At 36.3% G+C, this 144179-nt stretch overlaps 2 protein-coding genes and 1 non-coding gene across 3 annotated transcripts; 2 read left to right on the plus strand and 1 right to left on the minus strand.

Annotated features, from left to right (window-relative positions):
* Positions 1-2784: 2784 nt before the first annotated feature.
* LOC145694357 (uncharacterized) lies at positions 2785-59070 on the plus strand (the record flags this gene model as incomplete). Its single annotated transcript, XM_081770498.1, is given in 18 exon segments — positions 2785-2820; positions 6312-6480; positions 7989-8012; positions 9693-9934; positions 11488-11624; positions 16264-16363; positions 18413-18700; positions 27180-27476; positions 29379-29568; positions 29763-30037; positions 32964-33161; positions 37199-37315; positions 40850-40981; positions 43502-43639; positions 46817-47011; positions 51720-51908; positions 54643-54912; positions 57004-59070. Coding segments are annotated over 18 exon segments (3006 nt in total), but the record flags the coding sequence as incomplete, so codon positions are not given.
* Positions 59071-65463: 6393 nt separating this feature from the next.
* TRNAM-CAU (transfer RNA methionine (anticodon CAU)) lies at positions 65464-65536 on the minus strand. The gene has a single exon. It is a non-coding gene; the product is annotated as a tRNA-Met (tRNA).
* Positions 65537-79798: 14262 nt separating this feature from the next.
* Positions 79799-120999, plus strand: LOC145694360 (uncharacterized). The gene is made up of 2 exons (XM_081770512.1): positions 79799-80755; positions 120751-120999. Exons 1-2 carry the CDS (start codon positions 80520-80522, stop codon positions 120818-120820), a joined length of 306 nt encoding a protein of 101 aa, XP_081626638.1. The 5' UTR covers positions 79799-80519; the 3' UTR covers positions 120821-120999.
* The last annotated feature ends 23180 nt before the right edge of the window (positions 121000-144179 follow it).

The raw sequence follows: 144179 nt of genomic DNA on the forward strand, positions 1-144179 counted from the left end.
CGTTCCTCATCATGAACATTCGTGTGGCCATCTTCCCATCCAGCTGTAACCCATTTCCGTATCATTCTATCGCTTATGTATTTGGTCTAGGAATTAATTCGTGCGGTTGGTACGCACACATTGAAGCTGTAGTACAAACACAAAATACATAAATACCTTAAGAAAAATATTGTCCATCGCTAGCCACCACTTTCGCCCATCTGTCAGGCAATGTACGGATTCCGTGGCGAAAGAAGTCCTCATCCTTGGAAGCGATCCAGTCAGAGACCCATGTTTCGATATCTTCTGAAGAAGTAAACTGCTGTCCAATCAAATCGTTGTTCATGCAATCGAACAAGTAGTAGTCCGAAGGAGAAACGTCTGGTGAATACGGCGGGTGGGGTAAAACTTCCCATCCGACATTTTCTAAATAGGTTTTGACCGGTTTTACGACATGTGGACGAGCGTTATCATGTTGAACAATAAGTTTATCATGTCTGTTCTCCCATTCTGGTCGTGTTCTGGCCAGAGCTTGCTTCAAACGCATTAATTGTCGTCGATAACGTTCTCCATTCATAGTTTCACCCGGTTGCAGCAGCTCATAGTACACCACACCTTTCATATCCCACCATATGCACAGCATAACCTTTGCACAGTGAATATCTCGTTTTGGTTGTGATGGACCTGGTTCACCTGGTTTCACCCAGGCCTTTTTTCGTTTAGGGTTCTCGTAATGGATCCACTTCTCATCACCCGTAATAATTCGATGCAGAAACCCCTTTCTGCTCTGTCGTTGAAGCAGCAATTCGCAAATGGTTTTTCGTCTTTCAACGTCTCTGTCTTTCAATTCATGTGGAACCCAATGTGACATCTTTTGAATCATTCCCATGGCTTTCAAGCGTTTGGAGACTGTTGTTTGATCAACGCCTAATGCTGCTGCAAGTTGTTCCTGCGTTTGACACGAATCCTGCTCGAGCAATGCTGTCAATTCTTCGTCTTGAAATTTTTTTGGCTGTCCAGCTCGCTCTTGGTCTGCCAAGCCGAAATCACCACTTGTAAACCGTGCAAACCACTTCTGACACGTTCGCTCAGCTAGAGCATGGTCACCATACACTTCCACCAAAATACGATGACTTTCAGTCGCACTTTTCTGCATGTTAAAGTAATGCAGCAGGACACCCCGCAAAAACACTTTATCAGGCACAAATTGCGCCATGTTCACTTAACTACAAACTGGTGTTGTTGACGCTTTAATCCACTGCCCGATATTACGAACGATACGCGATGACAGGGGTTTGCAACACATGTGTGGATACACGGAACTGTGGGACGCTCCGTTCGTTGCGCCATCTCTTGTCCACCCGCACGAATTAATTCCTAGACCAAATATATATATTATTATTTTCATACACTTCACTAATGTGGCGATGAATGTCACCCGCTTTCACGCCTTAAAACGAATCATAGCGCGTATTTCACAGTCGGCGGAGGTATTTTGTCTACTCACAAACAAACGTCACACACAGTCAGATGTTTCCATAATGGCGTCTGTGGCTTGCCAACAGATGTAGGCACAGAGCGCGCATACATAGGATGTCGACCGCAGCGCTGCACTGGCCAAATTTCAAAACTGAATTTTCTTTTGAAAAAAGCATACACACACACAGGTCGTAAATAAATAAAACGCAGTTCATATTAGGTAAACTGACCTTGTCACTTGATAAACAAGACATAATTCACTTCGGATTGCATATCATAAACATTTTATTTAGGTTGCCCATACACAGGTTACGTCATCTGTCCATTAAGATGCGTTTGAAACCTGAAAAGGAAGTTAAGCATCTACCGATGTGACAGAATTGTATGAACCATGTCACAACCTCGGAATTCATAGTAACTACAACAATACTTCATATATATATATATATATATATATATATATATATATTTCGTTATGTATGATACATCCCCTTCGATCAGGAGCATTCAATTCCATTATCTGACAAGTGAGCTGCACCACACGATAACGACTAGAAATGTGAATTGTTTCCGGTAGAAAGGTGAACAAAACTTTAAGAAACGACCATAAAATAGCAAATGTAGTCAGTGTTTACAATAAATATAATTTATTTACGATTTCTTGTAAAAATGGCAAAATTCGGCATTTTGCCACACCTGAGTTTAAACTCGTAAGAAACCTGTTCGGTAGGAGTGTGGTAATGTGCGAAGAGGACAACATGTGTGTTAACAGATTTACGTACGGCGACGAAACCCTTCAGATTCCATCACGTACAGTACGCCTGCAACTCATAAGCAGCGAGACATTCAAGTGAGTATGAGATTGATAATGGTCGAATGTAATAACTCGAGTTACTGCTACACATGGATTTTCTATATGGTCTTCATGTTATCATCTTTCTCTTAGTAGGATAAAGATTCGATATAATTAATAACATCATGCTCCATTCAGTATCTGATGCTTCACATATTTTTGTCATGATCAGGATGATTTTCGAGCTATCTGAGGAGACAACACATCAAGGCTTGATAATGATTATGGTGTTCGTCTAAGACTTCACATCGCGGTCTCCGTTTAGTTATCCAATTCTGTTTTATGACATGAGAGAGAATTTATCATCTTTCGTTAGTTAGGCGGAGATTTAATACAATTTGAAGATTTGCGTGTAAAGTTAAAGTCTAAATGATGATTACAATCTGAGAGTGTGTTGTGGGTAGGTAGTAAGGAATTTAATTTGTTTTCCATGTCTCGTGTGATTTAATATATTTTTTCTTCATTTATTGCAGGTGTGGGTGTCAGAAAAATTTAAAGAGCAAATGCCAGTAAGTATTTTTTTTTTAAATTATTTTGTTTGCATCCCTTAATATATTCACAATCTGTTATTGAGAGTCAAACTTACGTGAGTAATAAAGTTGAGGTGTGCATAAGCAGGAAGTAACATAAAAAATACTAAAATATGCAAGTAATAATTTGTAATCACAATAAATATTCTAAGATCAGCTTAGTTCCTGTCTTTGTTTTGCAACAAAAATATTTCAGATTACTAGGAATCGCGGTGACTCAGTGGTAGAGCGTTCACCTCTGGTGCATGGGGTCTCTGGTTTGATCCTATGTAGCGCCAAGTGAACTTTGTGGTGGACCAACACCGTGTGCATGGATTTTCTTGGGGTTCTCCCGTTTCCTCCCACTATTCATTCCACCATTGCCTTCATTTCTGATCATCACCGTCTCCTTTAGCATAGGGGACGTAAAACTTCAGGATTTCATTTCAATTTCGGATTACTAACAGGAAAAATGAAATGAAATCTTTAAGTTTTACGTCCCACGGTTATGCCGGTTAGGCTAAAGGAGACGGTGATGATGAGAGATGAGTGAAATGGTGGAATGAAGAAAGTGGGAGGAAACGGGAGTACCCCGAGAAAACCCACGAGCACGGTGTTTGTCAACCACAAAGTCCACACGGCGCGAGCTGGGATCGAACTAGGGACCCCAAGCACCGGAGGTGAACGCTCTACCACTGAGCCACCGCGCCCCCCGGATTACTAACAGGGTGTCGATCGGACACGAATGTCACGAAATCAGAAAACGGTCATGAAAGTCACGAAAATCTCGAAATTTAGCTTTTGGGTCACGATTTTTTTAACTGTGCAAATGTAAGTACAGATTGCAAAAATTGTTCTGTAAAACATCAAAATTCACCACCAAAAATGTCTATGGTCGGCTTTAGACGCTACCAAATGGCAAGCAAAATACGTTTGTATCGCATGGATGAAAATTCAGCCTAATTCGCACCCAAATTCGCTCTTGAAAATGTTAGAAAATTTTATGATTTGATAAAGAAAAGGTCACGAAAAAGTCACGAAATTTCATTTTGGAATTTTAATAGACACCCTGACTAAGCTTTCTGTAATATTCGTGAAAGCTTAAAATGAAATTTATGGTCCTTCAAGCCAAAGGCGACGGACGATTAATAAAACTGAATGAATGAGAATATACGTGGGATCTTGAGAACCCTGAGAATACCCACGGATATGATGGTATTTCCTACAAACTTATGAAGTCTGAAATTGAACCAGAGACCCGAGGTAAGCGCTCTACCGTGTTCTCTCGAAATTGAAGAGAGAAGAACCGACTTTATTTAGATAAAAGATTTAAGAATAAGAAAGCTCAGCTGTTGAATCGATACCATACATGAGAAATCAGTATCAGTGGGTAAAAATCAAGTAGGTGTTATTATTTTATCCATTTGTTTCATTAATTCTACAATATATTATCGTTTAACGAAAATAAAACTTGTCCAAAGATCAAACATCTATTAATTAATTGATCTCACTAAGTAGAACAAAATTATTTATGTCAGTGTAGAGCTCATGCGTAGTTTTCGAGAAAATGTATTATTTTGTAAACGTAAAAATTGATGCTGAATGAGAACTGTGCCACGTATTAAAGGGAGACCCCCATGAACTCTTCATTGTAACAATACGTCGTATGGTTAATGAGGTTCAGCCCAAAATTACCTTCAACTCTCAAAATTTAATTTGTATTTAAATAAAACACTCCAAAAAATATAATTAAATAAAACATGTTTCAGTCCATATGTCGCATTGTATTTAAAATGCATGCTTAAAGGTAAATTCTGATTGTAGTTTCGGAGAGAATCGACAAAAACTAAGTTTTATGGCGCTAAAAATAATATATCGTTCGAGTGTTCTAAAAATGGCGCTCAGACACAACTGAGTGATATTCTTCAGGTCAAAATAAAGTGAAAATATTATATACTCTCCGAGGCCTCCTTTAGCCGCTATAGAGAATCAAAAGTTTCACTTTGTGGCACCGTCATATATTAACTTAGAACCATTAGCATTGCTCTTCGAGTCCATCAGTTACATTGATTGTTACGCTAGTAAGTAAGTGGTGCTAATGTTAACGTGTATCGATTTTAACGCTGTCTGGAAAGAATTGATGTAAGTATTTGAGGAGTTGGTAGATCTACTCTGTGGTTCATTATCTGCGACGTTACCACATAGTGCAACTCGTGTCTAGACGAGGACCCGAAAGGTACACAATTATTGTATTTATTAATTATTTATTTATTGCTTTATTTTCACTTATAGAATAGTGCTCACTAATCCGTAAACGTCATTTCTAGAATATCTGATATATATATACAGGGTGTTTCAAAACAACACCGACATCGTTTGGGAGGTGATTCCTGACACCAAGATAAGACAAAAGGTATAGACCAACCTGGGTGCACAAATGCTTCCTTTCGGAGTTATAGTCTGCCGAAAACATGAAAAAATGGACTTTTAAGGTCTATAGCTCCTAAACTATAGGACCTACTGTAGTCGGTTCAATACTTCACTTATGAACTAGCATGTGCCCTCTCCAAATATCCACGTTTCAGAATCCTGCTGTACTTCCGGAACTGTTTTTATAGTGGTAGTTGGTGAGTACCTCAGGATTCTGAAACATGCATTTTTGGATAGCACACATATTAGTTCCTAAGTGAAGTCTTGATCCGACTACGGCAGGTCCCATAGTATTGGGAGCTATGGATCTTTAAAGTTTATGTTTTCGGCAGCCTACAACTCTGAAAGGAAGCATTTGTGCACTCAGGTTGGTCTATACTTTTCGTCTTATTTTGGTGTCAGGAATCACCTCCCAAACGTTGTCGGTGTTGTTTTGAAACACCCTGTATAAATCTGTCCAGATAGTGACTTTACAAACATAACACACTTGCACGCAATGAGGTTGTACTCACAGGGAGTCAAGGTCGATTCAGTCCAAGAGCCCGCCTCAACTAGTTTGGATATCTCTGTACTATAATCGCTATCTTTTCAAGACACTAGCATCCCAGCCTGTTTAGAGGACAGAGATTGTGTAAGTATCCCCTGTTGAAAACAAGAAGGGCGAAAGATGTTATTTACACTGAGTACACATACACCAAAAAGAAACATTTCTTGTTACTATCAGAATAAGTAATATCGCTATTTAATTTTAACCTGTTGAATTGCTGCTGCTAATGATGGATTATTGCAAAGGTGTGACTTAACATTGACTAGAATTGGCTCTAGTCGAAGTCTTTCTCCAAAAATTAAAATCATTGGAGATACTACTGCTGAGAAATAATTTGGTATTTATTTACTTGATTATCAGTTGTTAATTACTTAGTATTTTCGAAGACTTTAAACTTGGTGTAATCTGTGTTGAATCATTTGTGTAAAAAAAGCGGTCAATAAATAATAAGTCTTGACAATGATTGTTGGACTTATCAGTGAATCTGAAGGATACTTTTTCTAATCTTGTTTAGATGTGGTGCCCTCCGACGCCGCCTCAAGATGATAACGACATTTACATCGATTACTCCGTTGGTTTCCTCTACGAACAGACTATCATGTCCGAATCCCAGTTGCCACAGATCTATATCAAGAAGGAACACAAACGGATGAAAGTCGAAGTTACGCCACCAGAAAAAGAAGGTGAAATTAAAAGGAGTTTTTTTTTTTTTTTTTTTTAAATAGTTTATGGAGAAAGATAATTTCAATTGAATCTTTATCCATACTATTACGAAGTAATTCGCATACTGTTTCCCCACAACTGTTCGTCAGCTTGACTATTTATTATTATTTCTGTCTTTGCTTCAAGAAAACTGATTCAAATTAATCCATTCGTTCGGAATTAGTAATAGAAGAACTTACAGGAGGTGTATTTGTACTTGTACTGGGATATCTACCTAGGCAATACTGCACGATATCTCTGACTTAGACATAGTAATCATTGTTTTTAATCGTAAAGTAATTGTGTTATTCCTCACTTATTTTGTTTTACCTTTATTTTGTGCTTGATGAGTCTGTAAGTTGATACAGTGCATGGTTGACTAACTAGTGGTACTTGGGTAGGTAGGCCACTCTAATGTCATACCCATCTTCTTACCAAAAAGAGATAAAGTGGGTAGGGGTAGCGGGACTTACGAAATTATATCGAGGTTGCCAGGGTGTAAAGTAAAAGTTTTACTGAGTTTCATGTTCCACGATTATATTCTATAAGCTAAAGCAGAAATTGAAAAATGAAAATAAAATCTTTTAGTTTAACGTCTAACGATTATGCCCATTAAATTTTGGGAACTGAAAGAGGACGGAAGAATTAATAGAGTGAGAAGGTGGGAGAAAAGAGTATTTCCAAGAACACCCATGGACACGTTGTCCACCACAAACTAACATGGCCAGGGATCGAACCACGGACTCCACATACTAGAGGTAAGCTTTGTATCACTAAGCCACCATGTGCCCTATGTTAAATTTTAAAATGTGTTCTATTCAATAGATTTTCATTTATTTATATTTGAACTCTGAAACCGTAAAAGCTCTCCTGATCCGCTCTAAAATCTTTTGCTGAAGGACTCGCAAGTAGAACTTCACACTGATATGAGAATTGATGCTTTGAAAAACGGGACACTGATATTCAGAAATGCCGATGTAGAAACCTTTCCGATATTCGACACTAGTTTGATTTTCCAACATCCATCACGAAAACATCATACACTTCCCATAATTCGAATAGTTGCGAGTCGTCCAGCCTCATTTACATTCTTAAGTGGACATTATTTTCTTCATACACGTTTCATTTTGTCTTATTTCACACTCACTACCCGTCCCATTAATTTTATCTTCGATAAATTCCATCTACTTACAGATGACAGTGTGATCTAATATATTGTCCGACGTTTCAGCTTTTTCTCTGTTCTTCAGTTTCCTTCTGGTTGAAGCAGCTATTTGAACATAACAATACACCAGTGATTTAGAAGAAGGACTAATATATGTGATGCGTAGTTTTCCTCATAATCACATCACAAGATGTTAAAGAAAACAAAGGGTAAAAAAAAATCATTTTTATGTATGAGGTAATTTGTTAGTACATGCAGTTTATTTCTGTATTAAAGCATATTAAAGTGTAGCTACTAATAATTGATATGTTTTTTCTTTTTCAGTTGTAGGAAACGGGTATCATATAGGTAAGTATTCTTTTACTTTAGTTTGTGTATTAAGAATATATAAAGGCTCTGGTCCTGAAAGTAAGGAGACAAGTCGTGGCGTTGCGCGCATGTGCGCGTAAAGGGAAATTGGTAGCGGAGAAAGGTGGGAAAACTTCCAGCTTCGCAACGCGGTAGACCTTACTTGACTTGGAGTAGTTAAAGCGAGTGGACAGGCTCGAGGGTGTACCTCTATTTAGTCACTGCTTAACGGCAACAACAATGGAGCGAACGTTGGAGCAGCAATACACGACGAAGTTTTGCCTTAAACTGAGGAAACAACCGAGACGTTCGATATGATCAACGCAGCATACGGTAATGATGCATTGTGCAGATGACACAAAGCCTTTACCAACTTCCGAGATGACGACCATGTTGAACTGTCTAGGTACCCGTCGATGACGGTGACGAACGTTAATGTTAATTGTGTGCGTACTTCATTGAATACCGATCGGCATTGTAAGCGTCTGTATAATTATAGAAGAGTTAGGGATTCCGAAGACTCAAGTTCATGACATTGTAACTGAACACTGGCAAATGCGTGACGAGATTTTGACCGAAAAAGCAATAATTACACTTCCTCAGCCACCATACAACCCCGACCTCTCTCCATGTTTCCAAGAATGAAAAATACCACAGAAGACGTCCAAAGAACTGCAATGAAGGTGCTCAACGAGATTTAAGAAAAATACTTCCGAGACACCTACAAACGGTGGAAAAATCGCTGGGCTCGCTGTGTCGATGTGCAAAGTTCTTCTTTTGAAGCATACTACGTGTATTCAAAGATTTTATCAAATAGAATGTATTTAGTCTCCGTACTTTCAGGCAGATCTTGTATATTTGCGTGAAGGATTATTTTTAGTTAGTATTAAAAATAAACGTTTTTCGGAAGGTAGTTACTTCCTACAGCGAATTAGATGCGTTTTCGGATTAGGGTCAGTATTTAGATAGAAATGTAGCTCATTCTTTTAAAATAATAATAATATGTGTTAAGGATTTAAATGAACTTGACCCGCCAATATTTCTAATGTGTATATATATATATATACAGGGGGGGCTACGGGGCTATAGCCCTCCCCTTGACGCTCAGGTTTACACTGGATAAAATGGGCTTCAATTCTGCTTTACACTGGATAAAACGGCAAATTATGGTTTAGCCCCTCCCTTGATCATATCTTGGATCCGCCACTGTATATATATATATATATATATATATATATATATATATATATATATATATATATATATATATATATATATATATATATATATATATATATATATATATATTATAAATTGCGATCGTACGGAAGAAAGCTTGATAGTAAAATGTGGGAAACGTTTGGAAGTGGGTGAACTACTAAGAATAAGCGAAGCTGACAGTAGCAGCAGTCATATTCAAAAATGACTTCAGTTATTTATAAATAAATTAAACGTGATGCTCATGTAGTACAATAAATTCTATATATTAATCTAATACTGACATCTATTGAGTAAATATTGACTGTATTATGTCAGGTAGTATGATAGCTAAATCTTCATATATAATTCATGTAATGTGGCACGTGAATTTGTAAGTGATATTAAGTTTAAAATGTAACAATAGAATAATATTGAATTCAGGAGGAATAGTATTGCAGTTTTGTTGTGTATTCGTTGTAGGACGTCGCCCCAAGATGGTGAAGAAGGAGGATACCACGGTGTATGCTCCTCGTTCCTTATTCGATCGTCCATCTCCAGCTCTGCTTAAGATGCGCCGAGACGCTAGACTGCAGAAGTACAGAGGGATCACTCGTCCCCCTATTACTCTTCCCGGTCTCAAGCCACCAACCCTTATTAAACCACCGCCGGAACAGAAGAACATGCCTGAATGGATGATACACGAAGATTGGGTTTTGCTTCAGGTATGCTGAAAAATGAAACTGAAAGGTTTGAGACGTACACTCATGTTCAAAATGGTTGTCGCATATCTATAACTATTTTCTTGTAAGAATATAATTTGATAATGATTTTGCAGGGTACTTTTAATACTGATACTATGTGTATAATCATGAAATATATATTTGTGGTAAATTTCATAGGAAAAGAATTATAAATTCGAAAATTAGAATGAGTAAAACAAAAGGTTATTAAATATACATGAAATTTTCCACCTACGTGTCTTTTGCCGATTATACACATACTAACATAAGAATTACCGGGCGAATTCGTTATTAAATTATATTCCTACAACAACATATTTATAGACATGCGACAATAGTTTTGGACATGAGTGTACATATAACTTGAATATGTTTGACTAATTGTTTAGTCTTCGAGAAATATTTGAAGTTATTGCGACTAAAAATGTACACCCCATTCCAGAAAGAATAAGCGCATTGATTATGGCTGTTTTGAGCTAAAAATTTTCCAAGTCCAATGAGTATCTTCGGAAACACTAAACCAAAGGTGTCGGGTTTAAGCCCCAAGCGAACCTCCGCAATCGGGATAAATTGTGCAGGTGTGCATTTTCTTCATTTAAATGTAATAAGACATGTTGAAATTTAATTAAGTGTAGGGAAAAAAAATAACATCCATTGAAATACTTAATGATACAGTATTTTGAAACTATGTATACATGTGAGCACGTGCTGGTTTTGCAGCAATGTTTGTGACTCATGCGATGGAAAAGCAAATGCGTGAATACCTAATTGCTTGTGCACCGACAACATAGCACAGTTTATTTCCCCTTGCATGTCACCTGCCTAATCTGTACAAATGGCAACAAGTCGTTTTTGTAGTACTGTTTTAGAAAGTCCCATGGGCTCACAATTATTTATGATATCTCTCAGATATGTTTTCCTTTTGTTGTTTCTTGCAGTTTATTAAATCCTAAAATATGGTGTAGTACTCCTGATTAAACACTGTATTGTGGTTCATGTACAACAAATTAAAGATAACGTCCCCAATACAACAGCTCTTGAGAAATGTTGTGTTGCTAAAAATCTATGAGAATTGAAAAGAAATTTTTTTAGATGAGTGGAAAATATTCTTCCCAGCCTGGGAAATTAGTAATTAAGTAAGTGCCAGGGAAGAAACAGTTCTGGGTTTCTCCCCTACAGGTAAAGCACTGTCTATGTGTTCATCACTTGATTGATCACTCTACATTTTCACAAGGAAATTAGGAAAGGATGAGAAATAGATACATGATTGATATTGGGGTTTATCATAGAGCACATCCTTGGACTTGAAAATGACGGTTCATTATCAAATAAAGAAAGAACATTGATGGCCGATTTTTAAGGCTTGAACTTCGTTGCCTGTATTTCTCATTGCTTAGCATTTGATTTTTCTCTTTAAAAATCCACGTTATTTTCAGAATGAAGTAGATTATTTTCAGGAAGTAATTTAATGTTATAAGAGTACATTAATGTTTTATAATGATTTTCATGTGACTTCTTGTTTGTTTGCTTTGCAGACAGTGCAGGTGTTGTTAGAGCTACCACTAAACTTAATGGTTCTGTCACCGGGACACACGCCAAATTGGGATGTCGTTGCCGATATGGTTAACTCAATATCGAGGATATATCGATCTCCTAAACTGTGCCGACAAAGGTAAGTTGGAGTTGTGTCAATACTTTAAGTGTAGAGATGCAAGGGCTCGGAAAAAAACCGTCTTTTTTGGAAAAAAAAAAACTGTTTTTCCTGCTTCGCTTTTTTGCTTGGGAAATTTTGGGCTTTTTTCAAAATTCTGCTTTAAATTGATAAACCAGATTTAGTTTTGCTTCTCTATAACACAAAAAGTCATTTAATTAGTGGTTGATGCCGATAATAATATAAAACCTCGAAAATAAACCATGAATTTCGAAAAGATATTTCACACAGTTTTACTTCTCAACATATTTACATTATGAATTCCAAAGGATTAACCAATGTATATAATAAGATTTTTTTAACCTCCTACATACAAAAGTAAGCAGGGTTGGCAAGAACCATGGTTGTTTTTAAAAATGCCAAAAACCCGTTTTTAGGGGGGAGTTTAAACTAGGCTTTTTTGGTCTAAACCAGGTTTTTTTGAGTTTAGATATTTTGCTTTATGTATTTATATTACATATTGAAAGAAATAAGTTTGTTTCGCCTTGGTGTTATTATGCAACAACGAGGTTATACTGGAAGAGGTCACATAAGCTTAAAGAAGTCCGGTCAGTAAATTTCTTAAATTGGGAAACTCCCGCCCTAGCCATCGGGAAAATCCCGTCATTACTCTTAAATGTAAAACAATAACGGAAAAATCCTGTTATTCCTTTGCATGTAAAATTTAAAGGTCAACGTATCATAATCAGTACGCTTAAACTGAGGTTTTAAATTACAAATTTAGTAAGTACATATCATTGAAAGTCCAGTCCAAGCTAATGTTGGAAGCTACGTAGGCAATCGATAAATTTTCCCAATTTCTATCAGTATATTTAAGCAACCTTGGCTTCTTTATAAAACAACAGGCATTCAGGCATGCAGAAATATACAATTTGGTCTCGTTTCGTATGTTCAGGCGTAACATCCATACGTAATACCGAGGTTATCAAGGAGAAGACTTTCGCTTAAAGTTACATCCGAACCGCTACTTTGTTTACGCATGGAAAAAGGGTTGTGGTTCGACCGAAAATTGAACATGGGACACCTTGATTAAAAGGTGAAAAGGAGATAAAACTAATGCAGATGGTTTGATGTGTGGAAACGTCACCATGAAGTTCACACGATTCGCATTTTTCGTTCTTTTTATTTATTTTTTTGGTTTAAACCAGTTGTTTATTTAAAATAACAGCTGGTGTAAACCACCCAACCCTGAAAGTAAATACTTCTTTTAAAAAATACGCAAATAACTAGCAAAATTCTATGTAGCATTTTTCAAAATATTCCATACCCTCTTTTTGGAACAAAATAAAATTAAAATAAAACATAAGAAAAATACTTAGATTTACATGATACACTTAAAGGCTGCAAATCTAGAGCTTTTGGTTTTATATATTCTTGAAATTCTACAGTTTTATATACGCACCATCACGGTTTACTCAGTCCTCAAGTTTTCTGTATTTTTAACAAGAGGGATTCAACATATGAAGGGTGTGAGGTAAGAACATGGTAACCCACAATTTTACTATTTTAAGAAATTAGAAATTTTCTGCTGCACAATCCATTTTCAAAGTCGGAAAGCTGATTTTTCACATAAGACTATACATGAAGGATTAAACGAAGCGGTATGCGTTGCTGTCTATCTGGTGCTGCATAACTCAGCAATTGAAAACTTGTTAGTTACCATGTTCTTGGCTAACACCCTTCATATCTTTATGGAACTCACCACACCACCACCCAAAAAAAAAAAAAAAAAAAAAAAACCCTACGGAATATATTTAAGTTAAGATAAATACAACTGCACAACAAACATGACTGAGTGGAGCTTTTGCGCTTCTATCGGGAAGTCCGGGATTCAACCCAGCATTCGACCATTCTGACAAAGCTTTTCTTCATTCCATCTGTGAAGTAGAAATAGTACGTGTACTGTGAGTTGGCCGACTTCCTTTCTTATTGTTTTTAAATCGTTATTACTAATTACCAGTAGTGACTGTTTTGCGAAGGTTAGGGTCTGAAACCTGTGGCGGTCTTTCGGATTGAAGCCTGTTCTCCAAAATTACGGAATGTCTAAAACAAACGAAATATCTATTAGTTGTGCCTTTACTCATAAACTTTAAGCTCCCGTCAAATAAAAATTACGAATGTTTAGAAAAACTAAACAATAGTAAGAAAAAAACTCCCAAAATACTTTTCTAAATCCGCAACTATTTCTCAATATAAAATGATCTTCAAGGTTGTATCCGGAAGATTATTGATAATATATAAACGAAACGAAATATTAGTTACGCTTGTACTCATAAGCTTCAAGCTCCTCCCAAATAAAATTAGGATATTTTAGAAAACGAAACAATCAGAGAGACCCCTCCCAAATTACTTTTCTAAATCCGCTACTGATTATTAAATAGTATTCAAGGTTGTATCCGAAAAATTATTGCTAAATCGTTGCACAGCTACAATATAACAGAAATATGGAAGTACGGTTTGACGGATATGTTGAAAAACGTACGCTTTGACGGATATATAGAGAAACGTTTAACTTTTGCGCTAGAAGCTAGAGTACTAAGCTCTTAGAAATGAAACACGGATGACAAACTGAAATGATCCCGAGAAGAAAAAAAATGTCGATAACTCAAAAGTTAAAATAAAGTTAAATAGCCTCTAAAATTGTCGTCAAATACTACATTCTTCACGTTAGCTTTAATTCGTAAAACATGTGCTCCATCCATCTTGCTGGTGAATTTTAGAGCGAAATATGGCATTTAGGTCATGGAATTCTTATCTAACTATAGAATATACTATAAGAAAGCTATTTAGATAGAAAAATCATGAAAATGAAAAAAGCCAAAATTTCTAAAATTCTCGTTTTTTTCCCCTAAAAAGCCGGCTTTTTATGTGAAAAAAACCATCGATTCAAAAAAGCCGGCTTTTTTGCATCTCTATTTAAGTGACATCAGAAAGTAAGAAATGAGTGAGTCTAAAGTTGAGTTAAGAGAGAGCCCTTTACAAACATCGTTTAAATAAGTACTCAAACTAGTTCTTTCATTTTGAAATTTGTAATTGTTTTATTAAAATACTAGCTGAATGTGCACTCTCTATACAGCGCAATTCATATATGAGTTTCAATCTCCTTGTCATTCCTCACATCTGTACATTTCTCTTTACAGACGCAATGAAGGACTTGATTTTAAAAAATCGGGAAGGGGTATCATTAAGGGGAGACATTTCCGATTATTTTTCCAATGTCTCGCACCGTTTGCAAGATTTGAGCCTACTTCCGGTTGGAGTTTCTATACATATACCATATTCACTTGATCCCTAGTCTTCCATTGCAAGCGCAGCTATTAGGTGAAGGAATTCCACTCGCTTTCTCTCGCTTAGCAACAGCTGAACCCTTATTGGTTCAACGCGAGGGTGTGTGAGGGTGTGAGCTTTAGTTCCCATTTTTGCCATGGCTCAAGACATTTTGGCAGCACAATAATTCATTTTATGATGAGTGTTTTCTTTCTTCTTGCATGCAATATGTAGTAAGCAAATACATTACACACACAATTAAATACAATGTCAGTGATATATGTCCATGGTGTTCATTAGGCAAAACACTCCAAACAATAAAGATTCATTTTAGACTGGAGAAATGGTTATCCTTCGGTTTTCATTATCATTTGGCCTTGAAACAAACGCCGGAGAGATACACTAACCGTGTATACAATTTTGTCGTGTTGGAATGTATAACTTGTAGGATATTATGCTTTACTTTTTAAAATTTCAACATTTCCAATGTACTTCGAAGAAATGTAATAAAGAAAAAACGGTCATGTTTTCAATATTCAATTAGAACTGGACAATCTACATAAAATTCACAATCGATCAGTGAAAGCGACATGTTTCTAGTGCTTGTGGTTTCCGAGATGTCATTGTCAAAACAATTGGCCAGAATAGGGTTGCCAGACGTCCCGGTTTTCCGGGACAGTCCCAGATTTCAATGGAAGAATTAACTGTCCCGAAAAAAGGCTTTTGGGACGCCTGTTTGTCCCGGTTTTTGTTCTTCAGATTGAAAAAAATTCAACCCGCAAGAACTAGTATGCCTTACCTAAAAAGGGAAGGTAGTATTTCTGACTCAAATGATGACGCAACAGAGGAAAAAGTATCTCTTCAATCTTAAATGGGAGAGTGTGTCGTAATTGGCACAATATTTAGGGCGTGCTAAACACAAAAGATCGGAATTCGGAATAAGGGACACCAGACAGCTCTCCTTACGTTACCTTTTCACATTCTTTATACTTCCTTTGTGGAGCTTCATTTGTGTTAACTATATAGAATGAACTGGAAAATTGTTTGTACTAACCTGGAAAAGATAGGTAATTAATTGATTGTGACCAAATGAGCATGAACCGTGATTTTATATATAGCCTATGATTGGTGTCCCGGATTTTCGCGTACAAAATGTGGCAACCCTAGGCCAGAAACATATAAATGTCCACAAACATATATACCTAGCATTTTAATATATAGAAGATTAGTTTTGAAGTGTCTTTCTGTGAAATTTAGCTCGCAGAAATTCAACAATTTTATAGAAAAATAAATATTTGACTGTGCTGAACTTCTTCTGTTTCATTATTTTCAGATACGAGAGTGTAATCGTTCCCAGAGAAGAAGGAAAAATAGTGTATGAAGCCAATCCAAAGAAAGCAAAGAAGATTAAAGGAACATACAAATTGCCTCAGGTATTTCTTCAAACTAAATTATTATATTGTTCATAACATATGGCTTCTTATATAAGTTAAATAAGTGTATAATTTTTGATAACATTCTAGTTGGGACATTTATTTTAGTTATTCCTAGAATGTGCCTTGTGCAGCCAATGAAGAAGAGATCGTAGTTTCATTGCGTACTGTTTTAATTGTAAAATGGGAATAGATAACTATTTTAACACTTCTGTGATATTCTAATATGTAAATTAATCGTAATTGTATTATGAAATTATAATGTGTATTGACTGTAAATTTGTAGTGTGCGGAGTATATGGATTACATTTATGTACAACAACGGGATGTACACGTAATTAAAGATGTGGAACACGAGAAAGAATTTGTACCTAATCAGAATTGATAAAGGTAATTACATAATAATTAGGGCAACCAACTTTATGCTTTATACAACTATATTATGTTTTATTTTTCCTTGCATTATGCTTTTTCCTAAATTATGCGTTAACATTCTGTTCCTTGAATTATACTTCATTTTTACCCATTTCTATTACATATTTATTTTATTTTACTCGTTTTTGCACAAGCATTAAAATATATATATATATGAAACTATTTTCTTCACTAAAATTACATCAATACAGTGCATCAAGGTACGGTGATACAAAATTGCAATATTGCATCAAGGTGCGGAGCGAGGAGGAATTCGAATTTTCCACTGTTACGCGTAAAGGCAATTGGGAGTTCATTTCCATTGTTTGCGGCATTGATAACAGCCTTTGTTGATAATTTTCCCACTTTGGTACAAAATATATTAACATATTTTTCTTTGTTGTACATATACACAGGGTTATGAAAGAAAAAGCATTAAGCATTATGCTTTATGCTTTATTTCTGTATATTATGCTTATAAAATTAGTAAATTTGGATACTTAAAGTGGTCAAAATCACAGATATGGTACCAACTATAGGTGAAAAATTCCATTATACTTTTACTGCTTTTTATGCTTTATGGTTGCCCTAATAATAGTAAAGCGAAGGTGTTATATGATGGTATGCTCTCCGAGGCCTCCTTCAGCCTCTATGGGAAATAAAAAATTTCACAAAGTGTCAACGTTGTAGGTTAACTGGGAATCATCAGTATTGCGCTACGAATCCATCAAGCGGTTACATCTACTGTTCGTTAATAAGCAGTGCTAATGTCAACCAACGTCTTTCGACTTTAACTGCTATCTAGAAAGAATTGATGTAACTATTTGATAGATTAATAGATCTTTTCTATGGTTCCTTATCTGCGACGTTGCCATATAGCTTAATTCGCGTCTCCAGATGAGAACCCAAAAGGTGTACAATTATGTATTTCGCTTTATTTTAACTTGTAGAATAGTGCTCTGTTGTCCGTGGGCGCCATGTTTAGAATAGACTATATAATTTATTTTTAAGAACAACTCCAATCAGTTTATTTCACAGTATTGCGACATCATTCTTCGGATTTCAATATTGCTTGTCGTTTTATACAATTTTGAAGACGGTAAGAAGCTGATGTAGTGTTTCTCTCTCTCTTCTTCTTCCCCCCCCCCAAAAAAAAAAAACTGACTACCCAGTTCTTTTAAAGGCTATATTCTTGCAATTGCACGTAAGAACTTGTAATAGTGTAGCTTGAAAGAAAGGTCTCAATTTGCCTTTGTTTGATTTAATTTCAATTATACATGAAAATCGAATGCTTTTCAGATATATGAGTGGCCAGGGTTTTTTGAACAAATCTATACATTTTACTTCGAATGACTCAAGTGTTAAATCGTGATCCCATAATTAGAAAAATGTGGCATTCAAAATCTTATTTTATTTAATATTATCTGAATACATTTTTCGAGATTTTTTTTTCATGGCTTCACAAACTGGATGTGATTTTTTTTTTTAAAAGTTAAGTTGTTATTTTCTAACGTTGCTTTGAATAGTATAGTAATAGATTATCTTCTTTGTGTAATTACAAACTGTGAGTTATTGTGTGCATGCTGTATTTCTCGTGTTTAAAGAATGTTCATTTTGTGTGTGCAATGGTTTCAGCAAACGAAGACGAATCGACCAATGAGGACGTCTCAGTTATTTATGCAGGATAACAATAGCTCATTTAACCAGCTGTACATGCAGAAGTTCGACACGATCAAGGCTGTATCTAATAAACGAGCACCAACTGTGAAGCCTTTGCTGGTTCAACCATCTATGAAGAATCCGAAGCACATGGCAGTGTTCATAGAATCAGGGATCTCGTATGATTCGCCCATCACACCAGTGGAAGTGGCTACCAAGCGAGCGGAAAGAATCGCCAAGGAGAAGCAGAAAACTGCTCAGGCGGTCAGTATATCCGTAGTTTATTATTATTATTATTATTATTATTATTATTATTATTATTATTATTATTATTATTATTATTATTATTATTATTATTTATAATTAGGATGTGGGTCTCTATTAGGATTACGTCAACATTTTTTTATGACGAAGTCTTGAAAAATCCACTCGCCAGTGGCGAGTACTTTTTTACATTTGGCAAGTAAAGTCTTTGTAAACACTGTGAATGCAAAATAGTATGGCTAGTACGTGCAAGCAAGATTTTTCAAGCCCTGTTTATGACTGTGTGTCACTGTTAAGAGCAATTAAACAGCTAATAAACAGTGCATAACTTATATATATTGAAGTTTCGAATAGATTCTCGGCTTTAGAAGATTCGGAGTGCATTAGTGTTGAGGATACCTGGATTGAAATTAGAGATAGCATCAAAATTCCAGCAAAAGAAAAATTGGGACACGCGGAAATACGTAGGAACAAACCATGGTTCGACCAGGAATGCATTAAACTAGCAGAGAAGAGAAAACAGGCAAAATTACGCTGGCTACAAAATCCGAATGAAATAACTACACAAAATTTCGCAGATATCAGGCGGGAAACTTCCAAAACTTTTAGAACTAAGAAACGCGACTTTCTGAAAGCTAAAATTAAGGAACTTGAAGATAATAGTAAAAATAAAAAACATCCGGGACATGTATAAGGGAATCAACGAATTTAAGAAAGGCTATCAACCTCGTGCTTATATATTAAAGAAATCTGACGGTACAGTTCTCACTGATACGGATAGCATCTTAAATAGATGGAAAGATTTCTTTGACGATTTGCTTAACACGCAGCCAAAAACTACTGTGCGTGGAGAAAAGGTGATACACACCGCAGAACCGTATATTCCAGAACCCAACCGAATAGAAGTGGAAACCGCTATAAAGAAATTAAAGAAACACAAATCTCCGGGTGTAGATGAAATTCCGGCTGAGTTAATTTTAGCTGGAGGCGAAAAATTGTGGAACAAAATACACAATCTCATTCTCCTTATCTGGAACAAGGAAGAATTGCCACAAGAGTGGAAAGAATCAATCATTGTTCCAATTCACAAGAAGGGTGACAAAACTGACTGTAATAATTATCGAGGCATTTCTCTTCTGTCAACATCCTATAAAATCCTTTCAAATATTCTGTTAGCAAGACTGACCCCATACGCAGATGAAATTGTTGGAGATTATCAGTGCGGATTTAGACGAAATCGATCAACTATCGACCAAATATTTACCATGCGCCAAATACTCGAAAAAAAGTGGGAATACAATACTCCGGTACATCAACTATTTATTGACTTTAGAAAGGCATACGACTCGGTTAGGAGAGAAACATTATACAACGTTCTTACAGAACTTGGAATACCGAGAAAGCTAATTAGATTAATTAAGATATGTTTAAATGAATCCCAAAGTAAAGTACGGGTAGGAAAATTTTTGTTCACGAGCTTTCACGTCGAAAATGGCCTGAAACAAGGAGATGCGTTGTCGCCATTATTATTTAACTTCGTTCTGGAATACGCTATAAGGGAAATCAAAGATAGCAACCAGGGCCTAGAGTTGAACGGTATTCACCAGGTTATGGCATATGCTGATGATGTAAATTTAATAGGGGATGATAGGAAAACAATAGAAAGAAATGCAGAGATCTTATTAAACGCCTGCAGGGACATGGGTTTAGAAGTAAATGCAGAGAAAACTAAATACATGGAAGTGCGTCGGGACCGGAATACAGTAAATTATGGATGCGTTAAAATATTAAATAATACTTTTGATAAAGTGGATAGTTTCAAATATCTAGGATCAATATTAACAGAGAAACATCATATTCACGAAGAAATTAAATGTCGACTAAAAGCAGGTAATTCGTGTTACTATTCGGTTCAAAATCTCTTGTCGTCGCGAATTCTGTCGAGGAATTTGAAGCTTAAAATATACAAAACGATAATTATGCCTGTTGTTCTGCATGGCTGCGAAACATGGTCACTTACTCTGAAGGAAGAACATAGACTGAAAGTATTTGAGAACAAGATCCTGAGACGAATATTCGGACCCAAGAGGAACGGGAATGGGGAATGGCGGAAACTTCATAACGAGGAACTACATAATTTATATGGTTTACCCAACATTGTTAGGGTCGTCAAGTCTAGGAGGCTTAGGTGGGCGGGTCATGTAGCTAGAAGGGAAGAAAGTAGAAACGCTTTCGAAGTCTTGACTGGAAGACCAATCTGAAAACGATCATTAGGTAGACCTAGGCGCAGATGGGAGGATAATATTAAGATGGATCTCGCAGAGATAGGAATACAAAGTAGAAACTGGATGCAATTAGCTAAGGATAGAAGTCAGTGTAGAGCTTTTGTGAACGCGGCATTGAACCTCCGGGTTCCATAGGCCATAGAGTTATATATATATATATATATATATATATATATATATATATATATATAACTCTATGTATGTATATATATATATAATAATGTTTTTTTTTATTCTGCTGGAATATATATATATATATATATATATTCCAGCAGAATAAAAAAAAACATTATTTGCATCAGATGGGTAACGAACGGCGTACTTTCTAACACTATAAAAATGTTTTCTTCTCGAAAAGTGCTCATGAGAATTAACCACCAATCATGTCATTTTTGTTCAGTGTGGTGTACTGGTTAATATGTGTCTTATCTTTGGACAATATTATAGTTACAGCGTTAACCATAATTTTGGGCTCTTATCTAATTAAGCTTTAGGGATTCGATTTCTGGGCTTTCGCAATCTATGGCCATGTTAGTCCGTTACATATGAGGGATGACGTCCCTTGGCGATCACACTATCCGAGGAAAGGGAAGGAAGGAAACAGCCTGTATATTATGTACCATCCCGGTATTTGTCTGATGTGAATGAGGAAGATCTCGCTCAGAATGGCTGCCCTGAAAATGCTTGTTTCACTTTGTCAACCGAGTGTCGCCACCGAGAATCGAACCCGGAACCTTCGCACCATCTATCTAATTAGCTATGGTGTGTACTGTTGTAGTGAAAAGTTTGATTCGTGTGTTCTTTATCATTATCGGTTTTATCATAATAGTTGGCGTTGTGATCGTAAGGCATCAACTTTGAGGTTTTCAAAAAATAAATAGTTTTTCTCATAAACGGCGCATGAGGACTTACACTCACCCTTATCATTTTCAACTCAGTAAGATCAATGGATCGGTATATCTCCCATCTGTGAATATTTCGTTTTGTTAAACACCAATCATATTGTAGAATTTAAATGTAGCTGAGAAGTATCTCAATGATGGGAATTCAATTTCGATAGAAGCTCAAAGAATTATTTGTATTCGCCTTGTTATTATGTGACAAGAAACGAAAATACAGAGCTATTAGCACTTCAGAGAAAATTGATTAGAAGAGATCTGGTTTTTAACTGCGCCTCAACTGTTTTCATTGATAACAGTGAAAGAAAGAACATATTTTACAGAATCTTAATACCTGTATAATATTTTACATTCCCTATTTACAGATGGTATAACTAATGTATACAAGCACATTACTTTAAATTTTGAAGATCTCTGTGATTCCCGTAGTAATTCCCCCGCCAAGTGAACTTTGTGTGGACAAACACCGTGTGCGTGGGTTTTCTCGGGGTTCTCCCGTTTCCTCCCACTTTCTTCATTCCACCATTTCATTCATTTCTCATAATCACCGTCTCCTTTAGCCTAACCGGCATAACCGTGGGACGTAAAACTCAAAGATTTCATTTCATTTTTCCCGTAGTAATTTTAACGAAACTTTTTGCAAATTTAGAGAACACTGTGCTAGAAGGTATGGTGGGAGAGGAATGAGAGGGAGGGGCCGAAGGAGACCATAATTTATGGACGATATCAAAAGAAAGCAAAAAAAAAAAAAAAAAACGTGAAGACGAAAAGGTTAGTGGAAGACCGAAAATCATGGAAGCTTCTCAATTGAGCATAGGCCCGGGTTCGATTCCCGGCGGGAGCTCATGTGGTTCGGATTCCACGTTAATCAGTAGATCCACGTCTCATATAGCCTCGCTACTGAACGGGACGTTAAACTCAACTCAATTGAGCAAGTGATCTACCAATAATGGCAGAATACTTATGATGGTAATGATGATTCAAAATAATAGATTAATTATGCCATTATCTGATAGATTTGTTGAGTATAAACGTACAAATTATTCTTATTAATAAAAGATGATTAAGCTTCACCTTCAAAACGTAATTTTGTTGCTGTCTCATAACAAACAGCACAATAGTAAAAATGCACAATATTAGAAAAGAAGTTAGCTTATTTTTATTGTAAATCTTACGTGGGGAGGATGTTTATACTATTATACTCAAGAAAGATTCACCATATAGCGCTAAATCAAATTTTGGCCCAATATTTGACTTTTCTTCCCAATAGACAGTTTGATAACTTTATGTATAATGTGTTGATGTTTAAGACAATATTTACCCATGTTTGAATGCAAGACTTGCGAAGGCTCTTGATAAAATGAACTGAAAGGAAAGTAAGTCTATTCGAGTTACAAAGTGCCCACCATATTGGAGAAAGTTGAAGTTGTAGTGCCTAGGGAAAGATAATTGATATTTTACCAGCAGTAATAATATCTGCTTTAATATGAGAACACTAAATATATTACAGTATTTTTTCATTACATCCTTCCAAACTTCACATATTGCTCGTACCATTTGTACAACACAGTATTATTCGTCAAGTGGATTCAATGTTACTAAATAAAACTTAATATCCGAAAAAAAAAAAATGTCCGAATTATCTAGTGATCTCTGTATTCATGTTTATTTATACTGACTTTGATTTCCTTTGATAAGATATTGTTTTGCTATGTCCATCACCTTGAATAGAAACGTGCAAAATTAAATTTGAAGAGAAAATCAAGTTACAAAATGTCCATATTAAGGAATCTTCAAATAATTGTAGGTAAAATTAGACAAACATAATCTAGGGTCGCATTGTCAGAATTTGTTATGTGGATGGTTTAAATTCGAATGCATTTTACAACGCTGAGATAGCAGCCAAACAAATGTTGGCTTTGAAAAGAACAGAAGGAGTATTGTAGCAATTGTTTCAAATAATTGTAATAGACAGTTCCCCAGTTGGATTAAGAAAACAGTAATTAACAATACATCATCATCTGCGAAAATGACCCCTATTCGTTCTGATTCGGGTAAAACTCTGGTCAAACAGAAAAAGACTATTCAAGTAATTTCGAGTAATGTGAAAGAAACTCGATATATATTTCTTGTATATGCTTTAGTTGTAGCCCTAAAAACGAATGTGCTAGGACCTATCAGAGATCAGAGGTTATTAGGAACGCAAACGGAGAGTTAAGAAATAAATTCCGTGCAGGGGGCGCGGTGGCTTAGTGGTAGAGCGTTCACCTCTAGTTCTTGGGATCCCTGGTTCGATCCCAGCTCGTGCCGTGTGGACTTATTGGTGGACAAACACCGTGCTCGTGGGTTTTCTCGGGGTTTTCCCGTTCCCTCCCACTTTCTTCATTTCATTTATTTCTCATAATCACCGTCTCCTTTAGCCTAACCGGCATAACCGTGGGACGTAAAACTCAAAAATTTCATTTCATTTCATAAATTCCGTGCAGAATAATAATTTGGATAAGAAGTTTGATTTTTCCGTTCAACACACACATTTCCAAGAGAAACGGGAATGGTATTGGCAGAAACTTTATAACGAGAAACTGCATAATTTATACCGTTTACCAAACATTGTTAGGGTTATCAGGTTTAGGAGGCTAAAGTGGGCAGGTCATATAGCCAGAATGAAACTAGGAACGCTTTAAAAATTCGAACTGAAAACCCAATCGGAATAAGACAATTAGAAAATCCTAAGTACAGATGGGAAGACAATATTAAGATAGATCTCGCAGAAATAGGAATAGAAAGTAGAAACTAGATCCAGTTGGCTAAGAACATAAATTAGTGGAGTATCAATGTGGCATTGAACCTTTGGGTTTCATAAACTATATACACGGTGTTTCAAAACAACACCGACAACGTTTGGGAGGGGATTTCTTACACCAAGTTAAGACAAAAAGTATAGACCAATCTGGGTGTACAAATGTTTTCTTTCGGAGTTATAAGCTTCCGAAATCATGGAAAAATGAACTTTAAAGGACTGTAGCTCCCAAACTATGGGATGTACCGTAGTCGAATCAAGACTTCACTTAGGAAGTAATATGGTGCGAGCGGTCCCGGGTTCGATTCCCGTTTGGGGCACTCGGTCGAAAAAGTGTAAAACGCTTTTTCAGGCCAGCTACTCTGAATGAGGTTTTCCTGGGTTTTCCCCATTCGCACCAGGCAAATGCCGGGGTGGTACCTAACTTATAGGTCCCAGGCCGCTTCCTTCCTCCCCCAATCCTTTCTTCCTTCCCTTTCCCCGGATTGTGTGCTCGCCGAGGGACGTCATCCCTCAAAAAAACGTGAAGGGCTAAATGGCCTTAGATGCCGAAAGCCCAGAAATCTAAATCCCATCCCATCCCATAGGAAGTAATACGTGCACTATCCAAAAATACATATTTCAGAATCTTAAGGTACTCACGAAACAATTTTCATAGAGGGAGTTCGGCTACGGATATATAAACTGAAGTACTCACCAACTACCTGTCTAAAAATGGTTGCGGAAGTATCTGAAGATTCTGAAACTTGGATAGGGCACGTACTAGTTCCTAAGTGAAGTCAACCTGACTACGGTTGGTCCCATAGTTTCGGAGCAATGGTCCTTTAAAGTTCATTTTTCATATTTTCGGCAGCCCATAACTACGTAAGGAAGCATTTGTGCACCCAGGTTGGTCTATACTTTTTGTCTTATCTTGGTGTCAGGAATCACCTCCCAAACGTTGTCAGTGTTGTTTTGAAACACCCTGTATATATACACACAGGATGTTTCGAAAGTCCCCTGACATAGGGCTTCTCTGTTATTATTATTATCAGAATTACAACAAAATGTAAGGCGAGAAACCTTCTCCAAATATAATGTTTTCAATCTAAAGTGAAGAAATGTTTTAAATCGGACGAACCGTTTGTGCTGTACACTTTTTATGCGCCCAGTGTTAAATGAAAATGCAACGTTGCCATTTACCTGGATCCACAACATAAGTGAATGAAGTTATTGTCTTGTACACTAACGTGTCGATAGCCGGTCCCCATTTCAAACATGCCCGCATTCACCATACTCTTACAATCTTTATCAACCTTTCGCCCCTATATCCCCTCTCCCAGCCCCTCAATTAACCTTTATTTTACCCTTGTCAGTACACTACCAGAAGAGAGAATCCGTTCTTTCCCGCGTGTCACTGTACTGACACAGGCGAAAGGTCTACTTTGACCTCTGAGCACACCGGTTGAGAACCAACGTTTTTGGTTCCTTTCACTATGAACTATTTCTTCATACAATAAGGCGAATCATTTTTAAAAAAATATGTGTGCTCGCGGGTCAAAGTAGACCTTTCGCCTGTGTTAGTAGTGTGAAACGCGGGAAAGAACGGATTTACTATTCTGGCAGTGTACTGACAAAGTGGTAAAATAAAGGTTAATGGCAATGTTGCATTTTCTGAAGGTTTCGACTCTTACACTTCATTGTTACTCTAATAATAATAGACGTACCCTATATCAGAGGACTTTTGAGACTATATATATATATATAGGATGTGGAAAAAGTCCCGGAACGGTACAATATCTCGCGAAGTATAAAGATCAACAAAACAAAAATAACACGTGTTAAATAGTTTTGAAAAAGCTATCCTATGATACCAAACGCAACCCTCCTTCACCACCCCCAACAAAACAAAAATAACACGTGTTAAATAGTTTTGAAAAAGCTATCCTATGATACCAAACGCAACCCTCCATCACCACCCCATTCGGAAGTACGGGGGCTAACTTTTAAATTTTAAATGGGAACCCCTATTTCTTATTGCACATTTGGATTTTCCAGAAAAGATGACGGTGATTTGACCCAACATTAAAATAGTGTCTTCCCAGATGTTGCTTAAATCGAAACAAAAGAAAGCGGCGCACCAAAACGTTACGAAAATGCTAATTTTCAGTCCCGTGCTCTTTTTTCAAAACTGTTGAACACCAGGTATTTCTATTTTGCTGATGTGCATACTTCGCAAGATATTGGACCGTTTTGGGACTTTTTCCGCACCTTGTATACCACACATATCCTTCTTGCATATATTAACTTAATTGAGCGTCATAGCGTTAGAGCCTATAGGTTATCCAACACCATTTCAAGTATTCAGTGGAACCGAACACTGGAAATTCTGCGCCCCACCTAAAAATAGAACCTAGGACAATGCGTGAAAATCATTCGGCTTCACGCATCACCGTAGGTAAAGGATGTCAATTATTAAAGCTGAGAATTGACTCAGTTTCAATTGTTGTTTGTAGGTCCAAGGCTTGACGGCAGAGCAGCAACTTGCAGCTCAGAGATTACAGCAGCAGGCGGGAACATCGAAGACGATAGCAGTGCCAACGTCTCAGGTAGCTGCATTGCCTACAGTGACAGTAGCCAGTTCAACTCCTCAGGCAGTGGTCGTCGGAATCAGCCAACCACAGGTGACCAATGCTTCCCAGATTGGAACGGTGGTGTCTGTCTCCGGAACTACAGTTATACAAACAGGAACCGTAGCAACGCTAACACCCACGTTAAGAACGTCAAGACCTGTTACTACGCTTACTGTACAGGTAAAGTTAAGGGCTTCTGATCTCTGTGATAAATATCATACATGTCTAACGACAAAAGGAGTTAATGTGGATTACAATATATTGTCTTACTTGTTTCCATCGTGAAATGTGTAGTAAACATGTTATTTCAGTCCAATAGAATCGATTTTTTTTAACTGTTGCGACTTTAAAAATAATTACTGGTTTTCTAAAATATTTACCGTGCCCGCCTTTGATGCGAGAGACGCGGTTTTTCTCCCAAACAGTTATTGAAATGCAAGAAGCAAAGAAAGGACTATTTGAAGATATGTGTTAAAAATCGAAAAGTCGTCAATTTCTTCTTATGTATATATCGTGTAGATATAAATTCGACGAAAATTTAGAGTGAAAAAATTGCGACTGGACTAGGAAACAACCCGGGACTCTGGTGCACTAACTACTACGCATCCCGTCCTGCCACACAGTTTTATGAAGACAGCACTGTGCCATTTTAAACAGGGTTCGCTGGTTTGAAGCCTCAATAACAATAATAATAATAATTTAAAAGCAGATTATTTTATTAATGTGCAAATAAGTCACTGTATTTCTTATCCATTCAACTAAATTAGATCTTCTGTACGTCATAGTCTTTTGAAATAATCCATTTATTTTAATAATGTGTACAAGTATAACACTGTATAGTAATTTTACTTGCGCAGTGGTGTATCTTTTTGACCTTCTAAAGTGACTCGTGAAACAACACAAGAATACAAGATCAGTACAACGTATTTCTATCAGATGCCCTTCGTGGATGAGTCTGCAAACTCGTTGGCTTTGTAATCAGTGGGTCCAGGAATACGAAAAAATGAAATGAAGTTTTTAGTTTAATATTCCGAAGCTATGTCCTTTAGAGTAAAGGATACACATGATTTGTGGTGAAATAGGGGGCGCGGTGGCTCAGTGGTAGAGCGTTCACCTCCGGTGCTTGGGGTCCCTGGTTCGATCCCAGCTCGCGCCGTGTGGACTTTGTGGTGGACAAACACCGTGCTCGTGGGTTTTCTCGGGGTTCTCCCGTTTCCTCCCACTTTCTTCATTCCACCATTTCACTCATCTCTCATAATCACCGTCTCCTTTAGCCTAACCGGCATAACCGTGGAACGTGAAACTTAAAAATTTCATTTCATTTCATTTGTGGTGAAAGTGAATAAGTGTGAAATTATTTTTTGTGCTTTCTCACCGAGGATCGAATCGGGACCATGTGCGCCAAAGGCGCGCTACCACCCGAGTAGTGGTTCGGATCCCACTTTAAGCTTCAGGTCCCGTCATGGATAATCCCGCTGTTGTATAAGAACGTTAAGTTCCAAAAGACTTATTTCTATACGTATGTAATCAAAAACAAATAAAGCAAATCTAAAAAAAAGAAATTAATAAATAAAAATAAAAGTAAAAAATAAACTAAACTACTTTCAAGACAGTTTTTGTCAACCCTGCATTTAGACCATCTGACCTTCACCACAACTCTGTGTAGTGTTTAGGCTACCTACCGACATACTAATTACTCTTGTGATGGCTGAATTGGATACTATATTAGAAATTGAGGAAACAACTTTTTTTTTTTTTTTCATCACGGGTCAAAATAGTGTGGGCCGGAATCGAACCCAGGCTGGAGATAATTTGCTGATAAAAATGTGGATTAGTAGAGTTTGTTTCGGAATAGCTATGAGTTATACAATTGAATTATCATGTCTTGGATATATTCGTTCCATTTTCTGTATTGTAAGCAGTGCATAGAACATAATCATGGAGACAATAAAGCTTTGAATATGTGCCCTAATGTTCAGTTAAAAGAGGCATAGAAATTCATTGTTTTGTTGTTGAATTTAAATGTAAGTGTGTTCGTTGGTTTCACTGGTGTTAGTGATTATGATGGAACGTTGTTTGTAGGAAATGGTGGCTGCTGCTAATCAAGTGAGAGCGTCTCAAACAGGAGTTACAACGAGTACTCCAGCGGTGGTATCAGTGGCAAATCTCACCCAAGCTCAAGTGCAGGCTGCAGCACAGAGATTGGTTAGTGCCAACATGGTGTCTGGTGCTCAAACTGGCGTCACAACAGTTGCAACAGCCACAGCGAAAGGTATAGTATATTACAAAAATTGGTTATACATAATAGATATGAAAAGGCTCACATTGCATGCTTATATTTATGATTTTGTAATGTCTGTACATCAGTGAACAATATTTGTAAGACGAAGTAACTCGAAATGTAATTTTTTTTTCCTTTGTTAGATGTTGTCCTGTTTATAATGGGGTTATTTTTCTGTGTCGCAGGTGTGGCAGCGGGAACCGTGGCTCCAGCTGGTAAGAATTTGAATGCAGCACAGCTTCAGTTCTACAGACAACAAGCTCTTCTTCAGCAACAACCATTCACGTTGCGAGATCAGCATTTGAAACGTCTTCAGGCTGCTCAACCGGGTGTCGCTGCGGCTGGCCAGAAAGTGTCCGTGGCTGTAACGCGGGGAACTGCCCTGGGAGTAGCAGCGTCTGCAGGGGCAAGTATCAGTGGAGTGCAAGTGTCGCAAGCACAGCAGCAGCAGAGAGCTCAAGTAGGCTGCCGTTTTATTTTATGCATCAGAGTTGTCCGAACGGTTACTGATCTACAAGTAATACTTAATTTATGTGGGTGGCATCGATATGAACCGCTCCCAATATTCTTATGGTGTGTGGCAATTTAATAACCGAAACACAGATATTACAACACAATAGTAGATGGAATACAGTCATTTTGAGATTCGAACAAATGCTCGATTGGGTTCGATCATGTATGGGAGTAAGATTTATACTTTCATTGTACACTCATGTCCAAAATGATTGTCGCATATCTATAACTGTCTTCTTGTAAGAATATAATTTGATAATGATTTTGCAGGGTACTTTTAATACTGATACTATGTATATAATCGGGAAATGTATATATGTGGTAAATTTCATAGGAAAAGAATTATAAATACGAAAATCAGAATGAGTAAAACAAATGTTGGTAAATGGACAAGAAAGTTTTATTTTCGTTTTATTGTTCTTATTGTCTGCTCTTTTGACATGAAATTTGTCACACAGATGTCTTTGCAGATTATACACATACTAACATTGTAAGAAATACCGGCCTAATTCGTTATCAAATTATATTTCTACAACATCATATTTATAGACATGCGACAATAATTTTGGACATGAGTGTACGCGCTTGTCTAAATGCGACCAGGGGATTAATTCTGTCTCCGTCAAATGAGTATCTGAGGAAACAAGCAGGATCAAGGCGGCTCAAGCGTAGTGCTGGTCATATATGCGAAGTTGTGGAAGTGTGGACTTCACGTCTACATTGACCAGTTCCAAATGTGGATCGTACCATTACCTTTTCTATGGAATCAAAACTTTTTCTTTTTTTGCCAAGTGAACTTTGTGGTGGACAAACACCGTGTGCATGGGTTTTCTCGGGGTTCTCCCGCTTCCTTCCAGTTATTCATTCCACCATTTCATTCAGTTCTCATCATTACCGTCTCCTTTAGCCAAGCCCGCATAACCGTGGAACGTAAAACTTCATTTGTTAAAACTCTTCTTTGTGGTAGAAAACGTATCGGTCAGTGTGATAGTGCTTGAAGCAGAAGCATAAATGTTCTAGAACGAATAATTTATGGAAATGTATTTGTCATCAATGTGATTTGAAGAGTAAAAGTAATCGGTCAAGCGCGAACCATTATATTACTTTCACCTCTGTGTAGTATATCATTCGATTCATTTGTTCTTTATTCTTTCGCTTTGACGATAGATACTTCGGATTAAACTGTAATCACAGCTCTCTAGGAGTCCTGGAAATCTATTTAAGGAGGTTGAAAATTATTTATTTATTTTACTGAAAGATGTGATTTGGTTTTGTGGATGCTGATGTGTCATTTATAGTAGTAGTTTTTCCGCCCTAGGCTGAAATCGTGCTTAACATGTTTTTCCGGAATTTCATACACATGGCTCTCTCGAGCCCCATGCATACAAAGTCATATATGGAGTGAAGCATACATCTATGTGCCTAAAATAACGTGAAAACAAACTATTACTCGTGAACTGTTGTTGACGGCGCACAGATGATGAAGGTAAATATATATATACAGTTTATCGAAAGTGAACAGCTTTTTTGTAATAAATAACAATCGCAAATATTGCAACGTGTGGCGGTGAAGGTGTTAATTAACAGTTCTAATTGCATACATTTAATTTTTTGAATTGGCCCACCAACCACCTCAGAATCCAACATGCAAGCGATGTCGCAAGTATCAACATGTACTAGCGTGACTTCATTAGTAGAATGAATAAGAAATTCATTTAATAATGTATTCTATGTGCACCATATTTAAAGTTCGTTAACTTTTCGGACAACTCTGAAACTTTATTTATTTATTTGTTTGTTCTTGGAGAGTGGAGTTGATAAAGCGTAAATTGTTTATATTAGAAATGCATATTATTATAGTATGCATTATTGTTTTAATTTTCTTCCCTGGGTTTATAACCTCGGATCTGTACAAACAGTGTATAGAATGCGCAGAATGACTGTCACAAGTTCTTTCTTAGCCTGATTCCTCGCACAATTCCATAAGTTTTTGGTTCATGGGTCACATAGGCCAGGAGCTGAAAAGGGATTCTTTACCGCAAATAAAAACAATTGCGTTTGCCTAGTGTGTATGTTCCCTTCGTACTTTATTTTGCGATTGATTCTAATTTACATTAGGGTGACTAGACGTTCCGTTTTTTCACAGGATTGTCCTTGTTTTCAGAAAATTATCTTATATCCCTAGAAAAAATGCAAACGGGACGTAAAAACTTCTTACGTATATTTGTCCTTTTTTATATATATGGGGAAGACCAAACCTTCTACAACATATTCACTCTTTTAAATAGTATGACATTTAAAAGACAATCAATGCCCCCTAATCCTGGATCCTGTTAAATATTATCTAAAAATTAAAAGTGGAATAGGGTGACACTCCTTCCTCATTGGTATCAATACCGACATAACAATGACTATACCTAGATGGCTTTTCAAATCATCCAGTTTGCCGTGTTCCATTTTTTATTTTCTTAATCTGGACACCCTAGTTTACGTGTATTTTAAAGTAAAGACTTAAACAAACAAAATGACCAATATTGTTGTCATTTGATGCCTCTACTACATATTGCCTAATAGAGCCTGCGCATTTTATGAGCTTGAGTACATCACGCTCTATTATTATTATTATTATTATTATTATGTGTCATTTACTTACATAGTTCATCTTATTTAATGTATATGTTCATGTCATTCTGATGTTTTTTCTGTATAATTTGACGTAATCTTTCATTGACCAAAGTGCAAATTTCTGCTGTGCAATCATCAGATATTTCTTCATATTTCCAAACCTGGTCCACATACACAGATATCATGTAGAAATTTAAATCATTGAAAGTAGTCAGTAATTATTAACTTTGTCTCTCTTTCTGTGACAGTTGATCAAGCAGGCAGCAGTGGCAGCTGGCAAACAGACGATTGCCCGAACAGTGTCAGAGAGCGAAATGGCTGCCATTCTGAAGCGTCAGCAGCAGCTTCAACAGCAGAAGGCGGGAACTGCGCAGGTGGCACAAGTCCAAGTCCCTGCGCAAGCTGGATTCACACATGCACAGCTTCTAGCTCAAGCGGGTTTACAGGTGAGAAGGGAATAAGATGTATTCTAGACAGTCATGATCCTAACAAAACATTGCTTTAAAAAGTGCTATTTGATAGTCGCCTCGAAGTGCTGGTTCCCGACAGCCCATCAGTGGATGAGTATCTACATTCATAAACATTAGTCACACTGTCCTATATGTAGTAGTTCAAACTTCTGTTTTCCTCTCTGTGAGTGAATGTTCTTGGCTAGAATTAGAGGTATTATAGAACATTTGGAATCTGTAAATACATGCTTTTAGTTGAGTACGCTTGTTTATAGATCAAGCCCGAGGGCAGAACTTTCTTTGTCTTTCTGCGATGAACTCTTGTACGTCAAAAATTTTCTGCAGGAATTCCAAAATAAAAAATCAAGATAATCAGTTCCAGCAGAAGAAACACTTGTGATTGTTAAAAATACGCTTTACGCGACGTGAAAAACAGTTCAAACTATATTTATGCGAGTCGTCCGTGCATTTAAGACATCTACACAAAGCAGGCATGTTTTTTATACTTTTCTTTCTTTCTTTCTTTCTTCTGCACAGGCGCGGCAAATTTTCTGTGATTACATCGCAGATCACGGTATGTTCTGCTAGGGGGAGATCAAGTAATAATTCTGTAATTGTTCAAGAATTCATTAGACATACGAGGGAGACCCGAAAAAAAAAAAAAAAAAAAAAAACGGACTGAAAGCGCGTGGCCGTTCTTAGGCATAGTAGAGAATTTTTCCGCTAGGTGGGTCTATAGTAGAGACCTTCTCAAATTAGTTGCTCAAATGTCTTGTGCGTAGAAGATTGATGTTTGATTGTAGTGTTGTTTTTCCGAACTGTTCTCGTTTATCGTCTGCGAAATCGTTGTGAGAGATTTAAAGGAACAAAACCTATGTTAGAAGATTTGCTTCTTGCTTGCAGCGGAAGCTTACCGAATGCTTCAACAGGCTTTCAAGAAGGGTGCTATGAGCGCACACAAGTTTTCGACTGATTGAGCGCTTTTAAACATGATGAGATCAATGTTGAAGATCATGCTAGTTCTGGGTGCTCTTCATCATCTCAAAACGAGGAAAACATTGAAAAATCCGCCAAAAAATCAACAAGGATCGTTGTTTCACGATCGACGAAATTTCAGAACAGACAGGAGTGAGTTAGGGCTTGTGCCAGCGGATTTTCAATGAGGTTTTGCAAAAGAGACGCGTTGCCGCTAAGTTTGTTCCTCGCCTGCTCACACAGGATCTTGATATTTGGGCTCTCACGAGTAGGCTATCGTTCCCTGTCCTCCGTATTTGGCAGGCCTAGCCCCGTGAGACTTTTTTTCTATTCCCGAGAATGAAAAAAAGAAAGAAAGAAAGAAAAATCTAAAAGGGAGGCGTGTAAAAAGAGCTTAGCAGAGGGTACTGGATATCAAAGTTGAAGAGTTCCAGAGATGCTTCAAACAGTGAGAAAGAAAACTGGAGAATTGCATCGCATCTAATGGAGATTGCTTTGAAGGAGACGGAAAGTATTTTGTAAAAAAAAAAACTTTAAAAATTATTTTTTTTTTTTTAGAATAAAAGCCATTTTTGAGGGGGGGGGGTTCCGCTCGTATATATAGCTTGAAGATGTCGTCACCTTGAATAATATAAAATTATTGTTACAAAAAGTTACAAAATATTTGAAGGTAAGGTTATGTTTAACTACAAATCTTATGGGGGGGGCGCGGTGGCTCAGTGGTAGAGCGTTCACCTCTGGTGCTTGGGGTCCCGGGTTCGATCCCAGCCCCCGCCAAGTGAATTTTGTGGTGGACAAACACCGTGCTCGTGGGTTTTCTCGGGGTTCTCCCGTTTCCTCCCACTTTCTTCATTCCACCATTTCACTCATCTCTCATTATCACCGTCTCCTTTAGCCTAACCGGCATAACCGTGGGACGTAAAACTCAAAGATTTCATTTTACAAATCTTATGTTCGTGCTCTTTGTAAGGTTCAGTGTTCCTTGTGTAAGTTCAAATTATAGCTCTGAAGTTGGATTCTCTACTGACTTGCCGCATATGATCACTTATAGTTAAACAAAAGAGCGTGCTCTGGTTGGTAACAATATTGGAATAAGGATGCAAAGAAGTTTTACGAATCAGAAAGATATACATTGAATCATGAAACCATAAATATAGTGTATATATAAACTGTACATTTTCTAAACTTTTTTTTTTCTGCATCCTGAAATGCGAAAAATAACTAGTGTTTAGCCATATGTGTTGTTAATATTTGTGTTTTTTATGTACTCACGTGAATATATGACTACGCCTATTCACTTAGGTAGCTCTTACTATTTATGTTATGTTTGTTCTTGCATGTTGTTAGTAACATCTAGGGTCGCCAGGCTTTGGAATCTGTAGTAAATAAATTAAATGTCGACTAAGACCAGGGAATTCGTGTTAGTATTGAGTTCAAAATCTTATGTCGTTGCGAATTCTGTCGAGGAATTTGAAGCTTAAAATATATAAAACAATAATCATACTTGTTGTTCTGTATGGTTGCGAAACATGGTCGCTTACTCAAAGGGACGAACGCAGACTGAAAGTATTTAAAAATAAGGTCCTGAGACAAATATCCAGACCCAAGAGAAACAGGAATGGGAAATGGCGGAAACTTCATAACAAGGAACAACATAATTTATACCGTTTTCCATACATTGTTAGGGGCATCAAATCTAGGATGTACAAGTAGGTAGGCCGTGTAGCCAGAATGGAAGAAGATAAAAACGCCTTCAAAGTTCTAACTGGAATTCCAATCGGAAAACTACCATTAGGAAGACCTAGGCGCAGATGGAAGGACAATATTAAGATGGATCTCTCAGAAGTAGGAATACAGAGTAGACACTGGATCCAGTTGGCTAAGGATAGAAGTCACTGGAGAGCTTTTATGAATGTGGCATTGAACCTCTGGTTCCACAGGCCATAGAGTGAGAGAGTTAGTAAATGAATACTCGATATTAGAGAGTTAACATTAGATGCATGTAACTACGTAGTATATGAGTTTTCTTTTTCTTAGTAAAGTCAAGACTAGAGAACAATACGCGTTGAAGGACTTGCCTTGGGGAGGACTGCGAGCGGAAACTCAGTTTTTACTGTTGTTAACTGTGCTACAGAAATAAATGTAACGTATTCGCAGATATCTCATTTCGGTATTCATACTAATAAAGGAACTCAAAGGAACATGTAAACAATGTAATCTCAGTTTGTGTCTAAGCCTAAATCAGTAACGAGACTTGAGCGAGCGTAAGCCTGCTCCAACGTTATTCATTAGCAACCAGCCTAACGATAAACGCTGGTCAACGCGTCGTGTCACTCTGCCTCTAATCCAGTCCGAAATCGAACCCAGGGCCACGCGAACGTGACTCCAACACTCTAGCCCAGCAATTCTCTCATATTGATTCCTTTATGAGATTAATGTAATAAATTGATTTTAACAGTAATTTGATAGATAAATGGTTGATGGGCCGCAATGGCTCAGTGGTAGAGCTCTTACCTCTGGTGCGTGGGATCTCTTGTTCCATCCCAGCTCCCGCCAAACTATTATTTTACAAGTTTCGAATGACTGAAATAAGGATCCAAAGCTCTGGTATCCCTAGGAATAGTTGGTAGATAACCGAATTGTAAGTTGTGACGTCTGAGTGTTACGTTCTTTCCTTCATTTCTCTTTTTGTTTCTTTCTTTCTCTGAGGACGCGAACTCTGACAAAGCATTTCGCCTTCATTTTCTATTCAAGGTAAGTATTCTGGTCTCTAAATAGTTTATAATATGTACCATTTGTTTGTTTGTGTTTGTATCGTTCGGTCTGTAATTTAAGTATAGCTCGTTTTAATGTTCAGAAATTTTCAGTAGGTCAGTGAGAACTAAATTATATTCCCGCGTTGCTATTTCACTGTGGTTTCAGAAAGTTTAACGTTTTAGTCGTGTTCATTCATCAGCGGTATATTTTTTAGATTAAGAATTATTTGAATTTTTGTGTCAAGGCAATTGCATCTAATACAGCTTTTACGGATTAAATCGTGTTTTGTGTATGTTTTTCAGGTTCAACAGTCAGGAGCTTCAGGCCAGCCGTCAGTTGCTACGCTTGTTAAAACGGTATCTGCACCGTCTAATGTTCCTGGTGTCACTATTCCTGTTGCTGGAATAAATGTGCCTCAGGTAAATAGTGAAGGTGTTGACTCTTAGTTTGCTGAAGAATTGTGGGATGATTTTGTAGTATGTAGCATTTCTGATTACAATCATAATTTGATACATAGAAAGTTAAATTAATTTCTTGTCCTGCTCGTGTATAGAAAGATTTTGAGTACGCTGAGGATTGAAAATAATTTTGTGGGTACGGTCAAAAAAAATCCTACCTGTATTTTTTTCTTTATAAACTAATAAAACAATATGACTACCTAATTCTTACCTCTGGTTCTGTAACTTAAAAGAATACGTAACTTTCTAATGTATTGAATAAACTATTCATATTCATCGATCTTCCTAAATTTTTTGGGGATTAGGATTAGAAATTAGACTCCTGGGCTTTCGCCATCTATGGCCATGTTAGTCCGTCATGAATGAGAGATGACGTCCCTCGGCGATCACACTATCCAAGGAAAGGGAAGGAAAGAACGTATATGTTAGGTACCATCCCGGCATTTGCCTGACGTGAATGAAGAAAACCCAGGAAAACCCCATTCAGAATGGCTGGCCTGAAAAAAGTCTTTATACTTTTTCGACCGAGTGTCTCCACTGGGAATCGAACCGGGACGACCCCTACCAAAGACTTTCTAAATTTTTGACAAAATGCATGGGTAAGTTTACTCCCTTGTTGGCAACTGTACAGTCCTTTTATGTCCTTTCCCGGTGGTCTAGTGGCTAGCATGCGCGCCTTTGGTGCGTAGGGTCCCAGGTTCGATTTCCTGTGGGGGAGACTTGAAATTTGATCGCATCACGGTGGTTCGGATTCAACTTTGAACTGTAGGTTAACGTCTTCTATAGCCTCGGTGCTGAAATGAACTCCCAATCCTTCCTATTAGCGAACAACGAATGTAATAATATATACGTAAAAGGAACAATCCCAGCTCTTTGAATCACTTTAGAGAATGCTAAGATCCTATAGCACCTGAGTACACATTATGTGTTTGTAATAAAATTTCTTCTAGTTTTGACTAGATATTCAAAATCAGTGTGTAAGCATTTCAGATTAAAATCCGGAGTTGAGCTGTGCCTATTTTGGTTATATGAGAAATGGACCAGAAAATTCTCAACTGCTAAATGATAGTATAAACCTAAAAATGGATAAAGATCTTAATACTATCAGAAACAAGTAAGTTACATTTCCATGTGACACTCCTATTAATATGTCAGAATGTTCAATTGTGTATTTTCTGAACATATTAAAATTTTTTTTGGTTTCTACTCTCATCAGAAACATCTCAATATTTATTTTCTCTATCAATATTTCGTGTCAAACGTATGAAATGTGTTTCTTAAAACTAGGAATGTCGCGCAAGCAAATGACCCATTTCCAGAGGCATCAGGTATCTCGGATTCAAGTTTTTCAGCGTCTTAGGTTTTTGGCACTCCTTTTCAAAAAAAAAAAAAAAAAAAAAAAAAAAAAAAAAAAAAAAACCGCATTGTGTGCATTAAATTCAATGATTATTTTCAAAGTACAGGATCAGTTTTGTTTTTTTCACACAATTTTCTATATTTTTTAATATAATTTTTGTAGGTGATATTAGTCTGTAGCTGTTTGGAATAGTTTCTATTATCTTTTATAATTGAATATGTGAGAGATTGTACTAATACATCTATAATGTTTTAATTTTCGCAACAGTGACAATATTACCTAAGTTTTAACTTACGTATATTTTAATGTCGAATTGACTAATTGTTATCGTCATTAATTATTATTATTTTACTTTCGTTGACAGACTTAGAAACTTTTGCGAAGAATGTGTTAAACGTGTCAAGTTTCCCTGTTTATAATAACCTAAACTGCTTTACATTTATGTACAGAATTTTTAATAAAATTGTCGGTAGCATTAATTTTTGCAGTCGTAATTTCCTTTGTGTATTTTCTTTGAGCGCTGTATATATCTTCCACTACATATAAAACAACGACAATCTTGCAAAATGACGAGACTAATCATTAACACCTTGCTTTTACCTTAGTTGTAGAAAATTTGTAGCATTTCAATTTTCTTTGACAAGATGTTAAGACATCTAGACATCTTGTTAAGTTTGTACATTAAGAATTCTCAGGCATTTACATTTTTGCACCTTAAGAATATTTGTTGTCACACACTTTAATTAGTTTGTGCTTATACTAGAGATATTATCTGAAATTCATTATCACCATCCTAGCATTCCTTCTTTGTTTTACAAGGGCTAATAATAACCATAGACTATCTGACAAAAATCATTCTACGAAAACACAAAAATTGAATTTGTATGCACTTAGAAAAAGTCCGAACAAGCTTTCTTCCTTATTGGTTGAGAATTTAAACCCTTTTAATCTCACTGTTCCCAAATGGGAACAATTTACTTTTATCAATTTTTGTCTGTGGATTATTTGTTGTGGATTTATTTCGTCTTTTACAATAAGGACCTGCTACCAGTCCATCTGCTACTACTAAAATGCTCAAAATATATTAAATGAGGTCAGAATCAATAAGTGTAGAAGGAATTAAGAAATTCACAAACCAAAATAAATGAGTTAAAAAGTAAAAATTAATAGGAGAACTAACCCTGACAATCGAAGGATAAAGGCGGAAATGAAACCTGTTCTTGGACGCTGAGTCCGATATCGAATAACTGTTGACAGATAGACGGACGGAAATAATCCTTCTTTAACAGTTCCTATGCATATGCATGAGTTTGGAAACCTTAAAATAAAAAAAAAAAAAAAAAGATAAGAATAATAATATAAAACTGTTAAGAATGTATTGCTAGGAATGAAATTGTTGAATAATATCGTATGTGAAACTAAAAATTTATAGTTTTTGAAATTTCAAATTGTCAATTAAATTAAACCAAAATGGAAGTTGATCATATACTTATCGAATCTTCAGTTTTTTTTTTTTTTTTTTTGTTTTTTTTCCTATTAATTCCATTAATCTATTTAGAAATGAGTGGGAATAAGACATAACTATGAGGTACACTCATGTCCAAAATGATTGCCGCATATTTATTACTGCCTTCTTGTAAGAATATAATTTAATAATGATTTTGTAGGGTACTTTTAAAACTGATACTCTGTGTATAATCGGGAAATGTATATTTGTGGTAAATTTCATAGGAAAAGAATTATAAATACGAAAATTAGAATGAGTAAAACAAAATGTTGCTAAATAGACCAGAGAGTTTTATTGTTCTTATTTACTGCTCTTTTGACATGAAATTTGCCACATGTATGTCTGCCGATTATACATATACTAACATTATAAAAAATACCGGACGAGTTGAAATTATATTCCTACAACAATATATTTATAGACATGAGTGTACATTTTCCCCATCAATTTCGCCATTGAAAATAAACAACATGGATCCAAAGCTTTTATATGGAAGCATGCGAAATTCACAATTCCGTTTAGATAAAGATAACTAGTCTTGTTATAAAAGAAAAAACGTAAATTTTCTTCGCTTTATTGTCCATTTATTTCCGTATGACGCTAAAAATAATGTCTTATTCGTGTTTTGAAGGTAAAAGCTGCCATTACTCCAGGAGGGAAAGCTACAGCTGCTACTCCTCAACAGATAAGACAACTGGCGATCCATCAGCAACTGCTGCAGCAGCGAAAGATACCCCCACAGAAGGTAGCGCAACTGACACAGGTAAGGATAGTTTGGAAGCTAATATATGAAGTTACCCGACGTAAATGAATCGGTAGCTTTGTTGCGTTTCAAGCGGGGCTTTTCATAGCTTGAAGCCCACAGCTTTTTTCAAATTTCCTCTTATTTCCATCAGATAAATGCTCGATTGATATCTTTAAATACATACCCTAGCAGATTTCTGAGATTTCCTTCTCAATTCCCATTGTTAATGTATTCAGTAAAAAGAATAATGTGCACCGAAGATTCCGTTCTTGTTTTTTCCGCTCGTTTGTTCAGTTTTCCCTTCGGATTGCGATTTTCCCCGCAAATTCGATAGGCAAAAGTTCGTTTCTACTTCTCTCATTGCCAGTTACTTAGACTGTTATATAGCATTAAACAATCACTTTATGACAACAGTATTGCTTTCCCGATGCAAAAGTAATTAAAAAAAAAAAAAAAAGAAAAGAAATTAAGTAACTAATTTCGTGACAAACTTGTTTTTGTTGAAATGATTCTTGGAGAGTTTCTGATGAAAGCATTGTAGTCTTAGACACGAAATATATATGTAAATCTCGCTTTGAATACTAGTACTTCATCTCTTGAAGATGATTGTTTACACATTGCCTATTGACCTAATATGGCAATCAAAGAAAAACAGTAAAAAGCACGAAATTTCAACTCTCTCTTTTTCTTTCTTTCTTTCTTTCTTTTTTGCTAATTTCGCGTAGTTGACAAATTATTTCAAGAAAACCCTTACTTAAAGTCGCTAATACCATCATTTTCAAAACAGCATATGTATACTTTTGAGAGTACTTTCTATCATCTGATGAAAAGTAGAATTACTCTTTAAATATATATATTTGAATTATTTTATTGTTGGCAAGAAGAGATTTTGACTAATGTTAGTTAGCTTTCAATTATACTTATCTTAAACTATCTGTAAACTAATTGCACCATAAATCAAACTCGTATACTCATTTTTATATAAATCTGGATTCTTTATTCCTCCATCAAATCATATCTTTGATCTTAAATCTTTTGACTATAATCTCTTTTAATTTTTCCCAGTTCATATACTTGTATCTTCAATCTAATCTTTGTCCTTAGAACATATATTCTATATCTTCATTCCATCTTGTTTATCTTAGCAACAACTGTTTTACATGAGAATCACAGACTAATAACCTTACGCTGCACATGTGTACTCTACCGTGACACTTCCTGCCAACAATTACATGTTTATTTAACTTAACTGTGCATTTCTCCTAGATTTGTTCTTAAGTAGTATTCTGTTGAGGATGTATTTACCTCGACAGATAAAAAAAGTTATGGTTATTTAAGATGTTACCATTAGGTTTTTAACTTACATTATCTTGTACTTATCCTATGTGTATCGTACTAAAATGTAAATTATTTTTATTTTCTTGCTTTTGTCATGTTGTAGGAATATCAACATTTGTGATGTTCCAGTACAAAATTTCTATTCTTATGTAGTGTAATATTCTTGAATATTGTGTGACAAATGCAATTGAAACAAAGATGCAGAAGTATTTGAATGGAATATTAGCTTTGGAAGTCAAACAAGAGACATGAAGGATAAGTTCGGTAAAGTGAAGCCACTAATTCTAGGAATATGATTATGTGCATTTTGATTTCGCTTTTACTCAGGAGTAAGACCAGGGTTTATCACTTTTTGGGGTGGACAATAATTGAATTCAGTTACATAAATATTATTTCTGAATCTTAATGGACGTTCTATATGATTGAAATGGGGCGATAAATGCTTACAATTATGATATATGTTTTTGTGTGAATTATTATAAAACATGAGGTGTAGCAGTACAGTAAAAGTTATACCGAATCTTTTGCGGCCAATGACGCTGCATTTGCAACAACTACGCTGCGATTACACAGAATGATTGGCTGGTGTGCTGTAACGTGTGTAGCAGACAATTCGTTCGTGCAACTATCAAGGTAAACACTTTACGGTGAATGCTAATTTGGTGCTAATATAGCAGTCAGTTGGGGTAGTAAGATAACGCTACAACAGCAGTGATTGAACATCAAATGTGGTTAAAGAGGAAAAGACATTTTCGGAGAGAGGAAACAATCTTGTGAAGCCAAATTGAAGAGTGACACAATCAGTTCACAAGTGGTCACGTCCCCACCAAAGAAAATCCATACCTAGGAAGACCTCACAAAATATAACATTCATATACTTCCGAAGATGAAATAGTTGCTGAATGGGCGGGGATGCACTTCAGCGGAAGAACTGAATACCTTCTAACACCTGCTTGAAGGAAATAACCAAAAATGACTACCAGTGCTGTTTTGACAAATAGTATGTCACTCTTCACGACCAGTGCTTTGGTGTTCTGTAAAAGTGTGTATTGTATCCAATAAAGGTTAGTGTAAAAATTCGGTTTCTTTTTGACTCTACTAGTAGCACAAGTAGCTTCTCATTGCGTACAAGTAAACAAAATATGATTTTCAATAGAATCCAAAATGTACTTGTAAATAATGTATGATTTGTGGTTATAGGTTGCAGGGAAAGCAGGTGTTCCGGCACAGTTAATTGTACAGGGACAAAAGCAGTTGCCGACAACAGTAACGGTTCAGCAGATCCAGCAAGTGATCAAACAAGTCCAGCAGCCTCAAACGGTGCAGCATATAGCTCACGTGAGTATACTTGATTCATACAATGGCTGCCTCATTCAAAGCTAAACGATAATTATTGTAGTTTCTGTAAAATTCGTGTTTTCCTTGTCTGATATGGAGATTTTTATACTACAGGTTGGGATAAGATAAAATGACTCCGAACTTTATATAGATACTATATTTTTGTATTTATAACTTGCTTTTCTGTATATGACATCTATTTAGGCATTTTATCTATACACGAAACTTTTATTGTAAGTTTGCTGGTACGTTCTTGGCAACAGCTAATTTTCTCAAACAGACAATTTTTTCGAAGTAGCCACGATAATAATGACGAAAATAGGTAGTTGTGTTTAATCTCATGATGCATTGTGTAGCTTGAGTTGTTTCTTGATTACCCTTTTTTCTCTCTAATTTGTCTGTGAGGTGTTCAAAAGAAGACAAAGAAATGATTCTGTAAATGGTTTAGGATAACGTTTACAAGAATGATGTTGTGCAAACGTTTCAAATTTAGTCTAAACATTGTTCAGCAGAATATGAAGGTAGAAACGCAAGAAAACAAAAGAAATTAAAAAAAAAAAAAAAAAAATTGAAGCATATTGGAAATTGTGATAACTTCTCTCGTAGACTGTTGAACTACCAGTCTTCTACATTTAGATAATCTTTTCCCATTCCCTCGGAATGAAAGAAATGAGACATTTTGTCTTCTACCTATTTTCGTGCACCTCTAGGAAACAAGTTGAAGCAACACAACCAAGCAGGAGCTTAAACACAATTGACTGTATTATATTGTTAGCCGATACCAGGAAAGTATAACGGTTTTCACTGAATAGACAAATAGGCGCATAATTGAATTATGATTCCATTCCAATGAGCAAAAGCGTAATACAATCTAACAAATGTTTTGCATATCGATACGTTACTTTTAGTTTGAAGAATTTAAAAGTTAGCGCCATAAGATTTGATTTGATTGCAGCGGAAGCTTCTTCTTCACCGTTGAAAAGGATAATGTGATCCGCGGAAATTTGCAAAGTATTCACACTTAAAAGTTAAGTCTGTGATTATAGAGTTATTGCGATAAGACTTATATGTAAAAATCATACGCTTTTTTATACAGACAGGGATAGGAAGCGCTCCAGAATAAGAGATATTTCGGTCGAAGATTGTAATATCTGATTCATATTAACCCCATAAACTTTGTAAAATCTTACAAACAAAATAGGTCTTTTTAGAGTGATTTCCTTAACTATAACACTCATTCGGTCCTTACTAATAGAACATAATGAATATATACTTGAATTCACCAAAGTTTTACCTCACCTCCATGTTCCTTACAACAGCCAAATTATTGGTAGCTTCTAAATATTTCGAATAACAATCCGATTATTCTTTATCAGTCACATTTTTTTCCTTCCGAATTCTAATTCATGTAATATATATAACCGAATAATCAGCGGTATTTGGTTGTTAGAAGAAACGTAAAGGTGAAATTCAATAACACACGAAAAATGAAAAAGTGAACGGTTAGAACAAGATTCGAACCCGGAATCTTCGGGATACCATGCCGATGCGTTAACCACTACGCCACCCAACTGGGGCACGGACTCTCTCACTCACTTTTTTCACTCTTTGTGTGTTAATAAATTCGCACCCACAAAGGATCTGGTGTGTAAAAAATCCGGTTGCTTCCCCCTTTCATTACCTTAATATATGAAATCATAACCGTCAAAACGTGTTCTCAATATATGGGCACTGGATTGCCCAAGCACAGTAGCTAGGCTGTGGTACAAGCCAAGTGGTCTAAGTGGAGAGCACCGACTTCAGGAGTGAGAGTGTGTGGCTGTTCTGGGAAGTGTTCAGGGTGGTGTAGTGGTAAATGCATGTCGGAGATCCTGGATTGGAGTTCCAGTCCATACATTCGCTTTTTCACTCTTCTTTGTGTGTTACTTAATTCGCTCCTACAGAGGATCTGGTATATAAAGAATTCGGTTGTTTCCTCTTTTCGTTAATATGTGAAATTAAATACGTGTTTGTGTTTCATCTTGGACTCTATATTGTCATTATTATAAGCTGCATTCACTTGGAATGCAAGGTGCTTCATGCTTTGACTAAATTTCAAATCTAACTGAAACATACTGGCAGTCTTTCAGATTATTTGGTATTCGGCACTTTTAGATATTGATAAACGTCGTCTGTCAATATTGGAAATTTAAACGAAGGAAAGTGATTTCCTTTATTCGTGATTAATTGCAAAAATTCCCAGTAAGATTAATTGGAATAAATAGTGCAAGGAGAAATTGTTTATTTTCTGTATATAATAGTATTTCCATGCAATAAATTCGCGAGTATTGTGAAAAAGTATGGAATTTAAAGAGAGAACTTTTAATAGCAGTAATTATCGCTATATTACTCTTGTGCGCTTAGTAGAAGTCTGTGTTTTGGAACAAATGTATTCCAGAAAGAAATCAGTTATAAAACACTTCTGAAGAAATTATTTTCAAAGATTTTTCGCTGTGACTTCATCAGACGGGGAGGAAAGGATAGCGAAACTCGTTCAACTTTCAGCCTGGTAACATGATAACTTGACGGAGCTAATATGCATTAGATAAAACGTTCTTCAATTACTGTTCCTTTAACCTCTAATATTTCATTTCTTACTTTTAATCTTTGTCTGAAGAAGATAAGCTAAAGTGATTTCTGTTTGTCTCTAAAAAGAAACACGTACAATCAGCGACAAAAGTTCTTTCAGTTTGATGTAATAGTTTCGTAAATAACTTCAAAATGGAAGGTCAATTTGAGTACAGTTTTCAGTAAATTTAAAAAAAAAAAAAAAAAAAGTGATTTTCTGAACGTTCCAGCCATACCACAGTTATTCCTAAAATACATTTTATCAAACGAAAAGAGCTTTTGTCGCTGATTGTACAATACTGTATTAAATTTTAACATTCTACTTTAATAGATCTTCGCAATTGTATTGCATTTAGAAACAAGAAAGTTGATAATGTGTGCGTCTCGGTGTTCTCCCGTTTTCTCCCACTTCCTTGATTCCACCATTAGCATCCATCTCATCATCACACTCTGTTAGCCTCGGTGCATGATCGTGGAACGTTCAACTTCTTTAAAGTTGACGTATGGGGTTACGGAAAGTGTTGAAAACTATTGAGAGGTAGTATGGAAGTGATTGTGTTTGTTGTGTAGGTATCAGGAGCTGGACAGTCAGTAGCAACTCAAGCGTCCACAGCGCAAGTGATCTCTCATGCAGTATTAGCGAAAGCCCCTCAGGTGACTGGAGCAACTTCAACGGTTACAGCTACGCTTCACACCGGACAAAATCTGCAGACGCGAGTGATTCCAGTCAGTGCCACGCAGCAGTCACTCAAGCAAACCATTCAGGTAAGTTTTCTCAATGTTATGTTACTATTGGTTCATACTTAGTTTTGTATTATCTCATTGTACTCATTAATTCTAATTATCTGCGAAGACATAGAAAGAGGACAGAAATCGTATGATATTAAAAATGGAATTTTTTTAAAAATGAACTAAAGATCAAAATAATTCAGATAAGCGGAGAGTCATAAGCCCAATTGTATATACTTAACATTTAAAATAATCTAATTTATATAATCCTCATATCGTAAGAAGTGACATGAAAGTCATGTCACGATAGTAGTAGAGATTTTTAAATAAACTAAGCGTGTTTTATTAAGGGAGAGAAATTAACTCATGTTTGACATAGTAAGAGTAAGGTAAATTTTCAAGTACTTAACAACTACTGGAATGTATAGAATACATTATAAATTCTACAGTAAAAATACTAACATGTATGTTCGTACAGCGATGAGTAATTTGTGGTCTTAAACTTCACATCTATAGTTCGAGTCCATCTTGAGCACTTTTCTTCGGGACATTTTAATCCTAGATTACAAAGGTGGTTTGTACCGAACGTGATTACAAAGGCGTAGTCTGACGGACTACCTTGAGTGAAAAAAGAAAAAAAAAAAGGCATATTTACAGTGAAAACTTATACTTTCGGAAATAAGTGCATTTAACAAAGAACAAGTAAGCCGAGAAAAGCATCAAATTCAAGTTTCATTAAGGCTGATATAGTATAAGTTTGTTCTTCATAATTAACGTGTTTTGACTTTACACTTATATTAGTATACTCAATTATTTTAGATTTCATGTCGTCAGTGAAACATTGGGGATTTAAATCTTTTCATGTTAGTAATATTCATTGCTACTTTTTTTTGAACCCCTTTGAACGTGAACTATATCTCTGGCTGCGTGGTGTTTTGGTCTGTTCGAACGTTCAATAGGTTTTGTACATCATTTTTTTTTTTTTTTTTTTTTTTCTTGACCCTTCAAAAAAACTTGGGTACATTCAACAATGTAAGAATTATCTTCTAAACGTTGAAAATGAAGGCATTCCTGTGTTATTTCTCCTATATTGGATCTCCGTTGCCATCACCACTTGGAGCATCTTCCTTCCATCCCCTCTTAGAAACGATCTTCTCTTTCCCTTCCTTTGATATCGACGGAACTTGGAGTTCAGCATTTTCTAAATGAACCGTCTTTATCTTCTTCCGAATCTCAAAACTCACGCCGAAGAACAGAAAACTAGTCACATTTTCTTCACAGGATTGAAATTTGGGTCGGTATCAATATCGTCTGTCTTCATGACCTTTTCTTCATGGTCCCAAGTTTCACTTGCTCTATCGTCAAAATCAGGATCATAGTCACATTCCTCTAAATGTTTCAAAATTTGATCTTTCTCTAGATCCATTTTGTTTGCCAACAGTTGAGAACAAAACTTTACACACTAAAACACAAACATATCCACATAAATCCTGACATATTGTAACCTTGGGCTTACGACATTGGGACCAAGAATCCAGGTCTCAGTACAAAGAAAGGAAATTAGATAAAGGGTGCGAGGACTTTATTAACAAAACTCTACCAATTCATATAAAGATCTGTACATACAGGATCATACTTACTACTATATTCAGATTTCAGAAAAGTAATTACATATTTTTTTTTTACATAGATACCAAACATATTGAACTACCTTATAAAGAAATTATACAGAAGGAAGTTCATTATAAGTAGGACAACATACATCATATATAAAATTTGTACATAATGGAAAAAATCACTAAATTAGAAACAGAATTGTTATGGCAACATTGATTCTCAGCTATCACATCACATTTAAATACATAGAAATTTCTGGTATTCGAGGTTGGACAAGAAGACACGTGTTTGCAATGAATGTACGTCTAGTTCCTTAAGTTTGGTATCGTTAACCTTAATATGAACTTGTATATTGACTTGAAATACACTTGGGGGTCATACATAACATAAAAGAATATATATTACATCGCAATGGAGAATCTTGTTTCCGTTTGAGATCAGGGATAGATAAATTAGAACTAATGAAGGCCACTGAAGTGCTATTTATAAAGTGTGAGTAGCCTACATCTTTAAAATTTAACTTAAAACACCTGAAGAAGAGCGTTCGAGATTTACGTTCGAAGTATAGATGAGAAGTTTAAGACCATAAATTACTCGTCACTGTAGAAATACATAGGTTAGTATTTTTGTAATACATTTTTTTCTTTCCTAACGGGATTGTACAGACATGTAAATCATCTTACTTTCTATGAAAACATATCTCACTATTAGCTCTAAGGCCGGATAAATCATACTGCTCCACAAAACTGTAGCATCCCAAGAGAACGTGGAGTAAATGACGTGTGGGGCTCATTGAACAGTAGTAAAAGACATGCACGTACAAAGAGACGCACAGGCAAGGCGAGGACCTGCTATAGCGTTTGCGTAGCATCGTCGCAATTACGGTGGACAGATTTTGTCACGAAGCAGACACGACAGCCAAATTGTGTCCGAGGCTGCAAGTTGGTGGTTCCTATGTGGGATATCGAGCTACCTTGCAGTGGCTGGCAGACATTTGAGTGACGTTGACCGGGGGCGAATAGTTGGGCGATTGGAACTAGGCCGATCCCAAGTGACGTTTCACAGGAATTCAATGTGAACAAAAGTGTTGTGTCAAGGCTGTGGAGTCTCTTCCAAAATGGACATACACTCAATAGACGTCATGAAGGAGGTCGTCCGAAGACGTCGGCTGCCAATGGCCGGTTTCTCACAACTGCTGCCAGACGGGACAAATGTGTTAGTTGTGCAGGACTGTATGCCAGGGAGCCTGTGCTGTGTGTACCATTGAAACGAGAGCACAGCACAAACGTGCGCGTTATACAAGGTGTCAGGAACATGTTGCATTGGGGGGGGGGGGGGTCAGTGGGCGCACGCTATGTTCTCCGATGAGCCTCGACACAGTTTGTCTGATTCTGGTTGGATATTAGTATGGAGAGAGCCAAGAATACGCTATCACCCAAACTTCATTGCTGAACGTCCCCATTTGGCGGTGATTCTATTATGGTATGGGGCAAGATCATGCTGGATGGGAAAACGGACCTCCATATTGTGGAACATTGCACTTTAACGGCACAGCGGTATCGGGATGAAATTCTCCATACACGTGTGCACAATTTTCGCGAAACATTTGATGCGGATTTACTGTTTATAGATGACAATGCCCGACCACACCGTACACATCTGGTGTCCGAGTGTCTGGAGAACGAAGACATCACGCGCAATGCATGGCCTGGATCCTCTTGGGCGGCGAATAACGCATGACAGTCCACCACCACGCACTCTTCCAGAACTGCAAACAGCTTTCCTCGGGGAGTGGCGTGATCTGCCGCAAGACTTGATCTACACTCTGATTTGCAGCATAGAGGCTGCCTATGTATCTGTTCGTGGTGGTTACACGCCATATTGATTGCTTATATCCTCGCACAGTCCAGTTTTACATGTCGAGATACCATGGTTCTGAACTTTGTGGTGACCCTGTATATCCTAACTGTATTGTTGTCCTTCATTTGTGTCGCATTGTGCATTTGTATCATCTTTCTTTTTATTATACTTGTAGCAGTGATCTTGTCGTTTTAATTTCTACTACTTCCTTCGAGTTGCTTAAGTTTTGAGGAGCAGTGTACATTCAAAAAAACTTGAAAAAAAAAAGTTTTTCGTTGGAGCTACTGCAGCTGTTTCGCTTAAAACTGTCCATAATATGAATCTCTGTTTATTTTATCTTCAGTTGTATTTAAAATACAAATAAATGTTTTGATGTAAAAAGCTATGTGTGTGTTTCTATCAATTTGTGATTTCGTCCTGTGCATATTCATTTACTTCACACCGTCTTTATTTTCGAGTAAATGTTTAGGGAAGCTAGAAATAATTCTGTTAATATTTTAGTGCACCTATATTCAGGCCCGTATTTATATATTGTGCGCCCTGTGCTCTAAATAATTTGCCGCTCCCGCACAAAATTTGCTGCCACCCCCCCTTCCCGTATACGACCTATATTGGAGTTGAATTTACAGTTTTTGGGGTCACTGAGATGAATAGTGATAGTTTTAATCCAATTCAACTTCAAGGTCATACTTCACTCCCGAGGGAGGAGACGAGATTTTAAAAGTAATCGAAAACGACAGATATTAGTGTTGAATTCAAAGTTTTCGAGATCGTTGGGTTTAACGGTATCAGTTTTCATGATGATCAAGTACATCCTCACTCCTTGGGGTGGAGGTGGGAGAGGATTACTTTTTAAAAATAATCAGATAAGCTACTGTAATTAGAGCGAGTTAAACACATTAACATATTTTTTCACGCTTGCGCGGGAATCTACGGGTTGGTAGTTTTAAATTCCTTTTTGTGAATCTTTAAAAAAAAAAAATCCAAAATTTGCCGACCTATGCACGAGAACAGAATAGCACTTACCTAATTACAGGCCTGCCTATATTAGTGTAGATAGTCTCACGGACTCCATTGAAGAATAAATAACAAAAAATATCATTCGCATTTTTCTCATGTCAAATGGAAACCATTATTAATAATCCTCATCTCTCCTTCTCTGTCGCTCTTTCTTTCTGTTTTCTCAGTTCTCAAATAGTTCTAAAATGCCTGTGGCGAAATGTTGATTATGTTAATGTGTTACAGAACGATTTTGCTTCTCTTGTAGGTAGTCACAGCGTCTCCAGCAGGTCAAGCGTTGGCTTCTGGTACGAGAACCGTGGTGCCTAATGTAACGATTGATTCCTCAGGTCGTCCTCAAGTGAGCGTGGCGTCAACGTTAGCCTCGGCCTTGGCGGGAACGATTAAAATGGCTCCTACCGTCTCAACAGCACAGCAGCAAGCATTACTTTCACAGGTGAGCGTTTTCTGCCGTTATCGCATTTTACACATTGACCCGCATTATATTCGTGCTCTGGGGTTTTTAATATAATACACAGATATGAAGTATGTGTACTATGCATTAAGAAGCTATGATCTATTTTCTCTTCTTGTCCCACCAGCCTGTAAGGGCCTTTCAATTACAGCAAAATGGGATGAGATTAGTATAAATCTTAAAATGGTAGAGATGCCTGCCTATATGTGTATACATTCTTATATACACCGTCCGACAGTTTGAGACTGATTTTATTGTGATGAGACAGTGAATGCAATCCGTAAACCAATATGTGCGTTCGAAAAAGTAGTCCCCCCCCCCCCTCTACAGTCGTGAAGCACCGCATTATCGCACGCAAAACATGACGGAAAGTACAATGTCATTACCAGCAGTCCCTGAGAAACCCTCGTCATGCAAACAGCATGGTCCAGAAAGCGAATATCAATTTTAAACTGGGTAAAAGTGCCATATAGACTGTTGATTTGATGTGGAAAGTGTATGGAGATGTGGGGATACGGAGAAACTTCGACTTCAAAGTCAAAAGTAAAGACAGTGCTCATGTGTTTCTACGATAGTAAGGGTATCATTCATCATTAATTTGTACCAGGTCACACAGTGAATACCCTTGGAGAGTTTCATGAAGAGAATTCGTCGTGTTCGGCTGAATACTCAGCCCCATGTAGCTGGTTCCTTATCCATGACAATGCATCCGCTCACCAAGTAGTACTTCTTCAGAAATATTTGGTCAAAACAAGTGTGTGTGTGTGTTATAGACTCCCCCTCTTCTCCAGATATGTCCCCGTATGACTATTTTCTGTTCCCTAAACTGAAGTTACCATTAAAAAGACGACTTTTTGACAATATTGAAGACAACGTGCAGCTGTGACAACGCCATTACAGAACATACCACAAAGTGAGTTGCAGAGATCATTCTACTTCTTCTTTCTTGATCGTGCCACCCGCTGTATTGACGCACGAGGAATGTACTTTGAGTAATAAACAGGTACTATTACATTACCTTTGTTGTTTGATCACAATTAAATCACTCTCATTACTTATTGTCGGATGGTGTATATACATACATAATAAATAAGAAGAAACTAAAGGAAATATGTAGTTCAAATTATATTGAAACAAAATCAACTCATGGATCATTACGTTACATTATTATTTGACATTAGCTTATACAGTGTATCCACGTACGTGAAACTTTTTATAACAATAACCGGAAGTTCCTTTAACACTGTTGATACAGACTGAAATTATCCGTCAAAAGTATATGGTTATTTATAAAATATAAACTCTTATGAGGTAAGTTTTTGATTAATATAGTGTTCAATTCTTATCACTTGTAAAGGATATCTTAATTAAATATTGGGAAACAAGTTTGAGAAGGATGAAATAGTATCCTTAAACTAACTCTAGCTGCAAAACTTTAGTTGAGTTTTGTGCAGTTTTGGAAGCTAGGCTTTGTCAGTAATAATGCAATGCTTTACTGTGTTCCGAAGAGTCTTTTGCTTTAACTTATGTATATGGAAATAAATTTTAAAATAATCAGTCAGATTTTCAGTTCGACATCCTTTATCAGCTTCGAGGCTATATAAGACTTGGACCTTCAGCTTAACTTGAAATTTGAACCTCATGAACTCTCACCGGGATTCGAATCCGGGCCACGTAGTAAGCACATAGCCATCAGGAAGTTCAGTAAAACAGTTTCTACGAAGAAGAAATCTTCTCAGTCTTATAGTGAAATGTGTGTGTAAATGCAAGGTTCCGAAAATTTACAGATTTGTTGTAGCATTCAGAGAGTTGTACCCTTCCCGTGATCGCTTTACAACAATAAAGAAAATTATTGAAGAAAGATTTTGAAGAGGGCTTACGAGTATCATGTTTATCTTTGATATGTGATTTTGGCTACGATTCAAGATATAAACATGTCAGAGTATTTGTTCAGTGTGTACTGATATGATGGGTATACCAAAGTAGACGAGCCTAAGTTCAAATGAACGAAAGTAAAATATCAAGGTGTCTATCGGTCACGAAACGGTCAGAAAACGGTCATGAAACTCAAGAAATTAGCTTTTGGATCACAGTTTTGTTATCTGTACAAATATAAGACGATTTTGTTCTATAAATCGTCAAAATTCACGATTTCGAGTTCTATAAATGTCTATGGTTGGCTTTAAACGCTACCAAATCGCAAGCAAAGCACGTTTCTATTGCATGCATGAAAATTCGGCCTAATTCGCTCTTGAGATATTGTCCTTCAGCTGGCATCATTGAGCAGTGCCGATACAGATCGCATCGCATCGCCGAAACCACCTACACAGCCAACCAGTTTATTCAGCTGTGAGAAAACACCAAGTTTTTATCGCTCCAGGGAACAGCCATTGAAAGTAGAGATAAGCTAAAGATAAGTGCTACAGAATATAGGTACTGTTGTTAGTTTTGAATTTTACGAAATTTTATGGTTTGGTATCACAAAAAAGTCACGTAATTTCATTTTACAATTTCAGTAAATACCCTCAATATGCAAGATGGGTTAAATAATACTGTATATAGAATGCAATCACAGAAGAGAAAAAAAGAAAATGTGGAACTCACCACTGAATAACAATATATTAGACAAAAGTAATTGCACATATTGATTATATTATTATTATTAATAATAATAATAACAATAGTAGTTATATAAAGAATTTATTTTGTTTTCTAGGTAACCGCTGCGTTACAGAATCAACAGCCAGTGAGGCAATCCCAAAGTCCAGTTCGAATCCAGACGTCAACCCCGGTAACAACCATCGCTGCATCTCCACTGACAGCCGTGGCCGTACAACAGGGTTCGGTATCCAGTTCAACAGTGCAATCGGTTCCTATCCAGCAGGTCCTTACCCATGCAGTCACAGGGGCGACCGCTGCAGCAGCCTCGCAGGGAACCAACAACGTTGCTGGTAGCCAACAGGTGCAGCCTGGCACTCAAGAGAATGTAAGTTACCCATTCTGTTATTATTATTTTAAAAGTAACAACTGCCTTACAGAATCAACAGCCAGTGAAGCAACCTGCCCAAAATCCAGTTCGATTCCAAACATCAAACATCATCATGATCAGTGGCAACCATCACTGCTTCTCCGTTCGTAGGAATTTTATAACAGAACTTGGTGTCCAGTTCAACGGTGCAGTCGATTTCTATCTAGATGGTTCTTATTTAAACGCTGTCACTGGAACGGCTACGGTTCTTATTTAAACGCTGTCACTGGAACGGCTACCGCAGCAGCCGCGCAAAAAACCAACAGTGTTGTTGGCAGCGAACAGGTGCTTGGCATACCCATTCTTCTGTGTGCTATGCTGCATCTGTTGCAGTTTTAAATCGATTCCTCGTTTGTTTTATTTTTTGCGCCTAATTGTTAATAGCATGAGCACAATTAGTTTCATTTAATTCTTCTGTTTAAACATGACGATAAATACAAGAGTCGATTGGTTTGAACAATTTTTAGCGCACATGTTTCTAGTACGATGTAAATTTTGTGTAAAAGGTATGTATTCTTACTCTCAGGTCTGTATGGTTGAAACAAAGCAATCCCAGAGTGAGAATAGAAAATTAGTTACCGTAAATAGTCAATCACACACTGAAAAAGTATACTTTAAACACCTGTTGAAAATTTCAGATAGGGAGGGGACGAAGAAGAGAAAAATAAAGAAGTATCTGTGAAGCTGTGGCGCTAATTTGGGCTCTTCGTAGAGTATTCTGTTTCTTCTAATTTTTCTTTCTTTTTCTTTTTTTTTTCCTACTTTGTCCCCTACTTTCTTTTTGCCCATTAACTTGAGACAACTGTGTAACGTCTAAACTAATTGATAAGAAAACTGAAATTTTGAATAAAACAATATCAACAGAAGGAAATCTCTTGACGTACTCTGCAGTTCCAACTGATAAAAATATTGTGAACCCAACAACGCTTTCTATTAATTTCCTTTCTCTTTAAGATGCTACCTCATAGGCAGTGTTAATTGTACCTTGTATTTTATATTATGATTTCACAGGTTTTTTTGAGTAATTTCTATTCTATTGTTATTTATCTGTTTTGTTATTGTTTTTCTTTATGCTGCATGTATATTATATTAACTAATTATTGTTGTTGTTGTAAGTAATGTATTACTCTCGGCATATCAAAATGGTGAACGTTTTGCTACTTAAATTTTCATAGCTTTTCAGACAATCTTGTTAGCTACCTGAGTTTGTTCTCCATGACTTGCTTTTTAAAAAGAAAACACGAATAAAATGATAAACGTTGAAAACATTTTTCCTAAACTTAATATGAACGAAAATTGAAGCTGTGTAAAATACTGTAATGACCAACAAAACTGAGGCCTACAAGTCATTTACATCATAATGTTTGTTTGTGATTTGTGTAAATGAAAGTTATAATGACCAATATATTGTGCAGATAACTGGTTAGTCTTCAAATGTAAACTCTCTTGCTAAAGTATATATTCTTCTGGCATTTATTAAGTACTTTTAGCTACATTTATATATAAAAAAAAGGGAAGTTCACCAAGTTAATAGCCTGTGAATGTTTAATGTCTATGAAAGCGTTAAGACAAGTCAACAGATAGTCGCTTATTGAAGCCATAGTTGTGTTCAAGAAATTACTGTCAAACCATTTAGCTTTGTTAATGCCTTATAAAGTATACTGAATTTTCTAACTAGTGTGGGGACTTTAAACAACATAACGTCAAAATTTTGAAATAAAACACGAAAAATAGTAGTGGTATCCCTAGTTCGATCCCAGCTCGCGCCAAGTTAACTTTGTGGTGAACCAACACGATGTGCACCGGTTTCCTCCGGTTCTCCCGTTTCCTCCCATGTTCTTCATTCCATCATTTATTCATCTTTCATCATCACCGTCTCCTTTAGCCTAGCCGGCATAAACGTGGGACGTAAAACTCAAAGAATTCATTTTTTCATTTTACGAAAAATAGTAGAAAGAGAAATAATTTTGGTGTGTATTTTTGTAATTAGCTTCTGCACTCATAATATGAATATTCTGTTTATGTGTTATTTTTTTCTTCTTTTTACAGAATCAGTGAAGGATCTTCGTGTTAAAAGCGAAACCTAATCATAATACTCAAAAAATTACCTCCAAAAACATCTACCCGATATTATCGGTTCCGGAATTGAACTTCTGGTTAATTCCAACATGCAAGCGAATAGAAGAATGAAGATGATGAAACAGTGAAGTCCATGACGAAAAGTCTGTTCGCAGACCTAAGGAAAACTCGTACTATAAAATAATCGAAAGTAAAGGCTTTGTGAACGATATGTATGTTTGGGATTGTTAAGGATGAATCGAGTAGTGAGATTATATCATCTTAAATATTTTCTATGGTGGGCGTTTCTTTTCTCGCGTAGAGAATTCGGCCCTGGTAGCAAGAGAAAATAGATATATTGACAGTATTCGTTGTTTTTTTTTTTTTAATAACATTGTCATTTTTTCATTGTGTTAAAAGTGATAATGTATTGTATAAATATATGTATATATATTGATATTAACACGTCTGAAACTTCTATTGGAGAAGTATGTAAATTTGCAACCGTTTTTTGTGAAAACTTGCCCGAATTTTTGCGGGCATAGATGTGAATTTTTGTATGTAGTATATCGAATGGGAAATGGGGAAACGTACTGAATTTTCAAAGTTCATTATGTGTACGAACCGTAGAAGCAGAGTAATAATAATAATAGTAATACATGGGGAGGGGAGAGATTGGTTTGTAGTTACGCCTTTAGTATTTACTAAAGTGCTTCTATATTTAATTTCACACACACACACGCATATATATATGTTTCGACATTACGAATATATCATTTGATATATTGAGTGGTTCATAAGCACTGTGTTTTACTAAAGTGTTGGTACACTAACTGTAATAGAAAAAAAAAAGTGTGTGTTACGCAAAATTGAAATGATTGGTGTGTTTCATATGTTTCGGCGAACGTTGAAAACTTTAAAAGAAAATAAAATTAATCATTGAGAAATTACTTTTTTTTTCGTATGTTACATGCATTGTTATAAACGTTATTTCTGTTTGCTTTTTCTAAAGTGATTTTGTTCAGGTGTTCTATTATTGCATGCTACCTTATTGTTGTTACCAGTTGTGGCGATTGTCCAGGTAAACTAGGGGGAGGAAACAGTTATCAAAATCATTGTTATTGGATACCAACTGTCGCCAAGTGGACTTGGTATGGTAATCGAACACTACGTGCGTGGGTTTTCTCAGGATTCTTCCTTTTCTCCCACTTTCTTCATTCCAGCATTTCGCTCATTATCATCACCGTCTCATATAGTTTCGAAGTATAATCGCGGGACGTTAAACAAAATTAATAATAATTGCTCTTGGTACATTCGACTACATGGTTACATGAAAAACTTCAGGCTTTTTTTTTTTTTTTAAGTCTTAAAGAGAGAAGGATAATTATCTCTTGTCATTGGAAGAATTCAAACTAAAAAAAAAAAAAAGTTTTTTTTTATGTAGGGAGGAACTATTAATTCTCCTGATCGCCACCTGTAATTTATTGATTCAAAATTGTTTCTGTTTTGACTTTTTTTAAATAAATAAATCTTGGTGCTTGTGCTTTTTTTCATTGTTCTCTATTTATTCTGCGTTATTTTTTTAAATGTATGATTGTATCTGTCCGTGTGGAGAAAAGAGACAAAAAAATATACTTACGTATATGAATGTATGGATGTATGTACTATTTAAGTGTGTTTGTGTGTGTAAGGAAGTGAGGTTTCGCGTGGATCTAGAATATTTTTTCTACTGGCCGTAATTTAAACAAGAAAACGTTGTGGGTAAAAGAAATATTGTATATACTTATATATATTATATATACAGAAATAAATATATATAGAAAGAAATTACAAGTGGTTGCATATAATATTGTGATGAATTATTATTATCGCTTAAATTAAAAGAGTTCGAAAATAACAGTAAAGCACTGTGAGCTTTTTTTTTAATTGTGTGTTATGAAGAGTCGTTTTATTGATATTACGTGGATCCATCCCGTTGGCGATCTTTCATGTAAATTTTATTTCATTGTACATACAACACAAGAAGCTTGGAAATAAAAAAGTTACTAGAGAAAATCATTTGCAGTAGTTACATTTATTTTATTTATGTATTGGATAAATGTGAAACAGTTTGGCGATACTTCATGTTTAGAGGTTGGCCCACATAAAAGTGTCGGGTTAATGCTAGAGACGAGTTAATAATTGTGTGTAATACTGGGTGGATCCCGGTGTACGCTTGCTTAGCTATAATTCCCTGTCTGTTCAGCTCTGGTAAATAAGACGCATCTACAAGATTATGTTTTCGGTGTAGCAGCGAATTGTGATAGTGGAAGAATATGTGTGGACGGGATCAATTAAGAACACAACAGAGCCGTCACTTCCAGGTACCTAGGATTAAAACCCCCTGCAAACTGTGCAAACCGTCTGAGGCGAGTGTGATTAGGTGGAAACCAAATATTGTCCTAATCCTGAAGGTTGTCCGTGATATTTAGCAGCGGATAACACGAAGCTCGTACAAGTCTATCCGGAAACTATCCGAGCAGGTCGGTGTGTCACAAACAACGTGTCAACGTGTGCTAGAGTTTCTGAAACTAAAGAAGCCGGACACAGGTAAACGGGTTGCATACTGTGATTGGTTACTGACTGACTGCGGACAAAGGTTTGGACCATTTGCTATACTTCGTCCGATGAAACATGGTTTCATTTATCGGGTTACGTGAATGCGTCGAATATACGGAACCCACATATCGTGCACAAAATACTCCTTCATAACAAAAAAGGGGGAGGTTTGATGCTCAGTTTCAGGGACATATGTAGTGGGTCCAGTATTCTTTGAATCAACAGTTAATAGAATAGTTTATCGTGGTTCTTGCAACAGTTTCGTGACGAACTGACATCACAACAAAGACTCTACTTCTACTTCGAAGATGGAGCCACATGCCATGCTTCGAATGAATCCTTGGCGTTGGTGCATGAACTGTTTACAGAAGAGTCCACAGTAAGCAAGTGATTGTGGCCCTTCTTATTCCCGAGATTCCTCCTCCTATGGATATCGTCTCTGGATACTTAAAGCAGAAAGTATATGCAAGTAACCCCCATGCCGTGACTGTACTGCAGCAAAACATTACCCACAATATCCGGAGCAAGAGCTACAGATGATGCCAGGCAATACACTGCAATATGTGTCTCGACGCTAACAGAGGCCACTTTCAACAGTTCCTGTAACATGCATATAAGCCAGTGTTTATATTTTCCTACACTTCATGCCGGACTACTACTATGTGGGCCACACCGTACTCGTGGGTTTTCTCGGGGTTCTCCCGTTTCCTCCCACTTTCTTCATTCCACCATTTCACTCATCTCTCATCATCACCGTCTCCTTTAGCCTAACCGGCATAACTGTGGGACGTTAAACTTAAAGATTTCATTTCATTTTTACTATGTGGGCCACGCTATATACACGATGGTGGTGAGGGTTTGAAAATTTTCTAGCCTAACATAGAAAAGGGCAGATAAAGTTAAATTATAGTTTAACGTTCCCCAGTTATTCCCTTTAGTCTAAGGAGACGGATGATTAAAGTGGATCACTAGGTATTCTCAGTGCTAGGCTAAAACCTGCTTAAATAGTGCGGCGTTGTCAGATAATGTCGAGCATTCACTGGTGCCAGATAATAAAGGAAGTAATCGTGGAATTCTGCTTGGATACTCACTTTCTTTTATATTTTCGTTTCTCTATTAATACATGACACCGTATTGCATTTAGGATAGCATCAAGAAATGACGGAAAATCACTTTTAAACCTTTTTTTTTTTATTTATTTATTTGTTTTTACTTTCCATTAGTAATTTTAACTCCAGGAAGAAGCGAAACTTTCAAAGAAAATTGTCAATTGAATACAATGGAGTGGTAATTAAGCCATTTTAGTCGGAAAAGTATTGAATGAAAAGTAGTAGTGCCCCGTGTTGAACTGTTGGAATTATAAATCGATTAAATTATTAAAAAAAGAAAAGTTGAGAATGCTCGAAGAGCATTGCCAGAATGAACTTAAAAAGAATTGATTTTTGGAAATTTTTATGAAATTGTATATTAAATTCATACAATAATACACGTACATATTTGGAGTCTGCGTATTACGGGATCTATTGAATTAGCTATATTAAGCTGTCACTTTTTTTTTTTAATCACCGTATATATACTGAAAATGTAGATAAAACCAGTGGCCACCGGTTACTATTTGTTAACAAAATTTTCACCATCCTCTTAGGTATTGATCAACACCAATATAATCACATTATGAGTTACGATTCCCGAGATATGGCTCCTTAAAACTTCCGAAATCGGAACTTTTTTGTCCAATATCTCGGGAACGGTAAGAGTGCGAAAAATTCCATTACTTCTTTGAGATAGTTTTTGATGTTCTATCGAATGGAGGTCTCAAAATTGAAAAATTCGCAAATAACAGACAGGCAGAATTTAGTAATGAACTTTTATATATATAAATAAATTCCATTCCCATAATAGTAGATTAATATAGAGGGAAAAATTGGCTTCCTGCAAACAGGAGATTGACGATCGAATCCCTTCGAGTACAGCGAAGAGATGTATGTAGTATTCTATCGTTTATTAGTATGTAAAGTGATGCTATATAATATTCTTACTGTTTAACGGGTAATCGTTTGTCTAAAAATAAGACATATGCCGATTGATGGAACTTGTTGGATTGAACAAAGGTCTGTGTGAGTTTAAAAGCCAATGCGTTATTTTCGAGAAAATGGAGTATTTTTTTTTTTTTTTAATTGCCCGTAAAAATTGGTACTGTATGAGAACCATGTCACTTACTGAGGTGAAACTCAGGCACGTAGCCAACGAGGGGGGGGGGGGGAGAGACCCCATTTCAAAACCAGAAATGAAAAAAATAAGGAAGTATGAAACAAAAAGAAAGGAGAAAAACATTAACCAGCATTAAGAATATTAAAAAAAAAAAAACTACAGGAAGCTTTTGGTTACTCTTTCTTATGAGGAGATTTGTTTGACTTGTAATACGGGTGGCGAATGAGTGGGATATCCTGGAAAAGCCAGGGAATTTAAAACATTCTAGAAAAGTTACCGAATTCTCAGAATTTCTGCTATTACTAAGAAAAATTTCAAACTTTCGAAAGCATAGTGTCATTTTCTGTAACAGTGTGGACATTTATCGTAATGTTTCGTCATCGCTTCCCCGCAGTATCAAACATGTTATTTCAGAGACTGCTACTGCTCCTTTAACCTATCACTTGGAACTGACAGTAGTTGAGGGAATAATGAGAACAAACAAGCTAATGTTAAAATTTGATTCAACAGAGAAATAAACGCAGATATTGTAAAATATTTTACAAGACATTATTGAATATGTACTTTTTATAATAGTGGATATGTACACTCATGTCCAAAATTATTGTCGCATGTCTGTAAATATGTTGTTGTAGGTATATAACTTCATAACGAATTCGGCCGGTCTAGGTCTAGGATGCTCCCGATACGTCGGTTAGTGACAGGGCCACCTGGTCGTCGCTAGGTTGGACATAGTTCAGCCAGTCGCTGACAGATGGCGTTGGAGCCGGCTCAGGCCTACAATTGAGTTGTTACGCCAAGTAAGTTTGTTTGGTTTTCTCAACACACTGCTACAACCTTACGGCTATTATGAATGAATAGAAATGCGTGGAATTAGAACTTTTTATTACACTAAACAGCTATAAATCCTTGCAGAGTATGTCGCGTAATTAAGCAAAATTTCAGATATTGGATTCCTGCGTTTTGCGCATGACTGTATGGTATGCAGTGTCATCCTCTGGCATGATAAGCCTATTAATTTTTGAAGATGAGGTGATCCTTATGTTGCTATGGAGAACAACTTCCTGGCTAAAGAATTAAATCGGTTTCCACAGATTTGTAACAGTGCATGGTTTCAGCAGGACGGGACAGACATAACACAAAACTCGCCAATCAATGTCACCATTGAGACAGTTGTTTGACAGTCGGTTGATTTCTCGATTTGGTGACATCCCATGTCGTCCAAGATCCCCAGATCTCACAGTCTGTGATTTCTTTAAGTGGGGTCACTTAAAGACAAAAGTGTACGAACATGCATCAGTTGAGGACCAGAAGACACGAATCATAGAGGAAGTCAATCAGATTCATGTGAAGATGTTATGCCACATAATGCACAATGTTCCTTGATGGCTTCACGAATGTTTACGTGGAAACGGAGGCCATCTTATACATGGATGTGAATTCATTAATGGCATACTATGTACTATTCATAACCATGAATACACTTAGATTGAAACTCTTTTTTTATTTGTATTTTGATAGACCCTTTATCGACGTCTTCAGTTGCATGAACTACTTACACACACACACACACACACACACACATATATATATATATATATATATATATATATATATATATATATATATATATATATATATATATATATATATATATATATAAAAGTTTATGATTTACATGAGACACAGTAAGCAGTGGCAAATGCGCACCTCTGGTTTAAGGGTCTCTGGTTCGATCCCAAATCATATGAGATTGTGGTGAACAACATCTTGCTTGTAGGTTTTCGTATTTTCTCCCACATTCTCATTTCACAATTCTTTCACAAAAAAATATTTTCAGCAATCCTTTGGTCATCAGAAAATAAACGCGGAGAATAAAATTAAAGTTTTCTATTTTTCACATTATAAAAGAGAAACATTGTAATTAACATTTTCTAAAAAAATGAAAACTATAGCTATACTATGCAGAGTAGAATAAAGAATGCATATATGTCAGTGGCGGCTAATATTAGTGTTGCAATGACTAAAGTATTTCAGGAAAAAAAATATTAGCAGTAGTAGTAAAGAACATGAGAAAATACTTTCTAATACTCCTATATATACTTTAAATAACATATTTTTTACTGTAAAATCCATTAACCCGTTTTAAAAAGCGAGAAACAATCCGTTACAGAGTCTCTAATTAATATTGTGTTGCAGCGAGCTTACAACGACCAGATTTCTACAGCGCGGCAATTGGAGCGAATGTTAAGTCTCCTTTCTCCTATTCCAGAAGTAAAGGGCTCTGTTCGTTGCAGTGCTTCTGCAACAACGCGGCACAGTTTCCAATGGACGAGAAGGTTTTTCGCGCTAAATAAGATTTCTGAATTTTATTTCACTTCCAATTACAAATGGAATTTATTTTTATACATTCATATTTTTAAATTATGGGACTATACTAAAGCAAACCAATATAATGACAATTTAAAAAAAAAAAATGTGATCGGAAAATTGCAAAATAAGAATGAAAATATGTAAGACTAGAAAACAAATGAAAGTAAACACCATTTACAAGTTAATTTTTAGCTTATATAGATAATGAAGGTTTCTTGTACAGTAATTTGTGAACCAAATATTAATAAGTCAACATATAGAATTCCCCTTTTGTGGATACTATATTATATACATATTTGTTTTATAAAACAAATGTATTTTATACTCTTGATAACTTTCCACATAAAACTGTATGTTGGGGAACGCCAGATTGCATTTGGGACTAGTTAGCAAAGATCAATGGCGCAGCCACAAGTGAGGGGGGTCCGGACCTCCCAAACATCTCGAAACTCGACTAACATTTGTAGACTTTCTTAACGAACTATACTTGTTTAACAGAGAAATGATTGATGTAACTAAATATTTATTTTACACCTTATGTACTCTTTCTTTTCTTATAAAAATAATCGTTCTATCAACATGTTCTGCAAAAACAAAATTTTATTTAATTTCGCATGTCTCATAGCATTTGCATCTAAAGTTATGCTGATTAGTCAATGAGTCCACTTTATATCTTCTGTCTCCGATCATTCGTACTGCAACACACGAAACCACAATCCACCGACCGCCAGTGCTATATGTGAAGAAATTTGTTTTAATATTTTGCTTCTGGAAAACGAGAAAAAGGGGTTACTTTCAAATAATTTGTTTTACGGTATATTTATTCTATTTCCGTCCCTTTAACATAACTTAAACATAGAGTACAAATGAGTGTTTCTTTTATCTGCCTCTGGTCCGAGCGAGGTTAGATAACAAGCCACATGGAGAGCATGTCTTCTTGAAACGCGTCTGATGCTTCTTTAGGAACGCCAGAGAAAAACGCAAACTTAAACAGTGAGGGAAACAAAAACGAGAACTGTCGGTGCAAGTGCTTTACAAGGTAACAGGGTATTATTATTATTAATAATAAACTTAACCATTTACTCATAATAGTACAGCGAAAATTACTGTATGTATTGGCCCTAATACATTAAGATTTACGATCTTCAAAACGCAAAATTAAAATTGAAAAAAAAAAAACGTTTAGTTTTAATGTTAAATTATTTCGTGTAAAAGCATAAAATTAAATTATTCATAAGCACAACATAAGGTAAATTAGAAAAAAAACATTGCCCCGGGTGAGGATCGAACTCACGACCTTAAGATTATGAGACTTACGCGCTGCCTACTGCGCTACCGAGGCGATGAGTTCGTTTTGCCTTGCAAGCAAGTACTATTTAATATTTATTCTAGAAAGTTTTAATATTGGTATAAATTATGCGTTAATGATATAATTGGACTAATGACCTTCTTGTAGTAGTGCAGTAAAAGAAAGCATGGTTTCGGCTGAAGAAGTTCCTTCGCTAGCTCTGTAACCTTAGCAAATAACACCAGTTGAATCTTGAAGATTGAGTAGAGTTGTTTTTAGGACTTTGTGGCGGGATTTATATTTAGTGTGTTCGCTACACAGTGTTTTTTTTTTTTTTTTTTTTTTTTTTTTTTGTCAAAGTAGTGATATACAATATCTAAATATGAATCTTTAAACCAATAAAAGGAGCTTCAAATAGAGGACGTAAATGAAATATGTCGATCAAAACTGGACTCGATTTCCTGCAAAGGAGGGGTAAAAGTGAAGGGGAACGTGAGAGGACGCCATTTCTCCGCCTCGAAAAAATATGTACGGCGTCCCGCCAGTTCCTAAAAAATTACAATGGACAAAGATAGGCAAGGGTCTAGGTCTGACGTCATGCCGCTATCTACTGTCCCCTAACTTTTCAGATCCACTTTTACCCCTGTGCAAAGTGTCACTCATCAGAGCCATGGCTATACTATTATAGGTGATCCGCCACTGGGTATATATATATATATATATATATATATATATATATATATATATATATATATATATATATATATATATATATATATATATATATAAAAGCACTAAAAATATATATTCTAAAAATAGTGCCCACGGACTATAAGTCAAAATAAAGCGAAAAATATCTTTTAGACCTTCGTCAGGAAACGCGAATTGCACTATGTGGCAACGTCGCAGATAAAGAACCATAAAACAAATATACTAACCCATTAAATAGTTACACCAATTTTTTTTCGAATGGCAGTTAAAATTGATACGTTGACAGCATCATCTATTAGGGTAACAATCGATGTAACTGTTTGATGGATTCTTAGAGTAATTATAATGTTTAGAAATTAATCTACGACGTTGCTACATAGTGAAATTTTTTATTCCCCATAGCGAATGAAAGAGGCTCGGAAGAGTATAACGTTATATAATACTTTTGCTTTATTTTAACCTGTAGAATAGCTCTCTGCTGTCCTTGGGCGCCATTTTTAGAACACCATATATATATATATATATATATATATATATATATATATATATATATATATATATATATATATATAGATATAGATATAGATATATATATATATATATATATATATATATATATATATATATATAGGGTGTCCATAAAGTCCGGGGGTCAACTTGAATATTTTAAAAGGCAAAGGGTGTCGAGTAATGTACCGTTGGAAAGGTGTCGGCAAGAAAAATATTTTGCCAAAAGTTTCAATTCCCTATGTTGGAACTCATCCAAAATGGCGAGGTTCAAATTTCGTGTCCATAAAGTTCGTTTAATCCCCTGTATTTTCAAAACGATTGCGAATATGAGAAAACACTAAAATGGGCTTGAATTTTGAGCTATAGAAGGTCTACCCCAGACACTCCCATATAGGAGTACGTGGGGTTCACTTGAACATTTTAAATAGCAAAAGGAATAGAGTAATATATCGTTGGAAGAAATAGGGTCATTTGCCCATCTGTCTATTTCCTCCAAGTCTCTAAATCAGAGTCTTTTCCTACAGTGGTTATCTTTTTTCTTAATCTGGTGATCATCAACCGAAACAGAAGGGACACCTGCTGCATTCTTAGCAAATACCAGAAAGGGGATGGGTGGTTTCGCTACAGGCTATTATGAAATGTCTTCGATAGATAGGGTTGCAGAGTGTCAGATAAAATTGCGTTGTTTTTAAAAATATAGTAAACTAAACATAGTTGAACTTGTTCAACTGAAAAAGAAGCATAAACTAAGACTTTACAACATAAAATGTCTGTTTTACAATAAATTTACTGAATTTTTCTTTAAAAAGAAATTACAATCTAAAAGTACTGACTATATTGATTAAGATGAGTTTCTATTGACGCCGTTATTTTATTTTTTAGCCTAACGTCTCATGATGATGCACCGAGGCTAAAGGACACAAGGATGAAACGGATCACAAGGCTTTAGTAAAGGAAGTTGGAGGAAACGGTAGGATCCAAGAAAACCCACGCACACTGTGTTCACAACAAAGCCTACTTTGCTCGGGCTGGAATCCAACAAACCAGAGGTTTGACGCCGTTAAGACCAAGCTTTCAAATATATGTTGAATAGGTCAGTTTATTATTATTATTATTATTATTATTATTATTATTATTATTATTATTATTATTATTATTATTATTATTATTATTATTATTTCGAAAGAGTTGTTCAATTTTAATTTAAAGTTAGGTTCTTTGGCCAAATGTTTTATTACTATTCTACGTACTAGACATAATTCTTACTAGTAGTTCTATCAAAATTTTCTTCAATCTTAATTAAGAAGTAAAGAAAATATTAAAATTGTATCTGGTACATAGCTTGTGCTGTACTTACTAATCGTAAGATTCCGAGTTCAAATCCCGAGTCCGTACATCCTGGTTAGGCCATCCAGGCAAGCGTGGATCCAAGGGGTGGGGGAGGACCGGCGACTTGGATTGAACTTTAATTACTACTTAAATAGAGTGGATATCAGATTACTTAAATGTTGGAAAAGTGACAATCTTAATGTGTGGAGGAGGGTTTATTTATAGGCATTACATTACATCGCTTCCAAATGTTTAGAAATTTTTTAACAGGCTACAGTATATATTTGTCCAGAGAAATGAGATAAGGGATATTTTAACCTAACTGTGAGAGAAATGTAGAGACGATTAGTTCAAGCATCACACCATAACTGCATTGAACAGGAGACCTGGATGAAATCCCGATTGTATTTTATACATTTCCAATGTTTTCCAGAGTGGGGTATTGTATTACATAGTGTATCTCAAGAACTTTCAAAAGGGGGAGGTAAAATGAAATTCCAAATACTTTACACTGAGAAAAAAAAAATGTAGGTGGCGTACTTAAAAAGATAGGTTACATGCGTAATTCCTGTAGTTTTTGGACTTAACGTACAGCAGACGTATAACTGAAAACGTATGTTTTATAATACTTTCTGTATAAGTGCTCCATCTATTCGTACTTTCTGTATGAAACAATGTAGGCGGTCAGGATCTCACATACAAATGGACGTATATAACATATAGCTGACGAAGGTAACATAAGTATATGCGTGTGATATACGGAAAACAGTTAGATGTCAGACATCCTGCAACGGCATGATGTAACATCTAAGGGCAGTGCCTATGTTGCATAGGGATAACGTATGCTCCGTACTGATTTCTATAGTAAGCAAAAGGATACCGTATATTTGTACAGTATACCGCTGTCCGGAGAACGGATTTTTCTCAGTGTATTCTTGTAAATAAAGACGGAAAATCAAATTTACTTATTTTAGTTAAATAAACAAATTATGGGGAGAGGGAATATCGGGATTTGGTATTTGGAACCTGAATATTAGGGAGTGGAGAAAACGTATAAAGAGTAGACGGGGAGAACAATGAAAGTCAATTTTCCAATACGTATTCCCTTATTTTAAAGAAGAGTTTATATGCTGAGTTTCATCTCTATAGTTTTATGAATGTGAGAGATACTCAATTCTTGTTTTAAAAAGTTTAAAAACCTCTTTATTTCCCTTGGAATACATGCTTCAAAAAATCCTTTCTTATCTCTTGCCTCCGTGATAAAAGGAAGAGGCCGTAGGGCGGGAGTGCACAAATATGAAGGACCTATGTGCGATCATGACATAAATAACGACAAACCTCGAGTGCACAAAATATGATGCAATAATACTCCATTGTGTCAAACAGTTTTTGGCAATAGTGATTTTTTTTTTTTTTTTTTTTTTTCAAAAATCACCATCCTCCACCCTCGAAACAAATATTGCATTATCACTGGGTACAAGATTAGTTAATTAATTTCGCGCTGGAGAAGAAAACAAAATTTGAAGGTAGGTCAACATATTTCGTGTGACGTCTTTACACTTTCATATTGTCAGCATATTCTTTAAAAAAGACACTGCTGTTCTCTATTAACATAAGGTCATCATTTTCAAAGTAAACAGCAAGAATAATTGTGCATAAATGGAATTCAAGTCTATTTTAAATTGCCTAAAACTGTTACACATTTAGCTTCACTTATGCTGTGATATATATAGGTGCGAACTAAAAATGGGTAAATGTCAATTAAAGACAGATCGTGGATATAAAATTTAGTATATAATATTACGTATATGTTATACTTCTCGCTATTTACCATTTCATACAAAACATCTTCCCATATTTTTCAAAAATCAACATGTGGCAATTAATCATGTTATAATAAACGTCTATTATATTTCTTGATATTTGCCTCTCTATGCAACAGGAACAATCTCTTATAAAGCCCCAATTTTTAAAACAAATCCAAACATGACAACGCAGTATCGAATGTTCTGTGCTCGCGATACCATAAGCATTTTCTTTGATTTCTTTGTGCGCTAGTAGAATACACCCAAGGAATATTCTGTCCAAATTTCACGTTTATTTTTACCTAGAGAAGTATGGTCTAGGCGATGATGAGCGAATCACTTCCACTCTTTTATATAATAGTACTATATAGGTTATGGTATTAGTGTTACCCAACATGATGTCGAGGGAGAATTTTCGTGATGCCACCGAACTTTTCCAATGAACACGATTTAAAGACAACACTTTCACGCCTCCTTTTCAAGACGAAACAGCCTTAAATCTCACCTCCTGGCTAACACTATTCTTAATCTTTGTTATACTCTACGCATAAAATATTTTGTTTCAAAAAATGGAAAATTTAATATAATTTCCTTCAACACAGCTAATTTGAATTATACCGTATATACCTAAGAAATTAATGTGATTTATTGAAGAATTCGTACATACGGTGTAAAAAGACAGTTTCTTTTAAATAAATATCGTCTGTAATTAATTATTCTCTTTTTCTTAAGTCTTTTAAGCAGTAAAAGAAATCCAGTTTGCATCTTGAATTGCTCAGATACAGTGTTTTGCCTTCTTCATATGGAAAATATGATACTGAGAATGTGATAACTGCTAGAATTGAGTCCTAAATCGAGCGAAGTAGCTCAAGTGGTAGAGCTTTGGCTTCGCATTTGGGAGGTCGTGGATTCGATTCCCGCTGCCGACCATCCTGACTAGGTTTTCCAGGGTTTTCCTCAGTCCTACCAGGCAAATGCCGGGATGGTACCTATTAAACAGATCCTGGCCGATACCTTCAAAAATCCTTTTCATTATTGTTCTTGTTGTTAGATATCCAGTATAAAATTGCCTCTGAGCTGTATCTGGTGATTGGTAAATAAATAAAGAAAGAAAGAAATTGCAATCGCATGCACATACTTCAGGAATATTCAGATCATCTTTGACACAAATGATTCATGAAAAACATTCAGTCTTGTTAATAAAAAAACATAGTAAAATTTTATCTAACTTGTAGCAACCCTGCGTATATTTTATCATATATGAAAATCTGAATCCCCCAACTGGCATTAGCTAAGATTTTCGCGCCTGTCATGGATTTCCAGTTCATGATCAATAGCAAGATAAACTACTTCAGCAAATGTCCCACATTTTAATGGTTGGGCAAAACATACTTGAGCATTTGACCCGATCCCTCGTTGGAAAGGTCTCGGCAAGAGAAAAATATTTTGCCGCAAGTTTCAAGTCCCTAAATTGACCCCATCCAAAATGGCAGGGTTCACATTTCGTATCCATTTAAAATTTTTAAGTTGACCCCACGTACCCCTATATGGGATTGTCTGGGGTAAACCTTCTATATCTCAAAATGCAAGCCCCTTAAAATAATGATGGACGTGTTCGTTTTCATATCTGGAGTCGTTTCGAAGATACACGGATGGCAACGGACTTCATGCACAAGAAATGTGAACCCCCGCCATTTTGTATATGGGGTCAACATAGGAATTTGAAACGGTCTAGAAAATATTTATCTTGTCGAGACCTTTCCCATGATACATTACTCGACCACCTTTGCCATTTAAAATTTTCAACTTGGCCCCACGTAGGCGTACCCCTATATGAGGGTATCCTGGGTGGACCTTTTATAGCTCAAAATTTAAGTCTCTTAAAATAATGATAGACGTGTTTTTTTTTCCTATTCGCAGTCGTTTCGAAGATACATGGGGTGGCAACGGACTTTTTGGACACGAAATGTAAACCCCCGCCATTTTGGATGGGAACAACATAGGGACTTGAAACTTTAGGCAAAATATTTCTCTTGTCGAGTCGAGACCTTTCCAACGATATATTACTCGATACCCTTTGCCATTTAAAATTTTCAAGTTGACCCCACGTACCCTTATATGGGGGTGTCCGGGGTGGACCTTTTAAAGCTCAAAATTCAAGCCCCTTAAAATAATGATGGACGCGTTTTTGCATTTTCTCATATTCGCAGTCATTTCGAAGATACAAGGGGTGGTAACGGACTTTATGGACATCATGGACAACGGACTTTATGGACATCATGGACAACGGACATTATGGACAATATATATATCTGTGGCTTTGGTCTAAGTCTCTAAAAGATCCAACGTCACTTTTTGGCAAAAATGAGATATTCTTCAATTTTAACGTCTATAAATCGATGTTTTCTTGTGCAAGAAGAGCAAATGTCAACATGAAATAGTTTGGAATATATACCATTCATATTAACATTTGTTTTTCTTGCACACGAAAAGTTGGTTACTTGATTTCGCTGTCTTCGTCTCTTTCACCACCAAGGCTATGTAAGGCGTGAACCTACAGGCTCAGGTGGGATCCAAACCACACGAGCTGTTACCGGGAATTGAACTCGTATCCCGTACCGAGGCTGTAAAGGAAGAAAGGAAGATAATACTAAAATTGCCTATCGTTTATTAAATAAATACCCAAATGTGAGGATTTTCTTGCTTAAGTTGGAGGTATCGTATATGATATAAACTATTAATAATAAATAAAAATAATAAAGGAATATTTGTTTCAATGTTTTCGAAAATACGCTCATAAAGGGGAGAAAGAGGGGACGCGCAATGTCCATAATATAAAAATTTCCGATTCTTTACTCAGAAAATTTCCAATAAATGGATTCCAGGAATTTGAAGGTATATACAGGGTAGTTTGGTGTATAAACCCTTCTTTAAAAATGATTTAATGAGCGAAGACATATTTCTGCATTTTCGAAAATCCCTCTTCTAAAGGGTTGGAGGGGAACGGGTGAAATATCCAGCTTTATGTTCATCAAATGTATGTATACACAGTGGTGCTATTCAGCCGGTTCGCTAGAACCGGTTGTTAAAATATTTCGAGTTCGCCGAACCGTTTCTTTTACCAAGTCATAAACCCTCTCTCACACACATAGGGATGCGCATGAGACAAGATTTGTGGCTGTCTCGTCTCGAAAATGTGCTGTAAAAGTGATGTCTCGACTCGAAAAATGTATATTTCTCTATTGGGAAAGCAGTGTCTCGACACGAATTTTGTCAGGAAAATCCTGTCTCGACTCGTCTCGTGCGCCACAGGTTGCTGGAAGGGAGAGCTTTTTAGATACAAATTTTTCACAACCGAAAACATTTGACCTTTTTAAAGAACCTTGATTTGCTCTGTACATGTCAAAAGATTAATGGCGGGATGGGGAAAGGGTACATTTGATTTTATCTTTGCTTTTGGAAATGCTTACAGCTACATGGTTAAACATGATCTCAGAACAACGTGTGAGCTTTTGTTCCTTAATCTCAAATGCTGAGATATCAAAAATGAGAACTGGGGTTATACGAGTGAAGTACTGAAGGTTATTTTACTTGAAACATTTAACGACGTCAATTGTCGATACATTGCTGGATGAAGGTCTTTCCAATATTTTTGACAACCATCTATCTTTGACAATTCGTTTTCAATATGTTCGCAGCGCTACATAATTTCGTCACATCACCTTGTATTAGGGTACTGTATATGTCGCTATTTGTCACTTGTGGTATTCAGTAAAATATATGGTTGTCTACCTTGTATGGTTTGTTTCCTAATAGAATCATATCTATCTACCTATCCATATACTACCTCTCAGATATATACACATTCTGTTTATGAAAATTGCAACACCCAGAGCGAATGGCCCGAATAAATCTAAACTTAGCGGAAATGTGTAAGGATGTTGCAGGAGGAAGGATTGAAATTTCGTACAAATGGTGTCCACGTATGGCAGGCAGCGAACTTTCGACTGTGAGCGGAGTGGTACCACACAAGGTCTGTGCATGTCACAGGGAAGCCGTACATAGTGGTCAATTAAACTGGAAACACATAGAAGAATGCTATCATGCCTCGTCGACGTCAATGGGCGCAACATACGCAGTTGAGTAAGTTCAAAAGGGGCAGAACGATCGATCTGTGGGAAGCCGGTTGTCGTACCACGAAATTGCTGCTCGTACAGGACATGCTGCGACGACAGTGATGCGCTAGTGGAAGCAGTGGACAGAAGAGCGTCATATAAAGCAAGGAACAGGCGCGACCACGCAATGTGACCACAGTACGGGATGACAGACATATTTTCCGGATGACCAAAATGGACCGGACAGCGGCATCCAAAGTGTTGGCTCAACACAAGAGCACTGTCACGGGTGTTGCCATGTTTGCGTCGACTGTTCGACATCGTTTGCTGAAGACTGAACTGTTTTTTGATACTGCTGCGACGGCTCTTCTTGACCAGAAACCACAAAACGCATCAGACTGATATGAGCACGCGAACACCATCACTGGGGTTCTGAATGGTAAAATCTGGTGTTTTTGGATGAGTCCCGTTTCAACCTGTCCTACAGTGATGACCGTATACACGTACGACGCTACCCTCCTGCGCGAAATCTGCAAGTTTGCATTTTTGAAACTCATAGCGGACAAACGTCCAACTCATCCTTATCTACGGCAATTTGAAGGGAAATCATGTATTGGTGAGGTTTTAGAACACAGAGTGATTCCTTACCTACAGGCAATTCCAAACGTTATATTTCAGCAGAACAATGCCAAACCACAATTGTAGCGAGGAATGTGCAAGCTTTCTTCGCAAAACGCCAAGTACCACTACTTCCCTGGCCTGCTCGGTCACCTGATATGCCTCTCATCGACCATGTCTGGAAAATGGTAGGTGCAAACTTCTTAGTCACGGTCCGCTACCGGCAAATCAACATGGCTTGTGGTCTCGGGTACAAACCACATAGCAGAATATACTCTGGAAAGATATTCAACATCTTGGTGATTCCAGCACCTTGTTTATTCCATGTCAGGACATATAGAGACGCTGATCTCAGCATATGGTGGATTCACATGATACTGATGTTTCAAGGTCTTAGGTGATGTACAGTTATATAATTTTAATCATTTGTATCTTACCATGTACCTGATCTCTGGAATAAATTTCATTATTTCATTTTCTTAGCATAAATCTTTCTGGGTGTTGTAATTTTCATAAACAGCATATCGTCGGCGGCAATTCAAAACCTGCTATGTGCATTTTGCAGGAGAAGCGAAAAACAGTATCCTGGTTAGCTTTTTGGCTTTATAAAAGTGATGTTATAAGTAATATTTGATGCTGCACGTAACTGGTACCTTCTCAAGTTACTTGAAAAGGTATCAAGTTACGTGCAGCATCAAATATTACTTATAACATCACTTTTATAAAGCCAAAAAGCTAACCAGGATACTGTTTTTCGCTTCTCCTGCAAAATGCACATAGCAGGTTTTGAATTGCCGCCGACGATATATATAGCGAGAGAGAGAGAGAATCGGTTGTCAAAAAATTAGAATAGCACCACTGTGGACACATATGTGTCTTAGTATTAGAATAAATCAAACAACAATATATACAGTTAGTATTCTGTTAATAAACTAGCTGAACCTGTGCGTCTGCACAGTAACCACTCTAATATGAGCATAAATCTCCTTCCCGCTACTTCTCTTATAAATCCACATCTTCATTGCGATTGTGCAAGTTTTTGAAGTTACCAAGCATGCAGTTGATTTTGCCATTTAGATTATAGCAAAGCGCCTGCAATGTCCGTCAACCCGATAGACGTAACTCTTCAACTGGTTGCCTAACACAAGGATATCAATCTTAGCAACACCTTAGTGACAATGTTAATCTTACAGCTTGAAACCGTGGTGGCTCAGTGGTAGAGCGTTCACCTCTGGTCCAGCGATCACAACTCGCGCCAATTGAACTTTGTGGTGGACAAACACCATGTGGTTGGATTTTGTCGTGGTCTCCCGTTTCCTCCTACATTAATTCATTCCTCCACTACATTTATTTCTCATCATCACCGTCTCCTCTGGCATATCCGGCATAACCGTGGGACGTAAAACTTAAAGATGTCATTTCATTTTTAATTACCGTACTTCAGATTAGATAGAAGGGGTTTTTCCTTTACTGCATTGTATCGCAGTTTAACTTTCGAATTGCTTCAAGTACCCTTTGTGCTAAATACGTACGAACTCAGAATAATTCCTATCCGTTATGAACAGGTTCTGATAGTAGAGGCTACTAAGCTGTGATAGTAAAAATATAGTTTTCTCCTGTAATAATGGATATATTTTTGCCGGGACAAAAATAAAAGTCCATATTATGGCTGTGACCAAGCAAGATTTTACTGTACGCAATATTCTGTCCAAATTATGAATCGTTTGTAGCTAAGAAAATTATCTACAGATAGAGGCATATATCTTGCTCTCTCATATCAGACAATTATGCATAATAAACTGATAAGAATCGTTTTACAAACAAAAGGCGTTTGTTTTCTAATTTCATTAAGTTGTCATTTACCTCGGTCATTGTAATGGCGATAGCATTTGACTGCGTTATCTATGACGTTAACATCTTTCTTGCTTATCCCCTTTTTTTCGTTCCTAACTAGGATTTTGAACTTTCTTAGTTATAGTAATATTTATTATAAATATAGTTAATATCTAGGTACTATAGACAATAAATTAAGTGAAATCTCTCAGTTTAACGTCCCACGATTATGCCCTTTAGGCCAGGGATATGGATTATCAAGGCAAGTGACTTATGATGGAACAATCGGTGGAATTAGAATGTGGGAGATAACGTGAAAACCCACGGAGATGATGTTCTCCACCACAATCTTAGTTGGCCAGGGATTGAAACAGAGACTCCCTTATCACAGGTATGCACTTTGCCACTGAGCCACCATGCCCCCCCCTTTTTTTGGTACTAGGGTACGAGCAAGCAAATCTAATATGTTTTAACATCTATTTCGAAAAAAAAAACTGAAGCTCTTTGGAAAATCCAGATTGAAATTGGCCCATCTCCCGGGCCAGTGATGATGTCAGTGGTAGCCCATGGGAATCCCCCTGGAGCTACGAAACCCCCCAGGGAAATTCCTTCGCCGGTTTAATCTTGCTTACCTGTAATTTTACAGTATTTCTTGCATCCCCTGTTCATTCGAAGTTTCCAAGTAAAACTTTCTGAAATTATTACTGCTGTGGACAACTATATGTTTCCTCCCAAATAACGAGAAATTTGTTCTTCAAATATTAGACTGAGTGAACGTTATACGAAAAAACAAATTCTGTTTTGACTGTTCATCGTGACAGGTTTCTTAAAATATTACACTAAGGTCCAGTACCTTTTATTTCTGAAAGTGAATAAAATCTTGTACGCAATGTGAAGACCTGAGTTCGATTCTTACGGCTAGTATCCTCATTTCTAAGATCTTGAATCACATTTAACAACTGTCGAATATATACTTTTGCCAAGAACAAAGCTATTTACTTTGTGTTAATAACTGAATGAATAATCATCGTAAAAGCGACATTCGAAAAATAATCAATCGATTATTCATAATATTCAATATATTTTTGATGAATTATCGTTATTAGGGTCTCCACTCCACGAAGAAGGGTATGATCTCCATTTCGAGAAACATATGAATAGTTTCAAAGTAATAACTGAGAGACTAAAAAAAATACCAAATCACATAGCTTATTTTCTTCTCAAAAATTGCTTCGGCATTCCAAAGCTAACGTACTTTTTAAGAACTGTTCCAACATGGAAAAGACCATCTAAAGTTTTACAGATAGATAATTATTTGAAAAAGGCATTACAGCTAATAATCAACTATTCCTGAGACAAAAGAATTCCAAAAAAGTTGGGATGCAATATTATTACAGGAAGTAATATATAATGAAGTAATTCCTAAAAGTATAATTGACAGTGTGCGTATGAAAGCTTTACAGAAGAAAGAGACCGGTGCTTGGTTGCAAGGCACGCCATCTAAAACAATTGGAACCTTTTTAGATAACAAAGTTTTTCAAATATGTGTAGCTTTGCGTCTGGGGGTAAATATCTGCCATACATTTACTTGTACATGCCAAAGCAGAATGGATGAAAAAGGGTTACACGCACTAAGTTGTACTAAAAGTGGAGGAAGATTAGTACGCCATGGTGAATTGAACAACATAATAAAACGAACACTGGCGAGCATTGATTTTCCAAGCATTTTGGAACCACCAGGAATGTTTCGAGAAGATGGAAAGCGGCCAGATGGAATTACCTTAACTCCATGGAAAATGGGTCAACGGTTGATATGGGATGTCACATGCGTGGATACCTTTGCACCATCTTATTTGCCATCAACACAAAACGAAGCAGGTAGTGCAGCTGAAGTGGCCTGCAAGAGAAAACACTCCAAATATTCTAAACTGAAAGAAGAGCATCTTTTCGTTGCTTTTGCAACTGAAACTATGGGGGTTTTCAGCAAAGAAGCTCACAAATTTTTGAAAGAACTGGGTTCCAATTTGATTACTAAATCAGGCGACGCCAGAAGCCAACAATTTTTAGTACAACGCATTAGCCTAGCTATACAAAGAGGCAATGCGATTAGTATCTTAAGCTCCTTCCCTTCACACAAGTTAGAAGAAATCTTTTATCTTAATTAAACATAAATTTTCCTTGATAAATTTTCAAAAATAATTCATTTTAGCGGCTCATTCTTGAAAAATGTTTCATGTATAGAATATCCATTATTTAACGGATTCATAAGATCATAATGCATAAATAGCTTATATTTTTTCATATCTGTAATTTCTTGCTCTGTATCTTCATAATATCATTGTGGCATTGGGGTTTTATATTTCCCATATAAATGTACTAAAAGTCTTTCACCTGTACTCTAAAACTCTTTCTGTGATAGAATTAATTTTCATGTTATTTCGTAAGCTTTGCCATTTTGTAAATCAATTATGAATGGTTCATTATATATGAAAATATTGCCGCATAAAAAATATATATATATATATATATATATATGTTCTAAATGCGAACTAATCTATCCAGCAATCAGTTATACCCACTGAGCACTTCTGCATGTTCAAATACTGTTTTTTCCCTCACAATCACTAATGTATTTATTTTTGCCGCATGTTAAAAAAAAAGTAGAGAGAAACAGATATTTTAATTCACCCATGTGGATAAAAACCACTACTAATGTTAACAATATTTGAAATAATAAACAATGCTTTTAAATAATTAAAAAAAAAAAATTGAACGAATATTCATAAAATGATCAGAGATCGTTCCACAGCTCTTTTTTTAAAAAGACAAAAGTAACTATATATAAAAAAAAGGTTCGGTTTTGAAAATTGAACCATTTTCTGTGAGAAAATTCCAGAGAACTAATATTGACAGATACTCGCTCCGCTCCTTTTCGAAGTTGATCAAAAGTCAGCGCAAAATTTCGTCCATGCAAATATTCGTCGCATAATGTATCATTTTGATATAATAATGGACATAGTTATATCGACTAAAAATTAATAAATTTGGTCTTTCACAGCTAGTTCTGTCTGCCAAATGGAGTATATTTTTTTCTTTCTTTGCTGTTGCACTTCATTCCTCTCTCTCCCTGCAACTAATAACTCGTAGTTGTTGATACCTGGAAAATAATATGCAGTTTTCTCTTTTTCTGGAATTGGCGTTAAAGAGAAAAGTAGTTATTCAGCATTTCTTTTTCTTTATTTTTTCTTACTGAAAATTACCAAGAAAGAGCATATTTCGTGAAATCCGAACAAGTTACAAAGAAGAAGTGCTTTGTTGCACCCAATCAGTGGTAGAGAGCACGCAACACTTCGGTCAACTGTCTGCGCGCAGTGTCTGATGGGTTGTCACGTGATCACCTTTGTGCAGCTGTTCCCCCAGCTTGGGCTTCAGCTTTACTGCAGTTGTTGAGGTCCCTTTGTTTGAGGGGCTGACTTGTTTCGGGAGGTGGTGTGAAAGAGAGAGACGTGTGCGTATGTCTCTCCTAAGTGTAAGGTGATATTTTATCTTAGACATAAACAATATTTTGCAAATATGTTGTGTTTTAAAATTGGAAATACAGTCGTTTGATTGGCGTATTTCCCTCAGCAGTTAGTCTGAGGAAATCCTAGATATGAAAGTGAAGACAGAACGGAACGCTAGGTGGTTTTAGTTTTTTCAGTGATGGCATTGGGATAGAGAAATAATAGTTTGTGCTCAGTGGGAAGAGAGATAACAACAAGCATATTTTCATTCACATAAATAAGTTCTTGTGAGTTAGTATAAATGTGGACGAAAACTTGAACAGCACGACGATACGAGTAGAAATGTCTGATAGGTATCAACGACGAGGGTGGAAATCCTGATTAAAGCTTGACACCAACACATGATACACAACAGAAAAACAACGTTGTTGGCAAGGTGGTGTAATTGTTTGTGTGGTTGTATACAGTTTCCATTCCTACTATCTGCAACAGGTTTTAGAAGGCTGTTGAGTGTATCCCTTGCTATTTAAGTTTATTCAAAAAAAATAAATAAATCTGAAACCGAATCAGTAAATCAGCCACGGTTTTCCCAAAAGAACTGACGGGTTACTTCATGGCTGTTGTGGGTCCGAGTAGGCACTCGAGAGTGTCCATGTCTGTCTCGATGTCGCTTATGCAGGGCGGGGGTGGTGGTGGTGCGACGCATCATCAGGCAATCTTAGCCGCAGCGCAACCAGCTTATTACCACCCCCAACACACGCATCAGACACAAGCGGCATCGGCACATTCGCATAATCAGGATGTTCAACCGGATAGACCGATCGGATATGGAGCCTTTGGCGTAGTATGGTAAGTGACGTTTCATTATGCGTATTTCGTATTTAATATTTATTATGTTGTTTACTATGCCTTTCATGTTTTATTGGAGGAGGGGAAACAGTATAGTGTACGCATGTCCTGCAGAGGTGAGACTCGCTTTTGACATATTGAATTTTAGGTAGGTTTGGAAAGGTATTAGGAGACCAGATTTCTAGTAACGTTTCATCTGATCTTTTCGAAATAGGAATTTATCCTCTAAATGCTTGTGTTTATACTATATTTCACTCTTTTTAAATATTAGTTTAGTCCATGCACTCTTTTATAACGTTAAGCACTAGTCTTTATTGACGTGAAAATATATACAAGGGCTGGTTTGTCGTTCTCTAATGTACAAGGGTGCTATGCAAAGAAACAGTCGGTCGATATCCACTATGGGTGGTTCAGGCATATTAAAAAAAAAAAAAAAAAAGGACGTGTCATCAAGCCAAGCACAAATGTAGAAAAATGTTATTTTTTGTGGCTGTAATATTATATATGTTTTCGGTATATACGTACCGGTAGGCTTAAACCGAGAAATTTATGTTTCTTTCAGAAAGTGTTTCTTTATAAAAGTGGAATATGTCAAGTACGGTTTTAGAATTATATCAGTAATATTTCTTGTTAAGGATCACACCTATTCATTTACATCAAGCTATTAAGCTTGTACAAGGTGACTGATAGGGTGGTAACTATTTTTCTCTTATTCTTTCATGATAAGCGAAGCAGTATTAGGTTATAAATTTTTAATGCTATCAGATGAGATGCTGAAACAATTTACGGAGCTAGTTTATTCAATATTTGTTTTGTGCAGCAGTATCCAATCAAAAATTAAATTACTTGATTGTGATACGTAATTGAAATACAAAATTGTGAGTTGAATGGGTGATACTGGTCTCTGAGGATTAATAAAGAAAGGCTCAAGTATGTATTGTGTATTTTTAATTCCATGTACTAACCCATAGTTACAGATACATGAGCGATTTTCCTGTAGTGACGACACTGTTTTGAATCTTCATTGTTTATATATATATAGGTCAGGAATAAATTCGCGTAATTGTGAACCTTTTTATGATGATTTTCTAAATTTATGATTACCTGTAGGGGGTATGTTTAGTACAAGGGGTCCAAGAGCACGTAAAAAACACAAAATTTACAGGAGAAATGAGTGATGCAAGTACTTAGACGTAACATGACGTAACCAAATCTATCCTAACCTAACATAAACTAACGTAAGCTAACCTGAACTAACGTAATATTAGTAGAAGTAAGCAAAATTCTATCATTTTTTGGAAAATTATGCAGGACTCCTACACTAATATAACGTAAACTAAACTAACCTAACGTAACCTGAACTAACCGAATGTGAACATAAATTACCAAAATAGGAACATTTTTTAGAGAAAAGAGCTGTACCCCTTCTGCTAAACATAGGCCACCTGTATATTACAGACTACTGTTTTTTGTTGAATTAAATGTATTGCTTGCGACAGGTTTGATTTTAGTTTTTAATGGTTCAAATTGACTCGTTTTGTTGGGATTTCCATGGTTCACCCTGGAATATTGGTTAAGTGTAAGATTATTTCCATTAAATTTCTTACGAGTTGTCTGTTTCGTTGTAGTGGATTCTGTACTTTGTTTTCATACACAATAGTTTCAAATTAGGTACAGCATTAGTCTTTTTAGTGTAACAGAGCTTGTATCCTGTTTTAGCGCCGTGCGTTTAAGTAGCATAAACAACAGCAGAAATAATAGATTGGTGAAATCAGAAGGTGAACACTTTTATCTAGAATTCATCGTCTCCATCCGGCTGTAGATTTCTAAGTCAGGTAGCCCAAGGCACAGAGAAATGTAGCAGAAATATATTTACAGTGCCACCCCCTTGGACAAGATCCCCCTCCTCCACAAAAAGAAAATCAAGTAAAAAGATGGCGTTTAGTATCCTCCCCAACTAGTTTCGTGGCTCTAGATCTATCTTGTTTTTGTCTAAATTGTGATAAAGGAAGAAAACAACGAGCCCTGCGGGGCTAACCATCTCCACTCGCTGAGCGATTGGAACCACAGGCACATTATGTGATGTTTGCTTAAGCAGTAACTATGCCAGTGTTAATATTTAGAATACAATGCGTTTAGATGATTCAGTGCTTTAGGAAATTTATTTTGGAATTATCAAAATACTTGCGTAGAATTACTGTTAATAATTAGTGCTTTGATTTGGTCTTCCGTGTGGTTCAAGATAGCTGTCTTTGATATTTAAAGTACAATACTATATATATATATATATATATATATATATATATATATATATATATATATATATATATATATATACCGCTCAGGTATACACTAGATAGAATGGGCTTCAATCCTGCTTTACATTTGATAAAACGGCAAAATATGCTTTAGCCCCTCCCTTAATCATATCCTGGGTCCGCCCCTATGTATATATAAAGTTTGTAAAGCATTAAAATATGCAGAAAACAATGGCATCTTAGCAAAACGAAAGAATCCAATGTATTTTTGTGTTATCACTAATGAATTCACTTATGAATCTTTTGAATCGCTTATAATTTTCGCAAACTGTTGTAGCAAGTTTGGTGTATCATGGCCATTACTTTATTAGAGTTTAATTTCTTAATATTTTTTTATTTATTTTATTTTATTTTTTTCTTTGTTTTGCTTTTTTGCATCACATAGAGGGCTTTTGGAAAGTAAGACGATGAGATTGTATTTACTTTACGCATATTTATTTCAATACCGCGGTAGATCCTCTTTTGCATGCTCTTAACAGCTCAACGGGATTTCCGGAATCACGCACATCGTCATAAACACTCGTCTGCCAATGAGCACTGTTCGTATACATCCCATAAATTGATACTGATTATCAAAACTCTTCTATCTATCAAGATTGAAAAATAATTTTTAAAAAAATGCTGTTTCTTAGGGGGTGGGAACTACTTTTATTTCATCCGGAGGGGGGAAATTGATATTCTGATCATCGTCACTTCCTGTATTTGTTTTACTTGCATGTTACGATATTTTTTCTGTACTTCTATTTAAACTATCAGAGGACATGGATTTTGAATTATTTTTATGAACTAACATAATTTTCCAGTAGTTTTTAATGTGTATTAGTGACAGAATTTCAAACTAAATGTGTATTATTGTAAACAGCATTCTAATTTATGTGTCTAAATTTTAAAATATAAGAGTGCAGGTTGTTCTGGAATATTAATAATACATTCTAAGCAGGGGTGGCTGGTTTAAACCAGCTGTTTTTTTTTTTTTTTTTAGTTTAAACCAAAGGAAAAAAAAACGAAAAATACTTTAAATCGTATGAACTTCATGTTGGCGTTTCCACATATCAAACCATCTGCATTAGTTTCGTCTTTTTTTCACATTTTAATCAAGGCGTCCCATGTTTAATTCTCGGTCCAACCACAATCCTTCTTTCAAGTGTAAACCAAGTAGCGATTCGGGTGTCACTTTAAGCGAAAGTCTTCTTCTTACCTCGGCATTACACAAGAATGTTAAGCCTAAGCACACGAAACTAAACCGAATTGTATGCCCAAATGAGCTTTTGTTTTATAAAGAAGCCACGATTGCATAAATATATTGATAGAAATTAGCAAAATTTATCGACTGCCTATGTAGCTTCCAACATTAGCTTTGATTAGACTTTCAGTTTGAATTTAATTGAATGATATCTACATACTAAATTTGCAATTTGTTACCTCAATTTTAGCATACTGGTTATGATAAGTTGACCATAAACTTTTAGGCCTACATGCCAAGCAATATCGAGACTTTTCCGTTACTGCTTTTCATTGACACAGAATTTTCTCAATGTCTAAGGCGGGAGTTTTCCGATTTATATGTAATTCTGTATAATGGTTTCATTTGTGCAATCCATCAGAAATGACTCTTCACAATTATCTTAACAAGTATGTCAAGATCAGTACAACGTATTTTTATCAGGAGTCCTTCGTGAGTGAGTCGGCAGACTCATCGCATTTGTGGCCAATAGTCCCGGTTTTGAGTCCAAATGGAGAATGATTTCTCTCGAATGTAAGCCGAGAAACGGTTTGGATTTCGCTTTACGCTTCGTTGCTGCATAATAACAGCAAGGCGAAACAAACTTGTTTCTGTCCATATGTAATATAAATACATAGATCAAATTATTTAAACAAAAAAAAAAACTTTTTTTTTTTTGTTTTTTCAATAAATAGCATGGTTTTTGCCAACCCTGATTCTAAGGATATATTAATCAGATATCAGAAATTACTTTTTTTCGTAATTGATGAATTTCTATTTCCCCTTGAACAAAATTTGAAACAAAACATAATAACGTTCACATGAGCATTAACATATGTCCGTTAATATTTGTTTTGTAGCATTTTTGCTCTTACATTTATCTAATTTTCAATAATTTGTTAAAAGAAAATTCTTCCGAAGTGTCATTTTTAGACTCTGAAAAGGCATGAGAGAGACAAAATAGTCATCTCAGTACTGTATTAGATACTTGTCATGTATCTTGGAATAGCATAATGATAGATTCACTCCTACATTGAATCCCAGGATGAAACAGTCGGGAACAAATATTTTCTTAATGGAATGGTATATAAGCAAGCAATATGTTCTCAACGGTATAAACTGAGCAGATGTAAACTAATCATTGGGGCTCTTGCTTCGCAAACGACAGAACCCGGTTCGAATCCCGTGGCCATCTACCCTGATTGAGGCTTTCCTTCAGTTTCACCAAATGAATATCAGAACCTTTAAATATAAGTTTTGCCTTTTTTTTTTTTTTTCCACTTGCGTGCTAAATCCATATTTATTGTAAATGGCTTCGCATGCTGCATCTGGAAGCTTGTCAGAATTAATTCATGCCTTACTCTTCTAGTCACAGACCTTCATTGCCAATAAGGTTCTAATTCTAAAATAACAGGTGCATATCATAGAGCATTCGCGTACTCATTGATTTTTTAATAGTTTGGTTTTAGAATGTAAATTTTTGCTATATATATATATATTTAACCAATGGTAGGTTTTTGTTGAAAGATAAAATGATTTAAACCAGGCAACCCTTAAAGCGTATCACAATGTTTCTTCTAAGTTTTGCTTCTTTTCAAGTACGGACTGCTTGGTTAAATACAGGTTCAGGTTTCTTAAGAGTTATAGGTGGCTATCAAGGGGAAATGTTTAGTGAGGCTTAATTGTTCCAACGTGGAGAGAAAGTGAATTCTGGTTTCTACACGATAACTTTTTACGGATCACTGCCGTTATCAGCAAATGACTTTTTAAATTTTTATATTTGTAGATTTGCATTTGTTAAGTTTCTGTGGCAAATGCGTTTAATATCTTGAATTCACATTTTTTCTCTCTCTCTCTCTCTGTTTTTTTTATTTATTTATTTTTAATTTACACTAGATTCGATTTTGGTAATCAATTGCTATAAAAGTCTCCAAACTGCAAAGCAGAAACGAATTTCTTCGTTTTTTATTTGTATAGCTATTTGCTGTAGCAATGTATCCAAACTCGGAGATCAGTTTTGTTATTGCATTTGTTTAATGGGTTTGTTCTCGTAGTAATGAACTGTAGATGTTAAAAGGCGGATTGGAACGAGTTCCACGTATCTCGTAATAGCGTGAGAAGTCTCCTTTCGGTGGGCGTTCAGAAGTTGCAAATTGGCGTGTTCCATTGTGTGTTGGTTGCCTCTGCCACTCCGGACGATGGTCTTCTGCCGTGCAACAGCAGCGAGCTGCAAGGTCAGTGTTCGGCTAAGCAGAGAGCAAGTGCCAAATAAGAAAAAAAGTTCCTGTAACACAATGTTGTAGCGATTTTCGGGTCTTGCTTCTTGAAGGGACGTTGTCCCGATCAACATATGTGCTATCTATCTTTTTCTATGCATACATGTTTGTATGTATGTATGTGTGTGTGTGTGCAGTATCAGTGAGTAGCCACCGGGTATAGGAAAATACGTCAAGCGATCGTCTTCCCACTGTCTTTGGGGTCAACGAATTGATAAACGGCCTCGCATCACAAGAGCTCGTTTTGTACGCATCATGCTTAGCCTTGGGACAAAAACAAATAGATTCTGCGTAGTTCTGTGGATTTTGTTCTGCGAAGAGACAAGGTTCGTGTCCTTGCTCTGTGTCAGGTTGATGCAACTATCCTGCTCCATGAATGTCATTATTGCGACAAATCTTCCGTTTTGCGTCTTTTATTCCTGTTGTTTCCATTTTCATTCTCTCGAACGCCATTCTCGAGAAACCACACGAAATGACATTAAGAGTAGGGCGAGCGACACTCGTTCACCAACTACTACTCATATGTTATGAACCTTTCTTTTTGCCCCTCCCCTCCTTCTGTAGCTGGCTCATTGTACGTCGCTCACCTCTGGTGCTAGGGATGTGTGGGCTACCTTACCTCGGGGTTTCCCATTCCCCCCTCCACTTTGTTATTCTTACCTTTACTAATTACTAATTATCCATCTCCTTTAGTCAGCAGGGGATAACTATGGGGTCATGACAAATGACAATAGAAATTTAATTTCTTTTAGCTTAAGGGCTTTCCCAGATTCAATGAGTTGTCTGGGCTACGGACTGGACATAACTAATATTCGGTATAACGGTGTGAACATTCTGGCTCGTTTATAGTGTGGAAAGTAAGAGGGATCAATGTCGGGGGAGTATTAACTGACGTGTACGTGCTAACTGTAAGGAATACACAGTTACACTGTTCTTGCGTACGTGGTATTCCTAATCGTGTTCCTCTACTCCAGCTCGTAATAGCCACTTTTGTCATATCCTCTTAAACAGCAGGGGCAAGGAACTAACCACCCTATCCCCATGGGCGGAGTTATAAATTGTCTGCTGAGGGGAGCAGGCCTTTTGGTCGGTCTCGGTATTTTTAAGTCTTGTCAAAATGTTGGGGGGGGGGGCAATGCCCTCCATAGCTTCGCCCAGGCCTATCCCTGCCTAGTGACCCCACCTAGCAGCGTTATAGTGAGTGGGCTAGAACGCCTTCGGAAAGGGCATTTAGTTAAGAAATATGAGGAGAGGGTCAGTGGTGGAGCACTAATTGGTAGGAAGTCTTTGGTTCGAAGATTTCTGAGACTGTGATGGGCATCGTTCCTGTAAGTTTTCCTGGAGTTCTTCCATTTCATTTTTCACTAATTCTTTGGGTTTCACTTTCAGTGCTCATCCATTTACTTTAACCTGAAGATCATAATTGTGTGATATTATCACAGCATTCATACAGGACTTAAGGTGGTATATAGTCTTCACTTTTCTTCTGTGGCGTACCAGGTTCGATCCCTAACCATGTTAATTTTCTTTTTTAAAATAGGCAAAAGATGATCCGTTTGGCCTTTCTCCGATATTTTATTGTTTCTTTCCACATGATCGTCAATTGGAAAAAACGCTAGAAGAATCCGAAAGATGCGTAAATGACGTGACTTACGTTGCTGTACAAGTTGAGTCAGCGGGGAAAACCAGCTGATCTACAGAGTTGTAAGACGTAATTCATTTGGTATGTAGTGATTGGATGCTTTCTACCTTCTCCCCCCGGAAACCATCATTCTGGAATTCTTGGTGTTTTCCCTTTCATCAACAATAAACACTATGTTGTTTCTCCAAGTTGTCTGTGGCTTTAAAGTACAATATGACCTTAAATATGCGTTAGATAGATTTTTTAGGATTTTATGTATAGTGCAATCAAATTGGATTTCAATTTTTCAGAGGTGTCCCTTAAACATGCCTTCTGAATGTTTCCTGTTATTTACTCTGTACTTATAACGGCTTACATAGTAGGAATGTGGGAAGGTGTTATTTGATTTATAACAAGAATTTGAATTGTGCAGTGCGGGCTGTGGTCAATGGAAATATGGCTGAGCGTTCATACTCCCTGGATGATTAGATTGCAGTGTCATTAGGACGTTTAAGGAGCTAGGGGCTACTTGTAAGAAAGAAGAGCAAACTCCGTTCAAGAAAGCCGAATGGAGCCGATGTGCAGACTACATATCGCCCGAAAGTAATAAGTGCCACCCGGATGTAGGCCCTTCCCCCTAAGCAGGGCTGGATTAACTCATTTAGGGGCTAGAAAAAAAAAAATGTGGCCCGTACTGACTTCACCTGATACATTTCTGTTAAAGTACAGTAGAATAGTTAACGAATATGTTTCCTATTTTTGATCATATTTTATTTTATGAAGATGATTGTATCTTCATGATTCTTTTTAGAAAGCCAGTTGAGATTTTGATCGGAGTGGAGGCCCGGGACTATAGCCCCTCCCTTAATCCGGCCCTGCCCCTAAGGATCGTTGCGCCAGAGATTAGTTTTATTCACAAACACGTTATGATGTTATATTGTCACATTATCAGTGGAGACAACGCGTTGAATATTCTCCTGCCGTAACAAGTTTGAAGGTATAATTTTTTCACTTTCTTTTGCCTACTGATTTGAGGAAAGGTTTTATGTTAATCACATTCCCTTGGACGGTAAGTAATTTAAGTGCAGAGCTAATGATAAATAAATAAAAATAAATTAGATAGGTCAAAATGAAATGAAATCTTTCAGTTTAACGTCCTACGGATAACGGTATGCCTTTTACTGTAACGGAGACAGATGATTAAGAGAAGTGAATGATGATGAATTGGTGGAATGAGAATGTGGAAGGATAGGGAGTGCCTCGAGAAAACTCAAAGATACTATGTTATCCGCCACAAGCTAACTTGGCTGGGGATCGAACCATTGACCGCACACATCAGCGGTAAGCGCTTTAACCACAGAGCCTCCGTGACCTTAGACAGGTCAGAAAGGGGGCGAAAGAAATGATATTTCTTTTTAGTTCGTTGGATGTAGAGCTGATGTATTAACATTTAATCAGAATGCTATTAGTTATTGATAAACATTAAGAAGTGAGTTAACATTTAGTTCATAAAAGCTATTTTCCTCTGCGTACATGCGACACACAGTCGTACTGATACTAGAGGTGTCTTGGCCCAGTCTAAGCTTGGTACATTAAATGGGACTTGAGGAGTGAGAGAGGCAGGAACTGACTAGTAATGCTCATTGGGTAGTTAGGTTACATGAAACACTTGGACTAAGCAAGTCTTCTGTTATCATATACTATATGGCTCTTGTTGTATTATGCAAATGCTTTTACTGTACTCTCCCGTAGATTATGTCGTACAAGATTAAGAGTACTTTGGCAAATTATGGAAAGGTCGGTGCAATAAAAGTGATAAGAAGAAAATAAAGGAGAAGCTTCACGGCTGACCACAAGCACGCTGTCGTTGACTCAAACTTGGATCATCTACAACCATTGTTGAGCACTCTTGTCAGGAGATTATTCACAAAATATTTTCCACTTCATCTGATTTCCTAGGTTGAGAGCTAAAACACAAACCCGTTGGTACGTAATGATTTATTACTGTTTTGTGGGTGCATGACCGATAAGAAATCCCGGCGTTTACAAACGGAAGTGACGTTGTGTGTATCTTATGGCGTGATATCGCTTGTTCGTGCAAAATGAAAATAATAGCGTAGTTGTAATGGAGTAAGTTTTTCTTTTCTGTTGCCCACGTTCGATATTATTATAATTTCCAACAGACAGCAACACTCCTTTGTTAATGTTATCACTCTAATAATGCGTGACATTTTTTTTTTTTTCAACGTTTATGTGGTGCAATGTAATACATTTCTATACGGCACTCGAAACGTGACTGTTTTTTGGATTGCAGGTGCAGTCATGGACTTAATTTTGCTTTATCAGAAATTTCATTGCGCATGTTCATAATTTTCAGTCCAGTGATTTCGATATATATATACAGAGTCATCTCATGCTATCTGCTTTGAAGATTGTTCTGTTTTAAAGAAGAATCGAAAGATAACGAATAGGTTGCTTGTCATTATTCGTGCCGAGCCTCGTGTCTTCGTCACTTATATCGGATAAATTTTAAAAAAAATATAAAGCAGAATACAATAAAACAGGCAGAAATCACATAAAATACAATAGGAAGAATGATTGGTAATTCTGATCTTTGAATTGGTGTGAAAGTTGTCCTGCCGCGCTCCGAAAATCAGAGGCTAAGGCAGGGTCGCCAAACTTGTTAATTCAGTTAGCCCTATCTATTGCAAAATGTCAAAATCTCTGACGATATATGGGATGATGCCTTATCAAATTGCTTTTTCTTTCTTTGTCATAACAAACATACGCGTTTGTCCTTTCACATGACAAAAGTGAAATAATATTCCCATATTTCAATAAAAATGGCATGTTTTCGCTCTCCTTTTATTCGAAATCATACTTTAAAAAGTTTCGATTTCTTTTCAGGTAATATCAGAGAGAGAGAGAGAGAGAGAGAGGGAGATAGAGAGAGATCAGAGTTCTTTTGAAAACATTAATTTGCACAAACGTGTGATTTGTGAACTGTACTGCAGAACTCTGTATTTGGAACATGCCATTAAGTATAATTTGGATACCTAGGCCAATTTGGGTTAGATTATTTAACAATAATAGCAGTGGAAACGGAAGTGAGACCAGCTACCGTATAGCTCCTTCGTGGCTAAGCGGTTAGCATATGCGCCTTTCGCGTGGGAGACCCGGCTTCGATTTCCGGCGGGAGCTCATGTGGTTTGGATTCCACGTTAATCGGTAGCTTCCGTCTCATATAACCGTGCAGCTGAGAGGGACGTTACACTATAAATCAACTTAAGCAGTTGCTATATTAAAGGGACCATTATCAACATTTGCCTGGTGGTACTGAGGGAAGACCCTTAAGGACTTGTCATCAAATCTTTATTATTATTATTATTATTATTATTATTATTATTATTATTATTATTATTATTATTATTATTATTATTATTATTATTATTATTATTATTATTTGACGTTCCGCTTTTCTTATCCCTTTAGGTTAAAGAAGGTTTACGATGTATACAAGTGAAAATTTGTGAACAAATTGGTGAGGTTAGAATATAGCAGGAAACGGGAAACTCCGACAAAACCCGTGAACACGATGTGGTCACCACAAACCCAGTTAGGCTGGAATCGAACCAGAGACCTAGCACGAGAATTGAGTGCCCTAGCACTGAGCCATTATCCATCTGGCGCTGGATTTGAACTCGTTACTTGCCAATGGCGAATCTAAAACTACAACTATTAAATTATATCTTTAGATTTATCGTAGTTAAGCACGTGACAGGAAATAAACTCTTCTAAAAGGCAGGAAAATGGATCAGACTATTCCATGTCCTGTTATTATAGGCAACCAGTATTTGCTGTGCATTTTAAGCAGGATATGGATGGACGCAGTTAACATCGTCACTGGGTTGGCTACATTATCGAACTCGGCCGAGATCGGTCAAGAATTATCGTGTGTAGTAACGGACAGGCGGACGCACTGTGTGATTTCTAGTAAATATGGTATTTATGAGATAGACTTACTGTATCACTCATTTTGAAGTCGTGTGTGTGATGTCTCAACTTTTATTGCATTGTTTAGAGATTGTGGTTGAATTATTTGCGTAATTACACTAACCTCAGCTATTATAAGCATGACTGTAGTGTCCAAATAATTAAGTTAAAACCTATTGTTCTTTTAGGGTCACTGTTCTTTAGTGTTATCAGTTTCCTTTTTTTGTTTCTTATGAAATGTCGCTTGCAAAGATCACTTCAATGTTACAAAAGCGATCAATGTACTGTTGATAATAAAGTTAGATGTGAATAACTTTAGACAATAACAGTGTTTTTCTAACATTTTCAAAAGTAGCGTAATGTTCAAATTTTACGTTTTTTCCCCTTTTTTTTCGTTTGGAATTCAGTCTGTTGGCTGTTTTTATGCATCGAGCGATTATGGGACGGAAACATTTAATTTAATGTGGGATTCGAACCACATCTGTCACTACCTGGTATTGAACATGTATCACACTAAAGCAAAATATATGTTCTATCCCTCTGGAGCATGGGCGCCTGAGGAAGGAGGCAAAAATTCCCCGCTCCCCCTACCGGCTCAGAAGATGATTTCTTGAGATTTTTTTAATACAAATAAAAAATACCATCGTAATATAGCAACCAGGAAGATGCCCCCCATAGAAAATTTTCTTCGGGCGCTCATGCAGTGGAGCCTTTTATGGTCATATGGTTGGTCATATAATTTTTGTGGAGAGTTTACATTTCCTTGTAGATCGTCCATTGTCTTACTTTTAGTTTGATTGGCACTATTTATTTCGCGACTCGCTAAATATGCACATGTAAAATCCTGTCTAACATCCCAAAATTATAATATTTTGATTGAACAGTATTATCTTAAACTATTCCTCTACATGGTCAGGAAATATATTAAAGAAAATTCATTTGATTTTATGGCAACTTGAAAGTATTTGGGAATCTGTATACTGTGGACCTGGTATGAATCGTTTTAAGTGAAAAGTGATCCTGATACTTCTGCTCTGTTCCACTAAGGCGACTAAAACCTCAAAATAAAGTGATCTTTTTCTTTTCTATTTCTTTCTTGCAGAAGTTTGTGACTAAGGCTTTATAATCAGTCGTTTTCAGATCCGCCCTTAGTTTGTCTTCCATTTCCGTAAAGCAGACATACCGAACGGTTCAATATCTGGTTTTACGAGCCACAGCCAATGCCCTTAAGGCTACAGAAGATAGGTGATCAATGAAAGAATTGGGGGAATGATAATGTGGGAGGAAACGGAATTATCCTAAGAAAATTTGCGTACTCCGGGGATCAAACTTGGGACCCCTATCAGCAGATGTGAGCTTTATTGTTCACTAACCATATCTTCCACGGAATGTATGTGAAAGCTAGCAGTGATAGTGGCTGTGACTACCAGAAGACAAGAATGTTAATGGCGGCTCAGTTTTTCAAGTACAACATTTAGATACACTGCCGTCATTCTTAATGTATCTTCCTCCCCCTTTCTCTTTCTGTCGCATGTTTGGCATGTGCTATGTTTAGACTTCATGCAGCGGGCATTTAAAAATTCCTTGTTGGAAATGAAATGAGTCGTATGTAACATGTTCTCCGTACATGTCTTTCACGTTGTGTAGCAATTCTTCCATTCGACCTTCTTGCTCGTTAAGATCTCCGTGTTACTTATAAGAACTGAGACATTTGTGCGGAGCTACAAATAAATGCATGACCTAAAGAAATATAAGGGAGGAATGTGAAATGGTAGTCACGGTACTGCGGTGGAATTATCTTGAATGATATAGGATGTTTACTTACTTTGATAAATTTGTCCACGGAACGGTTTGCGATAGAACTTTTTAGAAGTACTATTTATATGATTATATCTAGGCTATTTCGTTTTTTTTTTTCTTTCTCCTTCAATGACTTTCGAAAGTTTTCCCGGTCTGAGAGGACAAGAATGAAGACAAAGTTCAGAGTTTTGAAATCTCAAATACCATTGAGGGATCTGGTCATGCGTTTAGCATGTGTCAGTATAGAGATGTTCACTAGTAGAGAAATAAGAAAATTCAGAACAGTGCCGTTTTTCATTGTAACCACATTTTAGTTTTTATCAGGCGAATGTGATATCACATTTACTATGGATGTATTATGATAAGGATTTGATGCCGACGTGGAAAATGGATTTTGATCGGCATGCGAATGCTTCATTACGATTAAAAAATAGTAAAGGTATTGATATTTCAGAAAAGAAACTCCATTATCTGAAAGTTCAGGCATTGATAGAAGAATAACATCTGTATATTAAAATGCTAGAAAATTTTGTGTGTTTGTGGCCAACCCTTTCGACAATGTATTTTCGGTAATCATATGCTCTAGCTAGAAAGATGCCGTTTTCACAGATCAATTGCAGATTTTGTGTAGATTGTCCAGTTCTGATTGAATATTTTTTTAAAAATAACATATCCTACGAGTTACACATTCCAACACTACACATGTGTATGCATTGGTTGCATAACTCTTATGAGTTTCATGGCCAAATGATGATGAAAAACAAAGGATAACTTTCCTGCAGCCTAAGATGAATCTTTATTGTTTGGGGTGTTTCGTCCAATGAACACCATATATCACTAATATAAATAATTGTGTGTGTACTGTATTTGCTTATTCATGCTACATCAAGAAGAAAGAAAACTGATCATACATGAATTAAAAACTGCAACCGGAGGTAGGTTCAGATCTTGCAAACGGTGCAAGATATTGAAAAAATCTTTCCTTTGTGATACCCCTTGCCGGTTTTTAGTAAGGCGTCTTTCACTTGTCTGTAAAGGGACATGTACAGATGTGAGGAAAAACAAGGATATTCATGCTCATATGTGAATGATGTGCTGTGTAGAGAGAGCAGATTCAGCTAGTAACATCTTAAATATCGAGGCTCTATGAGACATGAATCTAGAGCTTGACGTGCGATCCGAATCACACGTGCTTCCGCTGAGAATCGAACCTGGGTCTCCCACATCAAAGATGCGTACACTATGTAGCAAAAAGGGAGCTCACTATAGACAAGAATATTCAAGAATTCAGAAGTATTTCCTGGCTGTTAAATGACTTTTTAAGTCTTTGGGTTTTATGTTCACTTTGTTGCAGATGTTTAGAGATGACCATGAGCTGTGTCCGTTTGGATTTAATCGACTGGTTTCTCGCGGAGGCCGTACTCATCATCAACCTTCGTGGATTAACATCTAAATATTTGATTACCATTTCATCGTTCTGTGCTCTTGGCTAAAGGAGACGGGTGTTAAATGTATTTGGATAATGGATGAAAGCAATGAGAACTTCAGACAAAACTTAAGGCTGCAGACTACTAAATATTTTTGAAAAACTAATATTTTTTCTTTGGCCCGTTTTTCGTAAGTGGAAAGAGGTAATAAAATGTAACTTACCACAATAATAGATAATATTATTCTACACCCTGAATACTACTTTTTAAATAATATTTCTGTTTATTTTATAAACCTTACATCAATTATTACAAAATAAATAAGTTACTAGAAAATAAATAGAAGCATAATTTAGAAAGTAGTAAACAAGAAACATAGACAGCATGACAAGTCATCAATTACCGTTGAGTTCATTTTTCTAGTCGCTGCCTTTACCTTAGATTTTTGAGTAATTCAAATTCTGGTCACACTGTAATTTCTATGGATGGCAACACTGAAAATTCTTCCGATTCGTATTTTCGGGTGTAGAATAATAATATCTATTTTTGTGGTAAGTTACATTTTATTACCTCTTTCCACTTACGAAAAACAGGCAAAAGAAAAATTATTAGTTTTTCAAAGATATTTAGTAGTCTACCCCCTTAAGGATATGATGTAGGTCATTGCAATGGATCGATCCAGAAATCCATCGCACCAGAAGCGATTGCTGTACCAACTCTTCCACCAATCGATCAGGTTCTATAATTATTCGGATTCCGATTGAGCGATGATGATTTCTCATCTATGATATTATTGGCATTTAGTTAGTAATTATTGATCTGTCTCTTTTTCTTTTAAGTGGCTAAAGCACATGAGTGTGACGAAGGATCGCAATGAAACACTATCTCAGAGAACATGGAATTTTATCCCTCTTTTCTGTTCTTGCTGATGAACAGGATTTTGGACGTTTATTAATCGCATTGAAAACCTTTTCTAAACCTAAAGTGTATGATACAAGTATTACTGCTTTAATTAGCTTGTACGATTTTTAAAAACGGTTATTTTAAGAACTAGAAGGGCATTGCTTACGTAACTCCTCATTCAAAGATTAGGTTCCGTATCAGCACCGTATGCTACGAGTCTGAGTTCTACTTGCTTCCTCCAAGAATCGAACTGGATTCCCCGCTTCTTTTAATCGGATTGAGATAATTCCACTCGCAATTGAGGTTTTATCTGAAGACTTTTGAAAGGAATAGTAATATATTGTGTAGTTACTCATAATAATGATAAGTTTTTGATATGTTAGCAATTGCGTACAGACGCTGCTTTACTTGATTATGTTTCAAAGAATGTGTAATATGCTGAGGAGGTTTGTAAAATTACGTAAAAGTATGCCAGCAGAAACATCAAATGCGCTGTCGATGTTCGTGTTTACCCGTCACCTACCTCCCAGTTCCTTCCTCTCCCACTGAGAAGGCGAGATGCAAATAGTGACGTCACAATCTTCAGTTGGAAATGATTGTTTTAGCTCACTGCAGTCTTACTGGAATTGAGTTGGAAGCAGGAAGAAGCCATCTTGTCTTTACACAAAGTAAATGCTCTTATCTGACAAGTAAACCTTACGTTTGGGTGAATCGAGTTGCTGACTGGGACACATATGAGAAAGTAGTACTAAACGTGGTCAGTATTTCAGTGAAGTTGTAGGTGCGAAGCTCCAGGGGTTTAGGAGATACAGCTACCAGAACATCACATGGAAGTACAAAATAGTCTTCATACAGTTGGAGGTAAAAGCCCTGTAAGACCTCTTGTAACGACAAAAAGTGAATAACAAATATATGGGTACATATTAGGACTAGGGGGAAGTCATATAGTAGGGGTATACCTGACGGCGGCCATCTTGAAATCCGCCATTTTGAATTAAGGTTAAGTTTTTAAAAGGGGAATAGGGTCATGTGACACATGATTTAAGGCGCAAAATTTATCAGAAGAACAATGGTGACGTTAATTTTGATTTACGCGCAAGTGGTAAAAAGTTACAGGGAAATTAAATATTGTTGTAGCATATGTATTAGTCCTGCTCTGCTCACAGTGAGCACACCTGACAAAGGCAATCGAGTTACACTTGACACATTTGTCGTTAACAATTCCGTCAAAGCAGTAATCGTAGGGAGCGATCCATTTAATTTTGTGCTGGTTAATGATAAAGCAAAAATGGTTATACCGTTGGAGTTATGGTAAAATTTGCTCTTAATATGGTGTCACTGTTATGCGTTTTGTTTAAAACTTTTGTCTGATTCAAAATGGCGGACTTGAACATGGCCGCCATCAAGGCAACTCTTACCATAGACCTAATATTTATCCACCTGCTTTTTATGTAATTATTATCATTAACACAAAATTTACAAGGTGGGGTAAAGGACTAATACACATGCTGCAACAATATTTAATTTCCCTGTAACTTTCTACCACTTGCGCGTAAATCAAAATTAACGTCACCATTGTTCTTCTGATTAAATTTGCGCCTTAAGTCATGTATCACATGACCCTATTTCTCTTTTAAAAACTTAACCTTAATTCAAAATGGAGGATTTCAAGATGGCCGCCGTCAGGATACCCTTACTATATGACTTCCCCCTAGTCCTAATATGTACCCATATATTTGTTATTCGCCTTTTGTCGTTACAAGAGGTCTTACAGAGCTTTTACCTCCAACTGTATGAAAACTATTCTGTACTTCCATGTGATGTTCTGGTAGCTGTATCTCCTAAACCCCTGGAGCTTCGCACCTACAACTTCACTGAAATACTGACCACATTTAGTACTACTTTCTCATATGTGTCCCAGTCAGCAACTCGATTCACCCAAACGTAAGGTTTACTTGTGAGATGTTAGAATGCTTTCCGTGCCCTGAGACGGCATCTGTTGTGAACTTAATCGGGGCAAGCGGGGTGCGTCTGTCAGAGCTTCAGTCAGAATAGCAGACTGCATCGGAGGTTGTTTTCCGGCATTGTTATCGATATCGTGGCTGTTAGTACTCGTTCGCATATCTTGTGGAGGTCATATTCCGTGTTATCTTGGAATAGTTTCCATCCATTCGCAGTCCGGGCGCCAGTTATAAATTGTTCTAATCAACGTGGGATCCTTGCTCTACAGCGAAGGCTGAGGCTGGATTTTATCAACAGCGATTATTGCTGTCAACCTCCGATTGACCTCACTCTTCGCATTTCGTTAGCAAATGGATGTGCAAGCAAGGGTTGCCATAAAGCGTAGAATAATTATACGATTCTTTGTGTTTTGTTCTTTTTATTATTATTTTTTTATTATTTTATTATAATGTACGACGCTTGAGGAGCAACTTTATCAATAAGGTCATTCAAAATATACAACTTCTTTTATTTTTTCAATGTAAACATTTTATTTCCACTTTACTATTCTACCTAAATACAATTCCTTACCTTGAAAATACCGACAATTGTGTGCTCAGTACTATGAGAATTTAAAAGGGCAAAATGAGTACCATTGAGTTTTATTATTATTATTATTATTATTATTTTGCACTACGTATACAAGAGTGACTGCCTTCACCAGAAGATGTATGGAATAAACGTAGTGGTTTTAAATGCATTACATCGTTACATTACTCTGATAACATTCCATAAACTTTAGGGGAAATTAGTATAGGTCCGAAATCATTTGGCGAAGAACTACCCCCACTTGACATTTTTGGAAGATAAGTTCCCCTCACTATTATCTCACTGTGGGGATGTGTGGATAAAATGATAGTAGTATTGTCTGAAACTTGGAAATTAGAGTATATATATAATATGACATATGTATATTCTATTATACATATACTATATAATATATATATAATATGACATGGCTAATTGGCATATTCATATGCAGGAATAATTAATGAACGCACTAGTTGTTAACGGTATCGCTGATCTTAAATGGTTTAGTTATGGATTTTCAAATATGTGTACTCTCCATGTCGAAACATTCCATTGTAAAGTTTTTTTTTTTTTTTTTAAAAAAAAAACTTGTTTCCCTCTTCTCCCACTTGAACTGTTACGATTTCGAACTCTGATGTAGGGAGATGTTCTACGATTTTCTGCATGAGCTGAGATGTTTCGCTTTATCGAGTGAAGTGCTGTGATAAGCAAAGTGGTTATCTTATATGGTCACCGGTTCAGTTCCTTGTGAGGGTGCTTTCTTCTGATGTGAAGTAAAAGTTGTGGTTCGAATTCCACCTTGAGCACAACATTGTAACTCATTTAGCTTCAGTACTGAAAGGGTATGTTGTGTTACACTCAATCAATTTACGAACAGAAGATTGGTTCTAGCCTGTGGCAGCTAGGATTCTTTGAAGCAATGTGTGTGATTTGACTAGTTTTATTACAGGAAGCCCCTGTATTTTAGTTTTTTTTTTTTTTTTTTCGTCTGGCAGGAAAGTCTAACTTATATGAACGGAAGATGAGTGTCAATGAGATATTGCTTTGATACATTATCTTTCCATTTGTTCTTCATAAATTTTAATTTCAAAGTACTCCTGTTCCTTCCCCAAGCCAAAAGTTTTGTGTGCCGTTTCAATTCTCTTGCTGAGATCCTATACTATATATCTAGGACTAAATTAGGGATCTGTTTTTAGAACAGTGGAAAAAAAAAAAAAAAAAAAAAGAGTTGTACTTTTGTATAATGTTATTGACAGTATTGAAGGAAGATACAGTATATTGTTTCCCGACATAATGAGAACAAATTCTTGTTGGATCAGTGTACCGAAGTTATTATTTTGTGTGCCTAATTGAATTAAGAGGTTTTTCACCTTCGATTCACTCAAAATAACCATGGTTCGTTGTGCTGACCACACATACCACTGGACGGAAAGCCATGTGAGCCTTCCCTGCTGGTCGAGTTGCTAGGTCGTGCACATCTTTGGTGTATGGGGTCCTTGGTTCGATTCCTCGATGGATGAAATTTGAACGCATCACGGTGGTTTGGATTCCACCTTAAACTGTAGATCCATGTCTTATACGACCTCGTTGTTGGACAGGGACGCGGAACTCCCAACCAATGAGCTAAAAGCCATTTGTTTGACCATGGCCTTCGCGTTCTGTAATACCAAGTAGGCTATTTTTTATTTTCAGAATCAGGTTCTGCCTGTTATTTGTGGATAATTGTGGATGCATACTAAAGAATTAATTGGACAATGAGAGTCAGTTCGCATCCTTCCCAATCTGTTCGTACACTAGCGAAAGCAAGGGACATCCGCTGAAGTAATCCCTCTGTGACGTCATGTATGGGTTGGAAGAGGAGGAGGGAAAGTGTCGCTGGCCTCAGCTGCTCGATCAATGTGCAGACCGATTGTAAGCGCCGGCAATGTTGTAGGCAGAGCCATCATGTGGCGGAGTAGGGAACTTCGGCGGAAGGCAGTGTCATGTGGTTTTATCTCACTGTTCAACTCTTGCAAATATTAAGGGATGGGGTATTTGACACGTCTTGATAATAGCACTAAATCCCAGAACCAAAATATTTTTTGAACATAAAGTAGATGACAAGTGTGTTGCTGTTTCGGTTTCTTGTTAGGGCACAATACTTCGAGATCTAAAAGCATATTACTTTTGTAACTCCTTAGTTGAACGTGGCCTAAACTCTCTAAATTTATTATTTTAATTGCATCAGGCAGTCTGATTCCGCTCGGGATCAGAAAGGCTTTGAAGAATGCTATAATCAAGAGCGGCTCTTCAGGGAAGTTACTTTGGTAAGAATTAAAATTTTATTGCCAGAAGTTAAACGAAAAAAGTTGACTAATTTACTATTCTGATATCGTATAAACCGATATACATTACCGATGACTTCCCGCAAAGGTCGCCACTAATAATAATAAATTGTGTAATTGCTTATAATAGCTGATAACAGTAATAATGTTTTCGAGGTGTCACCATTTGTTGAGCAATTGCGTACTTACACTGTATGACTTCCTAGTTATATATCAAAGAATGCAATATGCTGTGGACATTTCTGAAGTTACGTAGTACTATTGTGTAATTTAACATTTAATACGAGTTGCTAAAAGTAAACTTAGGATTTATAATCCGTAACAGGCTGTGGCTGTCCAGGCAGCTTTTAGTCGAGATATGGCAAATATAATCAGCGGTATTTTTGAACGTGTTGTGTGCACTTCAAGTCGTGTTTCCTGTTTTCAAGTAGCTTTTCGATAATTCTCTTATGATGCTGGTGTGCCACACCGAAAATTCTGTGCCCTCGAGAATCGAATTTGAATCCAGTAGAATCTGTTTTTTTTTTTTTTTTTTTCAGCTGAAAATATGAAAACATTGCACTGGCCGGGTTAGTTTAGAAGCCAGAAATATAATCTGTGAAAGCTAATGTGCAGACCGAAAGTCATCCAAATGAAAGCCATATAGTCGGGCATGATCTTTCTTAGGCATTGCGATTTTGGAGAACCTGGATTTTGTGCTAACGCAGTTTATATTATTGCATATATTTACGATTTCTGTTTGCTAATTAAAATTTAAAAATAAAATAAATCTCTTATTATCTTATTTTTTTTAATCATGAGGATTAATTTAAACTCATTATAAATAGACTCCGAATTTTGCATATCACGGAACTAGTTATCCCCGATGGATATGTAAGGCATTCCTGTGTAAATTCGTGAATTGGATAACTGAAAAGCTAAAATCATTGACCACAATATAATTCGTAATTAGACAGTGTGTATAACATAGCGAGGGACCCAATTCTATGTTACACTATTCTCGGCTTTTGTATTAGATTCGGTTCTTATATAAGCCACTTACTCCTAATATACTGAAATAGATTTTGGAATAGTGCCTTGAAGTCAGATTAGCTGTATCTTCTTTTCTTATCGCAGAAAAAGGGATTTTACCCAAGTCTTGAAGTCAATACCGGTTGAATGTTAAAGTGGATAATAAAGTTCCTTATTTGGTGTATACCTAGGTGCAATATTGAGATGAGTTTGAATTTCTGGCATCTTTCATAGGTTACTAGATTGTAGTATTGTTCAGAGAATGCTGCCTGCCAGTCTTTGTTAAAAAGTTTTTTTGTTTCTTTTTTAATTGTAATCTTGTCTGTAAGCGGATTAAACCAAGCGAATATGGATTTTTACTTTCCTCTTCAGGGCTTTTTTTTTTTTTGGTCAATATTGTTCCAAATACAGCTGTGATAGTACTAGTCTTTTAAAGAGAGATTAGAGATTTTGTGTTTTAAAAACATTTATAGCTGGAGTTTCAGGTATTTTGAGCTGTAGTCTTACACTTCTGCAGATCAAATGATATATAACATTTCTCTAATGTTGTCTTGTGTTTTTGAGTTAGCATGTGCGAATCAGCTCAATGTTATCAGCCTGTGTTGTGTTTTAAAGGTTTGTTGACAACGCAATTGAGGTCGTAGGAACCCTGGCTGCTGTTGGGAGCATAATTCTCGCTTCCCGTCCGTCGTTTGGCGACCCTCTTTCCCAATGATTGACTGCAGACTGTGTGCAGTTTGATCGAGGAAGGGGAGACTCCTTGCAGAAACGCCGTAGTCTCTTCTCCCCCTCCTGCCCCCCAGCCGCTGCTAGGGAAGCTCTATGGACGCTGCTTTTGAGGAAAGGATTGCAAGCAATGTGTTCCCAGGTTCCTTCCGCCTTGTTATTTTCAGAGTTGAAGTCCAAAGCCTTTGCTGTACCAGCCACTGATTGTGCGCCTTGGCCACTGAACTCTTTCAACCTCTTGAGTGCTTGATGAGTGTGGAAGAAGGTAACAGGATAAAAGAGGTGTTTTTCTTTCTTTGTTTGTGTGTGTGTGTGGATTAAAACACAGTCCTTGTTCCCATAGTTTATTTTTAAAAAAAGAGAGAGCGTATCAAGCGTCGTCTATAAAAGAGTCCTATCTTTGAGTTCCTGCTTCGAATTAGTAATAGTCTCTTTAAAATTCTTTTAAATAACATCTTTAAAAAATAAAATGCTGCCAAATATTTTGGTTTTATATGGTTTCCTGCTTAAATGCAACATGCCGTAATATACTCAGTAGTGGTTGCAGAGGGTTGGCCCGGGGGAATTTCCGTTCATACTCGACGTGAGTTACCAGTGTTTTGGGACTATTACTTTCATCCCCCTGTATGGAAAGTTCCCTGGGGAAAATCTTCTGAAATCATCACTGATTGGAGCAGTTCAGAATAATGAGATTCTAACAAAAGGTGGAGGAGGTAAATAATAGTTTTCTATATATGGGATTCGTATAGAGGGGAAGGATGGAAGGAAAGCAAGGAATAGGAAGAAGAACGCAACGGATCGATGATTTAATAGAAGAAAATATTTGAAGTTAAAAGAGGAAGCTGAAAATCCAGAAGCGTGGAAAAAACCTTTTTAAAAAAAAACAATCCTAGGAGCTGTCAACAGGAAGAATACTTAATAATAAAGTAAAAATTGGAAATGAAATGAAATTTTCAAGTTTTACGTCAGATGGTTATGCTGGGTAGGCTATAGGAGACTGTGATGATTAGAAATGAGTGAATTGGTGGAATAAAGAAAGTGGGAGGAAACGGGAAAACCCACATACACGGTGTTTGTCCACCACAAAGTTCACGTGGTACGAATTGGGATCAAACCAAGGACCCCATGTATCAGAAGTGAACGCTCTACCACGGAGCCACCGCAGCCCGAAGTAAGAAGAGGAAATCATTGACGAAAACATATGTAAAACTGTAAAATGTACTTTTGTGAACAAGTGCCCTTTTATCTTCTAAATTACTTTTTCGTTTCTACGTTACACAACTTGGAACATATTTTGAATAAACTTTAATTTCCATTCGACGCATCTACTGATATTATCATTGCTTGGCCAAATTATAGCTCCCTCATTCCTGTGCAACATTAGCAAACGGCTTCATTTCCTTTGTGGTCGATAGAATATTTGCAGCTATCGAGATGAGACTTTTTATATCAACTTTCGATTTATGGCGACTTGAAGAATCCGGGTCATTTCATTGTGGGAGAGATTCCCTCTGGACACTTATTTTATTCTTGCAAAACAGGTAATGTCCGGGCAAGAGGATACATTGTAACTTTGCGTATTTTGTTTGAGGTTTTTGAAGGAAATTTGTTCAAAATGAATGAATTGTTTGTCAAGACTTTATTCCTCCTACGAAAAGAAAGAAAGAAAAAAAATACGGCTGAAGAAAACAGTTCTATGACCTTGTACTGTTCCGTGATGTTCACGGCATAATTAGTTGCAATTCTAACATCTTTGATTCAGACTGAAGGTCAGTCATGTTGTAACATGATCTTTGATTTTCTTTATACAGCGACTCCCAGGATGCGTGTTGGATAAGCCTCCCTTCTATCATACGTACACTCATGTTCAAAATTATTGTTGCATGTCTATAAATATGTCGTTGTAGCAATATAATTTGATAACGAATTCGCCCGGTATTTCTTATAATGTTAGTATGTGTATAATCGGCAAAGACATGTATGTGGCGAATTTCATGCCATAAGAGCAATAAAACTTTCTTGTCCATTTAGCAACATTTTGTTTTTCTCATTCTAATTTTCGTATTTATAATTCTTTTTCTATGAAATTTACCACAAATATACATTTTCAGATTATACCATAGTATCAGTATTAAAAGTATCCTGCAAGATCATTATCAAATTATATTCTTACAAGAAGACAGTTATAAATATCCGACAATCATTTTGGACATAAGTGTACATTAAACTGCTAGAAGGTAGTATGAGATCACTTTTCCTCTATTTCAAAACCTATTTTCTGTTATGACTGTAACTATAAGATATATCTAATATAATATATTTGTACTTTCGAGTGTGAGAGTATGGTGATGGTGAAGAAAAGTCGAATCCAGTATCCGACAGGTTTACACGTTTCATGCCCCCTACATTGCGAAAAAAGTAATTTTTGCGTGTTCTCAATGTACGTATATTCGCATAATGTCTTCCCGTTCAGAGTCTGAACCAAGTTTTAAACTCTTTTAAAAAGATGTTCATGAAAATTTCTAAAAGAACAGGAAAGGTGTCGTTATTTTAGTATTTTATTTATTTATTTATTTTTTTTTTTTTTGTTTGTTTGTTTGCTGCAGTAAATTTTGTCACAATGCTTTGTTTGAGGTTTTGGTGTGTTTTGTTCCCAATGCGTCCCAGAATTGTATGTTGACTTCGCATCGTGACAAAATCGGACCGAACACCAACAAAATAAAATAACATTTGTATGGAGAGCCGGTGCGCTGTTCATCGTAGGTCCAAAGGTCTTCGTAGGCCGTAACAGATGGGATGAAGCACTAATATCGCCAAATTAAACACAACAACACACTGAGCAAGGCTATGATAATATTTATATATGAAAAAAAAAATCAAGTAACAGAAGAAATATTTAGAGAAGTTCGAATGGAGAAGATAAAATGGACAGAGAGAGCAATAAACGAAGATGTTTTAAAACGGATAGGAGAGAAGGGGTCACTTCTATCCACTATCCTTCGTAGAAAGGCCAATTGGATTGGACACATCTTGTGAAAAAATTGTTTTCTTCATACCGCTATAGAAGGAAAGATGGAAGGAAAGCGAGGAATAGGAAGAAGAGCTAATAGATGATTTGAGAAACAGAACAAAATATTGGGAGTTAAAAGAGGAAGCTGAAGATCGAAAATCGGAAAGAAAAAAAACTCATTTGTTCCAGGACCTGCCGAAAGGAATAATTAATAATAATAATAATAATAATAAGTATACAAAATAATAAAAAACACGTGTTTCTCAAAGTCAGCAGCTTCCTTACCGTTCCCAAACTACGCTTCTGATCTGCTGTAGAGCTTTATCCTTTCTAGTAAGTGATTGTTGAAAATTTTAGTGATGGAAGGAGGAGGTGTGTGAGTTCCTTTTGTTCCGCGCTTTGGATAACGGATGGAGTATTAGTGAAGAAGTGCTAAGCTGTAGTTTTTGTTCCTACCTTTTCCTTGGAAGCTGCATTCTTTACCAGCCCCTCTCACCCTTTGTTCGTCTTTCTGTACTGTCCCTCATTAATGTTGAGGTCGGAACGTATGGATTGTAGCCCCCCTTCCCAAAGTCCTCAGCCTCATTCTAACCTTGTCACAATACTTCAAGAGTACCGTTACCGATTTTCTGCACCACCTCCCTTGTGATTAGAACTTTCGACGTACAGTTAGGTTTGTTTCTGGATTTAGTTCTGTCATTAAATGGGGGTGAGTTGGTTTTTAAGAAGTTCTTTGTGGACGCATGTGAAGATTTCTCTAGTGGAGTCCTTATCTGTTCTGAGTTTCGCACCTGTAGTGGGCATCAAATAAAGAAAAACCGAATGCGAAAATGATTCTTGTTGTTATGGACCAAACTATAATTTTTCTTCTTGGCTCCTTATTTTTGTCTTCCAATTCACGATATAGTGCATGTGTAATTTACTTCTAAAAATACGGATATATATTAATCATAGATAAACATATTTATTTATTTAACAATCACCAGATACAGGTCAGAGGCCATTTTATATTGGATATCTAACAACAATAACAATGGAGAGGATTTGGGAAGGTATCGGCCAGGACGTGTTTAGTAGGTGACATCCCGGTATTTGCCTGGTGGGACTGAGGAAAACCCCAATCAGGATGATCAGCAGCGAGAGTCTAACCCACGACCTCCCGAATGGGAAGCCAACACACTATCACTGAGCTACTTCGGCTTGGTAAAATCTATATGCTAACCCATGTAGGTTTTTGAAGACTTGTTTAAACGACTTGCCTCCCACATGTTCCTTTTTTTTTTTTTTCTCGTGGTGCTCATTTACACATCTAATTAAAATGCGTTCAAAACTATACGAGACACAGATCTTCAATCTGATACATGTGAAGACATGCTTCCCAAGTCTTCTCAGCTGAATTCATTTAATTTTGCTTTGAGTTAACACGAATATTTATTTGCAACAATACTTTCAAAGAAACATCAGCTCTATTTTATTAGAATTAGAGAAAATTATATGCCAACGCATTAGCTGCACTGTTCTGCCTGCTGTCGTGATGTAACCCAAGTCATGCAGTTTTAGGTGTGGTCAGTACTTCGATGATTGGCTGTTGACAAAAACTAACACTAGGTTTTCACTCAGTGTCATGAGGATACCTACCTTGAAAGGAAGAGATGAAGAAACTCCAATCCAATGTCTTGGTTGCTGAATGGCAGGGAACTGACCACAAGGCCTAAATTTATTGTGTGACTTAACTTCGTATTGTGTGTTCCTAAGGACTATGTTTTTTCTTCATGTGTCAAATGCAAAGGGTCGGCCGATATCGTTATGACGGGGAAATTTTTGTCTCAAATGTTTCATTACACTTGGAGACTAGAACAGAATCTTATCACGAAGGCCTCTACGTCCAGACCGTCAGCTTGTATTGTTTGCCAAGTGAAAGAGGCAGTTATTTAATGTTTTTTTTTTTTTTTTTAAATCGTTTTGACCAGTAGACAGGATGAATATATTTAAATAGAGTATGTGAGACTGGAGTTCACAACAGCTTTTTTTTTTTCTCTGCTCAGTTTGAAAAGTGAGTTCAAAAAACTAACAGAGAAACCTGAGTCCGGAAGAGGCCCCAGGACGAGAACTCGTATCTGCCAGTAGAAGACGTCTGAGGGATAGAGCGGCACTGTTGGGAACAAAGACAACCCCCAGTGGAGATCAGAAGAAACGAAGCTTTTTTTGTGTGTCCAGAAGGAAAAGGTAGTAGTGTGAGGGGATGAGGGTTTGAGATAGTTTTTCCTTAATCTTGAACGCGGTTCTTTGTTACCCCTCTTTCCCCCACAGGCTGTGTATTCCGTCTCTTCTTGGTTTGGTGCGATGTTGCCTTTTCCCTACGTCGTTGCCAAGCTTTTATTTTTTTTCTTAAGCTTTGGTAAGAGATGTTTCCATTGTATATAATGTTTATAGCGATATTTAAAACTAATATTACTTTCAATTATTTGCATGTGATGTGAATGGAATAACGTAAGTATTATAAAAATTCGTTTTTATTAACAACATCACAGGAGCAGCCATGATAGCACTACATTTAAGAACTTTAGATACACTGCTGTTCGTAAAAATTGCGGCACCAGAAAAACATGTGTGTGTAGTGAGTGAATTTTATAACACACATTAGTATACGAATATACAAAAATTGTTACAATGTCAGGACAGTACATCCAACATGGGTGCATCAGTACGACGTGTGAAACGTTAGAATACAGCAGCCAGCGCCTCAGTATGACATGAGTGTATTCCTGAAGTTTCTCCTACCAGACAGCCTGTATACGAGTGTACAAGATATAAACACATTCTTGGAGAACCCCACCAACTATATTCAAGGATTCGCGCCGTGTAGAGTTTGTGGTGGACAAACACTGTGCTCGTGGGTTATCTCGGGATTCTCCCGTTTCCTCCCACTTTTTTCATTCCACAATTTCATTAATTTCTCATCTTCACCGTCTCCTTTAACCCAACCGACATAACCGTGGGACGTAAAACTTAAAAGATTTCATTTAATTTTTTATATTCAAGGGTGACGTCAGGCGACCCTACAGGCGAGGAAAGTGGTGGTATCCTTCGTGCTCAGGAAAGGGGTTGCAAATTCTAAAGAAACATTGCTGGGCGTTGCCCTACTGAAATAACGACGTACGGAGTTGTCTGAATGAAGGGGATCAACCTCTGACGGTCACTGGTGAGGTTGCCTTCAGTGCATAGCAGTCAAAATCCGTATTGTACCCAACTATCCCACTTCTGGTTTCATGGTTTTAATGTACTTGCCTTCGATGCGAGAGATCTGGCTTCAGTTTCCGGTGAGAATTCATGTGGTTTCGACCCTACGTTAATCTCGTTAATCTATAGTTTCACGTGTCGTAGTCTCGATGCTAAGCTTTAATTCAACCAAGCTACTTGCTGTTCAGCAGCGGCTGCTGTGATAACTCGGAGATTGCGCTTATCGTTATGGTAGCGTCTTAACACTATGCGGTCACCTGTGTACGATAGAATGAAGTGGAACTCGTCCGAAACACAACCATCTACCACTTATGATATGACGAACGATATCCACACACCCTTTATAGTAGGAGACATTTGTGGTTTTAGGTGCGTGTACGCAAAGCAAAAGCACGTATTCCGCTAGTTCCTGCGTTTAGCAGACGCGGACGACGTAGAGGAAGTTTTCGTGAAGAAGTCAGAAGTGTACGAATTATTGTTTGCGGTTGTTATTTACAGAACGTAGATGGCATGTTTCAAGATGCTGAGATAGTAGAGAAAATTTTACATTACTGCTTTTTAATATTTATGAAATTGCAGTTTTATATACCAACGAAGAAGAAGAAAAAAGGGTAGATCGCTATAGTTATGCAATCGGGTTGTCTTCCAGGTGCGACCCTTTAGTTTTGCATCTCTTTGTGTGTGTATGCATTCCCGCCCCCACCGTTTCAAAAAACCCTCCTGAAATTATGATGTTAGGTTTGTTCCATCTCCCCCCTAATCCTTGTTCTGAATAGTAATAAGAACTTTTTTTTTAATTACTATTTCTTCGAAAATTTACCCAAGTCCAAATTCCAACTGTTACGGCCTTTAACTTCGGAACAAAAGAAGGGGAACGGTGACTCGATGGTAGAATGCTTACCTCTGGTGTAGGAGTCCCTGGTTCAATCCCCGGCTAAGTAAGTTTATGGTGGACAAATCGTATCCGTGGGTTGTCTCGGGAAATCCCTTTTCCTCCCACATTCTCATCTTAAGTTTTCCATCATCGTTCGCTTGTCTTAAAGGTCTTCCCTACAGCGAGATTAAAGTACCGCTAATTTTTAGAGTTTTTCTGTAATATATCCAAAACAAATAAAAATATTCGAAAAGCGGAAACGTAGTGAACTAGACAATACGATTTAGCATATGATACCTTTACCACAGTTCACCTATCTGCTTTTGGTATGCTGCTATTTACAAAATCCGCAAAAAGTGCTAAATCTATCTACAGTTGCAAATCGAAGGCAGGTAGATGAGTTGTGATAGCGGTATCACATGCAAAATCCTATTGTCTAGTTCACTACGTTTCTGCTTTTCGAATATTTTTATTTGTTTTGAAGATATTACAGAAAAACTCTAAAATTAGCGGTAGTTTAATTTCGCTGTAGTGAAGACCCTTAATCATCCTTTTCCCTTAGCGTAAAGGGTATAATCATGGGACATAAACTGAAATATTTCATGTCATTTTTATTTTTCGGAAAGAAAAGTGTTACACATGACAATATTTCGTATGGACCTTGGCAAATCAAGTGCACTATGCTAAGTTTGGCCAAGGCATGTGCAAATATGTAGATCTGTTAACGATACAAAATACTTTCTTCCTAATTTGTTTTAGAAAAATCAAGCCAACAACGAGAATATTGTTTCGTGAAAAAGTTTGTGTTTTCGCTGTTTCCCATTCCCAACGCATATAAATTCAAATATTTTTTTTCCCTGGTAGTCTTATAGACGAAAAACTTAGCAACACAGAAAACAATCACAAAAACCTAGATTAGTATTTTGAACAAACTTGAAAATACTTGTTTATAAAAAAAGGAAAAGCGGGGCTGTTGGCTATTTAACATTCAGGTAGCTCCTCAATTGCCTCACTACGTTGAATCATCTCTGAAATTTGTGTCCACGTCTGGTATCGAATCAAAGGCACGCTTGCTTGCCTTCTGGCTACACACGATCAAGGAACAAGGTTAATAAATAGATAAATTGTGATCATCCTTGGTACGAGGGGACATGTGCGTGATCTACTGATTGACATTAAGCTCTCACTTAATGATTGGAGAAAACAAACTCTGTGTTAATATTCACACAACTATACTGAGGGCAAAAGATGAGATATTTTGTGACCGATATTTTCTCTTCATATTGTTTGTTCTCATCGGCCCGTTACCGGGCGCTTTTTTCTTCCTCGTGAAAAGTATATGATGATGGCCTTTTCCGTTAGGCACTACAAAACGTAACCGCACCGTTACTAAAAACTAGTTCACGTAATCACAATGCGATGTGTGTACTATATGATAATATGCGTGGTTTATAATTCACAGCTGAATTCTCTTAGGTGATGTAATAAAGGTAAAAGTCAAGAAACCTGCTGAAACGCATGCCTCTCCAGAACAAGTGCGAAGCCAAAGATGCGTAGTGAGTTTTGTCCCATTCTGGCAAAGTCGTGAAGTATACTTTGACTGTATTAATATAACGAGCCCATATTCTATCTGGTATGATGAACGGTCGAGTGCTCACCTCCGTCGCGCGGGGTCTCTGGGTCGATCTCACTTCCCGCCACCGTGGCCAGCGAATTTTCTCGGAGTTCTGCCGTTTCCTCTCACTTTTGTCATCTCATCACCCCTTAGCCTCGATTCATAACCATGGGAGACCTGGGTTCGATTCCTGGCGGGAGCGCGTTTGGTTTGGAATCCACATTAATCAGTAGGTCCCGTCTCGTATAGCCTCGCTGCTGAAAGTGACTCTGAACTCAAAATCACCTCATTAGTGTAAGACGTTAAACTAAAAAGGAAAGACCTATGTGTGGTTATATAGATATATAAAGAAAATACTGAGGTAAAGAGAAAGAGGGATTGACAGTGTTTTTGTAGTGGCTTAGGGAGAACCGGGCATCTTTCTCACTTTACTATCATTATTTGAGTATATTACAGTGACTGCAAGGACTCATGAAGCCTGGGCTCTGTACCAATCACGGAACTAATTTGCCTTACGCCTTACGTGCGATGCATTTGAAGAATTTGGTACGATCCGTGGAACAGCCCTTCGAACGCACATTTGAGAGAACAAGAAACAAAAGAAGTGCACCAACAATGTTGCCGAACGAGCGAAAAAAAAAAAAAGAATTATAACACGAACATTTCTAACACTTATTCGAATCAAGTCGTAACAATATAATAGCAAAAATATAAAACAAGAACGTAAAAAATTAACAAAACGAAAATTAGCGGCAATCCGACAACAGCGTACCATCAGGAGGTGTTCTCCGTAAAGCACGAGAAACGAGATTGACGAAATTAAATGGATGGGGGTTGACAAGTGGGACACACCCTCCGTTCTATTGGATGTTGAAACTTGTAGATCTAGCTCAAACTCAATCGAAAGAAATCTAGACGACTATCATTAGAAAAAAAAAATGGAATGTATGTTACGTTGTTCCTTGTAGTCAGAAGACCGACTTCAAGCCTCGGACCGAACCCAAGAGTCGTTAAATTACAGACAAAACAGTTGAATGAGATCAACAGCGCACTTTACAGGGAACAATGTAACTTTTTTTAAAAAAGAAAATCGGGTATATATTATTTCGTTTGGATCATTCTTCGGCGTAATTTCCTGTTCAGGAGAAACCTAAGGGATATTTTCTATCGTCTGGGGTTGAATATATGGCTGCCTATGAGATTGAAACAAGATCTGAAGTTGTCTTCATCTCGAGGAGCTGTCATGAAAATGGTGTTTCGTCTCTTCTTACGAATGTCTTGTTTCGCTTAGCCTGGTGATCAACCCTAATCAGTACAAACAATGGGACAAATCATTCATTACTAGTTCATATTCTCATTAATCTATGTAGGGGTTAAGTATGTTTCTAATGACTTTTTTGTAACTACCGTAACTAACTAACTAACTAACTAACTCTATGGTCTATGGAACCCGGAGGTTCAATGTCGCGTTCACAAAAGCTCTCCACTGACTTCTATCCTTAGCTAACTGCATCCAGTTTCTACTTTGTATTCCAATCTCTGCGAGATCCATCTTAATATTGTCCTCCCATCTGCGCCTAGGTCTTCCTAATGGTCGTTTTCCGATTGGTCTTCCAGTCAAGACTTTGAAAGCGTTTCTACTTTCTTCCATTCTAGCTACATGACCTGCCCACCTAAGCCTCCTAGACTTGACGACCCTAACAATGTTGGGTGAACCATATAAATTATGTAGTTCCTCGTTATGAAGTTTGCGCCATTCCCCATTCCCGTCCCTCTTGGGTCCGAATATTCGTCTCAGGATCTTGTTCTCAAATACTTTCAGTCTATGTTCTTCCCTCAGAGTAAGTGACCATGTTTCGCAACCATACAGAACAACAGGCATGATTATAGTTGAAATTCGGAATATAATGTTAAAAACGCAATAGTTTTGTGCTAGTTACCTTGTGGTAACAATCAATTTGTAAAGTGAAAGTGGGTAAAACATTTTTCATATTCTTCTGAAAATTTTCAACTACGATGCAGTCACGGTTTATATTTATGGAAATAGAAACATAGCTTTCCGTGCAGTTTTCCAGCTTGTTCTGAAGACAAGCGATTTGTTTCCCTGGCAACAGCGTTCAGAGAAATTAGTGTTTATGAAATAGTCAGTAATAGAAAGTGGGGTAAATAAACAAGCTACAATGATAGACTGACAGACATTACATGTTAGTAGGAGATTTTGGTAACTAATTTCTCATTTTTTATGTCATTATCAGAAGGTCATTTGTTACGTAAGAGTCCAACAGCCCGATGCTTGTTGCAAGGACAGCGTGTTTTCAGTTGTTTGCGGTAATTTTCTGTTTACGTCAGTGCCAAGAGAAATTCTCGCGGTTTAGTGCTGTGCATAATGCGTTGTGAATGACCCAGCAAATAGAAAACAATTGGGACTCTCTTCATGGCAATCTTGTACTTTGGTAATTTATTCTTTGAGCTCGGAATGAATAAACCTCACTCAGGTTTTATTTTCAAGTACAGTTGTGTCAGAGAGTACAGATTATTCTGTAAAATTGAAAGGTAAATGTAACAAACACTATGTTGTTAAATAAACATAATCAAATTTCCAGAATAACTCAATTTTTTTTTTCTTATGTTCGTTGGTGGTGACTTCAGAACGGAAAGTATTAAATAAAGATACGTTAGTAGAATCTCAATATGGTGAAACTATTGTATGCTGACTAATTGCTTCAGCAGTAAATTGTTCAATTCAATATTATACTAAAAACTTAACTTCTAAACGGGTTCTCTCATGGCTGTATAGTTAGCTTCCCGGACTTTATATGGGAAACTGGGTTCTGTCCTCGGGGATAAATTGTTTTATGTCCCATACAGCATAATGTATGTAGGGAGGAGATGTTAAACTCCTAAGTGAAGTCCTAGACGTTGCTTCCAGGAAAAAGAATTGTGAAAAGAATTTAGAAGTTGATGTCTTCTGATACTTAGGCAGGTAATATACTTGTACGCATTCTCGTAATAAGTGTCAGTTTATACGTTCGTTGTATAGTGCAGGATATTAAAATGCAAGCAGTAAGTGCAGTTCTTATACTCTTGGACTTTGAGCTACGTTTGACGCTGCTAGTTTGTGAACTCGCTTACATAAATACAAATGTTTATAATATTGTATATGCTGATTTGGTGATCCGAAAGTTGTATGGTTATCTTAATGAAATGGTTTGTGGGTATAACATTATACATAGCTAATGCAATTTTGTACCTTAAAAGTTATTGAGAGAATAATATCTATCTGCCCATTTATTTTTAAAATACATTACCGTTCTTGCTTGGTAGGATTACACCTGAAAATTAATTTTTTTATCTGTTTAAGAAAATGCTAACAATGCTAATGAAAGATTTCGTTCTACCGCACTATTCGAATGCTGAACCTTCCGGTTGCGTGTTTGAACATTTAAAATGTACTTACTTGTGGGTTTTTCAAGTATATTCTATGGGCGCACAAGTAAACTGTACCATCAGGGGCAGTTTAGCAGCAGTTGGCAAAGGTAACAAACTGGCTTTCATCTTCTCAAAGCTATTTTGAAGTCCCGTATACTCTGTTATTTTGTACTTGGGGAAATTTCAGCTACAATAGCAACCCATTAGCCTATATCCTAACAGTAATTAAATCGACTGTCCGCCGCGATTTTTTTTTTTCTAATTAGCTGTTCATTCACTTAATTACAGAAAATATGCAATGATGTTGCTCACCTTGGATATCGAAACAGGATCTTGTCGATTTCACCTAGAAAATGGAACTTTTCGGATAATTGATATCTTTTACCAGGTACATAAAATGACTTAGTAGCAGAAACTTTTTGTGGTCGCATGTTTATGTCTGGTAAAGCAAGAGAGATGGTAAAGGAGAATTGTTACGCTCCGTTGAGATGAGATATGATATATATGAGGTATTTAACATGAAGCTGTATATCACACTTGTATTGATTCGTTATGAAGCATCTGGTTGACGGTGTAAACTAAAAGTGACATCCGGTTCTCTACCACCGAAGTCGTTGCTTGTGGACATTTCCAGAAGGCTGCACGCACTAATCACTCAGCTAGGAGCAACGTCATTGAACTTGGAAACAGCATCCGTGTGTCCGTCCATGTTGTTCTCTGGCAGTTTGCGTGTAGCGATTGTGTGAGCCTGAGAATGGCTTTGTGGTTCTCCCCTTTCCCAAGTTTTCATGGGGATGGCCGGATCGATTAGACGCACGCAGGACGCAAATAATTTCTCGTACAACCGTGTGCGTGTGTGTATGTGTGTGTAGCAAGAAACAAGTAGATTTTGTGGCAACACACAATAAGAATGTCACTTGTATGTAAAGTTGGCAACGGAAAAAAGGATTTTATAAACTCTATGCCAGAGAACGTCAGCTGTAATTCTTTGTTGTCTGCTTCCTAGATAGATAGCTATTGCGATGTTGAAGTGTTGGGGTATCGATCTTCGTTTTCTTCACCGCTTCCGTATGAAGGATGTTTCACGTTTGCACCAAGTACTGTATCTGATCCTATACGAATATACTGTACTATTATGTACGCAAAATGAAAAAGCAAATGTGATAAGATTTTGTAACTGTAACATGTCTGAACCAAACTAACGTTTTTTAAAGGAGCCAGCGATTGTCAGAGAGTATTGAACAGGGATATTAAAAAAACCTTCAATCGTGATTATTTTGTTTTTATTATTAATGATGGCGTAATTAATCAATATTTACATTCTTTTCTTCAAATTTTGCAAGAAAGAAAGAAGATTGATACGACTTACATCATCATGATATCACCATATATAACTTCCGTCTAATTCTTTATATCTAATATATCCAGCATAACTTTGGAACACGTAGAGCAATTATTTAATATAGCACATGCATAACCTACAATCTAGAAGAAGATACTGTGAAGTAAGACACCCCCGACGGGGTTTGTGAAGAGTTGATGAAAACCATCTTAAACGACCAATATTACTGTCGAAGTTTTTTCTGGGTTGCTGAGATGAGTAGCGACATTGCCAATCCCGTTTATGTCTGCGTTCAGCCCCCATTGGTATAGGGATGAGAAATACGATATCTAAAATGACCAAAGTTAGTGTCGAATCCATAGTTTTCGGGGTCAGGTAAACAGCTGACCTGTTTGAAAGGAATTCTGGAACACAGTCGGTCGTCGTCTGTGATGAACATATTTACTGTGTGTGTGTTTTATAGAAAATTCTGCTTTAATTTGTATCTAGAAAACAGTTGTTGAAGTAACTCTTTCTTCTTCGTTTCTACGTACAATAATGGTGGTCATTATTATTATTATTATTATTATTATTATTATTATTATTATTATTATTATTATTATTATTATTATTATTATTTGAGGATATAAATGAAATAAATTTATTTGTAGGCTGCGTAAATTCTGAAAATGAAAAGGTGACTAAATGCCGGGTAGTGGTAAGTTACGTTGTTAGGGACAACTTCAGTGACAACTTAAAGAGAAAGCTGTTTTTGTGTTTTGTTCAAGAGGACACTTGCGGCTTCTTTTAAAACCCACAAATGGTCGACACATACTTGAACAATAATTGTTTATTTCGAATGGGTTTGTTTTCGCAACAGTTTGTTTCTAGCTTTAGAACACGTGCGTACAGAGAACGTTTTAACGCCATTGTCATGCATGCTCTGTGCATGAAGCAGGGACAGACGAGAGAATGATTGTCCTCGAAATGGCGAAAGGTTGGCTTTCGCGTGAAGGCTTTCACGACGTTTGTTTCTGTTATAAAATTACGCCTTGTCTCCTGGATTTCACGGTTTTGCGTTTCGACATTATTAGCCGCGCAGGAAAGTATTGAACCTCAGCGAAAATACAGAGTGGACTAAAAGTAGGTATGCACCCCTGCATTGATAAAGTATAACATTCTAGCTCATGTGTTTATTTGCTTGGGCTGTTTCGGGCTTAAGGTATAAGAAAAAAGGCATTAAGAACAAATAATAAAGAAACTAAGTCTACCTAATGAATAACAATAAGAAATAATATAAAATAAAGTGAGTTGATCAGTACGGGACTGTATACCTACTTTTGGGCCACTGTGTACATAAAATAAATTAAGAAAGCATGATACACATTGTGGAAACTATGTTTGCAGCTATGCTTACATCTATTCACTTAAGAATACTAGCTGAACGTGCATTCTCTACACAGCACATCATTGAGCATGAATCTGCTTGTGGTTCCTCACAACCCTGTACATGTCCCTTTACAGACACAAGTGAAAGACGTCTTGATAAAAATCGGCAAGGGGTACCATAAAGGGAACTTTTTTTTTCGATTGTTTTTTCAATATCTCGCACCATTTGCAAGACCTAAGTCTACTTCCGATTGGAGTTTCTAATTCATGTCTAATTCATGTGCTGCAATGATCAGTGTTTTCTTTCTTCTTGCACGCAGTATGTAATAAGAAAATACATTACACACACACAATTAATTATGTTAGTGATATATGGTGTTCATTGGGCAAAACACTCCAAACAATAAAGATTCATCTTAGACTGGAGAAATTGTTATCCTTCGTTTTTCAGTATCATTTGGTCGTGAAACAAACACCTGGGATATATACAACCCCAATGTACAAATATGTGGTGTTGGAAGGTATAACTTGTAGGATGTTTTAATTTTTTTTAAATGTTAACACTTCCAGTGTAGGCCTACCCTAAAAATGTAGTAAAAAATAACGGTCATTTTTTTAATCGATTAGAACTGAATAAGGTACACAAAATTTACAATCGGTTAGTGAATACGGCATCTTTCTAGACACCATGGTTCCCGAGAACTCTGTCTAAAGGACTGGCCACAAACATATAAGCTTTTATTGACCATAAACATATAAACGTAGCGTTTTAATATATAGGTGGACACTTCATACTAAGTTATTTTCTTGTTAATCATCTATTCTATGTATATCTAAGGTAGATTTTGAAGCCCAATATTGCAACAGGTCACTTGTTGCTAATTAAAGGGATAAAAGAATTTTTATGCATTACAAACTCCCCTCTATTCGTCTGGATATAAAAGAAATGTATTTAAATAAATAGTAAAAATTAATAAAAACATATGAATGAAAAGTGAAAATTAAGAGGAATGTTAGATTGATGTTAAAGTAACAGTTTTACACATATTTATCCGGACACCTTAATGACTATTAAAAAAGTAAAATGTAAGAGTGGAATGATTGCACTTGGGTAACATAAAGTACGAGGATGTTTGGAAGACCCAAGGGGAGATACAGCTGCCCCACTTTTGTTAAACCTCTGCGCATTTATAGCACTGTGTGTAGTCCTTATCACTCTGGCTACCTTTACTTTCCCAGGTTGTCTCTTGTACCCATTTTACAGTGTGGGTGGGCCACTGAGCAGGGGAGGAAGATATCCCGTAACACCAGGGAGCGAACACAGGTTGCCCGGATTGTAAGTACAGTAGACTCCCGAGTACCCGTCCTAATGTGACGGAAGGGCTGGCAGGGTTACAAAAACGCCGGATAGGCCGAAGTTCTATGAACTCAATACCCCAAGAACAATTTACGAGTACTGTACAGTTGTAATCAAGAACTGTGGCAAGCGTACTGTATTGAGGTCCGTTACACACTGACGAGACATTGCAATACCGCTTGCGATTGCTTGACAATGTTGCCAATGCAGCGCCTTGCCTTCTTCATTTAATTACGATAAAAGGAAACTAGACCGGAGAGTCGCGAGCTGGATACTCGGGAGTTTACTGTATACAACTTCCTGACTGCACTGCCGCCAGCGACTCAAATCGATCGAGACGGAAAATAATTTATAAATTCCTTGAATGGGTTTTGAACTCGTGACTTGCTTCCGTAATATAAATATACCAATGATAGTTTTCTGAGTGAGTTTTTTTTTTAATATTTGGTTTTGAGAACGTGGGAACCCCTTCGGTAGACACCGAAAAGGAAATGTGAAGTCATTGAGATTTTTCTTATCTGACGGTTTTGTTTTGCTTTTGTGAAAGAGACCTTTTTTTTTTCGCGATACACAGTATTTATTATTATGTTTGAAGTTCGGTGTTTAGAACCTGGAGGAGGAGGACTACCTATGAGTTGCTGATATTTTTAGGATTCGTCCATGATGGGGAAAAGAAGGTATAAAAACCTAATAGGCATTGTGAGACAGCGTTTTGTTTGAAAGTGAGACCGAATGTTGGTGGAAGAACTGATCCAACCTGTTGGTTGGTGATCAGTGGACTATGAAGGAGGTAAAAGAACCTGACAGACTGGTTGCGATCCTCTGATCCTCCTGCTACGCTACCTGTTTTGTCACACTTCCGTTTCGTACATTATGTGCGATTGCCATAATGCCTAAGCTTCGAGGACAGGAATTCTCCGTGGACAAGCGCTGTCCGTGTACTAACGGAAGATCGTTAGTTTTTTTTTTTTTTTTTTTTTTTTTTTAGATATTATTATTTGAGTTTTCTATAAGCGTGTATTTACACTTTGGTGAAAATATTGTCAAATTAAATAGTATTACGATTAAATACTATGATTTAAACTAAGATCTTTTTAAAACATATCCTCGATTCTAGGTTCCAGGAAACGGTCCTAATATGTATCGTAGGTAAAAATTTCTTCTACCTCGAAGTATAAATAGTGCTATACAAAGGGGTCTTCTAGTTAAGGTATAACCAACCTATAACAGCGCTTTTAATGGGGATTGGCCTACAACCAATAGTGTGACAACTCCAAGTTTTGAAAATACATTCAAATAATGCTTGTATTAGATACTTTCATTCGTTGTTATCAAGTGATACAGAATATTTGAGGGTTGTAAGAGCATGGAAAATTATTTTTAGAGATACTTAATGAGCAAATTATAACATTAACAGTCATCTAATGCTTCTTTAGTGCAGTACTCCGATCGTTTATTTATGATTTGATATGCATTCTTCCTGAAATTATTTCTGTTTATAAAGTATGAATTGCTGTAAGTTAATAAGAACAATTGTGTTCTTAAGCAACATATGTCCATGAAAATTCTAATACATTTTACTTTTTTTTTCTTTCTTTCTTTAATAGGATAGCGGTTGTTGGTATGTTTGCAGATATTCAAAAGTGTTTCACTGTAGCAAATAAAATGGAATCTTGAATTACATCAATGATGTTAATTGCTGGATAACCAGCTTATATATTTGATGACGATTGTAGGAATTCATTTTTATAATTAAACAAAAAAGTTGGATTTGTTCTAATTTTCCTTCTCTGTTAAAGCATATACTCAGAGTATAAGTTGTAAGTGTAATACTTAAGGACGCTAGCAGTGAAAAACTCGTCGAGAACAATGATTAATTGGAATAAACATGATGTAAGTGACCAAAATCAGAAAGCGTTGTTTGGTTGTATGAATGAATTGTATTTCAAATGATGTAATTATTCCCTTAAAATATTCCATTCTTTCTTTCCGAGGCGTTTTTAAACATAATGGAGTTATTTTTAGATCAGATAGCCCTAGATATGAAACGGAGACTATATGTAAAATCAATGGCGTATTTACGATTTTGTTTCGGGGGGGGGGGGGCTTTGCCTGAAAATGTGAAAATTCTGCAAGATATTTCATATATTTTACTATAGTAAGTAAGATTTTGGGGGGGCTTAAGCCCGGAAGCCCCCCCCTAAATACGCCACTGTGTAGAATGAAACAACTCATTTACAACATACGGATAACATAGAAACATTCAAGAACAACTTGTCTCTGGGAGGCGGCTGAAAACTAAGGATTCAAGTACACAAAGTATCTGTCTATGGTTATTTGGTAAGTAGTTAAAAGTGGCTATGCAGTTGAGTCAAGTTTTCTGTGAAGTTTGGTAGAGGCAAGAGGCTTCGTATTACGATTAACCTTCACCCATATTGGCTGTGTGCTGGCCGCGGCATCGTCTAAAGCGAAGCACTGGTGCTTGCTTCCTCTAGCTGTGCGGAGGGTGACCTTATCCCGACTTCCGATTCCGATTCGATTACAGTGACTGCGGGGGGAGGGGGAAGGGGAAGGTGGTGAGGAGACTGAGGTACCCATTCGTCAGTCGAATCTCATCTTTCTTTCTCTGTTGGCATCTTTGTTGGGTGGAAGGATTGAATGGACCAATGCTCTCTTAACATCAGTGAGCCATGTAATACTTTGGTGGCTTTAATAGTGTACGTATCCATGCCTTGGTGAAAGGTTTATGGGCCTTTAGTACTTTGAGCAAGTATCTTACATGCATTAAAGGATATTTAAGAAATGCAAAATAAAGCAGATCATTACCATCATCTTAGGTATTATGCCGTTATTGACAGAGAGCTTTCCGCACCTGAGAAGCTTTTCTGTTCTTTTCAGCTAAACTCTTAGTTTTGGTGTAGAAATTCTGTTTTAATAGCGTGCATTAACTGCAGCCTCTTTCGTCCTCTCCCTCTTTTTTCCTTCCATCGTACCTTCTAGCACATCGTCATGGTACAGTTCCTTCTCAACCAGTGTCAAAACCAATTTGTTCCTAATGAAATCTAAAATTATTATTTTCTCCCTCACTACTTCTGACACCTAATTCGTTTTCCATTCGACCCAGCTAATTCTCTCCATTCTTTTCCAAACTCAGATTTCGAAAACCTTCAATCTTTTTCAATCACTTTTCCTTAATGCCTGTGTTTATGTCCGAAAGAATAAAGGAGATAACATCTACAAAATACTATTAAATAAGTGTTTCGAGATTCTTTCGCATGGGTCAAAGAGTTGCCTATAAAATGAAAATCTCTCTCGTTACGAAAAGATGCCTTGAACGTAGTGTATCATCTCCCCTATTTACGATACTACAATTTATCAGACACTCAGATTTACGCACAATATGTAAAACAACTATTAGTTTCTTTAATTATACTTTGTTAGTATTAAATGGTTCTCTTTCCAAATTACTGATAGTTTTTTTTTTTTTTTTGTCATTGGAAGGGGGCTATAGTTTTATTTGATATTTAAGCTGTTGCATTTGTATCAAGGGCGGCTTTAGAATTTTAAATTTGGGTAGGCCCTCTCCCTCGCTTATGAATATATATATACACATTTGATGATTAATTACAGTAGGAAATTACTTTACAGTAGTGAATGATGCTATTTATTAAATAATTATCTATCATTAATATAAATAATATATTAAAAATGGGTAGGCCCGTGCCTACCCGCTAAAGCGCTACTGATTTGTACTGTGATTACCCAAGAAATACCGCTAAGTTACACGTGTCAGTACTACCCACCCGGTGTCTGAAGCATTTTCTCAAGTACTACAACCCAAGTACTTCAGACTTCACTTAACGAAGTATACGTTAGGAATCCAGGACAAAATCCACTGTCTCTTAATTGGGCATGTTTAATAGACCATTGACAAATGTATTTAAAAGTGAAAGTGCGGAAAACGGGGAGTGTGCATGAGCATTGATTTTTAAGAATGGATTCCCGAACAGAATTAGGAAACTAGGTTAAAGTAACGAGAGGACCTCAATTTCCAAGCAACGCTTGATTTGTTCTTTTAAAATAGCCTTAAGTTTTTATAGTTTTTAGTTGTCATGAGCAGAAGTTGTTATCGAAGAGTGAGGTAACTGGTTGTGAGAGAAATCCATCTTTGTCTTGCATAGATCTCTGTTGTAGTAGCGTAATTCGTGACGTCACAGTTTTTCTCTTTGTGCTTTTTTTTTTTCTAATAGAGAGAGTGAGGGAGTATCGTTTGATGGGCGACAACATTACTACATCTCTTTCATGTGTCGTTTGACCTACTTAAAGTAAAAAGGTTTTTTTTTTTTTTTTCCTTTTCGTTTTCTCATTTTAACCGGAAAATGAAAACTATATTTAGCATTATTACCTTCTAATGCGACTCAGTATTAACGTGGCTTTGCGAATAGGAATATTTCATGTTCAAATACTGACATCGTCAGGAACTTTTCGTCGTGTTTTTTTTTTTTTTTTTCTTCCCCATGTAGATTTCTTAATATGAAATGTTAGCTGTTAAAGAATAAAGTTGTGCGTTAGAAAATCTCTGGTTTGATCCCATGCCATAGGAGATGAATAAGATCGTGGATTTGATTGGGAGTTTTCCTGTTCTTCCCACATTAGTTTACATATTTTACTGTAACTATTAGATTACTTTGACCCATTTAGAACAGTATTTCGCACTATAGCTCGATCGAATTATTCGTTCATGCAGAATAATAAAAGAAAAAGTATTAAAAACAAAATATTAAATTAAGAATATGGATATAATTAAAACTATTTTTTAAATTCTTCAAAAAGAGTAATTATGTATTTCATCGCCATTTTGACTAATGCGTGTATATATACAGGGTTACAAAAATTTGTCAATATTTTGGGAATATTCTTCACATCAATATATATATAGTTCATATGAATTTCTGGTCGGAAGTGCATAGTCTCGTAGTTAGAGTTTTCAGAGATGCCGTTTTGGTAATACGTGATCACTCTCCACCTACCTCTCTAAAAATCGGTGTGCAGCAAGTACTGGAGCATTCTTAAACATGGATATTTGGATAGTTCACATACCAGTCCCTCAGTGATGTCGTGACCTGGCTACGGTAGGTTCCATAGCAGTGGAGGTATGGATTTTTAAAAGTTCACTTGTTTCACGTTTTCGACACCCTATAACTCCGAAACTCAACTTTGAAGCACAGGTCCATAGGATTTTTTCTTATATTGACACATTTTTGTATATATTCAAGTCCATCACACTTTCTTATTATTTACCTTGTACTATGTTACCATTTAACATTTATTTGTGGTTTGCTTTTTTAAAAATCTTTCCACAGTTCACCTCTGATGCATAAGATCCTTGATTCGATCCCAGCTCGCACCAAGCGAACTTTGTGGTGTGCGTGGGTTTTCTCGGAGTTCTCCCACTTTCTTCATTCCATCATTTCTCATCATCATCGTCTCCTTTAGCCTAACCGGCATTATCGTGGGACATAAAACTGAAAAATTTCATTTATTTCTTCCAAATAATTTAATATAAATATTCCTTAGACGAACTAAAATATTTTTAAAAAATCCATAGTATCTAAGTATGTAGATGAGAGTTGAGGCCGTGTTGTCTCGAATACAATCATGAAAGTGATGTCTCTATTGTCTATGTATTTCTGTTCGAAGAGCTGTGATCGGGAGCAGCCGTAGTCTATAATAAGCGAAGATAACACTTTTGTGGTGATATTGATATTGACATCATTGTCCTCGAATGTAGACAGAAGGCGGAATATCTCTGTAGCTCGTATGTAGTGTACGTATGTGAAGGATGCAAACAATGATACGACATGAGCGTGATAATAAATTATAAATAAGAAAATGGCCTCCAGTTATTTCAGGCAGCTTCGTGCTCCAAGGTCAATTGTTTCATAGTCGCTCTCGATGTTCTGTAGCTTTTCTAGCACGAATATACAAGTGCTTTTCTACAGGGATTACTTGTTCGAACGATTCGTTCCGTAGTTCTATACTAAAATTATAAAACCATGGGAGAAGAACATGTACCTGTACTGAAACAAGTAGTCAGAAAATGAATTTTATTTTTTAAAAAAATCAGATTACAATTTCGGTTTATGTAATGTACCCACATATCCGTATTTTTCTCCCGAAGGAATATCCTAAAAATTTTCAGTAGTCAATGTTCTCACGTTTTGTTGTAATCTTAAAATGGAAATTTGTCCTCATTTTACAGAAAGTAGTTATCTCGCTTGCAGGGCCGGGGGAGTACTTTGGTGCACATACTTTCCTTCGTTGTAAATATGCACTATCTAAAGTCAGAAGCTAGCAGTGGAAATAGCAATACTTCCCGAAAATTTCTGCTGCCATGTTTCTCCGTTTGGGGTCTAAAGAAAGCGGAGTTTTGCAAAACTAATAGTTTAAATCAATTTTCTGAAAGTTGAAGGAAAAGAATTCCCCGAAAGCAGACACTTAGCATTTCCAGGGCTGTTCCTTATTCACATTACAGATGCCTAAAGACATTTAAAATATTCAAATTTAATTCAAATGTACTCGTAGTTCTTGGTGCACCCTTCGCCAGAAAATCCTGTATCCGGCCCTGCTCGCTTGTTACTTGCTGGATTTAAAGTAGCTAAATATAGAAATTTCATAGCGTACGTTCTGTGTATAAACTTAACGGATCCCTTACTTATGCTTATTTTTGAAGCCTGATTAAACTTTAGGAAATTACTACCCTCCTGAAGCTGTTGCAACTTTTTTCCAAAGGATGATCGGAACGCGTCCTTGCAACACGTCTCTTTGACTATAATAGCGATACAGTTTTGATGCACTGCTTGATTGTGGCAGGAGGTTTTTTTGTAAGATTTCCTGCTTCAGGTGACTACAGAAGAAGTCTTCGATCAAATCCGGATACCGAATCTCCCAAGAGATGTCTGTATTATGAATTTACTTTCGGAAGAAAGACAAAAGTATGTTGCAATGACTAAAAGCCAGATCAAACACGGTAGATAAAAATACATTCCTGAACATTTTTCAATCAATAGTTCGTGTGTCGCCGTTCGGAGTGCAGACTTGAATCCCATGGCCAGTTGTTAAGCGTTTTTTTCTTCATGATTTTGTACAAGTGATTTCTGAGACACACATTTAAATATAGGTACAAATTGAAATGGGCTTACAGTTTATCTGTGACGTGCTGAAATAAATATCCCCTAACCGTGTCTTACCGAAGACAGGTTCTTGTGCGGCGTTACTAAGTTAGTAATGCATGGACCTGGTGGCTAGTTATTCCGCCAGTGGTTTATTCCGCCAAAACGATTTAGTAATCTGAAGTGAAGGGATAAGCGAGGATTAAGGTGAGAGATATATCACATATTAAACAGTCGAGTAATTGTGGATTCATTATACATATCTTTTGTACGTTTTTGTGAATAGTTCTTCAGTATATGGCACTTTTAACTTTCTTACTGTCAAGTAACAAGATCCTGGACCGATATTAGTCAGTCATAAATTAATAGTAATAATAATAATTCCCCTTAGTAGCGCAGAGAATAACTCACGTACTTTCTGTGTTCAAGTTCCAGGTTCGGATTCCACTTTGACATAGTAGGTCCCATGTCATAACGTCGGTGGTGAATAATACGTTACTTCAATCTATTATTATTATTATTATTATTATTATTATTATTATTATTATTATTATTATTATTATTAAAGTTGTGTAGATATAATAGAAAATTGAGTGAGTGCAGACCCTAAACTAAATCGTTATTTGAAGAGAATGAAGTAGCCATGTATTCCATGTAGGTCAGATGAAGCCGAGAGAAATTAGTGAGAGTTTTAACTGCGTATGCGTTGTCTGTTTATTCTGTGGTAATGCCTTGCGTGGAGCTTGTTTCCAGCTTGATTCTTTGTTTACTCACTCTGTAGATGTTACGAATAGGAAACCTTTACACACACAAAGAAAGTAGGTTTGGCTTATTTCGTAATTTTAGCTGCTCGACTAAGAAAATTCCAATTTGTTCACCAGTTCAATGTTTTCCGTGGCTGTCGTGGTGCAGTTAACCTCATTCATATGATAGAGGACAAATGGTAAAGTGGGTGGCTTAGTGATTGATGTATATGGTCATGGGTTCAATCCCAGACCCGAAATATACATTTTTTTTTTTTAGAAACAGTTTTTTCGTTTGTCGTGATTTTTATTTATCCTGTAAATTTAGAACGTAAACTAACTAACTGTATGACTTATGGAACCCGAAGGTTCAATGCCGCGTTCACAAAAGCTCTCCACTGACTTCTATCCTTAGCAAACTGGATTCAGTTTTTACTTTGTATTCCTATTTCTGCGAGATCTATCTTAATATTAACGTCCTATCTACACCTAGGTCTTCCTAATGGTTGTTTTCCGATTGGTCGTCCAGTTAATACTTTGAAAGCGTTCCTACTTTCTTCCATCGTGGCTACATGACCTGCCCACCAGAGTCTCCTAGATTTAATTTCCCTAACAATGTTTGGTAAACCGTATAAATTATATAGTTCCTCGTTATGAAGTTTCCGCCATTCCCTCTCCTCCATTCCTCTTGGGTCCAAATATACTGTACGTCTCAGGATCTTGTTCTTAAACACTTCCAGTTTGTGTTCTTTCCGCAGAGTAAATGACCACGTTTCACAACCATACAGTACAACAGCCATAATTATCGTTTATATATTTTAAGCTTCAAATTCCTGGACAGAATTCGTGACGATAAAAAGTTTTGATCTGAATAATAACACTGCTTTCCCTGCTTTTAGTCGACACTTTAATTTGTTCGTGAAGATGGTTTTCGTCTGTTAATATTGATCCTATATATTTGAAAGTGTCCACTTTATCAAAAGTATTATCCGATATTTTAACGCATCCATAATTTACCGTATTACGATCCCGATGAAGTGAAAGCTTGTGGACAAAAATTTTCCTACCCGAACTTTACTTTGAAATTGATTTAAACATTGGAATGTAAATTACGAATTTTAATTCTTATTGCAAGTTTGTGCTTGAATGTGTTCCGATAGCCAATATATGTTGTCAATTAATTCCTTTATTTTCTTCACTAAAATATTATATTCTTCGTTGTATTGTCCAGTAGCCGACGAATTGGAATCTCCTTTCCCGTACTAGGATGGTTCTTGCATCCCAAGTGAGCTTCAGTGCTAAAAGGAAGTGCGGAATCCCATCTTAGCGATTTCGAAACCTGGTCATGGTGTTGATAATCTCTGGTGCACAAACACATTTTGACGGGGCTTTTTTGTTCGGGATTTCCTGTCTTCCCATGTCACACTACCAATAATTGTATAAACTAATTCAGTAACGTTTATCGTCATCTTTCTAACCGTCCCCGCGTGATGTTAGTTTTAAAAGTTTTTTTTTTTTTTTCCTCATTGCCATGCTGTATGTTGCATAATATAAGGAACTTACTGTTGAATTCTAATATATGCAGCTCATTTTGATATAGAGAATGTGCTGACTTCATGTCTCGACAGTAATTATGGTAGGATCATTGGTATGGTTCTCATATAACATAGCAAGTTGGGAAATAATAGTAGAGCGTGGATTGGATTGACGTTCATCTGCTGTTCTTTTTAAAATATAGCGTTGATCGCTGACAATGTCAGCGGTGCTGACTCAGCAATGTGACGATTTCATGGTTGTCTTCGGTCGAAAGTAATAAGGTTTCAAAATCGTGCGGTAGAACGCATTGTGTACTACTTATTTGGTAAGTGTACTTCGTATCCTCTTTACTGGAAGTGCGGGAAGAGGGTGTATTTGGCGTACTGCCAGTGCACGACAAATTGAATAACACTCTTTAAATTGTTCGATTTTGTAAAAGATTTGAATAAATATTGCGAGTTAGTGCAAGTATAATCATCACATCAAACTGATTCAGACGTTCTTTTTTTCTGTATATTCCATTTTTGTTTCTTGTAAAATTTTGATCGGTTGTTTTCATATATTTGCGTGCATCAGAATTTGAAATCCAAGCACTCACAAACACACTCAGCATCAGCAAAATTAGTTCTTATTAAAATAAATAAATAAATAAATAAATAAATAATAATAATAATAATAATAAACGTTACGTTAATGTAAAACTGATAGATTTAAATAATCAAAACTTACTGCCTGTTGCTACATATAGTAGAATTTATCAGAGGAAATGATTTGCCCTAAATTGCGCCTGAAGAGAACAAGGCCATTCCAATAATGCATCATCCATCCTACTGAACCTGACCTGTATTTCGTGCGTAATTCCACTTGCGAAGTACAGTAGGTAAATCTTTCTTCTTTCAGCTGCTTTGGATTTTAACTACAATCATAATGATCGAAAAACTGTGTTGCAGGCAACCGGTACGATTAATGTGGCATTTGGTGACATATTGGCTAGTGTGACTGGCTGCGAGATCTTCGTATCCGGGTCAGTAGAACACCTGAGCACATTGCATGCTGTTTTGTGTAAATACGTAAGTTTTTCACTTTCCAACATAACATACGTACCTGCTCTCCCACAGCGATCCAACGCGTATGACTGAGCATAATGCACAAGTACTAGCAAACGTTTTCAAGAGTCGCCATGCGGATTACAACACAAGTAAACCCGATTTCTAGAATATTGTCAAAACATATGTGATACTTACGTAATATTTTCACACAAATGAGTTTATTCAAAGTCCGAGAAAGTTGGTTTTATTTTGCTCTTTGCACAGGTAACGTATTGGAAAGAACCGAAGGGAGGAAACATCTTCGCAGCGTTTCCATTGCTTTGTGTTAAACAGTTATTGTTGTATTAGAATAGTATGACGAGGTCCCGGATTCGATTCCCATTCGGAAGCATCAAGCGCAATACAATAACAATATTTTTTTTTCTGTTCAATGTGTTATGTGCAGATATTAACAAATTTAGCAGTTAGAACTTACACCGTACACCTATTTAGTATTTCTTCTTTTTATATGAAACTGTAAAATTAAAAAAGTAAACGGAAAATAATTTTTGGTGCATTCTTTTTCTTCTCCTACGTACGTGTTCGATAAATCTTTATAGAGGCTTAACGACAAAAATTGAGTTGAGAAATTTATGGATTTTACGTATAACGAAGAAACGCGGAAGCAGTTAGCTGTACGCATATTTATAGGAGAATAAACCTAATTCTGAAATTAATGGCAATTGAATTATTAAGTGATTTGGTAATAATTGCTTCTTAGTAGAAAACGTGAATATGAACATTTTCCTTGAATATAATTAATTGCAAGAAACGGAAATCGTGACCAAGTATTTTGCAATGTACTGTTCCATGTTGTTTCCGATCAAGTGTACTAATTCGTCAAGGCCTCTCAGCTGATACCGATAGATTAATGGTAGGATGAATGGAAGCGAGGAAACAGCTGATGTATGTCGTAGTTGAGCAATGAGTATCATTGGAGTTTGAAAGAAAAAAGTTCATTAATCAAACACTTGTATATTCAAGATTCTGTACCTATTTTCTTAAGACATAGTGTTATCATTGGAATTCAAATATCCATTTTTACTTGGAATATTTATTTGTCTAGTGGCGTAGCTGACCTCAAATCAAGGTCCTTTGGGTCCTTTTAATCAATAATTGACTCTTTAAGAGGCCTCATCCCGGCGATATTAAAATACCGCTAATTTTACAGTAATTATGTGATATCTTCCAATAGATAAAAGATAATCCAAATGTGGAACAAGAGCGCCCTAGACAATATTATTTTGCATGAGGTACCGTTATCACAAGTCACCTAGTGTCTTTCCGTTTTCAGCCGTTTAGAAACGCGAAAATAAATGCCGATTTTCCAAATGACTCGAAATCGAAAGCAGATAAGTGAGTCGTGATAACGGTATCTCATGTAAAATAATATTGTCTAGGGCGTTATTGTTCCACATTTCGATTATCTTCTATCTATTGGAAGATATCACATAATTACTGTAAAATTAGCGGTATTTTAATTTCGCCGGGATGAAGCCTCTTAATATTATGTGAAACGATGACAAGTGACAACAATTGCATTCGTATATTAGATAGTTGATTAGGAAGAAAACCATTGAAATATAGCTTTTGCGTACTTTTAATTCTGAAAAAGAAATTTTAAGAATATTTTAATACATCCGTGGTCATAAACATTCTAGCAGCACACAAAGTTTCGTACAATGTAATTAATCAAGCGTGTATTCAGAAGTTTCGCAATATTACGTTCATAAGGAAACTGACATCACGGTGAAGTAAAGCTTTTACGCGTCAATATAAAATTTATAGGTCCAAATAAGTTAATATAAACGTATAACATATTTTGCTGCTTTTATTCAAAATTGAATTATTATTATTTTCGAAATAGGTGGAGAAGTGACAGACGTTGTCAATGTAATTTTTGCTAAAGCATTGTCCAAGAAGTCGGTTAATAATTCGCGTAAATCCGAGTAGTAAGTATCATAGTATAGTTCTTAGCAGTGGTTTTAAACTGTAAATCTTGTCTGTAATACCAATACTATAACCACATTTATTATTATTTCTCAATATTCAATATTAACTGTTTATTATTATTATTATTATTATTATTATTATTATTATTATTATTATTATTATTATTATTATTTATTATTATTATTATTATTATTATTATTATTATTATTATTGGTAATAGCAGCAGCAACAATAAATGCAACTAATGACTAGGTTTATTTCGTATGGAGCCTGTTTATACCTTACGACTCCGACCTCTTTCGTATTTCGGGATTGCAGGGACATTTGCTATGCCATTGAAATTTTTCAAATCAAAAATTCACAAAATACACTTTCTTTCCTCTTCTTTTTTCGTTTTCCTGATTTATTTATACCATTGTGTTTTTCCTTAGTATCAACGTTCCAAAGGCATTGACTGTGAAAGAAGATAGGGTTAAACAATTAATGTGCCGGTAATGAAAAACAATAATATAAAATAGTCGTAAAATTCCATGTACACCTAATGTGTTAGAAAGCCCGTAATGGCCAGCAGGCTTCGAATATGTGAACGTGTTGTGCAGAATTGATCGTTTCATCACTGTACCACGAATTCAGATTATTAAGAATGTATTAAGAAAGTACAGGTTCATAGATATATTTAATTCAATGTTGTATGTAAACTTGAGTAAGTTTTCGTAAGCGAAACGCCATAATTGGCGCATGTAGCCATTCCAGTTCTACCTTAGCATGCAAACATCACTGCAATATTCTATGTTAGTATTGTTTAGGGTTCGGATGCTACATGTTGTGCAATTAGCATAGTAATAATTTATTCATACGTATGTGCCAATCCGTTTTTTCTGTTTTTCTCTCGTTCGCTAGAACTCCTCGTCTTTATACAGCTAGATGCCCTGGTCACCTTCAGCCCAGTGAAACTGCGATCAACTGTTTTTTGTTCTTATTTTCTTCTTGTGTTAACGGGATGGATTCTGATGTAGCTTGAACAATGAGTTTGTTGTTGGAACAGTTCACAAATCTTTGGTCGTTACTTGTCCTTCGAATGTAAACTCTGGTTTTGGGGTTAGAGCCATTTCCACGGGGGACGCTTTTCAATGCTATCTGCATGTGCGGTCGTGTGAAGTGACCCGAAATACCTGAAAAAGAAGAAAATGACAACAGAAACGAAGTCGTCATCCAGTCCATCCTCTGTAATTGCTTGCAAGGATTCTCTTGTAATCTACTGTGGGATTTCAGGAAGAGGGACATGCAAAGTAAATTTGCTGAGAGTTAGTGTGACGTGGTCAAATTTTTAAGTATTCAGTTTTTTCCTATCAGCTTTTAACTTTTGGTTGCGAGAAAAAATGGAGAAAATGTTTTAAAAAGTAATTTGTCATGCATGGATTTCAGTTAAATAAATCTCCACCTTTTCACTCTTTTGTCTTTTTCTCAGTTGTGTTCAGCCAAAGGAAAATAATGTGGTCATTACAATAAAGGTGGTCGTCTGCCCACTTTTTCAAATTATTGCAAAGATATATATTAAAATCTTTGCACTTTTTAATACATGTACAGTACAATGCTACTCAAACCGCACCATAGCAAATACCGTATTCCAGTGGTTCTCAAACTTATTGTTACTGCGACCCACATTAAATAATAAAAAGTATTCTGTGGCCCACCTACTTCTATTCAAATATACATCCACATTCTACGTATTGGTAGTGTATTTCAAAGCAATTGAATTTTCTAAATCATATCTATAACTCATTATTTCCTAGGCTGAAAAAGGAAGAAATATAGGTACATGATATACAAAAAAGTTATTGCATGGCAAAATATTTCTATTGCTGTTCATAATGAGGCGCATGCGATGCATGTACTTCTTTTCAGTATTTATTAATAACTGCATTGATATCCATGCTGATGAGTTACTTTCAGCCGCAAGGAATTGGATACTTGCAGTTGGTTTCTGTATTTAGTCTTTATCCCCACCATTGCTGAAGACCCAGCTTCAAATAAATAGGAAGAACTAAACTGGAGTAGCAGTTTCAAATCTTCAGCAGAAAATTCTGGGTAAATTTGCTGAACGGACAGCCAAAACAGTGCCAGCTTTATGGGGTTGAAATTCATATGAAGTGAGCTATCTTGAGATAGGACGATTAATTATTTTTGTCATGAGCCTTGACTGACATTCAAGTTAAAATGCCGCTGACAAACGGGTTTGCAATCCACTTCTGTTGCTTACATTTTTCCATATGTTCAAGGAAGTAATATTCAAAATTTTCTTTCAATGCCTCCAAATATGCGGATATTCCAGAAATTACGGAATCGTCTGGATTCACTTCTTTTTCGATTACGAATGTTTGAAATGTTTAGAAACAGTCATAACTGTTGTTTTCAATGTTACTCTTCCACAAGACTTCTCCACGAAATTAAAGGACATTGAACTACTCGTTTTACAAATAAAATATATTTTGTTTTTACAAACATTAAATTTTCAAATTTGCTAGCTGGAGGTTTAATATAAGGAGACAGCTGTATTTATTCCAGTTAGTTCAATAACAGTCCGTATGAAAGATTAACATAAAATTTATTTTGGGGTGTTGTAAACACCCCGAGCGACCACGAATGTTACAAAGTTAAGCTCAATGCTTACTTTAATAAATTAAAAGTTAGTTGGTTTCTTTTATCGTACTGTAATATAAATAATTGAATATAATGGCCATGTCGGTAGGTGAATATCAGCCGGTGATGATAGAGCAAGTGTAACGTAAATTACTTTTTCCATAACTTTATCTATTATATAAAATTATACGCATGCGCATAGCAGGTTAAAGTGTTTCCATGGAAAGAGCTAACACTACTTCCGACGCAATGCTCTTTACTGTAACAGATTTTGTCTCACCCACTTTTTTTCCATCCTAACCCAGCCTCTCTACTGACTGTACAACACGGCAGGACTCGTAACCACTTGCTCTTCAACTCATTAGCAAATGCTTCCAATTTTTATTTTCTGAATAGTACTTCACAACATACGTTTCTCTATCAAAATGAAATTTTCATAATTGAAAGGAGAAACTTCTCGTGATCAACAAGAAAGCAACACGCGACCCATCAATGGGTCGCGACCCACACTTTGAGAAACACTACCGTATTCTATTATTAGATCTTAACAAAAACTTATCATGACATAAGTAACGTAGTTGAACGTTAGTTGGAATAAATGTGTTTATTATTACGCAATTTTCTTGTCGTAACAATGCCTGATAAAAGTAATTCATATTGATGAAACTGAGTGGTTACAGAAGAAATACTGCATCGCGAGCGCTATTATTAGTGGAGACTCATTGCAAACGAGTTGTGAGGTAAATCGAGTTTTCAGTGTAATTGATTACGTTTGCATATTACGTAAGCGATCTCGAGTCCTTGTGCAACTTAATGCTTACGCCAATTATTAACACATGCTCTCTGCCTCTGGATTGATACGTGCAGGGCTGTGCGTGTGAGGATGGACGAATGGTGTCCCTGAAATCCACCACAAGACACGGAAGCGACTTCAGTCAATAGGAAAGGCGGTGAAATATAGTTCTTGTGCTGACCCTCGGTCTTGCTTTTCCCAAACGACCTTCATAGTGTTCGTTTTCTGCGATTACACCATCATCGATCCCGTATGCGTGGAAGAAATAGATGTGTGATACACATCCGTGATGTCACAGAAACAAATGATAATATGACCTTGATTTCTGCTGTATTGCTCATTTTATTAGCCATATTCCGGGTTGTGTACAATTTTGTATGTTTGAAATTTCCTGTGTCCTTGCCGCTTGCTGATTCTCTGCGTGAAGGATTATTTACTTTCAAACAATAGAACAGTACAATACGAGAAGTTCGCTAGGACCTTAAAATAGTGATATCTTTAGAAAATCTTGCAGCAGCATTGAAAACTTTAAGACTTTGGTTCGATAGATAAAACTGTAATCCGTAGAATTAACTTCCGAACATAAGATGACGACGTAACTGTGATGGTCTATTTGTGAGTCGATAATCGAAATTTCTCCTTTATGTGAAGTCGTTGTGTGTTTTATGTTTCATATTTCTTTCCCATTTGGTAAGCGGCTGTGAAGGCAAATTAAGCCCGTTCATGTGTATAGGAAAAAAAAATAGGATTATATTGGAGTTAAAATCCCAAATTCCAGCTAAAAGCAATTCCCCGTCAATACACGTATAGCAAAATGAAATATCGTACTTCAAATTGTGTCATGCAACCAACAGGATGTTTAATTACAGTATACCCAGATCCACTATTCCAAAGTGTAACTAAAAATTTTTCTTTACAAGTATGGCCTCCAGTGATCTTCTTTTATATATAGCTGTAAATTATAATCAAAGCTATGCTGTCGTTACAGTGAGTCCGATAGGTTTGCTTTCGAGACGACACTATTTTCATGACGAGATAGTCAAAACATCACTTTCACGAGTTCTTTTCAAGAATTCGTGATTAACGAATTCTGTTTAACCCAGTGTTTCTCAAAGTGTGGGTCGCGATAAGTTTTTCCTTGATTGAGAAGTTTATTTTGATGCAGAAACATATGTTGTGAACAATGTGAAGTACTATTCAGCAAATAAAAATTGGAAGCGTTTGTTAATGAGGTGAAGAGTAAGTGGTTAGAGCCTGGCACTGTCATACAGTCACTAGAAATGCTGGGTTAGGATGGAAAGAAAGTGGATGAGTCAAAATTTGTCACGGGGTAGGCCATTGCGTTGGGAATACTGTTAGTCAGCTCTGTGTTACCTTTCTAATGGAAACATTTTAACCCTCTCTGCGCATGCATACAATTTCATATAACACGGTTATTGAGAAAGAATGTCAAAGTGTATTTGGATAAAAGTAAATGGGCCACAAAATATCTATTATTAATGTGGGTCGCAGTAACAACAAGTTTGAGAACCACTGGTTTAACCTATTCGATTTAACTCTTGGGTTGTAGGAGACACCAGAATCCAATATATACGTACACACGTAATAAGTTTTCGGTAAAATAATAATAATTTTACCCATCAATTATTTTTGCGTTTATTATTTAGTGAAAAAATGATTGACAAAACGCCTTTAAAAATATGTTTAAGGAAAATGATTTCAGTAAAATAATAGTTTACTTAATTGAAATCAGGCACTAAATTCTCAAATGTTTGCCACTAGTACAGTTTGTGATTCTAAATGTAAGTAAATGGTTTAATAAAAGATTCTAACAAGAATTTTAGGAATAATACAAACAAATACATCAAAAGATTGCGATCTTGGCCAATAATTAGTTTTTGGACCAGGGGCCACAAAATTTTTGAACGACCACTAAATCGAGTTTTCGTATTTTCTACGGAATAAGCACAACATACTGGGCGTGGGAGACCCGGGTTCGCTCCCGGCGGGAGCTCATGTGGTTCGGATTCCACGTTAATCAGTAGGTCCCGTCTCATATAGCCTTGCTGCTGACAGGAACGTTAAACTCAAAATCAACTCAACTCAAGCACAACATCTGAGTTAACTGATGGCTTGGATTTGACTACATTATTATGTGGTTCTCCAGATATAAGGCGTACAAGAAAATTTTTGATTGATATATATTGGATCTTTTGATTCAATAATGAGTACCAAATTTCACATAAGTAAATCCCCACGCTAAGCGGGTTTGCATATCCAGGCTCCTAACTATGAAAATATTTACGATCACTCCAACCCCAATCATTTCACAGATTCAACCTGTTGTATATAAGTTATTAGGACATAAAATTGAATGTAATTTATACGAAAAACCCTTTTATGCATTGCAAGATCTGTAACGTCCAAATATTCACCACAAACTTATAGTTGTATCGACATAAACAAAACAAAAAAGTGTGGAGCAGGAAACCACTTTACAACACAAAAGTCAAAAGAGGTTATTGAAGGCATACGAACTGGTCGAGCGGTTTGGGTGACTAGTCTGTCAATCAGAAGTTTACGTGTTCAAACCCTGTAGAAAATATTCGTTTTGTTTTTTTTTCTTTCTTAAAAGTGTGTTCCTATTTTCATCAGAGGACTGAGAACATTTCTTTGAATAAATCTTTGGAAACTACTTTTCTCTCAAATTCGATTAGAAGCGAACATTATATGAATTGCAAATCTAACATCCACAGCTGAGAACAAAATATTAAGTATGTTCAATATGTCATTATTATCCTTTGATTTGTAGTGAAAAACTAATTATAAGCATTGACAATTTCAGAAGATTCTCCCCCGGTAATGGTCAAGATATGAATGAGAAAAAACTGATAAAACATTATTAGTCCATTTGAGCATGATCGAAGATAACTTACGGCCACGAAGGGGAAATTTATGTCGACAGGATCTCAAATTCTCCGACAGGTCATGCCCTGAAATCTTCACTGTTTGAAAGGTATCCTTAACAAATAGAATATTATATTTATTTCTCCTTCTACGTTTTGAAATGGAAAAATCATAATTTTAAATAGAATTATAATACGATAAGCATAAAGATTTATACAACTAATGAAGTAAATATCCTTGTGTAAGTTATCGATTTCTATTCGGATTAAAACTCGAATATTCGTTTGCATCACATTTTAAAGTAAATCCTCTCTATATATAGTTCCTACTGGAAAGCATGTTTAACTCCAATTACTTAATCAATATTTTTAATAATATATTTTTATTGTAATACTCTTACTATTCAATGTTGTATGCACTTAATTTCCCAAAGCAAAACCTCACAAATGTATAATTGACTAGTAAATATTATCAAATAAATTATCATTTAGTTTACGTAAACATTGCATCGCCTGATTTGAAACTTCGTATTTTAAATAATAATAATAATAATAATAATAATAATAATAATAATAATAATAATAGTAGTAGTAAAATCATAGCCATATCTTTATCAGAATTTCAGGCTTAGTCAATAAATGAATTCAACATAGTCTCTATTCGAAGCTCTATTTAATCGAAACAGATAGAAATACGAAGAGGAACTTCGAGAACAGGTAAAAGAAAAATGTTACTTTGGTGGGTTTGAAAGTAACTTTTAAGAGTTTTTTTTTCTTTTTTTTACAATTACAGACGAATGCCTTGGACACTATTTTCTTTTCTTTAAGTTAACTGATTCACCGAACGTATCTGACATATGAGTAACTTGTCTCTATTTTCTACTCGGTTATACACTTTTACAATCTTTTCCATTAACCTTGAACGACAAGAACACGAACACAAAAACATCCACGTAGGTATGACAGTTAAAATTCCTAACTTCCCCCACGGGGAATCGAACCCGGAACCACATACACCTGAGGCACACGTGCTAGCCACTAGACCAGCGGGAAGAACAAATAAAATGTATTTTGTAGTGTCTGAAGTTTATAGCTATTTCACCCTGTTGTAGTATGTCTATTGATTTTTTAATGTTTACCGTATTCGTTACTTTGAGGAATGATATATATTATTGATATAGGTTTTATTACATATTCGGCCATAAATATTATATAAATTATCAGAATTATTCATGATCTTCCATGGAAATTCACTGGTGCATGCGCAGTAGAAACAGAAGAACACAATTTTCTGATGTTGGTCAGAACGCAAATTTCTAACAGGCTGTCTGAATTCCTTGGTGGAAAGCAGTAGTTCCCAACCTAGGGACCTGCAGCTTCCTCCTGAGTAAGCATGAAGAGCGAGTAAGGTGGCGAAAGCTACTGGCATAAAAGAATTGTGCAATAAGTAAATAAAGCACTACTTATTATGACTTTCAAATTCAGCTTGACAATTTTATAATTGCCGTTTTACAAAAACATCATATTGCACTAGGAGGGTATGCAAAAGTTTTGCTGGAAATAAATATAAATTCCTGGGATGATGATGATGATGATGATGATTATTATTATTATTATTATTATTATTATTATTATTATTATTATTATTATTATTATTATTATTATTATTATTATTATTGGTCTCCTACTTCTTGGCCAAGATGTGAAATATTCACTACCTTCTTCATACCGCTAAATCAATTTCTTCACTGTTCTCGTCACAGCTCATACCCCTAGCTATCTGAATGGCAATTTGTCTAATTGTTGCTCGACCTATGATTTTCCCTCGCATAGTAACAGATAGTTTTCTACAGCTTTTAGAGCGAGGTATTTTGACAACCTGTAGAAATTTGCATTGTGATTCGTATTAGCAATGACAGTAAAGTGGATATTTCTGTTCCTACTGTGCATCATCAGTATCATTATATCAGAAGTATTCCGCCATTACCAGCGGGTCACTTACCGCAGCTGAGAAGCTGCCATGCTCCACGATCTTCTGTTAACCTCTCCATCTTCACATACGATTTTTCTGTTTTGATATCGCCAATAGCCTAATTCTGTTTCTATATAGTCTAATTCGTCCTCTCCCTCTCTTCCCTGCCACCATACCCCTCAAAATACTATTTCCTCCATCCTAAAGGCTCTTTTCGCCATTTCTATCCTTGCTTTTATTTCACGTTCGCATGTCAAATCATCACTAGTAATAGTACTCAGATATCGAAAACTAATCACTTGTTGTTTTTTCCCGCTCCTACTTCTATATTTCACACCGATCGCTTCGTTTCAATCACCATGGATTTTGTCTTTCTAACATTTATTTTCATCCCATATTCTTCACAAGCCTTTCTCAAGTTTTCTACATGTTATTAATTTTCTTTTTAGATTCTACAACAACAACCATATCAACCCCAAACCGTATACACCTCACCATTCTATCTTCTACGGAAATTCCATCTTCATTATGTAGACTCGTTTTCGTTATCTCTTCTAAATAGTTATTAAATAAAATATAATCGGCGGAATATAGCCCTATAATCTCTGTTGAACTCATCTTCCAATTACACTGTCTGTCTACTGCGCATGCACCAGTGAATTTCCATGGAAGATCATGAATAATTCTGATAATTTATATAATATTTATGGCCGAATATGTAATAAAACCTATATCAATAATATATATCATTCCTCAAAGTAACGAATACGGTAAACATTAAAAAATCAATAAACATACTACAACAGGGTGAATTGCTATAAACTTCAGACACTACAAAATACATTTTATTTGCTCTTCCCGCTGGTCTAGTGGCTAGCACGTGTGCCTCAGGTGTATGTGGTCCCGGGTTTGATTCCCCGTGGGGGAGGTTAGGAATTTTAACTGTCATACCTATGTGGATGTTTTTGTGTTCGTGTTCTTGTCGTTCAAGGTTAATGGAAAAGATTGTAAAACGTGTATAACCGAGTAGAATATAGAGACAAGTTACTCATATGTCAGATACGTTCGGTGAATCAGTTAACTTAAAGAAAAGAAAAAAGTGTCCAAGGCATTTGTCTGTAATTTGCAAAAAAAAAAAAAAAAAAAAAAAAAAAAAAAAAAAAAAAAAAAAAAAAAAAAAACTCTTAAAAGTTACATCCAAACCCACCAAAGTAACATTTTTCTTTTATCTGTTCTCGAAGTCCCTCTTCGTATTTCTATCTGATTCGATTAAATAGAGCTTCGAATAGAGACTATGTTGAATTCATTTATTGACTAAGCCTGAAATTCTGATAAAGATATGGCTATGATTTTATTACTACTACTACTACTACTACTATTATTATTATTATTATTATTATTATTACTATTACTATTATTATTATTATTATTATTATTATTATTATTATTATTATTATTATTATTATTATTATTATTATTATTATTATTATTATTTAAAATACGAAGTTTCAAATCAGGCGATGCAATGTTTACGTAAACTAAATGATAATTTATTTGATAATATTTACTAGTCAATTATACATTTGTGAGGTTTTGCTTTGGGAAATTAAGTGCATACAACATTGAATAGTAAGAGTATTACAATAAAAATATATTATTAAAAATATTGATTAAGTAATTGGAGTTAAACATGCTTTCCAGTAGGAACTATATATAGAGAGGATTTACTTTAAAGTGTGATGCAAACGAATATTCGAGTTTTAATCCGAATAGAAATCGATAACTTACACAAGGATATTTACTTCATTAGTTGTATAAATCTTTATGCTTATCGTATTATAATTCTATTTAAAATTATGATTTTTCCATTTCAAAACGTAGAAGGAGAAATAAATATAATATTCTATTTGTTAAGGAAACCTTTCAAACAATGATAATTTCAGGTCATGACCCGTCGGAGAATTTGAGATCCTGTCGACATAAATTTCCCCTTCGTGGCCATAAGTTATTTTCGATCATGCTCAAAGTAGACTAATAATGTTTTATCAGTTTTTTCTCATTCATATCTTGACCATTACCGGGGAGAATCTTCTGAAATCGTCAATGCTTATAATTACTTTTTAATTACAAATCAAATGATAATAATGACATATTGAACATACTTAATATTTTGTTCTCAGCTGTGGATTTTAGATTAGCAATTCATATAATGTTCGCTTCTAATCGAATTTGAGAGAAAAGTAGTTTCCAAAGATTTATTCAAAGAAATGTTCTCAGTCCTCTGATGAAAATAGGAACACACTTTTAAGAAAGAAAAAAAAACAAAACGAATATTTTCTACAGGGTTTGAACACATAAACTTCTGATTGACAGACTAGTCACCCAAACCGCTCGACCAGTTCGTATGTCTTCAGTGACCTCTTTTGACTTTTGTGTTGTAAAGTGGTTTCCTGCTCCACACTTTTTTGTTTTGTTTATGTCGATACAACTATAAGTTTGTGGTGAATATTTGGACGTTACAGATCTTGCAATGCATAAAAGGGTTTTTCGTATAAATTACATTCAATTTTATGTCCTAATAACTTTTATACAACAGGTTGAATCTGTGAAATGATTGGGGTTGGAGTGATCGTAAATATTTTCATAGTTAGGAGCCTGGATATGCAAACCCGCTCAGCGTGGGGATTTACTTCTGTGAAATTTGGTACAGAAATGCCATGCGTAACTTAGGTTTTGCTCTAACTCTCTTTTTCTTATTACGCGTCCTTACGAGTAGCTAATTGGAATTTTTAGAAATAACATTTTTTATTATTATTGTTCGTTATCCTAAATTTGTATGATAAACAAATATTATTAAAACCCATTGGAAATAGTCCTCGAGCAACATGGTTTGAATAGCGCAGAACCGATTAGCCACTTTAGGTCTGGTATTCAAAAAAATATTATTATTTTGAACACCAGTTTGAATAACAACGAGAGATTAGTTTATGGAGTCTGGTTGTATCAAATGTTTTGTCAATACCTTGCAAACCCCGGTAATTATCCTCACTTAAGTAATTTGTTCAACGTTTTTTTTTTCTTCGTTTATGTGGATTAGTTTAGTAATCATTTGCGAAAATTAAAACTCTAAATAGAGTTATAAAGTTTGTATGACAGGAACAGATATTAACATGTCATGATAATAGATTTAACAAGTTGTTGTACTTATATTATTATCATATAAATGGGAAACTTGTTTATTTCGTAATGGTAAATAGATGGACTCATAAATATGGCTTAAATGAATATGCTTCTAGTATGGGAACTTTGATCGTGTATGAAGAATATGAAATTAATTATCGTAGTCATGTGTTCCTTCATAGCCAAGTGATTTCTCCCTGATTGTATTCATGGTGAACTATTTACCTCGGATGAAAACCCCAAGTAGCTCTTCAAGCACTAGGTTCCGTGTTAGATAACCTCTGTATTTAATCAGTCTCTGGGAAATACTGTAGAGTATACTAGGTGTGTTTAAAAAAAATCGAATCTTTGGTTGGCAAAAATACATTTATTGATTTGGAAGTCCGAAACACTCATCTCCTTCAAAGTAGTCTCCTTGGTAATGCTCTCGCCGTTGTTGGAAGCACTTCTGGAACGCAGATTTGCAGTGGTGAGCAACCGTACCGTCGCATTCCGCATGATGTTTTTTCTTGACTCAAGTCGTGTCCCTTTTAGTGGCATTTTCAGCTTGGGAAATGACCAAAATTGGCATGGAGCCGTGTCGGGTGAATAGAGAGTCTGACATCCAGGCGATGAAAGCCTGAGTCATATTTCGCGGACACTCTCCTCATGCCCAAATTCTCGTTCAAAATTGAATATACTGATCCGGTTGAATGGTTTCCGCTTGGGTATCGCCAAACTTTTGACAAAATTTGATGCTATATCGGTGCTTTTTTTTTTTTTTGTCATTTTACCAAAAAAGAAAGAAAGAAAGAAAGAAAGAAATCCGACGACCGATTACTACACGTGTTCACTCGTTGGCCGACTGCCAGCGACTGACGCTTTCTGCGGTCGGGAAAAAAAAATCACGACTGCGCATGAGTGTCCCTTCTACATCTACACTGAAGAAAGTATCCCGGGCTTCATTGGTTTACGCGGAAAAAAAATGTTTCGATACTTTTTGAACACACCTCGTGTATCACAACGACGTAAGTTGTTTTAATAAATTAAGAAAAAAAATAAAAGATGGCACTG

The sequence above is a fragment of the Thermobia domestica genome, chromosome 9 (assembly GCF_964235325.1).
Source record: "Thermobia domestica chromosome 9, izTheDome1.hap1.1, whole genome shotgun sequence".
In the NCBI taxonomy this organism is placed as follows: Eukaryota; Metazoa; Arthropoda; class Insecta; order Zygentoma; family Lepismatidae; genus Thermobia; species Thermobia domestica.

What these genes read in the sequence shown, in the direction of transcription:
- LOC145694360 (XM_081770512.1), top strand. Translation starts at nt 80,520, where the DNA reads ATGGCTGTTGTGGGTCCGAGTAGGCACTCGAGAGTGTCCATGTCTGTC. An exon ending in GGAGCCTTTGGCGTAGTATG is followed by an intron (nt 80,756 to 120,750) that starts GTAAGTGACGTT and finishes TTTCTTTAATAG; the next exon opens with GATAGCGGTTGTTGGTATGT.